Source organism: Momordica charantia (assembly GCF_013281855.1).
Source record: "Momordica charantia cultivar OHB3-1 chromosome 7 unlocalized genomic scaffold, Mcharantia_2.0 BLBB01000007.1, whole genome shotgun sequence".
NCBI classification, from domain to species: domain Eukaryota; kingdom Viridiplantae; phylum Streptophyta; class Magnoliopsida; order Cucurbitales; family Cucurbitaceae; genus Momordica; species Momordica charantia.
The window spans coordinates 2280865-2420900 of record NW_028275165.1 but is presented as its reverse complement, the minus strand read 5'-3'; the positions used below and the strand labels follow the sequence as shown (position 1 = coordinate 2420900).

Sequence of the window (140036 nt, the reverse complement as noted above, 5' to 3'; positions counted from 1 at the left end):
TTTATGAAATTATTAACATTCTACATCCTCCAAACTTTTAATAAACACAACATAACTTTTGAGTAATATTCTCGAGTACTATTTAATATGATAATTAAGTTTAGGAACTAAAACACATTTATAGGATTTAAACTCTTTGTTTTAAAATCAACTCTCAAACAAGTTTAGAAAACTAGAAAACACAATAATGTCATTAGTGTACGAAATTATCAATCGATAAGTTTTTAGGGATTAAAGTTTTTTTCTTCTTCTTTTTTTAGTATAACAAATATATGAATGAAAGATTGAACTTCGACATTTGAAAAGAAGTAAGATGTTTTAACCATTAAACTATATTGATCATCTTGTCAGGGATTAATATGTCTTAATAAACTCTCGAACAAGTAATCTATTGCACCAAATAAACTCAAAATCGTGCTAAAGCAAATATTTCCTTGAAGTATATCCTTATGATATCTTTGTAAATTAAAGAATTCAACATCAATATATTAAGGGTCTTCAAACAATATTTCCGATATATATTTTGTAAATATCAACAAAGCATAAAAAAATTATCAATTAATTATCAATATCAGCTTACTTTTTGCCAAAGCGAGTATAGTTCTGCGGTAATTGATATTTATCTCCTAAGAAGAGGTTGAGATGGATCCCCATGAATAGGTCCAAAAATAGGATCCTTGACATGCCCGGATTTCATTTTTGGACCGGTTGCTCATTTTAGCTTTTTGACTCTAATACCATATTAATATTCATGAGATTCTATCTCAAAACCAATTGATAATGAGAGGAGTAGTCCATGTCTATTATAACAATTGTAAGGTCCTTTTGGTTTTCAATATGAGATCCTTAACATGTCCCCTCAAGATCGTGGCTCTTTTTGGCTCATCAATCTTGGCTGGATCCCATTTTTGGACCGATTGCTCGTTTGATCGTTTTGAGCTTTGATACCCATATTAATATTCATGGGGTTCCATCTCAAAATCAATTGGTAATGAGAGAAGTAGTCCATGTCTATTTGGTATCAGAGCCCAACAAATTCAAACGAGCATTCGATCCAAAAATGGAATCTGGCCGAGATCGACGATGAGCCAACAATTTTGAGGGGGCATGTTAAGGATTCTAATGGACATGAGCTGCTTCTCTCCTGGTCAATATTAATAGTTCGAAACCCTTCCCTCACATGATGTACTCAAAAAATAAAACCAACGTGCTTTTTCTATTAATTATGAAATAACAATTTCTAGTTTTAATATTTTATCCATATATTCATAAAATTGAAACCTCGACATCTCCAACCAGCATCGATATTTAATCCTCGAAGCTGAGTGCTTTGCTAGACATCGAGATGGTATCATACCCTCCTCGAGGAGGGAGTTTGTACGGGATCGGGATCGGAAGTGAATCATTTATTTTGGAGAGATAGGAGGGGGGAAGAGGGAAGTGCATGTAAATGGGAAGAAATGAATGTGAAAGTGAATGACAATAAAAGGGATTGGGAAGGAGTTAGATGAGGGAATTGAAGCCATGCAAAGAGAAACAAGAGTCCTCAAAATACGAGGCCATTCATTTCAATCCTTACTTTTGAAGGCAAATAAAAAGGAAGAAGCAAACTAAAAGAAGAGAGTGTCGGTAAGGGAGCAGTTAAGGAACATTTAAAATCCCATTAAATTGGATTCATGTCCCCAACAACAACCACACACAGAGAGACAGGGGGAGAGAGAGAGATTTAAGGAAGAGCGTGTTAAGGATCCCAAGTTCGTTGTGGTACCTCGACCCTGCTAGCCATTTGCTTGTTCGAACGGTACACATTCTTTGGGACATGCTAAACAAACAAGCCATCCATATTTATAGAGTCAGAAATTCGAAAGAACTTTGAGGTTTTCCTATGACTAATTTAGCACGCTTCTGATGGTAGTCATTGGGTTAAGCCACTCATGTATATAGATAAACATTACATAGGAGATAAGATAAGCGATCTAACAAGGGTTTATAATATAATGAGCTACTCCTTTTATTATAAATTGGTTTTGGGATGAAATTTCATTAAATTAATATGGTATTAGAGTCTAAAAGCTCAAACGAGCATCTGGTTCAAAAACGAGATTCGACCAAAATTGATGAGCTGAACCAATTTATCGTTGGATTTGGCAAGTAATGATCTTAAAATTGTGTTGAGAGAGAGAAATTAAATATGTCGAGGGAGAGAAGAGAGAGGTTGTTGGTATGAGTGTGGAGAGAGAGAGAAAGACTCTTTCAATTTATTGTAGTTTGTTGGATTTGGTAAGTAATGAACTTAAAATCTCTCATTTACTTCCCTCTCCTACTAAAAATTTAGTGCTTTTGGTTTCTTCTACTTTCACCGAACAATTTTGTAGTGCGGGAGTGCTAGAAATTTTCTCTAAGTTTGTTAGTAACCTATTTGAAAAGAGGACTATGACGTATAATATTCATTGACATTGTCAACATGAGCTTAGTTTCAGTCGTAATTGGTACATATTTCTCACCAAGAGATAATGAATTCGAATCTTCCATCACATTTATTGTATTAAAAAAAAAGGGTTCGATCTAAAAATTGGTCAATATTTCTGACGTATTTTGAAAGTGGAATTTGATGATAAATAGGTGAGAAAAATAAAATTGGTCCATGAATTTTTTATGATTATGTGCTTGTTTTAGTCAACTTAATTTTTTTTAACTAGTGTGATTAAAGATAAAGAAGTATCGTTAATTTCTTCATGCTCGTTCCAAGTTCGAAGCACCATTTGTACAAATAAGAACCCCCTTTGTTACATGATTTCTTCTTCATATAGATAGATATAGGATCTATGGAGCAATTACTTAGAAGTACATTTTGTGCAACAACCCTTCCTATCTGATAGAAAAGGATCCCATGATCCTGAACCGATCTTACCTGGGATCGCAAATCCCAAGTTTGTCTATGAAGAGCAGATCTAATTATATTAGTATCTATAATTGATTTCTTCTGTGTAATACTAATCGATAGAGCCTTATTGGTAAGTGCTACAAGATCTCGTACATTGGAACCCATGGTTATGGAACCGAATCCATTAGTATGGAAAATTTTCTTTTCCAAGTGAAATCCCCTAGTATATGAAAGAGTGAAAAAGTGCTTTCGTTGTTGTGGAATAAGAAGCCTTCGTATTCTAATGCATGTATTTAATTTATTCGGAGCTATTAGAGCGGGATCCACTTTTTGGGGAATATGGGTCGAAGCAATAACAAAAATATTTCTAGTGGAACATCTTTCACAATCCCTGGAGATATAGTTCACTAATAGACCAAGGGATAAGTAATTCGACTCATTCACATCCAGATCATGAATGTTTGGAATCCATATTATGCAAGGAGACATTGCTTTTGCTAATTCGAATTGAAGGGTGATATAAAATCGGCCTCTTTTTTCTGATTTTCGCTTGTCTTTTCCTGTGTATTATCCGAAAATAGTAAATTCTGTATTTTTCTGATACACTTTTTTAGTTAGGGATAGTAATAGCAGCTGTTATTCCATATATTTGGATATTGAAAATCAAAATTTTGAGATTGACAATGATCCTTCTTTTGTAAGTGAACTAGAAAGTGCTTTTTATAGTTTCCGTAACTCTACTTATGAAAATAATGTATCTAAGAGTGATGATTCCCACTATAATGGTTACATGTATGATACTAAATATAGTTGGAATAATCACATTAATAGTTGCATTGACAGTTATCTTCGGGCTCAAATCTGTATTGATAGTTACATTTAAGTGGTATTCACAATTACAGTGACAGTTACATTTATAGTTACATTTGTGGTGAAGGTGGAAATAGTAGTGAAAGTGAGAGTTCCAGTATAAGAACTAGCACGGATGGAAGTGTTTGACTTTGAATTGTGATTCTATGCAGTATTTGCCATTGTGTATACCACTCTAATTAAAGATGATCTAATTATCATATCTAATAGAATATTTGTCAGACAAATGGTAGATGAAAGTACACATGTAAGCAAAATAAAGTGGCATAGTACACGATAAAATATTGTTGCGCGGGCCTGCTTACATGCACCTCGACTAATCTCACGAGGCAATCACCTGATCCTACAACATTTGGTGTCAGGAAACATATAGGAATTACTAATTCCTAAGGTAGGTGACCATCATGAGATTTGAACCCATTATTCAATTTAAATCGTTAATCACATTTTAAAAAAATTTGTGACGCATATGAGTAGAGGAGTATACATGAACGAACGAATGAACACTATATATGGATGGGAGAGATTGTGAGACCATTGCAAGTATGATTTAAGAATGGATAGTTATTATCATAGTTAAACCAACAAGGTACATCTTCTTTTCGATGAACTTAATTAGAAATTTATAAATTAAGCGTGTTTAGTTGAGAGGAATCCTATATTGATTTTAGAAAGTAGTTCAAAGGTGACGCATCTAGGTTGTAGAAAAATGGCCACAACCACTAAGAATCAAATCTGAACTTTAAATCTTGATCTTAGGCAGGTTACAAAATTTGGATTCACAAGAGTTTTTTATGGCCATATTACATTAAAAGAGATTGACTTTGTTTCACTATTTATTACAACACAAAAATTCAGCAACAAAATTAGAAAACCATTATAATCTATATAAAGTTTAAGGATATCAAAATAAAATTTTTGAAAATACAGTAACAAAAAAAAAAAAAAGTAAAAATGAAAAGTTGAATATCAACAAAGATTTAAACTACTGAAATGTATTTTATTATTCCTGAGTTGAACAATGAGATAAGGAGAAATCAAACTACTCACTTTTAAGATAATAATAGGTACTTTATCGAGAAAACGATATTTACACAATGTCTTTATCCATCTATTAATATATATATAGATATATTTATTTATTTTTGAAGGTTATCTATTTATCAATCTATATATATATATATATATATATATGGTATTAAATTTTTATCGATGTCGACATTTTCATATATCTATAGGTACGAAATCGAAATATGGCATCGGAAAGAAAATCAACAAAATATCATTAATTTGAAGATAGACATAATATTAATACTTTAAAAACTTAGTATGATTTTATTTTTATTTTTATAACTTTTTCAAAAATATCTATTGATATCAATATTTATCGATATTTTCATAAAATTGAGATTATTCGATTTTCAGGTCCAAACATATATAACATTTTAACAAAATAAAAATTCCTTTTGGGGATTGGAAAATCTATAGAATTACTAAATTGACACTAGAAAACATGAAGCCCTTTTGGACCAAATTGAGTTCCTTCAAATGATTTTGATTGCCACCTACACAAGTTAAGCCCCTCTTGGTTGTCACGTGCGAAAACCTAATTGCAAACTTCATCATCAAATGTTTGAGATGAATTTAATTTCTTGGAGTTTTCAAAATCCTCGTGATAATTTCCTTTTCTTTTTCTTTTGAAATTTAAATATAATTTTAAATCACATCTTATATTTTGGAGATCATCACTTGCATCGCGCCCTTCGATTAATTCTTAAATCATTAAATTATAAGTTCGATCTTTGAACTTTCAAGTTTATGTGTAATAGGTCTCTAAACTGTAAATCCTGTGTCTTGTAGATCTTTGAACTTTAGTGAGTGACTAACGCATCTTTAAAATTTTCCCTTTGTATTTAATAGGTATCTGGAATTTAAAAAGTATCATTTAATTGATCAATGATCTTATTAGAAATCAAATTAAGAGTTTGATTTAGTTATTAGATATTAAAGTGAGACAAAACGCACTAAATAAATCAAATGACCATGTGCAAAGAAAATTAGCAAAAGTTGTAATTTAGTAGCTTATTGATTATCCAAAATTTTATTAGGTCATTCTTATCATTCACATCAATAATTTATGGATTGAATTTTGTGATAGAGTTTTTTTTAGTACAATATATAGGGTGTGACATTGAATTCATAACCTCTTGGTTGGAGATATATATGCATTACTGTTGAACTAGGGTGGTTTTGGGAGTTGTTCATTGGCACAAAAAATTTAAAATAAAGCTAATAATTTGTTTAAATATATATATGAGGTAAGAATTTGTTTAAATAATATATACATAGTAAAGTAGGTAAATTATTTTCAATTAATTAAAATAAATGAAAAGACACGTGTCATATAAAAAATAATATATTTATTGATTACGTGGCTGAGTATCAATGGTAATAGGTCATTGTTAGAATAGTACTTTCCTGAAACTAAAAGCAAGAAAGATTTGAGTTGTGATGATGTGGAACTTTTCTTTTCTTTTCTTCCTTTTTATTTTTTTATTTTTTTTATTTTTAAGAATGTAGCGTAATATGGATATTACACTTCTATTTATCATTTAGCACGTTAGCATTATTTAAGAATGAATATTGAACCAGCAACATTAAAGAATTATTTAGGGTTAAATTACAAATTTGAACCATAAACTTTGAAATTGTGTTTAATAAGTTTTTAAACCTAAAAAAAGGTTTAATAGATCTCTAAATTTTTAATTTTGTGCGTAAATAGGTCTACTTTTTGAAGTGTCTAATGTGAGTCCCTAAACTTTCAATTAATTATGTCCAATAGTTTCCCAACCTTTACAACGTATCTAATAAATCAAGGATTATAATTGCAGGGAGATGATTGAACCAGCAACCTTTGAAATAAGTAATAAATGCTCTATCCCACCGACCAAAATGCTCGAATTGGCTATGAGACAAGAATCTTTTTAGGCATAATTTGAAAGTTAAAAGATATTAGATACAGAATTGAAAATCAATATTTAAGAACTTATTTATATATTTTTCAAAATTCATAGATTGAATCATTGGCCATAACATTAAAAATACTTTAGAGATCTCTATTAGACATTTTTTACCCACCCTGAAAGATCAGAAGACCAAACTTAACATTTAATCGTTCATCAAGAAAGATTCACAATACGAATCGAGGGGGTAGATACTACGAGTGTAGATTTGGGCATAAATGCCGAGAAATTAAGGAGAGGGGAGAAGAGAAAAGAGAGAGTAGGATTGATTTTGGAAGGGGCATTAAAGTGATATCCACTTGTCAACTTAAATGCTTGGGCTGTCCAAATGGGTTTGATGGAAGGCCAAATTTAAGACTCTTTTTGTGCATGTTTTGGCATATCAAACCAAAACTATCAGAAGAAATGAAAGATTTTCACTCTCTTCTCTACATTTTCCTCTTCATATTCCCAAAGTTGTTGGTTTGAGAGAGAGGGAGGGAGGGAGAGAGTTGTAATTTTGGAGGATATTATTGAAATATATTGTTGAAGTTTGGATGGAAGTTCCTGAGCTGTCCTTGGCTCCAACAAAGTTTGTGAAAATAAGTGATGATGATGATGAGATGATGATGATGAGTTCTTCTCCACAAAAATTAGTTGAAAGCAAATCATGTTCTAAGAAGAGGAAGCTTCTTGTTCTTCATGATCATAAAGCAAGTGTTGATCTTCAACTCAAGGATCCTCTTCCTCTTGATTGGGAGCAATGTCTTGATCTTCAGGTCTACCTCTCTAGCTCTCTATTTTAATTTTTCATTATTTGGTCTATAATTTTTTTTTGACTCGGAAATCGCCTGTCGGGATACGTATTTGTGCGGCTACCACTAAATTATCGAACACAGACGAAAGTGGGATTCGAACCTCGACGCTGGGTGTGTCGAGACCACTCCGCCAGTACCCGTGCAAGTGCATTATTTGATTTATAAATTGTGTGGTTTCTCGGTCTTATTATCTCTCTCTCTCTCTGTCTCTCTCTCTTCCTTTTAGCAACATTGGTAGAATATAATATTATGCTTATCTCTCTCCTTCTTTCCAGCCAGGGAAATTTCATATCATAGCATAAATGATTTAAAACTTTACACAAAAAAAAAAGATATAAATTACAAACTTATACAATCATGTGAGACCGACTAAAAAGTAATGATTTAAAAAAAAAAAGAAAAAAAAGAAAAAATAATGACATTTTTATAAATTTGCGTTTTTGTTTTCCTTCCTTTATTGTAATTTCCACAACTTAATATTTACAACTTTTCATATATATGTCAAATATAACATAATTTTAACTTTTTCTTAATTTATATTTGAGTTTGACTTTTTGCTACTGTATTTTATTAATATCTATTTTTCATTTTTTTAAAAGTAGCCTTGCAATGATAATTACCATCGGAGAATATTCAAACCTTCTCCTCATGAAAAAAAAAAAAGGATTTTACACACACAATATAGTATAAAGTAAATATGTGTTTTCAATTATGTTCAAATTTTACAAAAATAGCGCCATCTAAACTCAAATGTAACATAAATAAACTACAAAATGTCACATTTAAACTATATTTGAAATATATTTATATATGAAAAGTTGTGACAGCATTTGAAAATACATATTAAATTAATGCAGATTTCCAATATCTTAACCCCCAGACTATCTTAATTTCCATTTTAACTTCATTTATTATTCTAATATTCTCACTTCTCTTTATATTATCAGATATATATATATATATATATGTATATATAATTATTATTTGGTGCAGTCAGGGAAAATGTACTATCTAAACAGAAAAACATTGAGGAAGAGTTGGAATTGGCCAAAAGAAGATTATGATCATCACCAAAAGTTAGAGTTGGAGTTGGAGCTCAACAACATTAATTCTTCTTCATCATCATCATTACCAGCTGAAAATTTGATGATAAATTTCAGACATGGACAAGAACATGGACATGGAGGTTTGAACAGTAGTAGTAACATGGTGGCTTTGCCTTGTCTCAATTGCCATCTTCTTGTCATTCTCTCAAAATCCTCCCCATCTTGCCCTAATTGCAAGCATTTTCATACCCTATTCCCAACCCATTCTTCTTCCAAAACTACCCCTCCCAACACCTTGCCCCTCTTGAACTAGTAGTCCTACTCGAAATATAATCGATCCCCACATGACATGAATATGCGACACGGTGCAACACGTCTCGAGTCTTGAAAACGATCATTATTTGAGTTGGGTTGGGTCTGGTCTGATCGAGTTTTGTGTCATGTATCTTAATATGACTGTAAAAAAAAAATGTTTGTAGAATGTTTTAAGTTACTTCTAGAACCTTATAAGAATTAGAATGTTATTTTAAGTTTCCCTTGTTTGATAAGAATTCTGTTTTTAAAGAAAAGATCACCAAAACAATTAATGTTTAATTTTTTAAACAATAATTGAGAATGAAAGAAAGCATTAATAATTATTAAAACAACCTATTAATTTTTGTCAAAATGAATATAACTCAGCGATAATTGTCATATATTTCCAATCAAGAATTTGTGAGTTCGATCTCGTACCCTTACATGTTGTACTACAAAAAACAACCTATCAATTTCTAATATTTTAACATCTAACAAATTTATATATATGCACACCAATGTAATCAATTCGAGTACAGTCCGAGTGGATAAAACATTATTTACCAAATAAGATAGGTTAAATTTTCATGTTAGTTGAATTTAATTTTTTTCGATCACATTGTATAACATTTTTTATAATAAAGGTAAGACTTCCATAAAACTTGATTGAAAAAATACCCATTGAGCTGAAAAGAAAAATATAATATTAAAATTTGGTAGACTTTCTCTTATAAAGTTCCTGTCCCCTTTCTACCCTACAAAAACTCAGTTAAAATATTGATTTTTCACCCATAAAATAATGAATTACATATTCCATCTCATAATGAACCAAATTTATTATCCCATTATTTTTTTAGATTTAAATACTATTTACCATCGTATACTTTTAACTTTAATTTATTTTAATTTCTATACTTCCGACTTTTATTCCGTTTTTGTATTTTCAAAATGTCCGTTTGATCTATATTTGTAAAATTTTAACACAAATTTTACATTGAAAATCTTTTAATACAAAATTATTGCTATATTTCAAAAAAATTGAGTGAGTTAAATGTCATGCTAAAATTATGATAGAAAAAAAATGAGATATATATCAAGAATGATTACTTTTTAAAAGTACAAAACCAAAATGGAAGTTTTGAAAGTATAGAAACTAAGATAACAAAAATTGAAAGTATATAATCAAATTAAGCGTTTTAATACCATATGAACTAAAATAATATTTAAACTTCATTTTAATAAAATTTCAAATTAAAAATGAAGACACAGCTCATATTTACTAATGGTCATTTTTTTGGGAGTTTTCTGAATGATAGTTAAAAATTATTAAAAGTTAGACGTAGACAAACCAAAATAGAAATAACATAAACATTATAACAAGATAAAAAGACAAAAAAGATTAAAAAAATTTTTAATTCTATTTTGGCTCTTAATTTTTAATTCTAGCCACACTAAACTTTCAATATATCAATGTTGATATTTGAACTTTCATGTTTATTCCAATTTTTATCTTTATTTTTTCTAAATGTCTATTTTAGTTTATAAACTTTAAAAAATAATAATTTTGATCCTCATCTTTATTTTACTTCACATAGCTTCAAGTATATATGTACTAACGTGCAAGTGGATATATATTGGATCCACATATAATGTTAAATGAATGATATTAAGTAGAAAAATAGCTATTTTTTAAAGTTTAAGAACTAAAATAGAATCGATAAAAATAAAAAACTAAAGTAAAAGATCCGAAGAGTCCATAGATAAAAAGTAATTATTATTATTATTATTTAACTTTTAAGGACTAAATTTGACATTTTGACAAAGTAAAAAATTTTGGGAAATTCAAGAATTGAAATGAAATTAAAATCAAATAGACAATAAAATTGGAAATTTAAAAGGAGAAAAGTTGAAGCCTATGAGTAGGTTTAAAATTTTCTTTTATCTTATTTTATTTTATTTTATTGATTAAAATTTACTAAAACATTTCTACCACGAGAATAAACATAAATTAATTAATACAACAAAGTCATAAAAATCCAATCAATATCTTACTCGAGAATAATATGACAGGCCTCATATAAATGATGATAATTGTTCCCATCTATATCAATAGATTACTCTCTTCCTTAACCAATAATGAAACTTTGTTTGCACACCTGACAAACCCAACAATCTTCCCCTCGATACATTTAAATTTCAGATATTGATCAGACACAACGATGAAAGTATAAGTACTGTTTAATTATATTTTTCTTTTAAAGTAAATTAGGACTTCTTAGCCACTTTTAAAAGTTCAAGAACCTATTAGATACAAACTCGGTCTCTAAAACTTTCAATCTTATGTTAATTTAATAGGTCTCTAAACTTTAACATAATATCTAATAAAATTTTGAACTTTCAATTTCCATGCTCAATATGTTCCTAAACTTAAAAATGTGTCGTCAATGATATATTAAACGCAAAGTTAAAAATTCAGAGATCTATCAAGTATAAAGCTAAAAGTTCAAAGACCAACGGATTAAACACAACATTATTCAAAGTCTAAGGACATATTAGACACTTCTTAAAGTTCAAGATTATGTTAGATACAAATCGATAAATGTAGGGATTGAACTTATAATTTAACAAAAAAAAAAGAAATATCAGACCAACAATTATTAGAGAAGGGAAATTATTGTAGTTTTTTCATTTTTCTTTTGAATAATTCGAAGTCACAATTTTTTGGTCGGACATAAAGACCTTAATCTATGAACTATGTTCAAGTTTGGCGGGAAGTTTTTTTTTTTTAATACAACATGTAGGAGGTGGGAGATCGAACTCACAATTTCTTGGTTGGAGATATATATCAATTACCTCTAAACTTTTCTCGCTTTGATCGGTTGCCGCCGGGGAGTTTTAAAGCCTAAAATGAGTGTTTATTGGTCATTTAAGAAAGGAGGGTAGCTCTCCACAAGCCTAGGGTAGAATTGGGGTCTGTGTATGATTTGTTTTTGTTTTTGTTCAAATGTCTCTCATCTGTCAAAATTGAATGCTTTGCCTTTGCCAAACTGACATATTTTCAGATTATATCAATCCAACAACCACTATCTTCTTCTTCTTCAATGCTCATTTCTTTCTCCTCTTTGTAATTTACTTCAAAAAAAGTGGGTGGAAAATCACAAACCATTTCAATTTTCCATTTTTGAATAGGAGGGGTCCATTGCATTAATTACTTATAAACATCTTTCTTTTATCTAACAAATTTTGTTCTAAATATTGTTTGGAAATTGAGTAACAATTTAGAACCATTTTCTTAAAGGTTGAGGTGGGGATAAACATGACAGATTTTGGAATGTAGAGATTAAATAAGTTCTTCACTCGTACTTTTAATGATCAAAAGTGTAATTTATCATTTTTTGAAAATAGACTTTGATTTAAACTGTAATTTAGTGAACATGTTCTCCTGAGATTTAAAAATCATAAACTTACTTTATTAAAGGTTGAAGGTTTGAATCCTCCACTTCTCTTGTTGAATTACTAAAAAATGACGATTTAAAACTATTACTACTTTTTAGGATGGGTATGAACCTAACTTTTAATTGTCTTCGCTTGAAATAAGGAAACAAGTGCTTTATTGTCACCAATGAATGCCTCAACCATTAAAACATGAACTATTTATTATCACACCCTAACTTTAGTAGGACGATGGAAAATTAAAACTCATAGATTTTAAGTTATAGATCGTTTTCTTATGTCGAATCAAGAGAATAATCCATCATAAAGATACCAAGATTAGCCTACCTTAATCTATTGTTAAAAGTCAATACGAGCATAAATTAGCGGTTAAGGCATCTTTGCTCACCCTCTAAAAGTCGGATGTTCAATTCTCCATCCTCATATTTGTTATACTAAAAAAATCTATTGTTAAAAGATGAAGTACCAATTTGATCTTTCAGATCTAAATAAATCACGAATTTGCCTTAGTTTTATTCTCTAATAAAGAAGAAACATTCTTTCTTGACGAGAATGAAAGTAGGTAACCATAAATATAAACTCTATTTGTGCTCCCACCCAAGTCTGTCGCTACACTAGAAACAGAACACGTACCCTTTTTCAATGCACTAATTTGTCTATGCGACTTCACCAGCTCGCCTGAACGTCTGACAGCTGAGGTATGAACTCGATGGCTTATCAAATTCATGTTTCCCTTTTCTGTACTTCTCAACTGTTTAACTTGAGCTTATGACAGATTCTTCTGATCTGTTCTGGCCATCAATGCTGCTGGTTCTCTAAGGTCTCGCCTGGAACCATCTGCAGTTACTCTGTTCATTGTATGTCTCAAATGAACCCTTGGCAACCTCAAACTCTGACACATAAACAAAAGATGTCTTTCGGCCTGTTGCCACCACCTTGTATTCCCTCTTGAGCTTCCAGCAACTCCACTAAACTCATTGCTGTAGCCATCGTCATCTAGCTTCCCTGCGGATAACAAATTAAATCTGAAGCTAGGATAAAGAAGTGATAAAAAAAAATCGATGAATCGATACAAATTTAATTATTTTATCGAAATATTATAAATATCATCTCGTCTCGAACTTCCAGAGCTCCTTTGTAGTGGCTCCATTTCATTATATATAATATAATTTAAAGAGTAAAAGTTAAATAAATGGGAACACTATTAGAATAGTGGAGTGGATCCAGTATTAGGCTAGAGAACTTAGGGCCACATCAGTCCAATACATTGTAACCAAAATTATGGGCCAAAATGGGAGCCTAAGGTTGGAGAATCTGAAGAGATTGTATTTCTTTAGAAAGGTTATTCAATGCGACTGTGACCGCTGTCATTATTTTATTTTAACCATTAAATATACGGTCGATTTTTTTTTTTTTTAAGTTTCTCTTTTAACATATTGTTGTAAAGGTATATTTATTGTCAAAATCATTTCCATTTCTATGAATCATGTTTGATAAATTAAAAAAATTGATTTTAGAGAATTTTAAAATAACTTTAGATTGATTTTTAAGGTATCATTTGATGGTGATTTTGAAAATTAATTATACTTAAATATCTTTTTTCAATATTACTAATTCTACCATCACTCTCAATTACACCCTAAGACTACCAACCACATTATTCGAGCCACTCAAAAGACTTGTATGATAAACGAGCGTTATGATAAGATCAAATCTCTTGATCACTTCATGGCATCAGTTGTAATTTAATTGAAATAAATGAAAAATATATTGAGTGAAATTTTAAGCAGGTATTAAATTTTTGTCGAGATGTCGACATTTTCATATGTCCATAGGTTCAACATCGACTCAACGGATGAATCAAAATTTCTATCGTATCACAAAAAAAAATCGAAAAAATATTAAAAAAATATCAACAAAATATCACTAATATGAACATAATATAAATACTAATAATTTTAACTTATTTAAAAAGAGTAAAATGTTTAATTGTTGATTTATTTAAATATTTGTTATGAATTTTTATTTTTATATTTTTCGAGAAATATTCATAGACATCGATATTTTATTGATATTTTCATCGACATTTCCATAAAATGGAGATCTTTAACATTTCCATCATCGTAATATTTAAAAGCTTGATTGTAAAACAATAAAAACATAGGGATCAAACTAATTTTTACCCTAATTTTTCAATTTCATCAAAGTGTACCTTAAACTTAGATAAGTATTGCACAAGCTCTCATTTGTGAAATCGATGAAAAATGTATTCTCTTCTGCATCTAATGCATTATAAAAAACATATATTTAATATGAAATTGATAAGATTTAGAAAAAAACGACCACTATATCGAGCTCTTATTTTTTATTTCTTTTTTAGTTTATAAGTTTTGATAGAGTTAGTTAATGGTCGAGTTAATCCAACTTAATTTTGTGTAAAATTAGTTAATCATTATATCAGTGAGTTTCAAGAGGTTTTTTTTTTTTTAATTTTTTTCTTAGACTTGATAAGTGAATTAACAAATTAAATGGAGGGTAAAATAGCAACACTTGTCAAATTTTAGGTCCAATTCGATAGGATCAAAACTAACGACCCGTTTGATAACCATTTTAGTTTTTGGTTTTTGGTTTTTCTTGTTTTTAGTTTGAGATAATGTCTTCGGAGGGTTGTTTTAGAAACTTATTTACACAAATATCTAAATTTTTTCTAATTTTACACTTTTAGATTTCTGCCTGTAGGATTTTATTTTAATTCCAATTTTACCCTTATTTATTGTATTTACATTTATTAGAGTTATTTGTTTTTTTAATATAAAAGATCTAATTCCATAAATTATTATTATAATCCTTTAATTATTGTGACCCATGCTACTTTTCAACACAAATCCCTTAATTCACTTATTCAAAACCTTAATTTACTCATTCAAAAAGATGGATTTTCTCTTAATTCACTCCCACATTGATGCTCAATTTTCAAAGATAATTCAAAATCAAAAAAACATCTTTTGAAGTCTCAATAAACATATATTCGCATATTCAAAAAATATATTCAAAATCACAGTATATATCCACTTATATATCCGCATATATACAAGTGAGTTATAAGATATATCTACTTATATATCCGCATATATACATTCAAAATCACTATAGTATATATCCGCATATCCGCATATCCGCATATATACAAGTTGAGTTAAGATATATCCTAATCAAATCACTATACTATATATCCTCACATATACAATATTTCACCAAATCAGAAATTGAAAACATCCATTGGAATTCAAACCTTTCAATATGGAGATGAACTGCTCTGGTGGCTGAGAAAAATGGAGGCGGTCGGAGATGAAGGCAGACAAATGTCGGTCGGAGACGAAGGCAGGCAGAAACGCCTGAAGAATAAGAACCAACAGAAATCTCTTTTCGAAGGCGGTTGGAGATGAAATGCTCTTGCGACAAAGAAAGGTAGGAGAAGAGGAACGAAGGGTCGGAGAAGAGGAACGGACGGTCGGAGAAGAGGAATGGAGGGTCGGAGGAAGAAAAGAAAAACGATGAAGAAGAAAGAGGTGGGTTTCGAAAATGGATGAGTTTTTGGGGTTTTGGAATTTTTTAATTTTGGAAAGTATCATTAGCACATTAACGGATTTGACCCCTCAATTTACCAATTCTAAATTTTAATAATTATTTAATATTGAGATGGATCCCAAGGATATACTAGTAATTTGTGTTATGGGTACCAGGAATTGTTTCATGACAAAAGTGTAAATTCTATACTTTTAGTACTAATCCCTTTACGTAATTATGATTTCTAAACAAATAATCTATGTACTAATCCCTTTTAGTTTTTAGTTTTTGGTTTTCTGTTTTTAAAAAACAAAAACCATATATGTTTGATAACCATTTTTTGTTTTTTGTTTTATGTTTGGTAACTATTTTTAGTTTTTTGTTTTTAAAAAGTTTGAAAATTGAAAATTGAAAATACATATTAGAGAGAGAAAATTTTATGTAGAATAGAGATGAAAATAGTGTGAGTTAGAGTGATGATGCTCTCCCTCATTCTCGTGCTCGAAAAAATTTTTAATCTCTGTCTCCACCTCGTTCTTGGGTCCGAGAGATGTTCTCGAGAAAAATTATAGGTTTTATAATTGTTTTTAATTTTTTTAGAATTTAAGTGTAAAAAAGTGTAATAAATATATATTAATTATTTAAAAAATGGAATCGGGGACGGGGTCTGGACATACATTTCCTATTTTTGGGACCCGACCCTGCGGAAATTTTTGTCTTTCCCCTAATGTAGAGATATGAAAATAGAAGTTTAGAGAGATGTAAATAAACTTTTGGAAGATAAATTTTAGAGAGATAAATAAAAATATTTAGAAAAAATAGTGAAAGAAAAGTTAAAAACAAAAAGAGAATTTTTTAGAGAAAAAAAATAAAGTTGAGAAGAAAAGATATGTTAAAGAAAAAAAAAGAAATTATATAGAAAGAGAAAAATTACAGTAAAAACAAATTTTGAGATAAAAACAAGATTCAAAAAATAGTTTTTAGAGCAAATAAATAAATACAAAGATAAATAAAATTAACAATGGAAGAAAATTGAACTACAATTTTCAGAGGAAAAATAGATTATAAAGAGAAAGAAAAATTATAAAAGATGAAATTTTAATGAGAAAAAAGTTAGGAAAAATATTAAATTTTTAGAGAGATAAGTAAAATTGGTATGTTAGGATAAAAAACAAAAATACAGAAAATCTTGAAGATAGACAAATAACCATAAATATTCAAAATGTGAAAATTTTAGAGAGAGAAAAATAAAGTTTGTAAAGAGAAATTTAGAAATAAAAAAAATTTTAGATTGAAAAATAAATTTTTTAGAGATAAATATGAGAAAGAAAAAAAAAAGTTGAGTATTACAAGAAAAAAGTGAGATTTTTAAAAACAAAAACCTGTTTTTGAATTTTTTCTTTTTTGAAATTTACGTAGAATTTCAAAATGGTTTTTGAAAAACAAAAAAGAGAAAATTGTATTGGTTATCAAACAATCCTGTTTTTGAAAAACTAAAAACCAAAAATAAAATTGTTATCAAACGGGCCTAAACAATTTAGGACAAATTTTTAAATGTTAATTCTAATGGAAATATCATCTCAATTCTTTTCAATTCTGTTTGGAAAGATCGATGAAAACATTGATGAAAAGTTGATGACTATCAATATTTTTTGAAAATTTAATTAAAAAATAAAAAATTTATAGAAATTGTTTAAATAAACAAATAAACATTTAGGTTTAACATTTAAATAACTTCTAAATTAAGTTCAAACTTCTTGTTATTAATATTGTGCACATACCAACATAAGGTTAACTTAAGAGTAGTTGACACTTGTCTGTCACGAGAGATCATGAATTCAAATTATCTACCCATTTGTTAATAGTATTATATATAAAAATATAAAAATTAATGAGATATTAAACGAGGTGGGGATGGAGGATTGGGGGAGTCGGTGACCCCGATTAGGATCTCCAGTTTAACCCTATCCCCAATCAAACTGTAGATTCCCCAATCCGACTGGATTGGGTATCCATAGAGTTCGGATCCTACAAGTTTTTTTACGATCCCTACTTGTTCTACTTAAAGAAAATGATTGGCATATAAATAATATTTCGTTGGTATTTTATAATAATGTAAATATAGATTCACCCTTAACCTCGAGATACCATGATTTGGGGGTAATTTTTTTTTTTTTTTTTAAGAAACAAAATTATAATTTTACCTAAATTTAAAGAAAAAAATTATGAGAGAGTGACAGAGGAAGTGGTGGCGCAAAAGAAAGAACTATTACTGCAGTTTAATCGAGCACAGTTACTCCATCAATGGAGATCGATTCCTTACACAAGAAGAAAACGAAAATTTTGGAAGAAGAAACTCAAGCTACTTTCATGGCTGCCATCGCCACCACCATAGAATCCGACCTCGCGGAATCGGCCCCTGCTTCCGTCTCGCACTTCAAGATCCCACCGTTCTTGCTCAAAACCTTTCGAAAAGGACCATTTGATCACTGCAACGACCACTATGTGGAGGGAAAACGAAATTCCAGCGAGATCGAGATCAAGAAGAACTGGATCCGCGCTCCGGAGAAGCTCTTCGAAGTTGCCTCCGTGATCTGCAAAATCTTCGGCGGAGCGAAACTGTCGGCCTGCGGAATCGGAAGCAAGGTCGTCGATGGAGAAGATGAAGACGACGAAGAAGATCGTGGAGATTATTGTTTGAGCGAATCGGAAGGCGGAGAGGATTATCGCGTTGAGAAGATTTTCGCGGCGGAATCCGACGACGGATCGGGAACGGAGAAGAAAATTGGACGAGACGAGAAAATTTCAAGCCAATCGAGACATCCTACATCGATCTTGGAGGTATTTAGCAAGAAGAATGCTGTCAATTTCAGTTTCAGTTTCAATTTAGGTTTCAATTTCATCAAGAGCAGAATCTGCAAGGGCAAAAACGGCGACAGAAACAGCAATCTCAACTACGATCAACATCTCCGAGAAATTGAATCTGCCGCTCGATTAACGGTGTTTGGAATCCGAGAAAATCCGAAACGACTGCTTCAGATTCCGTCCCGAGAACGGAAACTGACGACGGAAAATTCATATCATGAAGATGATGAAAACGGAGAAGAATTGTGGCAGAAAAGAATTCTAATGGGAGAGAAATGCAAACCTCTGAATACTTCTGTAAGTCTTCGATGCAATCAAAATGGCATGACTTCGCCATAGATCCTCCATCGATGTTCTTCATTCTTCGAACAATGGATGTTCTTCATTCGTAAATTTTTCCCCCCTTCTTTTTCCCGCTTCTGGTTTTTGGGGTTTTTCTGCAATAAAAATACTTTAAAAAAAGAAATTAAAATATTTTATTAAAACTTTCTTTTTACTTTTTTTTAATTATTATAATTATAAATTTGGTGTTTGAGCGAAATTTCAATTTGTATTCTATGATTTTAAAAGTTTAATTTACTCCTGTTTTAAAAGTTTCAATTTAATTTTCTTAGTTTAGTCAAATTTCACAAAATGTCGATATTGTTACTATATAGTAACATTATTTTAGTTAAATATATAATGCCTCTTTAATTTTTTTAAGTATTTATTAAAAATTGTTTATAACGATATAGTTCTTATAATTTCAAATTGGTAACAATTTAGTCTTTATCGTGAAAAAATGTGTTGATATTGTGAAAATTTTGCAATTAAGTAAAAACATTATTACGTTGATGAGGGATGAAGCGTATTATTCTTCTAACGATTTTAATTTAATCCTATGGTTTGGACTTAGTATCAATTGATCTCTTATACTTAAAAAGTTTTAATTTGATTTAACTAGTTTTAGTCAAATCTCACAAAATGTCCATATTTATTTATGAGATAAAACTTTTTTCCCTTTCTATTAAGATTTAGAGTTGAGTAAAAAAATAAAATGAAGTATGTAAATTTTAAAATGGATAGAACAGATTAGTGACAATTTGTGAGTGGACTCAACTTAAAAGATCAAATTGAAATTAAATTGAAACTTTTAAGGTCATAGAAATCGTATTGAAATTAAGTCAAAATATAGTGACAAAATTGAAACTTTTAAAATTATAGGGACAAAATAATAATAAAAAAAGATTATAGAGACAAAATTGACCTAGATTTTATAAAAATCAATTTTCATGGTTTTTTTTTTGTAATTTTAAAATATATTATAAAACAAAAAGGAAGGAATAAAAACAAAAATTAGAAAAGGATATAATATGTGTTTTAAAAAATGTTAAAAACTAACTTTTAATACTTTTTAAAGAAAATATAACATAAATTTTGATATTATTTTGTGACTTGGATTATGTAATTTATATTGTACCTCTGAAGATTTAAAAAGAATATATATATTGTACCTCTAAAGTATCATCACTGAAAATTTCCAAAATTTGCTAAATTTTAAAATACATATTTATACTACACTACTTGACGCAAAATTTGAGCTAAAAGCTTCACAACAATAAAGAAAATTTCTCTTTTGGTTAATTATTTTCAAAAAAGTAGAAGAGAGAAAAAAAAAAAAAAGAGAAAACAGAGGAGAGAAGATAGAGAATATGATGTATATGCTACATTTTTTCTAGAGTATGGTAAGAGAGCTATAGTTCAAATCACTAGGCAAAGTTTGAGCTAAAAGCTTCACAATAAAAAACATTTCTCTATTAGCTAATTATTTAAAAAAGGTAAAAGAGAGAAAAAAGAGATAGTAGAGAGTCACTGAAAATGAAGGTGCACCGTGTTGTTATTGGTGGTAACTAACCAACTACAATTCTTTTAACTAACCATGCTTTTATAGTCTCAAAATCTGGTACCGGTTCATCTATGTACTCTTTCTCTATACTCAGATATCACACTTACGTTTTAAAAAATTAGGCAATATTAAGAGGGTGGGCTGAAAATGGCCATCCATGCTGCTTTTCCAAAAAAAAAAAAAAAATACTTCTCAAATTTACCATATCATTAAAAGTTAAAACTTCTATGATTACTAGTAAATATTAAAATGTAACAAACACACGAAGCTTTAACTTGCATCCACTATTTCATTGATCATTTGGTAACTCTCAGTTTCTATGTACACATTGTAGATCTTCTGTGGTCACTTGCCACCAACTTTGATTCTCTAGTGAGTTTTCATGGGTCACTATCGAGCTCACTTCGACAACTGTTATCTCAACAACCAATGTACTAAAACATGTGCATAAGTGTACACCAAAAAGTCAGTTGTAGTAATGAAACAAGGTTGTAATCCACAAGGATTGAGATTAATACTTTAAAATTTACTCAATAATACCAAATAATTCCAAACTTTAATATTTAGGAATATTAACTAACGCTAAGAAGAATTTAAACAAATAGACATGCAAAATAAAACTTGGAACAACGAAAGGTACTAGAAACAAGCAGGGACAAAAGAAAGCGATCCCAAGGAAGATTTGTAATAGTAAAAGGGAAATGGGGGAGATTGACTGTGCTTTGTATACTGATCTCAATAGACGCTCCTAGCATCGATTTCTTACTGTTGCTCAAACCGACATGGCTTCCTTCTGAAACATCTAGGTAACGAATTGCTCACAACTTTTGTTGCTAGAATCGCACACACGAAATAACTTATAAGCGAAGTTAGATGAATCTTATTCCTAAGCATTCATTAATCTAACTAAAAATGTAGACTAAGCTCAAGTAGAGCCAAACAAATCTCTTATATATTTTTTCAAATCGTACAAGACCTACCAAACTGAAAATGGTGGCCAACATAATCAAAGAGATGAAAGCATACCAATAAACTCTACTTAACCAACAAGGAAATCGTACTACAACATATATTGTTCACATTTTACAGCTTGCAATCTTCCACGAAATGGGGTTTAATGCATGGGGTGGGGGAAACAAAAAAGAAAAGAGTCTGAAACCATCCATTCTCGTGGAAGTAGAAGAAAGCAGCAAATGGACCTCAAGGTTCTGTTCTGTCTCTTGCTTGGTTTTTGGACAATATTCCCCCTTGAGATCTGTTGTGACGGCGAGACAACTTGGAACTTTTAAATTGCTCCTAAATTTTAGGCCAACAGACATCAGCTGTACGGATATTGGGTAAAATCCTCGTAAAAAGAAGTTACCGTGTTGCCCTAAAATTCCTGCTAATTTATTCTCCAACTTCAGACGTCTTATCATAGTTGCTTGCCTTAACTACTCCACTTCTGCTGCTCCAACATTTCCAGAGGATAAAAAACAGCAAGAACTAAGTCATATCTTTTAAATTCATTACAGAACAAGGATGCTTCATTACAGAATAAGGATTCAAGCATGATTTTCATATTTCTTATCTAAATCCTAACTTGGCATGCTATTATGACCAGGACCCTCACAATTATACTCAATTAAACCCAAGTTTCTATTAAAATAATTCTCCTTCTTCGAGGAGTTATCAATAACTATCATTGTCTTAACTTACATATAGAGATAAGATTCGTCTTGATTTTGGTCACATACGTGACATTTGACAGCACAACTCAATTCTATTGTCAGTCTTCAAATGAATATTTCTAATATCTCTCGACTGGTAGATTCTTCATTCCCCATATTCACTAGGCCATGATTGCATGCAATAAAAGATGTGAAAAACCTTTTATTGGAAGATATATGTATGAAAAATGCATTTTCAATTACTCATTCTAATGAGCGATTTACAATGTTTGCGTTATTCTTAAACCAAACAAGGACATCGTGCATAACTATCTTTGTCTCGCTTATTTAGATCCTCCTTCAAGTTTCTACATTGTCTCTTGAAGTGAACCATTTTTATGACACATTCGACTTCTTTATTCTCATTTCTTCTGACATTTCTCTATTGTATCGTCAAATTCAATATTTTCTTTACCCTTTTGAACAGCCAAAGGATGTGAATTTTTTCCATTTCAACTTTCCTTCCAATTTTCAATCTTTTTATCTCCTAAAAAGTTAGACTCAATTGTCTTCGTCGTTTTTTAACTATCAAGTTAAGACGTCAGTAATAGATCATTGCATTCACCTTGTCACTCTAAAAGTAATATTAACTGAAGCTAGTTGGTTTTAATTAAATTTGTGACTCATTAATATGATATCTTACCGAAGCATTCTCATCCATTCAAATGTTAAAAGACCTCCCAAGTCCTAACAAGACATACCTTACTATTGGTAGATAGTTTTTCGTATCAGTTAATTGGTGCTTCAATAAAATCTTTTGCAATTGTTTCATTTGCCATGGAACTAGTTACATTCATTAACAAACACACACAATCTGATAATAGTTACTGCTTGTTCATCAATACTTCCTAAACATCATCTTTTATCCCATTTTGGTTGTTTCTTTGAAGCATTTTGCGGGTTAAATGTGCCACATTCATCAACAAACACAATATGATAATAGTTACGGCTTGTTCATCAATTGCTTCCTAATCTTCATCTTTTATCCCATTTTGGTTGGTTGTTTGAAGCATTTTGCAGGTTAAATAGTCTTTAATTTGCATCTTCTTCAAACATCCAAACTTCCTCCTATCAAACCTGGTAATTTCTTCAAAATTCAACTATTATGCAATTTTCATAGTCCTAAAACCAAAAGCTTTGGCACTAGCTAGTTATTGGGAATTTTCTCTAATTAAGGCTATTCAATAAGAACATAACTAGTTTTCCTTCCACGTGACAAAACAGATCACAATTAAATAAAAATGAAAGGAAATACAAGATAGGGATAGAAAAGTTTGACACTATAATTTATATAATTGGTTCGTCATAAACTCGAGACTACGTCCAGTCTTCTGCAACTGTATGTTATACTACAATATAAAAATTACAATGAGATCATGTCTCTAACACTTTTTAAAGCTCTCAACCTACCACGTCAATCCCAAACATTGTGACACTACTACCTTGTAGCATCAATTATCCTACATTTTTCTTTCATCTTTTTCTTTTGGAGTGTTGCGGTAGCATATGAGACACTATGATGCTACGATATCACGACACACTTCTTCCCTACTTCACGCTAGCATCACAACGCTCTGAGCAATATCTTGACGCTATTCTCTCCAGTCTAGCTATCTCTACAACGTTGTTTTTTGACTCCACGATCCTAACAACCAAGAATCAATCTTGTACATTTTTCAAGGTCAAATAAGCTATCTATCCCAATTTTATCTCTATTCAATATTAGAAGAGAAAAAATATAGCTTTTAAATCTCATTTCGGTCCATTAACTTTCAACTGTGTTCTATTTTAATTAGTCCATGAACTTTCAAAACGTCCATTCCAATCTCTATGATTAATTTGACGTAATGACCCACCAGATTGATAATATGACATATGAATTGTCAAATAAGCAGAGTCGCCATTGATGGCTGATTCCAAGTTAAATTATTATCATGTAAAAATCCAAAATAGGTTAGGCTACAAATTTTGAAGTTAAATCCTCGATGTGGTGCTCTGTCAAAGGTTGATTAGTACTTCTCTTCTCCACCATCTTTTGTCACACTTTTAACACTCACAAGATTTTTCTTTTCCTCTCTCTCAACTCTCGGGGAGAAGCATGGAGAAGGAACATTTCCCTCTCAATCGTATTTCTACATAGCATATAAGCCAAATTCGTACTTAATCAAAAGTCACATCATCAATATGTTAACTTGTAAACGACAAAGTATTGCCCTAACGAACAAAGTGGTGCCCTATCAAAGGTCCTTTCATATGCTACAAGAATTTCTACCTTTTCTGATGCTTTTTTTTTTGGCCGATTGTATAAAAATAGTCTATATAAGATATCTGAACATAATTAAGATTCTTTGCATTTAGTAGGGACAAATCATAATTACCAGCGGTTTAATGGAGAAAATATGTGTGTATATATAGTTTTCGACGGTTTTGAACAAACTGTCGATATAGGATCAGACAGTTGGACCAAACCCGTTGTCCCAACGTTTATTTGGAAACAGTCGAGACAAATAAGTTTTGACTGACTGTTTTCAAGTCGACGAAAACTAGTCTCACCCAACAGTTTTCAATCGTCAAGAGGAAAGCTTTCCCAACTATTTTAAACAGTAAGCAAAAGTTGTCTTTGTCTGACTATTTATTTTAGTCGAACAAAGATTATTTATTACGTTAGAAAAACATACTTTGCCCACAAATCAGACTATTTGTTGGTTTTGACATCCATCAAAAGCAAATCAGACTTGAATAAAAATGAAAGGATATACGGGATAGAGATAGAAAAACTTAACACCACAATTTATACTAGTCCGCCCCAAATCGGGACTACTTTCAATCTTATGCTACTCCAGATTCTACTATAATATGAAAATTAGAATAGAATCTCTTTAGCACTCTTCAAATCTCTCAAGGTTCTACAACAATTACTACCTGACTGTCCCACAACATTGGCTACTTAGACTTCCTTCTAACATAAACTCTTGCTAAACCCACAAAGAACAAGCTATCGTCAATGCTCTGCGGCCATCAATCATCGATCTCTACTCACATCTTATTTCACATCTTAAAAGACCTAGTATAAAGCAACAATTTTATAGAGAGTTTCGCCATAGCATGATGACTCTATGAACTTATAGCATCAAGCATGCATTTTTCTTCCATCTTTTTCTTTCGAGTGTTGCAACAGCGTTGAGATGGTACTATATCGTCTCAATGCTACAACATGAATGCATACTTCTTCTCCACTACTCGCCAACATTACGACACTCTCACTAGTGTCTTGACATTGTTTTTCGAGTCAGCTAACTCTACAACATTTTTAATTTTGAATCAACAATCTCAACAATCAACCATTCATCTTGTAAATTTTTTCCTGTTTCTTTCTAGGTTAAGGAAGTTATCTGGGACTTTATCTCTATTATATTTTAAAAGAAAAAAAATATAGGTTTAAATCGGTTTATCAACTTTTAACTTTGCTCTATTTTAATCACGAACTTTCAAAATATCAATTTCAATCCCGACGACTACTTTATCATAAATTAATAAACAGATTGATGATGTGACATATGAATAGATGCTAACATGACTTAATAATAAGTGAGTAGCCATTTTGGGTCGAATTTCAAGTTAAATTTGTACGATGTTGGAAAAAATTAGAATAGAAGTTGTCCCATGTGGAAAATGTATAGTAAGGGCATGTGATCCAAGTGCTATAAAAAGGGCTCATGACTTTTGGTTTTATTCATCCCAATTAAAACACTTTTAGTCTGGTATATATTATTTCTATGTAAACTAAGTGATATTTGCTTTAAGAGAGTGTTTTGTGTAGTTGGGGTCAAAGAGAGAATTTTGTGTGTGGTTGTAATAATTTTTCACATAGTGTATTTTCTTTTGTGGGGCCGGGGTTTTTCTGGTTCGGAGTTCATCTTCTATTTTCTCTATTGTGTGGAATGTAGGTAGCGGTTATGATCGATTCGATAGAAAAGAAGGAATAGTGTGAAGTATGAATTTTTTTTCTATCAAGTGGTATATGAGCTTTAGATTTGTAGTTTATTGAATTTCGAAGTATGCTCTATGGTTGCAGCATTGTCTAAACTTCTAGATGAGAAAATATTTTTTGAAATGAGCTATGGTGTGAATAATATAGATTGTTCATTATTTGCAGATTTGCTAGGAGTGTGAAGTAGATATGTCGATTTTTATGAATATGGTGAGATTGACATGGAGAAATTTGATGGAACGATCAACTTCGGCTTGTGACAAGTGCAAGTCAAAGATGTGTTGATACAATCTAGGTTTACAAGGCCTTGAAAGGAAGATTGAGTGGTGATACTTTTGAAAAGCTAGCGGTGATGGTGGTACCAATAGAGTCTAATAGTACTGGTCCCAAGTTCTAAGAAGTCCAACATGAGTGATGGAGATTGAGAGGAAATGATTTTGAGGGCTGCTAACGAGATAAGAATAGGTTTGGTTAAGAATTTCCTTGTAGACGTGCATATATTTCGACAATCAAAGAATTTTGGGAGAAACTTGAAGCATTGTATTAGGCAAAAGGCATCTCAAATTGGTTGTACCTAAAGTAGTAGTTTCACACGCTGCAAATAAAGAAAAGTACGAAAATCTCATAACATTTTAGTGTTCTCAATAGCATCATTTTTGAGCTAGAGTCTATCAAAGTGAAGATAGATGACGAAGATAAGGCACTCAAGCTCATCTTGTCATTTTCACCTTCTTATAGACACAAGAAGTCGATCTTGATGTACGAGAATGAGATTTTGAATTTTGCTGAGGTTACTAGTAAACTTTTGTTGGAAGAAATAAGGTTGAAGAGTGAAGAGCTTACTTAACAGAAAAATCAAGCACTATAGCTAGCAATTGGAAGAAGAAAGACTTCGTAAAAAAAAAGTCTTTTGTGAAGATGTAGACAATTTGAGCACATGAAAAAGGAATGTCCTAACAGAGTCGATTCATCAAAGGGATCTAGGCCAGATGCTGACAGTGTTTCTCTCGTTGAGGGAGATGATGAGTTCTTTTGAAAAGAGATATAATACATCCTCATGATATGTCCGATTTATCATGATAAAGGATGCGATGTTAGCAGTTCCACAAGTTTACACGTGCATCGGCTTGGCGGTCATGAAAGTTGTGTGTGGTAGAAGTTATGTCGATGGCTGAAGAGATTTGGGTGAGCCAAGTAGATGGACGTTGCACCATAAGTTTCATCATGATTTATCGACATGTGACAAGGAAGAAAATCTTGAAATGTGACATTCCAAGTGGTCTACTTTTATGAAGTAGTTATAATTCTCTGAATTGAGAATTATGAATTGTTGGTAAAGACAACAAATATAGTAGAAGCTATGGATTTTACCAAGGTAGAAATTGTATGGTTTTGGCAAAATATTATAATAGAAGTTGTCCCACATCAGAAAGGTACTATAAGGAGAGATGTGCTTCGAGTGTTATAAAAAAGGTTCATAGCTTTGGATCTTACTAATCTCAATTAACATTTTAAGCCTGGTATGGTTAGCTCTAGTTAACTGAGTGTTATTTCTTTAGAGAGATTGTTTCGTGTAATTGGTGTCAGGGTGAGAATTTTGTGTAATTGTAATAATTTTTCACATAGTGTATTTTCTTTCGTGAGCCGTAATTTTTCTTCGATTTAGAGTTCTCCATATAAATTTCTGTGTTTTCTTTATTGTTGTTGTTTCTTTTTAATTTTTCATTTGTTCTCTCTTTATTTATGCTACAGTAGGAGTTTTTTTTCCATCAAAATTATTACCAAGAAAAAATCCAAAAATAGGTTGGGCTGGCAAATTTGAAGCTAAATTCCTAACAGTCCTATCTAAGCTTCTTTGATAGTTGACAGGTACTTCTCCTCCTCACCATTATCTCTATCAAAATTTTGTTTTTATCCATTTTGTCATTCTTTGATCAATTTCCTCTCTCTCTCTGGACTCCATGGGAGAGAGAAGCATGGAGAAGTAACCTCTCTCTCATTCATATTTCTACATGATTTTTGGGATTCAACCAAAGTTTTTCTAAACCTAAAACTAACAGCTTACTTGGCTATTAATACACACCATAGAAGTCAATACAAGCTTAGTTCAGCGGTAATTGACACTTGTATATAACCAAGAGGTCATAAATTCGAATCTCGACCTCACTTATTGTACTAAAAAAAATACGATAAATTTGGGTCTTTCAAAAGTCACGTCATCAATCTGTTAACACATGAATGACAAATTAACAATAGGACTAAATAAGATCTTTCTGGGAGTTTTAAGGACCATAATAGACATTTTAAAAGTTTTGAGACGAGAACAAATATAAAAATTGGAAAATCATTATAAGATTTTAAACCCCATAAAAACCAATGCCCACTAATATAGTTTCGTTTAGGTATAAAAATGTTCAATTTCATGACTTATTTGATAGATTCTTTTTATATTTAATTCTTATGGTCATAAAAAGTTTAAAAATTATTTAATAAAATGATGATGTATTACGAAAATACAGTTTATTTTGAATTGAAAATACTCAATGCTTTAATTGGATTAAATGGGTATGCCACTCATCCAAGAAACAAAAAAAAAAAAAAAAAAAAAAAAAAAAAAAAAAAACTTGCTCATTTTATATGACTTAACCTATGATACTTGACTCGAAATTGCTCGACATGTTATAGAAAATTGACTCACTAAAATGTTAAAATATTGACAGCCTCATGAAAGTTACCAATTTTATAGTTATATATGGTCATTATTTTAACATTTTGATAGCTATTTTGTTGCTGACTTTTTGTTTTTAAAAATTAATGTAGTAAATACTACTTGCTTTTACTCGTGTGTGTATATATATATACTTTTTAAAATCTAAACCAAATTTTAAAAACTAAAAAAATTGTTTTCAAAAAGTTGTTTTTATTTTTTATAATTGGCTAACTTTAAGAAAAGTAAAAACACAAATAAATTATAAACAAGCCAGCTTAATTTTTAAAACCAGAAACTAAAAATTGAGAAAACAATCCTTCAATGAATAAAGATAAATTGAAATTTTTTAAAGATTTGAGACACCAAATTGATTAAAATATATATTAATATTATTATTTTATAAATTTTAAATTTCTGGACCACTCGTGGAAGAATCACAAGCCCAAAGTCAAAAAATGCCTAAGTTTTGTACTTCCTATATTATAAAGATAAAATTTTAAAATGATCTTCTTTGTGATTAGATAAGGAACAGTGAGGATTGGTGGTACTAAAATATGGAAGATAAGGATTGGCCGTAGTAAAATATCAACATCTCAATTTTATGAAAATATCAATAAAAATATTATCGTTGGAACAAATATTCTTAGAAGAATTACACAAGAACAATTACACCAACTAAGAAACTTATACAAAAGTTTTCAATTCATAAACCAAACATTATTTTGTATTTTTTAAATAAGTTGTAAATGTTATTGTGTTCTAGTCGTTAAATGTTTAAATATTTACTTGAGTTTCAAATTTTGTATATTATGTTATAATACTTTCAACTTTACCTAAAAGATTTTTTTAATTAATTATTTAACAAGAATCTAAATCCATTTAGAAACTTAATTGTTGATATAAGAAATTTGGTTTGAGTTGCTTCGTGGTAACAAATCACCTTCAGCTCGTGCAGGTGAGGATTGCACGTATGCTGGCTCGGCTCAGCTAGGAATACTGTCTTGGTTGAAATGACTCAATTCTTTTTCCAATATAGCTAACTTAACTCTCTATCGGATTTGAATATTAGAGTGTACTGTGTTGGACAACCACCACATCGATTACAATGTACTTTACGTGTAAGCGGTCATTCAAAGCTCTCCTTCAAAAAAAAACTACAGAAAATTTTAATTAATTTTAGAAGATTTAAGAACCAAATTAAAAATTAAGAAGATATAAATATTTTGTTATTTATAGCCCTTCACTTTATCCTATAGCCTTGAAAGAAGAAGGTGCAATGAGGAGTGTCAAAATCATTGCTGAAACACCCAACTTAGCCTCCATTCCTTCCTCTTACATCTTCTCCGGCGCCGGCCAAGCAGTGGCTCCTCAAGATTCAATCCCCACCGTTGATTTCTCTCTACTCACCGCGGGTACCCCGGATCAACGATCCGAAGTCGTCGACGAGCTCGGCAAAGCGTGTCGGGATTGGGGCTTCTTCATGGTACGCAAGATGCCGAAGTTAAATTATACAACATGTCCCTTAATCGTTTTCAAAGTTTTCATTTCAATCGTCAACTTCTTACTTTTTGGTTTAAAAATTGCGGAGTATGAATCAAATTATTGACCTTTTGAGATGATAATTGATGTCTTATTTACCGAACATTGAGTTTTTTTTGTTTTATTTCAAAAAGACTCTTTTGTCTACCATATCGAATGTGATTAATTATATTAGAGGGTGTGTTGAGTTTTTTTAATCTAAAAAACAGAAGTATGTTTCATATTTTCAAGTTTTTCAACTTTTTAAATATGTATATTTATAAACTAATCAAATTAAATATTTAGTTTAATCTAAAATATTATTAATAAATTTATTAACATATATATCTTATAACTTTTGTATAATTATTATTTTACGATATTATATAATTTATAATATATTATGTTTTACCTATTTTAATTTTAACAAAAATAAAATAGATTTATAACATCAAATAGCATATTTATTAAAGTTCTATATTTTTTAATCTAACTCTACATTTAAAAGTTTCGAGTTCGAATACATTCAAAAATAGTTTTTAAAAACAAATCTATCAAATAAATATTAAAATATATATATATATATATATATATATATATATATTACACTCTCAACGGATTGTGGATTGCATACCAAATAGGCTTAAAAATTTATTTTTTAGTTCAAATGAAAATTTTAAAATATTAAAAGCAAAATTGAAACCAACTACCTACATGTGTTTATGGTGCATTTTATATTAATATATTTTGAATTATGTTTTAAAAGGTTTAATTTTAAAAATATGTAAAATTAATTTTATTGTATATATTATAAGATTTGGGAATTGAGATATTATGCAGGTGATTAATCATGGGGTGGAGGAGAGATTGACGAAGGAGATGATGGATTGTTGCAGAGCGTTTTTTGATCTGACGGAGGAGGAGAAGCGAGTGCACCAAACTAAGCATGTGCCCGACCCCATCAGATACGGCACCAGCTTCAATCCTCACATGGAGAAGGTCTTCTTTTGGAGGGATTATCTCAAAATCATGGTTCATCCCAACTTCCATTCTCCACCTAAACCTCCAACATTCGGGTAATTTTCTCGTTCGTCGTCGTCGAAATACTATTTTGGTCCATGTACTTATAACTTTACTTCATTTTGTGTCGAGAGACTTAACAAAAGTTTATAATATATATGGACTACTTCTCTCATTGCTAATCGATTTTGAACTAGAACCTCTTTCTATGATAATTGTAGGAGAAATCTCAAATGAATATTGAAATATACTATAGGAACTTCATATATTTTGAACATCGTATTTGCTTGATCATTATAGAAAGAGATCTCGAATGAATATCATCGTTGACGGCTTTATATCTAGTAAGAGAATGTATCATACATCGTGGTGGACATATAGAGACCTTATTGTTATAAACCATATATAGGAGCTTGGTATATATGAACAATGTGTTTGCTTGATCAGATCTGGAGTGAATAATGTTGTGTCTTTATATCTATGCGAGAATATATCATATACTATATTGGTGTTGTTGATGCAAAAATCTGTCAAGGCACGGAGGACGACCTGGGGGTCAGCTGGCAACACTTGGAGTATTCTTTTGGGGTACCTGCAAAACAAGTAGGTCACTCCGACACCCAAGTCAGTAATAATCCGAACTCAACAGATCAACGTCAGACAAATTTGCATACCTTAGTGGGTGGAGTGGAGGTGTATTTATAGAGATTTAAGGAGTAGTTACCCATCCCATCGAGGTATTTCACTGCTTTGGGGTCAGGTGACCTGCTATGAACCGTTGGTCCCTGTTGGTATCTGGATTTATCCTTGCCTTGGAGCATAAAACTTAGAAGGTTCTCATCCGCGTCTAAGTTACTGGGGCCAACCTTTGAGGTCGACCTATGATCCTTCGAGAACAGCTCGGCCTAGGACAGCTTGCCCTCCAATATTGAACTGACGATGGAATCACATGACGTCAAAGCTTGTCCTTTAGGATCTCGGCCATGGATGAGCTTAGGAGCTCTTCTATAGATGAGCTTAATAGCTCTTCCTATATGGACTTAGGATATCTTCCGCAAATGAGCTGAGGAGCTCTTCTGTAGATGAGCTTAGGAGCTTCTCCTAGATGGACTTAGGATATCTTCTGTAGACGAGCTTAGGAGCTCTTCCGTAAATGAGCTTAAGAACTCTTCCTAGATGAACTTAGGATATCTTCTGTAGATGAGCTTAGGAGCTCTTCCGTAGACGAGCTTAGGAGCTCTTCCTAGGTGGACTTAGGATATCTTCTGTGGATGAGCTTAAGAGCTCTTCCTAAATGGACATAAGAGCTCGGCCGTGGATGAGCTTAAGAGTTCTTCCTAGATGGACTTAAGAGCTTAGCCGTAGATGAGCTTAAGAGCTCTTCCGTAGATGAGCTTAAGAGCTCTTCCTAAATGGACATAAGAGCTCGGCCGTGGATGAGCTTAAGAGTTCTTCCTAGATGGACTTAAGAGCTTAGCCGTAGATGAGCTTAAGAGCTCTTCCGTAGATGAGCTTAAGAACTCTTCCTAGATGGACTTAGGATATCTTCTGTAGATGAGCTTAGGAGCTCTTCTGTAGACGAGCTTAGGAGTTCCTCATAAGTGGACTTAGGATATCTTCCGTGGATGAGTTTAAGAGCTCTTCCTAAATGGACTTAAGAGCTCGGTCGTGGATGAGTTTAAGAGCTCTTCCTAGATTGACTTAAGAGCTCGGTCGTGGATGAGCTTAAGAGCTTTTTCTAGATGGACTTAAGAGCTCAGTCGTGGATGAGCTTAAGAGCTCTTCCTAGATGGACATAAGAGCTCGGCCGTAGATGAGCTGATGAGGTCGGCCATAGATGATCTCGCCACGTGGTAGATCATATTTTTGCCCCCAACAGGTGTAAACCTTGGGAGCTTAGTATATTTTGAACGTCGAGTTTTTCTTGATCATTTTGTAGAGAGAGATCTAGAATGAATACAGTTATCTTTATATCTATAGGAGAATACATCACATACGTACCGTAGTAGAAATATGGAAAGATCTGTCCTAAACTATTAAGAGCTTCGTATATTTGAATGTCGTGGTACTTTGCTCCCTAACCGTAAGTAGCAATATTGTCCTTACCACCATCAAATGTTTGACAACTAAGAGAGAAATGTAAAAATTAAGGCTTTTTTTTTATAAAAATTAATGAGTTGTCAATTTTTCAAAGGTGGTGAGGACAAGATTTGGTTCTCATCGTTAAGGAGCCAAATAATTTACTTGAATGAATATTGTTGTCTTTATATCTACGGAAGAATATATCATATACCATGGTAGAAATATGGAGACATTTGTTATAAATCATAGGATGAGCTAGAATTTTTCAGTGGTGGTGAGAACAAGATCATTTGGTTCTCACCATTAAGGAACCAAGTAATTTCCTTGAATGAATACTGATCTTTATATCTACGGAAGAATATATCATATACCATGGTAGAAATATGGAGACATCTGTTATAAACCATAAGACGAGCTTAGTATATATTTCCAAAGGTCCATGTTTGCTTGATTGTACGAGAGAGATCTCGAATGAATACTATAGAAATTTGGAGAGATCTCTGTTCTGTAACCTACTAGCTAGTTCGGAGCTTCATAAATTTTTAACATACATTGCGTTGGCTTGACCGTTGCAGAGAGATCTCGAGCGAGTACTGCAAGAGAGTTCGAGAAATGGCGAGAGAGCTGATGAGAGGGATCTTAGAGAGCCTGAGATTGGAAGGGAGCAATTTGGAGAGCAATGAATTGGGAAGAATGTTCACAAATTCTTATAGCAAACTTATATCCACCATGTCCACAGCCAGAGCTTGCAATTGGTTTGCCCCCTCACTCTGATCATTGCCTTCTCACAGTTCTTCTTCAAAACCAAATTGATGGCCTTCAAATCTTGCATAATGACAAGTGGGTAAATGTCAATCCTATCCCCAACTCTTTTCTGGTCAATACTGCTGATCAACTTGAGGTATTTTCCCTTTTCTTTTAATAATTTATTTATATCATTGTATTAATTAGTTCTTTTTCCTATCGAGTCACCACCATACACATTAAAAAGTATCTAATAAGTCTTTAAACTTTTAAAAGTGTTAAATAGCTAGGTGAATGAAGTTTCAATGTTGTGCTGTCTAATAGATTCATAAATCTTAAAACCGTGTTCGATGTGTGTCCAGTAGATCCCTGAAGTTTAAAGAATGTCTTAAAAGAGGGATAATCTTTTAGACACAAAAACTTGAGAGTTCAATGACTTTTTAAATACGTATTTTAAAGTTTAAGAAATCTATTAGGAAAAACATTGAAAGTTACGGCATCTATTATATACTAGTGCATGTGTGTGGAATAATTGAATCTTTTAGACTCAAAAGAAGGTAATAGGTGCTTCTTTATCGGTTGAACTGTATTTGAATTGACAAAATTTCAAGAGTTCGTTTATGGTTCAATTTCCCACCTTCAACATGTAATAAATATCAAACACCTTTTAATGATTTTTGTCACGAGTGTCAACTAAATTAAAAATTAAAACAAAACAACGTAACCCTAGCGTTAATAAAGACCAAATTTGCAGTAGTGTATATTGAGTAGGAATATATAGGAATTTCATGTGACACGGAATCAATTTTCTATGTGTTTCTTTGGTAATTAATGTACGGTTAGGTGGTTGTACCGTGAGATTAGTCGAGGTATGGGCAAGTTGGTCCTGACATTCACGGATATAGAAAAAACATACCTCTCAAATTACTTACCCTAAATATGTGTGTGTTTTTTGTGATAGATCTTGAGCAATGGAAAGTACAAAAGTGTTTTACACAGAGCTATAGTGAACAACAAAGCCACAAGGATGTCTATAGCCATGGCAGTTGGACCATCACCTGAAACAGTGGTTGGTCCTGCACCACAATTGGTTCATAAACACACAAATCCTCCTTTGTTCAAGCACATCAAATACAGAGATTATTTGGAAACCATGCAAAGTGGCAAACTCGAACACAAATACGCCTTGGATCGTGTTCGTCTACTTTGATCGCGTTTTCGAATGGTAGATTATTCAAATTGTGACTCGAGTTTCTTGAGTACAACAAATTAATGCAGGGTGGGAATTTGAACTTTCGACTATAAGTGAAGACATAAGATGTCTTAATTGCTGAACTATGCTCATGTTGAATCTGTCTTTAAATTGTGATTCGAGTAATTTATCTCTTATCCTAATAGATATATATGTCTTACCATTATAATATGCTCATGTTCCATTGTTCTTATTTTATATAATTTTCAATTTGCTAAATAAATTGAAAAAACTCTTCAAAAACTATTCTTTTTACATAATTTTTAATTATGTATAAAAAAAACTCTTTTTTTACTTTCCATTTAAAGTAAATGGTTTAGATTTCAATATCTTATACATTTACATTGCAGGTCATTTTTTTTTTTTAAATAATTTATTTTGTTTCCAAAATTTCAAATAAGTATGAAAAATAGTTATCTTTCTAACTTCATTCTCTTTCTTATAAACTTATATAGAAAATTTATTAATACTTCTGTTGAACAATCTTACTAAATTATTGTGTTTGATCCATAAGTTTTCATAGTCGTCTAATAGTTACAAAACTTTAAAAAATATCTAATAGGTTTTCAAACTTTCAATCTTGAATCTGATAGCGGTTCGAATTTTCAATTTTTTGTTTAGTATCTCTAACCCACTAAACTATTTTTAAAGTTCATAGCTTAATAGACACAAAAATTAAAATTTTAGAGATATATTTGACATTTTTAAAGTTTGGGAACATGTTTAGACACAAATTTGAAACTTAAAGGACAAATTTGTAATTTCCCCAACTTAATATCGAAACATATAAACTATAGTATGTAGTATATATCAATGTGTTCATCGAAATTATTTTTATACAAATTTAAGCCCCCGACACATAAAGTTCTAGATCTACCACTGATCAACTACCTCCATAAAGTCAAAACACAAGACAATACTCCAAACATACGTAAATCTCAAATTTAAGTCAAAACCACGATACTCAAATCTCAAACTAAAACACTCAGCAAGACATGTCATACTTAACCAAAAATAACTAACTGCACACAGCACCCCCTCCCCGTCATAATTCCAAACATAAGAATCAACCTCATCCTCTATAAAGTCAAAACAAAAGACATACTTAAAGCATACACGTAAATCTCAAACGTAAGTCAGAATTACAATACTTAAGTCTCAGACTAAAATACTCGCAATACATGAACTTAATTAAAAACTACAACACCCAAGCAAGATATATCATAGCTAAATCTCAAACTTAAGAGCAGAACTGATAATTTCAAGACATATTCTTTCTAATCTTATCGTTGACTCTCCAATAACTGTTGTTTTTTTTTTATTGCTCGTTCGATTCTCAATGTTGACTCTACACTTAAGAGTATTGTGCTGATCCTTCTTTTCATGGTCGCTTTGGTCTATATCTCATTCCTTTTATGTAATTTGATCTTTTTCTAAAGATTGTAACCATAATTTCTTCGTATGTTTTTGGTGTTCTTTGAGACTCTTCGTAATCTTTTAATATCAACATATTTTCCTACACATAACGTCTAATATTGATTACAAACTTGGAGTATATACTACCACAATACTTACGTATTAAAACATTAAACGAATACTTACATGTGCAAACCATGCAACCTCGTCAATCCAACTCTTTCTTTTAATATAGTATGTCTCTTGGAACATCTCAATGGGGCTTAAATATATGTCCTATCTTCCGTTGTCTATTCCAATAGATTATTTAATATTAGTCAAAATCAGAACCTAAAATATAATATTATTCCAATACATTGACAAGGTTTTGGTCTAACACGATGGTTGAATGACAGTTTACCACGCGTTGGTAAAATGTGTCTCGAAATGACGCGTTTTGAATTGCAGGCAATGAAAATATGCTTTCCTCGGAAGTATTCCACTTCGCGTCGTAGAAAATCTTCCCTTTTTTGTAGTGACTTAATGGTCATTTGTTTAAGACGAAGAACGATTGGAGATGTGAACAGTCTAGTCTCACACCTATTAGAATCAAGAATTTAAATTGTCGACTTTAATAGAAATTTCAAGATCTCATTTTATGGAAATATCAATAAGATGCTGACGTTGAGGTATATTTCTATAAAATTATGAAAATAAAAAATGGAGAAATTTGAAAGTAGAAAGAAGTATTTCAACTCTTAAATAAGTTAAAAGTTCTCATTTTCATGTTCATGGTGATGATATTGTTGATTTTTTTTAGTTGTCAGACTCTCTCTTTTTTTTTTACAATTAATGTGTCAGACTTCTTACAGCATAGTAGAAATGTTAGTTCAACTGTTATGTGGATGATGAATCATGAATATATGAAGTAATGTCGAAAATTTAATACAATGATTAGACTTTTTCTTTTTTTTCTTTTGCAAAAAAATATGAAGATAGAAAATTGAACCTCGACCCTTCGAAAGTAAAGTGACTTAATCGTTAAATCATACTCAAGTTGGCATGATTAGACTTAAAGTTATAGATTAAGTACAATAATTATATTGGTAATTATAAATTAAATTTGTTTGGATAATTTTTTTAGTACAACACGTGTCAATTAGTTTGAACTCACAACTTTTTAGTTTGAAATACATGTCAATTAAACGCTAAGTTCGCTTAAACAATTATTTATTCTTTTTTAATGTGGGAAGATCCGGAGAAAAAAGAAACAATAATGAAATAAAAAAATTAAGGAAAAAAACTATTTTTGGCAAGGTATATTAATTTTTTTATTATAAATTTTCATTTCATGAAATTGGACCATAGATTTAAATAAGTGTTGAAATTTTAACCTTCGAATCAAATTTCACTAAGTCTCCACTAATTTTAAGAAATCGTAAAAAATTTTCAAAAACTCGCTAATTTAAATAAAAATCAAGCTTTGCAAAAAATTAGAATGGACCAGTGCACAAAATCAATCATATTTAATAACTTTTTCAAAGCTTACAAATTTAAGTAAAAATACTCCTTTTTCTTCGAAATTATATCAATTTCATGTTATACCTATGTCTTATAATTCACGCACATGAGAAATTTTTTTTTGTTTTTTAATAATTTTTCAAACGAAAACTATAGGTAAAAATATTTGTAACACTTATTTTAAGTTTAGGCTCCCCAGTTCAGTTGGCAATGACGTTGGGTCTTTTGATAATACCAGCTTAGAGGTCTTATGTTTGAATATTCCATTAAACTTAATATAAAAATTCTTGATGTCTCTCGAGTTCGGGCCTTGGACCAGGTGCGTGTCCTTTTGGATATAGTAGAGCAAAAAAGCTCCCACTCGAATTATAAAAAACAAAAAAACTTATTTTAAGTTTAGAGTAAAGATCACAATAATTTTTCAAGTTAACTGTAAAGATTGCAACATCTTTTTAACGTTTGAGGTACACTTCGATGAAATCGAAAGTTTAGAATAAAAATGAGGGAAATTGCTCCAAGTCCCAAAATTTAATACATCAGCTGTCCAATGCAATGCAGCTGGTCACCTACCCAAATGCCCATTGCATTATTGTTATTCTTGCAATATCATGACTTTGACCTTTTAACAAATATTTTCCCCTTTTTATTTAATTAATTAAACTCTTTTCTTTTAATATAATAATTAAAATTCCAAACTTCAGCCTTCGACGTGACAGCCAAGATGTGGGAATATTTTTTTTAAATAATGTATTTTTAAAAACAGTAGTTTTGAAAATCATTTTATGAAAATAATTTTAAAATTTAGCCCTATGGTAGATATAAATCGTGTATATAAGCCACGATTTAGGGTAAATGGCATACATTGGCCACGATTTATGCTAGCTAGAGCCACGTGGTAGCCTGCAGAAATCGTGCGCAAATGCACACAATGTTTCATTGACAAGGAAATATATTAAGCTGGGAAATTTTGTATAGTACGGGAACACTACTATGAATATAGATTACAGTGCCAGTTAAAAATTGTCATTAATTTAATTCATGACAGTTAATAACTGTCGTCTATTAAGACATCAAGGAAAGATAGAACCTGACAATTTTTTAAAAATCGTCATTTTTTTTAATAAATTTTAGAAATTGTCATTAATGTAATTACAACGACAATTATAATTTGTCTCGAATATATCTTCCACCTCAATTAAAAAATGTCGCCAAAAAAGCTGATTTGATGACCCTGAAACAATCAAAGTTTTGTTCTCCAGTTAACAAAAGAATGATGAAGCGACGTGGCATACAATAAATAACAGTAGTATCTAAACTATGGTAGTATAGAAAATTTTCTCATTAATATTTTTTTAGTACAAAATGATGAATATTCGAACTCATGACCTCATGGTCGGATACAAATGTCTTGATCGGTTGAAAAATATTTTGGTTGGCCATTAAATTAATTATATTATAAAGAATATTTTCCCCTATGGCATGGGTTTGATCCTTCATGCCGTTTTTTTCTTTTGTTTTTTTTTTACTGTTTTATTTATTTATTTATTGATTATTTATGTTTACTGTTTTTTAATACATTTTTTAACCAAAAATAAATTATATCGTTTCTTTACTGTATAAAAGGTTGTTTTCTTCTTATTATTTATATTCTTTAACAAATATATATATATATATATATATATATATATATATATATCTGTGTGTGTGTGTGTTATTTTTATATAATCTGTTTACTATAAAAATTGTTTTTTTATTTACTTTCAATATTTTTTAATCAAAAAAATTTGTTAATTTTATATCATTTCAAAAAGAAGTTATTTTTATTTTTTGAAAAAGGTATTATTTTATTTATATTATATATTTTTATTTTTATGCTATTTCATAAAAGAATTTATTTTTATTTTAAAATGTATAAAAATTCTTTTTCTCCCTTTAAAAGTCAATAATTTACACTTTATTTTTAGAAGATTAATTACATAAAAAAATTATAAATCTTAGTAAAATCAGTTATATTGAACAAATTAATGAAGTGTTTTTATATACTTTAAAATAAAAACAACTTTGTCAACCTGAGCGTAGTCACACCAATTTCCAATCATGAGTCCAAATTCTCATCCCCACATTATATTAAAAAAATAGTAAATAAAAATAACCTACTTTATAAAAAAAATAATACAAACCTAACAATATTTTGTTGTTAAAAAATATAAAGTTGTTAAGAAAAATATATAAAGAGTAAATAAGAAAATAACTTTTTTTTTGTTAGTAAAGGAATAATAGTAAACATACCAATTCTTTCTTTCTTTCTTTCTTGTTAAAAAATAATTAAAAAAACAGATAAAATAATTGTAGACACAAAGGTTAGAATCTAACCCGTTGAGGTATAAAATGGAAAAAGAACACCATTACATTTGTTTTTATTTTTTATTCATATTTTAATAAATAAAAAAAATTATTTGAGTTAAGGTAAGAAATCGTGTACAATGGATACGATTTTCCTTAAATTGTATATCATGTATATAATTTCTATCGTCTTAACTTCCACATCAGATTTACGACACTCTTAAATTAGACGGTACGTATTTTTTACTTTCACTAAAAACTACTATATTTTTTTAATGGTCAGATGTATACCTAGTTTTCTAATTTTTTTTATTTAATTTACATTCTTTTGTCATTAATTTGAAAATTGCACTATTTTAGTTATTTTTTAAATTACATTATTTCTTAAAAAAAAATTTAACAAATAAATTACCCATGTGAATGTGAGAATCCTCCAAAATCTTTTCGAAATATTTTCAAATTATAAAAATATTTAAATATTAATTTAGTCCATATACTCTTGAGTTGTACTTTTAAAAGGTTCATTTTTGTTTCTATATTTTTAATTTTGTTCATTTTAGTCTCTAACTTTTGAGAACGTCTATTTGGTCCATGTACTTTTAAAATGTAACCATTTTTATTTATTCATTTTCATTTTTATCTCAATTATTTCAATCATAATTCTAACACTGAAGTGTCTAGAAATATAGCCATAATTTTGTATTAAAAAAATGTTATAAAATTAATGTTTACAAATTTTGCAAATATGAGACCAAATTAGTTACTTTTTAAAACTACATGGATCAAAATAAACATTTTGAGAGTACAATTACTAAATTGAACAACAAATTTAAAACACAAAGACCCAAATAAAAGTTTTGAAAATATAGTGACCAAATAAGCCAAATATACTTCATTAAGTTGAAAGCTAAAGAACTTCATCAAACTATAAGCTGAATATCTCAAAGATTTTCAACAAGCTGAATACTGAATACTTCAAAGATCTTCAACAAACTTGAGTTTGAAGAACTTCATCAAGCTACAAGTCATAAACTTCATCAAGTTACAAGTCGAAAATCTCAAAGATCCTCCAACAAAGCTAGAATTCGAAGACACCAATTTCTTTGATACAAATAATATATGCACCAAACTTGGAATTTAATCTAAAATAAAATAGAAATATTTAAATTAAAAACTAAATTTTAACATCCACCAATGATAAAAGTATAATTGAAAAATACTAAACCAAAGAGATTAAATTACAACTTTTTAAATAATGAGAACTAAATTGAAAAATTATTTTTTATTAAATTACAAATTTAGTGCTTGAACTCTTTGTGTCTAATAGGTTCATAAACTTAAAAAAACCCTTATAATTATCCAAACTTTTATTTATGTTTAATTAGTATTTGAACTTTCAAATTATATTTAATAGATGATTGACCTATTCAAAATGTATGAATCTATTAGATACAAAATTATAAGTCTGTGTCTAATGAATGTGTTAATTTTAAAAAATTTTAAGTATGTGAAAGACGTATTTAACATAAAATTGAAAGTTTTATTTAACACATTTAAAATTTAGGAACTTATTAAACACAAATTTACCAATTTTAAAGATTATTAGACAACAGACCTACCATACACAAACTTGAAATCAGAGTATTAAATTTGTATTTACGTGTCGACATCTTTTATGTCTATGAGTTCAACATTGACATAAATGACAGAAAAAGCAACAAAATATTACTAATATAGACATTTATTAATGATAAAACTTTTTAGCAAGAGTAGAATGCTTATTTGTTAATTCAAGTAGACATTTTCGTCGATGTCAACTTTTAGCCAAGGCTTTCAATGTCGTTATCGAAATTTAAAAATCGTAAAAAATATTTAGGTTTACAAATAAACATTAAGTTAAAAATAGTTAATATTAATATTATGTAAATACCTGTAACATATTGTTGATATTTTTCATAATTATGTTAGATTTTTTTATAATAAGATAGAAATTTCAATTTATCCTTCATGTCAATGTCGAACTCAAATAAATATCGACACAGGTATACTTGATACCATAATTTCACTAGAACCTCCACATTTTTATCGACTTTTAGCGAATAATAATTGAAAAAACAATAATGAAAATTAGAAAAAAAAAAAAAAAAAGTTCCCTTAAATTACTGCGTGCAAGTTGCGGTGTCTCTCTATCTCTGTTCTCCACTGTCTCTCCGTACGTCCATTCTCTTTCATTGCTATTTCTTCGACAGAGCCATTCCAATTCCAATTTCCATTTTCCATTCTCAATCAAAAAGCTCTCCAACGAGCTTCAGATCCGCCTCCCGATTCTACTCTGGTGCAACCATTTCCTTCGTTTTGATCCGCCTCCGACCTCCGGGGACTTGTATGATCTCTCGTACGTATCATTTTCCTGCTTCCTTTCAGATCTTGCGATTTCTTCAACTTTTATGATCCCGTTGTTGTTGGAAATGGGATTTTGAATTGAATTCGGATTCCCCTTTTTCTTGTTTCAATTGGGTATTTGTTGCTTCGGATGATTGATTAATGATCGTAGTTGTCATACGGGTTAATGATCCGGGTGCCTTTTTTTTGTTTAATAAAGTTAGGTCAATGGTAGTCCGTTTTTCTTCTGTGCTTTTGGTTGGAAATTTTTGAATTCTCTTCCACCGACTTGAATTTATTTATGCTTTTCATAATGCGAGATATGGGTCGTGACTCGTGAATTTCTGTCTAGTTCAATGCATTTATTCGTGCCTATCCTGATTGGAACCTACATTTGGTTATATACTTCCAAATATGTGTACGCAATCTATTTGGTTGGTCAGTTTTGAGGAAATCATGGGGAATCTTGCGTAAATTTTTGCTTCGGAATCATTTGAAATTTCTGACGTAGCTAATAATATCGAGGAAATTGAAGATTCCTTCCGCGGTTTGTTTAATGTCGGATGGCCATCATTTTTTTTTTAACTCAAGCTAGTGTCATTTGGGAGTACTGATATAATTTGATTTTCTTTTTGAACAAATGAAATAATACAAACTGACAGTACAGAATAGAAACAGCTCACCATAAAAGGCGTCTGTGCAAAGGAAAGGAACAAAGAAACAAAAATATCACAAAGGTATAATTTCTATGGAATTGCAGTTTCTCCTTTTGGATAAGAAACTTGTATGTATCAACAAAAAGGCGACAACAACCTAATTGCCATGGTAGGCAGAGGAAACCCCTCCTAAAAAGGGCTGCAAAAAAGCTTTTTAGTTGTTCATAAGCATGGAGAGACTGTAGTGCAAAGAAATTTGCTATAATTGAGACACCACTGTGCTGTACATTTCTAAAAAAAATATATCAAAAGTGTAGGCTTTGTCTTTAAAGATTCGACGATTCCATTCCAACCAAATATTCCAAAGAAGAGCTCTAGTTGTGAAATTCCACAAAATCTTGGCACTTGGCTTTTCATAGAAGTTTTTTATGTATCATGCAAATTCAGACATTTTTAGAAATAGAGTGTCTGTAAATTATTGGTGTCTCTACTTAGATTATTAATTTTTTTTGTCAGAGGTCGATGTTGGTATCTCTAGCTTTCAAGGTTCGTTAACTTTTTTCCCCCTTTTTTGTTCTTATTGAGAAAACGGCCCTTTTCATTTTTACCTGTTCTTTTTAATTTTTACATGCCCTGAAAATTATGTTCCTTTATATTGTATTGACTGAACTTTAAAATTATATACTGCTATGTTAATGTCATCGGCACAACATAGGTGGAGATGGATTTGAATAAAAACTTTCAAATACATCGAGAATTTGTTGAAACTATGCAAATCCTAGAGAATTGAGATGATGTAGCTGACATTGACGTACTACATGTGCTTTCATGAGTTATTTGCTTGATTTTCAGTATATATTATAAGCTTTTAAAGATTGGTACTTTCTCTTAGTCCATTTATTTTACTTGTTCTTCTCTGAAACAGCCCAGAAATTTTGAAGTGAGGTTCACTTGAATTTTCTGTGGAACTGGTTGAAAGGAGCTTTTAATTTCAGTACCATCAAGGCATCAACAATGAAGAAGGTCTTTGGTCAGACTGTTAGGGATCTGTGAGTAATAATCACATTTTTATTCTTAAGAATGATTTCATCAATGCAGGTCATGTTATTGCACCCGAACATAGATAATAAAAGAAAATCCAAGCACCGGATATTGTAGAGCTGATTAAATTTCCCGTCTATGATTTAGAAGTGCATTTCTGAAAGGGATACAAATTCTATTTCGAATGTTTCTGAATTCCAGAAGGATATTTTGTTGCAACATTCTAAATTGTTTTTAAAGATCTAGATGGTAAAAGTTTAATTTAAAGTAGAAAACAAGTTCTACAAATTATCAGTTTATTACCTTTCTCCAACAATAATATAATTTCATTTATTGTACAGTTCAACGACCAGCTTTTCCAACCTCAATTATTTTTTGTTAGTATGATTTGTAAATCTTAAGGTTAAGAAAATTAAATATGTAAAGTTGGATCACGCTATAAAGTTTACAGAAGCCAATTTATTGACTTTAGTGTTAATAGAATTTTCATTGCAATCCATTCATAATATAAATTGTTAACTATTATTTGAATGGTTTGTTTTACTATTGTTGGGTTTTCTGAGTTAAAATTTACAAGATTAGTTTAAAACTTCTATTTAATTAATCTACTAAGAAGGTACAGAAAATGTGATATGTGGAAAGAGTTATGAAATATGAAGTCATAGGAAATAGATGTATCTTAAATTTCCAAAATTTTTATGGCCTTTATGATTTCTGATACAGAAACTAATACTTAAAAATCATAGTATCCTAAAACTGTTTTCGAGATATGAGTTTAAAACATATTTAAATTGTGAAAGCTTGACAATTAGATTGACTTAAAATTTATACTTTATTATTTTTATATATATCATGAAGACTCTGCTATTCTTCTGACTAAAGGCACCAGGACTGAAGCTTACAACCATTCTACCAAAGGACCAAAGCTTTCTCCCCATTCTTAAACCACCACAAGCTTCTAGGAGAAATTCTACAAAACTTCTAGGCATAATAATTATAAGGAACAATAGAGAAAAATAAAAGAATCAAAAGATGATCTCTATCCTCTGAACTAGATAACTGAAACCAAACATGCTCTAGTTTTTCAAGAATTGTATATGAAATCATCTTTGTAAATTTTAGATTCAATGCTGTATGCCTATTCTATATAATCAATGCATTCCATGCTACAAAAATATAAAATCAACCAACTTTCCTATAGTTTTTTTTTTTTTTAAATATTAATTTCAGGGTCTGTTCTTTCACGTAGGCATTCTTCCAATTATCTTTTTTATTTTCTTCTTTGAATGTTATTTACTTCATGGTTTTTGTATCTCATTTTTTTGCAGCAAGAGAGAGGTTAATAAGGCGGTGCTTAAAGTTCCTCGAATAGAGCAGAAGGTCAATTTTTTCTCCCTTTATGAGTATCTTGAGCTCTTTTCTGATAGTTGTTTCTTGTAGGTGAAAATTGTTTGAAATGTGATACATGGTCATTTGAGAGTTCTAACTCTGACAATAGCCATTGCTCTCTCTGCCTAGCAGGTTCTTGATGCTACTAGCAATGAGCCTTGGGGCCCTCATGGATTGCTTCTTACAGATATTGCAAATGCAAGCAGAAACTAGTAAGCATTACAATTTTTTTTTTTTTAAATTTAAAGGATGGCCTGAACCAGAATTGAGCTCATTCTAAACCTTATTGCAGCCATGAGTATCAGATGATCATGTCAGTAATCTGGAAACGTGTCAATGACACTGGAAAGAATTGGCGGCATGTGTATAAGGTTTTAGTTCTTTTGCATTTGATATTGCACCACATACGCACCCACTCATTTTTCTTTACCGAAAGTTCTTTTTCTTCAGCCATCTTCTTAAAAAAATTTCATGATTTTTTGGAGGTCCTTGAAGTTTGATCATTCAAGGAAAAAGCAGTCTTGATTGTCCATTTCTTGCTTTCTTTGAGGGTACGTGTTTTTTCTTTTTGAAATTTGTGCTTCAGGGTTTAACTGTTTTGGAGTATCTGGTGGCTCATGGATCAGAGAGAGTAATAGACGACATCAAGGAACATGCGTTCCAATTATCAGTAATCTAGTTTCTTTCTTTATGACTACCTGTTTTATTTAGTTTTCTCCATTTTCTGTGGATGTCATTCTGTTTCTCTAAATCATTATTTCTATTTTCCATGACAGGGCCTGTCCAGTTTTCAATATATCGATTCTAGTGGAAGGGATCAAGGAGCAAATGTCCGGAAGAAGTCACAGAGTCTTGTGGCTCTTGTGAATGATCCAGAAAGAATCAGTGAGGTTAGGCAGAAAGCTAATGCTAACAGGGACAAGTGAGTGTAATCCGTTAAACAGAACATATGTGTGTGTGTGTGTGTATAGTACGTTTTATCTTCTTTCTGCTTTCTTATCTATTAAATTTCTCCTATTTTCTCTCAAGTGTTTTCACACGCAGCATAAATGTTTATCATTTTTAATGCCTGCATGTTATTTGCTTCTAGTTTGGTGATCAATCTTGTATAATAATTAGCTCGTGAATCTTCAGTTCTTTGTTAGCAATGTCATCTACTCCTTTTTTGGTCTTCAATCTTCTGTTTGAATCTGCATCTTCCCAGTTATTATTCCTGCACGGTGTTATTTGATCTGTTATTTTCTCAAACAAATTTCCATTGTCAAATATTGTAAGAACAGTGGGGGCCTGCATTTTAAACCTGGTGAACTTGAAAACTAAATAGAATTTTTTGGCATGAAGGAAATCTGTCATCTGTTCTTTTTCTTTCTTTCTTCTTCTACTTCCTCTTTTTTATTATTTTTTTATAACAGTAATTGCTAATCGAATTTCTAAATTAGGATAGTTCTTTAATATTAGTTTAACATGGTTGAGTTCAACATTATGGTATTTGTATGACTGAATAGGTATCGAAGTGCATCATTAGCTGGCGGAGCATATAGGCCAAGTTCAAATTCTAATGCAGGAGGATATGGAGACCGTTATGAAGATGATTTTAATGAGGGACGCTATGGAAGCAGGGATGAAGATAGGAATAGCAATGGTTACGGAAGGGAAAGAGAATATGACTATAGAGATGATGACCGTGGTAGGAATGCTGACTCAAATAGACGTGATGGAGACCACTGTAGCAGAGATGGTGAAGAATGCTATGGAAGGGATAGTCCCAGGGATGGTGATAATTGGGGACGAAGAAGTGTTGATGATCACCAATATGGTTCAAGAAGGGATCAAGATAGAGACCGTGATGACAGTACTCGGTATGTATCCAATGTGTTATTGAATTGTTCTTTCACTATTATGAAAAGGAACCTATTATTCTTTCACTATTATGTAAAGGAACCTTCTCCCTTAGTTTTTTTATCTCTTTTATTTGTATTTTTGTCCTCTTTAAAGTGCTCATTTTATTTTTCTGAATTGATTTGGTTGTATTTGTACATAGTATTGAAATGTGGAAAAATCAACATGATTAGTGCATGGATTGCTAAGATATGTCTGTAAAGTGGCAGCAAAATTTGTAGAATTAGAACTTTGCTGGTATAGCAGAGAAAAAAAAATGTAGTTACTATTGAGTTTCAATATTGTTTTGTAGAGAGTACTTATTCATTTTGTTTTATCTTTTTCATCTATGGAGCTTAAGTGGCGTACAAATTTGGCATGGCTTGTACTTAGCCTGTATTTATTTTTCTTGCAGTGATGGTAGTGGCAGAGGTGATGACAGGTCTCAGGACATTAGGTAATTCTTAAAAAGTTAATGCAATAGTGGTGTTACTGAGTGCTATGAATTTCATTGTGAGTGTTGAATCTCTTTTGGCAGGCGACATGATCATAGATTTTCAGAACAAGACACTGGTGCACCTCCCAGTTATGAGGAGGCTGTGAGCGAGTCTCGAAGCCCACCAACTCATAGTGAAAGGTATAGTTTTCTGTTGCTTAACTTCTAGTTTAGCAGTTTTAACAACCGTTTTAGTCAACTTGATACCTTACTTATTGGAAAGGGACCAAGAAACTTCAACCTCTGCTTCTGCCACTTCATCTGCACCAGTTACTAGTGCACCTAGCCAGTCAAGTCCCATGCATGGTACTCCGACACCTGCAAACCAGTTAACTGAGACTTTTGATGAATTTGACCCACGCAATTCAGTCACAGGTACAAATAATCTCTATTAGTTTTTCGTGCTATTAACCCCAAGTTACTCCATTTAGTGCTATTAACCTCAGGTTACTCCATTTACATCGCTACCTATAATTTGTTATCATCCTTTTAAGGGTTCATGTGTTATAGTGACATTTGGGAACATTGTGTTAAATCACTATTAAACTCAAAAGCGTAAGTTGATGGGTTATGGCGAACTTAATAATTTATCAATGCATTAACGCTCCCTCCCGTTTGTGGGCTTGAAAATTTGCACAATTGCCAACAAGTGATTATCTTTATTTTTTTGGTTGAAGAAACAATTTCATCGATGAATGAAATTACAAAAGTAAGCCAACAAGTGATTTATCAATGTTAATTGGAGAAGATTGATATTATAGTTGTTCGAACGTAGGACCACTGGCTTCAATCACCACAAATCTAAAAGCTTAAGTTGATGGGTTACAACGACTTTAATTATCTATCAATATTTTAACAAATGGTTTAAAGTCAAACCAGGGAGATTTAGATGATGAGAGGCTTTTGGATGCTAGATAGAGTGAAGTAATTCCCTTTATTTGGACAAATGTCAATTTGGTGCATGTAAGGGAAGAAATGGCAAAAGTGATTAAATAAAACAAATAATAACGTTTTCCATTCTATCATTAGGGATATCCTAATCCTACTTTCCATGGTTACCACTCTAACTTATAAGTTGTCTAACATTATTTGTATTAGGTAACAAACGTATCCTCTCAATTATGTCCATCTCTTGTTTCAATTAAATGCATAGTTTTAATGAGATGCATTTGATCTCAGTCTGATTGTGTATTTGTGGACATATGTACATAAAAGTCTTAAGCATGATAGAAATAGTTAATTTCATTTTGCATTGTTCCTATCAAAGATAACCTCACATGTGCCTGTTAAAGGTAATCCACTCATGTGACTCATATCAAACTATTAGCCATTTTATTTTGTTGGTTTTTGGCAATAAACCACAGATACTTCTCTTTTCTCAGCTTCTCCAACTATTCCACCAAACAATGCTGAGATGGACTTACTGGGCTCACTAACGGATTTTTCTTCAAATACACTGGCCATTATGCCAGCGACATCTGCAGACATAACCGGAGCCTTTGAGCCTGATTCCCTCATGAACTCTGGTGCAGGAACCTCGCATGCTACTACATCAGTACCTAATATCAATAATCAGGTATAAGATGATGGTTTTGAAGTTCTTTCATTCATATTAGAAAGTTGTAAAGGTGTCCACCTTGGTAAAATTAACGTATGTATGCCACTCTGGAGGCAATCTTGATTGCAACTAAATTTACATTTTCCAATTTTTTTTCTAATCGAGGCCAAAAAGATAGATGATTTAGTTGAACTGAATCTGGATTGATCACTACCGAATTATTTACATGCAGAGTTTTGAAGATCCTTTTGGTGACGCTCCTTTTAAAGCTATGCTTTGTAATGATGGTGCTCCTCAATCTCATTCTTCTGCTATGACTGATCCTCTCCAGTCTTCTCTGCACCAAGACCTTGGACAACCCCAAGGAGCTATCTCGGAATCATACCACGTCTCCAATTCTGAATTTGGTAATACATTTTCTGCTTCGACTGGTGCATCTAACGGAGCCGGCTTGCAAGGAACATCAAACTCGCAGTTTCTTCAATCATCAACCTCTCTTCCAGACCCTGAAATTGATATACTGGCAGATATTCTACCTCCCTCTGGACCTTTGTCTAGCGCAGCATCCATGCCAACTTATTCGTTCGTCAGCGACCAACCTGCTACTCCCTTCTCAGATCCTGGTCAGCTTCCTGAGCAAAACTTTGCAGCTGTAAGCAGTCAGCCTTCAGAGCCGAATGCTAGTTCCTTCCTTAATTTGCAACCCCAACCAGGAGCTACATCACATTTGACCTCAAATATAGCTTTCCAGCCTCAAAGCGCACCTACTGGACAGCATGGCTATGGAGCCCCACAGGGAGGATCTGCTGCACCTACTGGACAGCATGGCTATGGGGCCCCACAGGGAGGATCTGCTGCACCTATTGGACAACATGGCTATGGGACCCCACAGGGAGGATCTGCTCCACCTACTGGACAGTTTGGCTATGGGGCCCCACAGGGAGGACCTATAGCATCCACTGGCTATGGGCCCCCACAGGGAGGATCTACAACACCTGCTGGACAGCTTGGCTATGGGCCCCCACATGGAGGATCTACCGCACCTGCTGGACAGCTTGGCTATGGGCCCCCACAGGGAGGATCTACATCTCCTTTCTATCCACAAATGACTTCAACTAGCAGTCCAAATGCACAGGCTCATAGTGGTGGCTATTTTACACAGAATGGTGCTGCTCCTGCTACTTCCCAAATTGCTCAGCAGAATCAAAGTGGGCCAGCTGCTCCACTTAGCAGTGGAAACATGCAGCAGCATCATGGTTTTACAGCCCCACCTGTGACTTCACAAGGAGCTTATCAGGTTCAAAATGGACTGATTATCCTCTCTCCTTTTGAATTGTAGCTCCTTTTTGTAATTTTTTTCCGCCTTTCTTGCCTTATTTTATTATTTCTCTCTTTTGTGTTGGCTGTTTGGGCTCCTTTTTGGCTTGAGCTTTCCTTGTTTGCCCTTTTGTATTTTTTCATATGATGAAAGTTGTCTTTCTCGTAAAAAATATCAGGTACAAAATGGACAGGCTGCAGAGCCAAAGAGTGCTGATATTTTGGGCAGCTTTCTTCCGCAAGCTGCACCCCCTCAAATTCCTTCACAACAAGGTTTTCCAACCTCAACAGGATCACTTTCAATTGTGCCTCAGCCGTCTAAGGGCAAGTTTGAGCCGAAGTCAACAGTCTGGGCGGACACTCTTAACAGAGGGCTTGTTGATTTGAACATTTCTGGGCGTGAGTTCATTCTGCCTCGAATTCTTACGTACATGTAATGCCTCTAATGGTTGCCTTGCCTAAATACATTCCTTTATTTGCAGCCAAAACGAATCCATTGGCGGACATTGGAGTGGATTTTGATGCCATAAATCGGAAGGAGAAGAGGATGGAAAAGCCTACTACAACTGCAGTAACTTCTACCATCACAATGGGTAAAGCTATGGGATCGGGTTCAGGAATAGGTCGTGCTGGTGCAGGTGCCCTCAGAGCTCCACCAAACCCAATGATGGGAGGTTCAGGTATGGGTATGAGCAATGCTGGCATGGGGGGTCCCTATGGAGGAATCAATCAAAACATGGGAATGGGTATGGGTATGGGGATGAACCCAGGAATGGGGATGAACAATGCAGGTATGAACCCAGGAATGGGGATGAACAATCCCGGAATGAATCCGGGAATGGGAATGGGAATGGGTATGGGAATGGGCATGAATCCAGGAATGGGGATGGGAATGGGAATGAACCCGGGCATGGGCATGAATATGGGTATGGGACAAGGAATGCAATTTCGACCTCCGGTTGGATTTCCACCTGGATCGAATGCTTTGGGTAGTTACAACCCAATGATGGGCAGTTATGCCCCCCAACAATCATACGGTGGCGGCTACCAATAAACCAAGTTCCAAGTTCATACATGTTTAAAGGGTTGTACCAGTTTTACTTGAGAGTTGTAGATTGGGATGACCAACTTAATGATCTCATTGGAGGAAGTCCCTCACATTGCACGTCTGATGAAGAGCAAAAGTTGTCTGTATTTCATTCTTTTCTATGAAAGCAGCTCGACACGAAGTTCGTTTGCCTTATTCTTTGCCTGCTTTTAAATTTCTAACAACGTATCGAGAGTTCTACAGGTGAGTTGCTGGTTGATTGGTAATGTTCGTATTCTTATCACAATTTGTATACAAACTGAACATCCATAAATGAGGATATACCTCAATTTTTATTACCAACATAGTATATGTACAACACTACCTTTTCTCCATGCCATAATAGAATGAATTATACATTTTACCCATTGATTCTCTCCTTTTCAATGCCAATTCATGCGATTGATCGGTAGATTCCCTCTTTTTCAATTTCAATTCATGCGATCGACCTTCAAATTCTCTATATCCAAACTATCCACTAAGTTCTAGAGTCTAGTGGTTGATTTAACATGTTTTAAAGGGTCAAAAATTATAATGTCATTTTCTCTATGACTATATATACAATACACAAGTTGCAAATAAGTTACCACAAAACTTAAGGATGCTTGTACCATATCTCTGGCAACCAACCTGTGAGTGAAAAAAAAAAGAATGCTGAAAGCTGAATATTCTATAGTCATGGCAACTTCTTCAACATCTATTGTCGATTGGGCCATCCGATTCCGAGTCATATTCTGAAAGCAAGTTATAGTCAGATGCTTCTTCAGAACTATATTGAGTCTCTTCGACTTCAAGATGATGAAAATGTCCAAATTGATCTTCTTTTTTGTATAAACCTCTGCTTCTATCTAGTTGGCCTTTCTTCAACATGCTTGCAAATCTTTCCCTGATGCAAACAAGAGGGTGCTTTTGTAGAAGTTTGTCACCGTCGTATGCTTCACGAAGAATTACAGTCTGCGTGTCACCCTTCTTAGAGATGTAAAAGATACCAGGATGGCGCTCGAACACTTTGGTGAACTTCTGGGGCATAGAGAAAGGTTTGCGGAGGTTGCTTACATTCTTGCGTTCGGTTTTCTTTTGCAAGGTAAGGTGAAGAAGCTCATGAAAGACTCCGACAAGCCTCTTTTCAGACACATCGGTACGGGGATCCAAATGGGAGGCATCAAAATATGGAGAAGTGTAAGGGAGCTTCTGCCATTCTTTTAACCAATCCATACATCTTCTCCTCAATCCGAAACCCCTTGTAAATCCAATTGGAAAGGCCAAACAGCCATTTCTTATGTCTTCTTCCATCTGTTGGGAAGCAGCATTCTTCTGCAGTTCAGAAACAGCAAGGTCACTATCCCAGGACAGAAGTTTCAACCCGACGCGATCATCTCGAAGCTGGACGAACGAAAACAAGTCCTGGTGATTTGGAATGAAAGAGTTCCAATAATCATACGGTAGTCCCAAGTCCCATCTCAACTGGTCAATCGTCTGTAAAGGAAGTGTCGAACCACTCGTGAGCATTAGCAATCTGCAAAGCCTAGATCGAAGATCCATCCAACACTGCTGAAGGACATAGATTTGCTCCTCATTAAGCTCCATAGCTTCTCGAGTTAAGCCAAACGATGGCACACGAGTGCCTCCAGTGTCGAGAATATGCGTCTCGTGAAAGATAGAAGGGTATCTCCTAATGAAGGTAGACATCTTGACATCATGTGGAAGACCCAGCTGCCGACGATGGCAACGCAGACGGTAGATCGGAAGGCAACAGTCGGGACTTGAAGAGATTATGGAAACAAGAAAGCAAACAGCCTTGAGGTCCTTCTCAGTACTTACTACAGTATCCAAGTCTTTGTCTTTCACCCATTTCAGTTTTATGTTTACCAGATAACGATTTTGCAAGTAATTTAAGTTCAATTCTCTCTTGTATTTACATAGTAAACCAGAGAATTTGACGCTGCTAAACAACCAAGTCACCATCTTCTTCACACCATCAGCAACATATGAACTCCATCAGCATAATTCCAACAACTTTGCACAAAAAATAGAGAAAACATTAGCTTTAAACTAGCGGTGAAATTAATATATTCTTGAAGGTGGATTAGAAAACACCAAGTCACAAATTGAAGAAGGGAAATATCCAAACCTAACTACAAAATCAAACAGGTCAAAAAGTTCCACAGCTCAAAAACTAAAAAAAAAAAAAAAAACATCCCCACAAAAATATTCTGATCCAACTAAAAAACACTCCTATGGCTATATTGGGTAATGATTGCACAACAAATTCAAGTTTAGAATTTCGATTATTCGCTATGTTTTAAGAATGTAGAACACTTGGGCATTTCATCAAACACTTCTTAGGCATACCTTGGATGGTGAGAGATAATCTTGGGCATTTTGTCGAACACTTCCCAGGCATACCTTGCTCGACATAGATCATCTTGGTGGGTCCTTCACAGTGTCTAAAGAGGATCCATTGAAATAGAGCAGAGAAAAAACACAAACCTATACATCTGATGGTGAAATTGGCGGCAAGCTCAAAAGAAAAATAGGGTCTTCAAAAGGGAGAAATAGAAAAAGGGAATAAGAGAATATGAAGAGAGAGAAACAGCATCCCCCAATCTGTGAACATGGAGGAGAGAGAAATTTATACAACACAAAAAGATGAAAAATGAATTTCACTGAACGGCCCCTGAAGAGACGGAGGAAGAAGAAGAAATAGCGTTAATCTTAAAGAATCGATTTTCGATTTAAAAATAAAAACAAACTATAAATAAAAGAAAATGAATTTGTCATTATTATCAAACATTTGAATTTTAAATTAAATCTAACTTTTTTAAATGTTATTTCATCCTCTATGCTTATCTATTTTTTCAATTATGTAACTAAAAATGTGATTGAATTAGAAATTATCCATAATGCATAATCTAGCTAACACTAAACTTTAATTTTATAATTCAAATAATTTCCATATATTATATATGATTTTGTTTGGATGTTTTCGTCGTAATGATATTTTCATAAATATATTATTTATATATTTAGATATGATGGTTAAAAGTGATAGTTATATACTAATCAAACTACAATTAAAGTCGTGTCTACTAATTCAGAAAATTTACATCCATATCTACAATTTTCGTTATTTTTTTCAAAATATCTGTCGACATCGACATGTCCATAAAATCAGGATCCCGACATTTTCATTAACATTGACATTTTGAACCTTGGACCTTAACGCTTCATCCTTGTGGCGCTACATATCAACAATTTGAGCAACCTTGCACTTAAAAATTAATTGGGAGTGAAATCAAGACTTACAGTTGTCGAGTGGTTATAACTTATAAATCAATTCGCCATAGCCGCAACAAACGCTAGAGTCTTTTCCACCATATATTTGCATTTTTCCAAGCAGCTTCGAACCAATTTACCAAATTTCATCGAACCCTCGAGCCATTTTTGCAAGCAAGAAAACCCGAAATTTCAAATTCATAACAAAAAAAATTCAAAGTAGGACGAAAAGCTAAATTGGACTAACTAGAAAGACGGGGTGTCTGCATTTTTCTATTTTATATTCAAGGCCAAATAAAAATTAAATCTAAATGTCAGAGGGCATGTGTTTATATTAAGTTTTGAGAGTGTTAACTTCAGCTTAGCTTAGACGATAATTGACCCATGTCAAACCCCATTTGTTCGTGTGGTACTAAAAAAGTTCAATTAATTTTTGTACACTTTAGGGGTCAACATAAATAGGTCTTAGTACAAGAAACATCTAACACAGTTGGATTATAAAATTCACTAATTTTTTTTAGTAGAACCTACTAGCGTGTGGGAATTTAAACTTCCAACCTCAAAGAAAAGAGTAGCTCTCAATTACTGCGGAGCTATGCTCATGTTGGCATAAAACTCACTAACTAAGTAACAAACTCTAATATTCATTAGTCAACTTGAGGATAGCTCATTTGGTTAAGACACCTGTCTTCGACTTAAACGTTGTGAGGGGAAAAAAACTTTAATGCTTCCCCACATAATAATAGATGAGTGTTTGTGTTTTTGTATGCTCGACCTAGTGAGAGGAATCCAATTTCTCGAGATAGGCTCGACATCAACAATATAAAACAATTATAAGAATATCTAACTTAAATGATTAAATTCAACACTATATGTCATCTTTAAAGGATTAATTATTTAACGTTTTAATTTATTAATTTATCATGGTTGTAACGTTTTAATTAACTAATTCAGTTAAAACGTATTATTTACTTTCCTTTTAAACGAAATCGAGGGGGATTCTTGAGAGGTTGAAAAACTTTTGTAAAAATTATGAGCACGTTCTTCGATTCCATTCTGCTCCGGCGCTTGAGTTGGAAGTTGTATTAATTTCGGGGATTAATCGACAACATACGATATAACACGTGGTCGTGCCGAAATTGCTTTCAAGAAAGTAGTTCTTCCACAACACAACAATTGTTTTTATCTAATTCTTCCTTCAATTTCCAACAATTAACTCCGGAGATTTACTTGCTTAAAAAGAAACTTCAGATTTACTCCCCATATTAAATCACTCCAGGTTAACACAACTTCATTCATTGGCTTGAAAACACCCCCGCTTACAAACCAAGTCTAAATTGGAAGGACTAAAAATGTAATTTTATTTATAATTTTTAAAAAAATTGGTTAAAATTCATTTTTTGTCCGTGTATTTTCATTGAATTTTAGTATGTAACAATTTAATCTTTGAGGTTTAAAATTTTTAACGATTTAATCTTTATTGTGAAAAATATTGTTTTTTTTAGTACAACATGTGGAGGTGGAAGTTACAAAATGATCGGGCAGAAAAGAGTACAAACATGTAACAACTCACACAATTTTTTTTAGTAATGTGAGGATGGAGGATCGAACTCATAACCTCTTGGTTGGAGATATATGTCAATTACTGCTGATTATGCTCGCTTTGGCCCCTCACACGAAATTTAGTAACTTAGTACATATGTAATTTTAACAAAATTAAGAAGCCACTCTTTATTTAAACATATAACTTCAATTTTAATAAAACGAAGAAACATACCAACTAAAAAAATAAATAAATAATTGATAAATAAAATGAAATAAAATTCACACTGTATACGTAAATTTAATTTCTAGATATTAAATTATAATATTCAATTGTTTGTTAATATTTTCAAATTCCACTTTATTTCACACTTTAAAAATCCAACGGGGACTAAAATTTTACAAATTTTAAACTACGAGAACTAAATTGTTACGTAGTAAAATTCATGGGCTAAATTATAAAAACTCTAATTTGTTGTACTAAAATATTGAACCGTTAATAAAATCTAAATTTTATGGATCTTGAAGTTTCTTGACCGTTGTAATGATGAATTAAAAACAATACAATAAATAGAGACAACATAAAGATGTTCTTAACGTGGTTTGATTCCTGAACCTACTGCATGAGACCACGACTAGAGAATAAGATCAAAAATTAAAAGTTAGCCATTTTTACAATCAATATTGAATTACGCATACAAAACTCTCTTCTTAAATCATATTAGATCGATCATTTCAATTGAATTTTGTTAGAAATGCGACGAATGTCCCACATTTGTTAGAGCAAGAGAAGTTCATAAGTATATAAGATATGGACAACGTTTCCATTAATACGAGGCATTTTGAATGATTGACATATATCTCCAACTAAGAATTTGTGAGTTAGATTTCTCACCATCCACCCCACATGTTGTACTTAAAAAAACCATATTTGCAACGAATGAAAATATAGAAATAAAAAATTCTAATCACTTAAATTTTGGAGACAACAATTATATTTTCTTTCACCCAAGAATACTATCAAAGAAGTCATTTTTTAATTTTTGAAGTAAAAAAAAAAGTCATTTTTAAATTTGACAAATTAAAATATTTTTTTTAAAACACACAAAAAGAAGTTATAGGCAAACAAATGAAATCTTTAAAAACAGAAAATTTAAAACTTGGCGCCAAAACTTTTCCTTCTGGACCTTTTGGTTCCCTCTGGCAAATTTTCATCCCGCAAAGCGCGCGGATCACGATCCGCGTGATCAACTCAAAGCAAGATCTCAACCGTCCACACAAAATCCAATCGACGGCCCACATTCTCCCCATAATCTCCTATAAATACTCGTCTCCCTCCATTTTTCCTCACAAAAAAAAAAAGATCTCCAAATCTCTTCACTTTTCTCTCGAAGCTTCTCTTTGCAACGCATTAATGGCTCGCACCAAGCAAACAGCCCGGAAATCCACCGGCGGCAAGGCTCCGCGGAAGCAGCTGGCGACGAAGGCCGCTCGGAAGTCGGCTCCGGCCACCGGAGGAGTGAAGAAGCCCCACAGATTCAGGCCGGGGACAGTGGCGCTGAGGGAGATCCGGAAGTACCAGAAGAGCACGGAGCTTCTGATCCGGAAGCTTCCGTTCCAGCGGCTGGTCAGAGAGATCGCGCAGGACTTCAAGACCGATCTCCGGTTCCAGAGCAGCGCCGTCGCGGCGCTGCAGGAGGCGGCGGAGGCGTATTTGGTCGGATTGTTCGAGGATACTAATCTGTGCGCAATCCACGCCAAGAGAGTTACGATTATGCCGAAGGATATTCAACTGGCGAGGCGAATCAGAGGCGAGAGAGCATAGAAAGGCATAGTAGAGCATGTTCGCAATTTAGATCAAATGTTTTTGGATCGTAATTTGTGCATTCTTCTTCCGCCATTGAAATAATGGCGTTTGCGATAGGGTTTGATGTGTAGATTCAATGTTTAGATGAACTCGTTTCCTTTTTCTCTCTCGATCTTCTTGGAACTGCTGAAATCGTTTCTGATTATGGATTCACCAAAGAATGAAACAGGAAATTTATTCTTCACCGGTTGATTTCGGAATGCAATTCTGTTGTGTTTTCATAGGACTCAGATTTCTTTGTTTTAATGTTCTGTGGATTTGAATCTGAAATCTATCTGTGGATATATTGGAAATTAAATAGTATTGCAAAGTTTATTTGGGAAATTATACTAAATATCATAAAACAAATATATATTTATAAAAGTACTATTATTATTGGTTTTGTCAAAAATTTCAAAGTGGTTTTGAGTTGATTAATTGTGTATTCTATTTGTTTGAAATGTTGATTATGATGGAAATGTTAGAGGTTTCGGTTTTATGAATTTGTTGGAGGTTTTGGGAATAATAATATAATGGAAATGTTGAGGTCTCGGTTTTATGAATTTGTTGATTTGATATTGATGGAGGTTTTAGGAAAAATAATGGAAATTGATGGAAATTTTTTGAATTACGACAAAAAAAACTTTAACTTTGAATTGTAATTTTATTAGTCTATAATTGATTATGTTTAATGTAAGAATATGATTATTTTATTTATGATAATGTTGAGTTGATGGAAATATTAAAAAAAGATTTTTCTTTTCAAGGATGATTGATTAAACTTATTTAAATAAGTAAGGTAAACTTTAATTAATTTTTTATTACTTCTTTAGGGGTGTTTGTTTGCAGATTAGAATTTCAAATATTTGAAATTTTAGATGTTTAGTATTTTCAAATTTTACGTTTGTTTCGTAAGAAAATAAATAAAAATATTTGGAAATATCTAAATAGTCATATTTGTTTTGCAGGATTTATTTAGGAGAATATTCTAAATTTATATAATGTTCTAAAATTATCCTTACATTTACACATTAATCTAATATAATTTGTATTTATATAATAGAATTTCTTAAAATTAATTTATTATTTTAGGTTTTTTATATTAATTACATATATGTATTAATTTTTATATGTTATTAGGTAGAATTCATATTAATATAAATTTTTTTAAAAGTAATTAATATTAAATATAAATTTTATTTTCAATTTTAATATTAAAAAAAAATATAATTATATAATTAATATTGTATAGGGTATAATTCATTTATTATATTATCAAAACATATTCTTTTAAAAAGAAGAATATAAAAGATAAGCTGATCATTACAAATATGTTGCTTTAAAATTATGTATTTAAGATAATATATATTATTCGTAATAATTCATTCAAAATATTAAAAGTAAATGAAGATATTATATAATTTAATGGAAGTTTATTTTATATGTACATGTAATACATAAATATACTTAATTGCTTATTAATCCATGAATATATTACTTTATTTAAACTATAAAATTACAAATAAAATCAAAGAAACTTGATAAAAGAAAATATATGAAAAAATAACGAAGAGGTAAAAATGTCAACATAGGATGTCCTCGACATGGGAATCATAGAAACCCATGTTTCAAAAGGGCATCCAAATTGACTCGGATGCTTTCCAAATGGGCATCTTAAGATATCCGGGTATCTCGAGATACCCAGGTATCTTACATTACCACAAAACAAAAGTATGAATCCAAGATTGGATTCCCACGAGACAAACGACCCCTTAGTGTCTTTGTAATAGGAATTCATTTGGAAATGAGATAATTACCAACTTGGTTTCCAAACACATTTCTAAATTCTAATTAACTCGTACCTTTTCACTTTTTACATACTTCTATTGTTAAATTTTAATTTACACATTTTGCAAACACATTTTCAAATCAATCATCAATCCAACTTTTCAATCAAATTTACAAAATTTCCAAACACATTTCTAATTCACTCAAATTATTTTTACTTTTTTTTAACCTTTTTTTTATATTTGAATTATTTTATTATTTTTACCAACAATAAATATCCCTACTTGTTATTCTTCTTCACAACTCAGTCAATCTTAATTTTCAATATTCTTATTCAATACTCTCTTTTACCTTTCTCTCATTCACTTTGTTCACCCCTTAATCTCAAATTCTCTATACTCAAAGTTGGTTATCTATCTCTATATTCAAGGTTGATAACTTATTTTATCTTTCTTCTTCTTCTTATTATTTTTACTTAAAGTTGAAATGTTAATTATTATTCATCATCTTAAACGTATTTATTGTATTACACATAGTTCAATATTCAAAATTATTTATTGTTAATATTTGTAATTCTTTTTTGTTTCAATCATAGATGGAGGCGGACGTGTAGATTCAGCTTGGGCTTATTATCTTCCAATTGAGTGAAACCAAAAGTGGCACTATATGCAATTTCTATAATGTAGTGATTAAAACTGATTGCATCACTAGATTCAAGCATCAGTTGTTTGGTAAGGATAACAAATATTAACAATAAATATTAACAAAAAAGAATTACAAATATTAACAATAAATAATTTTGAATATTAAACTATGTGTAATACAATAAATACGTTTAAGATGATGAATAATAATCAACATTTCAACTTTAAGTAAAAATAATAAGAAAGATAAGATAAGTTATCAACCTTGAATACAGAGATAGATAACCAACTTTGAGTATAGAGAATTTGAGATTAAGGTGTGAACAAAGTGAATGAGAGAAAGGTAAAAGAGAGTATTGAATAAGAATATTGAAAATTAAGATTGACTGAGTTGTGAAGAAGAATAACAAGTAGGGATATTTATTGTTGGTAAAAATAATAAAATAATTCAAATATAAAAAAAAGGTTAAAAAAAAGTAAAAATAATTTGAGTGAATTAGAAATGTGTTTGGAAATTTTGTAAATTTGATTGAAAAGTTGGATTGATGATTGATTTGAAAATGTGTTTGCAAAATGTGTAAATTAAAATTTGAAAAGAAAAGTAGGTAAAAAGTAAAAAAGTAAAAATAATTTGAGTAAATTAGAAATGTATTTGGAAATTGTGTAAATTTGATTAAAAAGTTGGATTGATAATTGATTTGAAAATGTGTTTGAAAAATGTGTAAATTAAAATTTGAAAAGAAAAGTAGGTAAAAATTAAAAAAGTAAAAATAATTTGAATAAATTAGAAATGTGTTTGGAAATTGTGTAAATTTGATCGAAAAGTTTGATTGATGATTTATTTAAAAATATGTTTGAAAAATGTGTAAATTTAAATTTGAAAAGAAAAGTAAGTAAAAAGTAAAAAATTAAAAATAATTTGATTGAATTAGAAATGTGTTTGGAAATTGTGTAAATTTGATTGAAAAGTTTGTTTGATGATTGATTTAAAAATATGTTTGAAAAATGTGTAAATTCAAATTTGAAAAAAAAAGGTGGATAAGAAGTAAAAAAGTAAAAATAATTTGAGTGAATTAGAAATGTGTTTGAAATGTGCTTGAAAAGTTGGATTGATGATTGATTTAAAAATGTGTTTGAAAAATGTGTATATTCAAATTTGAAAAGAAAAGTAGGTAAAAATTAAAAAAGTAAAAATAATTTGAATGAATTAGAAATGTGTTTGGAAATTGTGTAAATTTGATTGAAATGTTGGATTGATGATTGATTTGAAAATATGTTTGAAAAATGTGTAAATTCAAATTTGAAAAGAAAAGTAGGTAAAAAGTAAAAATAATTTGAACGGATTAGAAATGTGTTTGGAAATTGTTTAAATTTGATTGAAAAATTGGATTGATGATTGATTTGAAAATATGTTTGAAAAATGTGTAAATTCAAATTTGAAAAGAAAAGTAGGTAAAAAATAAAAAAGTAAAAATAATTTGAGTGAATTAGAAATGTGTTTGGAAATTGTGTAAATTTGATTAGAAAATTAAATTGATGATTGATTTGAAAATGTGTTTAAAAAATGTGAAAATTCAAATTTGAAAAGAGAAGTGAGAAAAAAGTAAAAAAACACGAGTTAATTAGAATTTAGAAATGTGTTTGGAAACCAAATCGGTAAATATCTCATTTCCAAATGAATTCCTATTATGAAAGACACTAAAAACATAGTCAAAAGTTTATGATTAAAATTTACTTTACTTATTCAAATAATTTTACCAATCTAAAAAGATTTTTTTAATATTTTCATCGACGTCGACATTGTCATAAGTAAAGTGATCATATTCTTACATTGCTGATCAATTAAGCTACAATTATAGGCTAATTAATCTACAATTCAAATTTGAAGGATGATCAATTATAGACTAATTAAACTACAATTTAAGTTTTATTTGCTAATTTAAAAAATTTCCATCAATTTTCACAATTTCCATATTTTTTCCAAAATATTCGTCGACATCAACATGTCCATCAATATATCCGTAAAATCGAAATCTCGACATTTCTATCAACGTCGAAATATACATAATATTAATATTAATTATTTTTAACTTATTTAGAAATAGAAAAAATATTTATTTGCTAATTTAAATACTTTTTATGATTTTTTAATTTATCTAACTTTTACAGGAATATCTATCGACATCGATCTTTTATCGATACTTGATATTTCAATGAGATTTAAACCTCGACATTTGATGAAATTGAGACCTTGCCCGTAAGAATTTTTCAACTTCACATAAAAAATAACCATAATTATTGTGATTAATTTTTTAATAAATTATTTGATAGAAATCAAATAAGCATAATAAGCATATTAATTATAAGTGTTTGAAGGGCCAAAGCGAGCATAACTCAGCCGTAATTGACATATTTCATATATGTATATTTGGGTGTTTTAGATATTTATTTATTTGATTGGTATTTCCATTTATAGGCAAATCCAACAAAAAAAGGCAAAAGAACATAATCTGAAGAGCACAAAGAAAACCAAAAATTTCCATTACTAATTACTTTATTGGCAGTAAGAAGTTGAACAATGAGAGCCCATCAAAAGGCTAAGCAAAAAATAAGTGAACTCTAATAGATACCTCTTTCTAATTCATCTTATTTCTTCCTAAACTTTTCATTCTTCCTATCCTTCTCAGATCTTCGAACTGCTGGCCGACGAAGTTCCTTCATCCCGGTTTCTCGATGGAACTTGTTTGCCATGCTCGGCTTCTTCATCGGCAACGTCAGCTCGACTTTGAGCTTCTTCTTTCTCGCCCCTGCATTTAGAGATTAGAGGTTCAGCTAGCAAATAGAGCAATGTAACCGGGGTCGTGGTGTTTTCGATAAGTCGAACGAGCCCCGAAAAATAGAAACTTCGTCAGTAACCATCGTTCTGGTATCATATAGGAATGATCCATGGTTCTAAGAAACAAATGGTAATCTAATTCATCCCCAGGATCATTCGAATCTCATGCTTCAGCAAATGAAACTTCTTGAGCAGTTTATATGCTTACTTTACGAGCATTTTCCGATAGAATTTACGGGAAAAGAATTTAAATTAGGAGTGTTAACGTACACTGAATAAATGATGAGTCCAATGATAACAGCAGCAAAGGCCAAGTAGTAAAGCCAATCAACCTGCAGAAAATCACTTGATGAAACAATCCAAGGAAGAAAAAAGAGAGAAAAACAATGTGATGGTGATAGATCGATGAATGATGAATGATCACGAACCTTCTCATTATAAGCGACAATACGGATCACAACCGACCACATGTCCGAGGTCAGTAAAGACAGGTTCAACATTGTGGATCCGCTAATCTGCGAAAATTCGTAGTTTTAGAACCAAAGTTCCAACATAAATATGCTAAAGAAAATCTAAAATACTAGAAGACTATTTGGGAGATGTTTCAGAAACAGTAAAATTTTGAGCAATTGTCATCTAAAAAGTTGTTTTTCCCCTTCTTTCTACTTTAGTTTGTTTAGCACATGCCTCAATAGCAAACAGAAGTAGCTCCTTGAATGCCACATGAACAAATGTTCCAACCCATACCTGAAGCAATACCGGGACGAATGAGTAGAACAGAAACATAGCCACAGAAAATCCAGCAAAAGGAAGAGCCTGAAAGAAATCAGATGGAAAACAACTGTTATACATTGGAGTATCAAGTTCTAGGAGAGATTGACACCGAAAACTCCATGTACGAAGCACATCTCACAAGGAAACTTACTGCTCCGGCTGTCCATCGAATGGATTTTAACTCCTTCCGCTCAATTATGCTTCTAAAGAAAACCATCAAGGAAACAATGTAAATATATAAATCAGAAGCGCCACAGTCACTTTAGCACCCTGCTTGATGATGAGACATTTCTTGGAACAAAAGAACATAAACAATATTGCATCATAAGATCAACCGAGCAAAATGCGAGTGAGGAAAAGAGAGAAAAATGCCAGTTTCAAAAACAATCCATAGTAGGCTCGAGTCTGAGACAACAAAAAATATAGGAAAGTATCTAGCTTCTTACCATTCATGACCTATCTCTATCCCAACCACCATTAGAAAATTGACAGTTCATTATTTTTTTAAAAATTCTTTGCTTTTGCATCTCTTAGTTGTCAAACATCCAATGGTGGTTAAGCAAAACAAGATAGGTCTGACGGGCAAAGAGCTAAGTATTTTCCAAAAATAAACTACCGTAAAACATTGAGACATAAAACTAAGGATACATTTGGATGGCACTGATGATGCCACCAAAGATGCCCAACATCGCCATTAGCTCGACTCTATCAGCATTCTTCACCAGAAATTCCTTCAGCAGAGAGTTAAAATTTGACATTTAGAAAGTGTTTATTAACAAGTCAAAACAAATCAATAATTATTAATGTTCTAATCATCTCGTGGCCCGATTGTCAATCTCTAAAGCTTTCCAGTAAGGGAAAAGTAAATGTAACTGCATACTCGCAGCCTTACCTCGCTGACATTAGTAACAGCATAAAGGGTAGCACCAGCTATAACAAGAGCATCCCCTTTAAGCGGGCTGCTTCCTCCTGCAAATCATATCGGTGTATGTGAGTACAATGAAACATAAATTTGCAAGGACCATGACTCAGGGGCTCGTGGTATTACCAGCTCGGTCACCAGCATGAACGTCGGAAAAAATGACCGTGACAAGGCCCGCGACACAAACAATAACACCCGCTATCTTCCTGAATCTATATTTTGTTTTCAGGAAAAGCCAGGTTAGCAGCATGACACAAGGGATTGTCCAACAATCCAACAGCATGACACTTGTTAGAGATGTGTACTGATAGGCCTTCACAACTGCACCTCACACCAGAACACGATCAATTCCAAATTACAAAAGTATTATCCTATAGCGAAAAAAAGAAATCATAACTCGATACATATAAGATTTCTAGATCATGAGCAATGATGAACAGAGAAGGCTCAAGAAAATCCCCTTTTACAAGAAAAATACAAAGAGAAAAAAATAAGCTCTTAATTTCATCAAGAGGAGTTTGGATATATCGCATAAAAAATAGCTGTACCAAGGTAGTTGGCTTCTACATCTATCAAGCCTAGTGGAATGTAGAAGTACCATTTTGCCTGTAAGATTTAGAAAGGAGACAAGTGAGAAATTCACACATAGAAGATATGAATTAGCAAAAGAGAAGGAAATCAACCACACCACAATACTAATAACTAAGGCCTCATTCAATAACTTTTGTTTTTGGGTCCCTATTTTTTAAAAATCAAGCTTATAAAAACTCCTTCCACAAACGTATTAATTTGTTTTGACATCTATGTTTTACAAAGTTATCAAAATCTAAGCTAAATTTTGAAGAGAAAAAAAGTAGTTGTTACAAACTAGTTTTTGTTTTTGAAATTTGACTAAGAAATCAAATATGTTTTTAAAAAAGATATTAAACATATTAAACAACTTGTAAGGAAGCAAACATATTTTAAAAACAAAATGGTTATCAGACGGACCTATCCTACACATGCACAGTTCTCACATCTTCCTTATGGAAAGGGTTACTCATAATAGATTAGGCACTGCCTTACGGCACATATCACCTTCCAATTCATTCCTGTTGTAGTGTTTCTATAATTTGGTTCTATTTTGGCACAATCAGTCTCTTCTTTAAGTTCTACTTAAGGCACAACAAAACAGCAGTAGTGCTAATCGGGACAAGTACAACAATCATGAGGAAGATCACACAAAAATCCACTTCTTCAACTCAGTAACCAAATCGTTCACAAGCAACAGCCACCTATAGCCAAATCGTTCACATGCAACAGCCACCTATAGCCATCTAACCAAACAAGAAACTGTACTGGAAGGTGTGGCTGGATCACCTCCTTTTCGGAAGAGCTAACAATTGTTCGATATTTTTGTTTGACATTTTTTCTCATTAAAAGAGAAGTGAACTACGTCTTAGTTAAAATTTTATGCATGAAAAATGAAATTTTGATTTTTGTAGCTGATCACCATTACTACCCTATATGCCCAACAAGTACTTCTGATTCAATATTTTGAACTTTGCTAATGATCCATGTGTAACAAATTCCAAAACAAAAAAATAGAAAAGGAGGCATCGGAAGAACCAACGACAAATGATTGTACGTGATTTTTTTTTTTAAGTAAAAACCAAATTTTCATTGAGAAGAATGAAACAATACATAAGGGGATAAAAAATAAAAAAATAAAAAGCCTAGGTAGCCAAACTAAAAGACCGATCTCCAATCTAGCAAAATCAAATCAATACAAAATGATTGTATGCGATGTTAATTGCAGGTTTAGGAAGCAAGAAAACAGTAAGAGAATTTTTTCAGTGTCAATAACTTCAGCAACAACATGAGAAACATTCATTGTATAACTTCTTGCTCTATCAACTATAAGATTTCAACGGGTAGTCATTCAATCAGTTTAAGAAGTATAACAAATAAAAAGGAATCAGAATCACCTTGAGTGCTTTCTTACGGTATAGCACTACACTTCCATAAACAATTGCTAAGAGGACATAGTTTATAAAGGACTGTGAAGTTGGAGCATTAATTCCTGCACAATAGTATTATATATGTCAATAACCATTATTATGTTATATTTAATAACGTACATTCACCCGAACTAGTTAAGACATATATCCTCGACCAAAAAGTTAATCCTCCTCACCTCCACATGTGGTTCAACTCAACAAAATTGACCTCCCTTCATCTGTGGGGTCGAGTATTTATTTAACCCACAAACTATTAAATTACTACTGACCCAAGAAAAGCTTAAATCGGTCAATTTTTCCAGTTGCTTAAGAACATATATATGAAGAGGAAAACGAAAGCTTTCACTGACACCTTATAGAACTCTCTGTTCTTCACAAACATGTTGAAGTTTAAACCAAAACTAGTTACAGTGCGTAGAATCCTCTTACTCCCAACTCGGAAATAGTACATGAAAATCCAATTAAGAAAAACTATAAACTACAAAATGATGCAGAAAATACGAAGAATGTACCTCTTTTGGCGAGTTCAGAGGACGAAAAGCCTGTGGAAGTGATAAGAAGAGACAGAAATTGCCCCAACCCAAGAGCTATTAGGGTCTTTTTTGTGCAAAAATCCTTGAAACTCCTCATTATCTTCTCGTTTCCGACGCTCAAAGACAATTAGAACAGACAAATCTCACAGCCCAGAGAGAAAGAAAAAAGTAACCTAAAATTTGGGTACCAATTACAGAACCCAGATGCCAGAGTGTATAAGACGACAATCTGAAACAGACCCAAATAGAGTTCCTATTCGGAATCCAATAATTTGAAGAATTCGGATAGAACGAACAGAATTTTATTCGGAAAGCGACGGCTGAGGACGAGTGATTACAGCCGTTTGAGCGTGCTAGTGAGCATCAAAATGCAAGCAAAATTATGCTGATTTCCGAGCTGTTCATGGAAAAGGAACTTTGGTTCTTCACTCTATATATAAAGAGACGTTTTACCTTACTGGGGTAGGAGAGAGAGTAGAGAGAGAGCAGAGAGAGAGTGAGAGAGGAATTTAATAATTCAGAATTTGGAAGTGACTGATCGAAAAAGGGTGGGATTGGAAGTGGGAATTGAATTTTGGGGATTGGAAAGAAAGATTATTGGATGACAAAATCATATGATATTTCAATTGGTTCAACTTTTTCACTCTTTGATTCGTCTTATGGTCCTTTGGTAGTGAAAGCGTATCAAAAATTCAAATCTTTTGTAGAAAGACTACACCAAGTCACCAACCAACACCACAGATTTTGGCATTTTTTTCACAAAGTACGCCATTGATTTGACCACCAACAAGTTTTGTTTACATTCTCCCTGCCAACGTATTTCAGACTAATTTTTTTTAGTACAACAAATTGAAGATGTGAGATTCAGATATTAGACTCTAAAGAAAAATTAAGTATTAATTATCCTTAAATTATGCTCTACTTGACCCTACTACATTTGACGGTTAAAAAGACACAAGAAATTAATTCTTAGGTGGATGACCGTCGTGAAATTTGGATCCAACAAGTTTTGTTTACCTAAGTTTTGTATATACTTTGTTAAAGTTCTAATTAGATTTAAATATTGTCTTCATTCCTATACTTCGTTTTGGTTTATTTTGGTTTTCACTATTTTCAAAATATTCATTTTGGGTCATGTAGTTTTCGTCTCATAGTTTTGTAAACCGACTAGTTTGACTACTATTTACAAAATCTTACACAAATTTTATACCTAATAAAATCCTTTAATACAAGTTTTATGACTACATTTCCAGAAATTTAGAGGATTTGAAGGATCGAACCTCCAACCTTGAGAGAAGTAGTACATGTCAATTATTTCTAAGCTATTTTCATGTTGGCACGTATATTTATATATTTGAAACATATCTGCTATTTACATTTTGTCAAAACCATCATGGGTGACTCATTAGTCCAAAGGGACTTGAGTTAATTAAGAGGAAATGAGTTTAAACCTCGTTACTTGTCTAAAAAATTAATAATTCCTTTGTGTTTTTTGGCACCAAATGTTGTAGTATCAGACAGTTGTCCCGTGAGTGCGCATAAGCTGGCACGAACACCTATTGGATAAAAAAAAAAAAAAAAAAACCTTTTATCAATATTTTTTTGGCACTTTCAATGGGAAGTTTAACGAGCGGCGCAACGGCGCATCTCGTGGGGGGTGTTAGCCGCACAATGTGTGTGAAGTGTGCGCTTCTAAGTTTCAATTTTATATTATTAGGTTTCACTTTTTGACTTTGGTTATTCAACAATATATCAAATATAAGGTGCTTTATAAAATATTTGGGAAACTAAATTAGTGTAATGACTAATACCAAACTCTTCAAAAAAAAAAAAAATATATATATATATATATATTTATATATTTATATTTATGTGTATCCATATCACCGCGATTAATCTCACAAAACAACTGTCTGACTTTACTACATTTGGTTGTCAAGGTAACTCTAGGATATTAAATCCTAGATAAGTGGCCACCATGGTTTAAACATGTTCCCTCTAAACCCTTTGCTGTTTACATTGAATAATAATAATAATATCAAAGTTGTTTTTACGGTTAGAATATTCAAAATGACTTGGACACTAAAGGTTAGGTTCAATTATACTTCTATTGTTTGTAATGTTTTACTTATGTCCTTGGCCTGTAAAATGAATTTAAATCGATCAATTTTATTGTCAAAACGAGTGATAAATGTTGGAATGACAAAGCAAAATAAGTAATATCTTTTAATTATTGCTCATATTTTACTAAGTATTAATGTAAACGTTTTATCTATGTTTTAATTAATTATTTAAATTCATTGTTAAACATTTTAATTAATTAATTCAGTTAAAGCGTTTTTTTTTTGTTATTTCCTTTTAAAACTAGATTTGTTCTCCTCCTTCGAGAACACGCAAAAAATAAACAGTTGGAGAGATCTCGTTTTACAAAAGTTTTTACAAAAAATCAAACTTCTTTCTGAGCATGTTCTTCGATTCCATTCTGTTCCGATGAGTGCACCCAAAATTGGAAGTTGGGTTAACCTTGGGAAGCAAACGGCAAAAAACGATTTAGCACCGTGATCGTGTCGAAATTGTTTTCCAACAAACTATTGTTTTCATCAAAATTCTCCTTTAGTTCTAAAAATAGAAACAACATGATTGTTGAGTGGTAAACGAGAAAAAAATTGTTATACATCAATCACTAAATCAAGTGAGTAGAAATATCAATTAGAGATGAGAAAATTCATCCTCTCCTAATATTTGCATGACTGAAGATGGAAGAGTGGAAGAGTGAGGTTTTTATGGTTGATTATTTAATGTGAATTTATTAAAAAAAATTGTCACTAAAATAAATATATTAAAATTAAAATAAACATTTTTTAATCAAAGCCATTGTCTTTTTCTTTCTTTCTTTCTTTTTTATATTCGTAAGTGTCTGAGTCAGCTTACACGCAACTCGACTAATCTTACGGTTGCTCCGTCTGACTCTACAACATTTGGTAAGAAACACATAGGTATTACTAGTTCTTAAAGTAGATGCCTATCATGAGTTTGAACTCGTTCCCTCCTAATTAACTCCAGTTCCTTTGGATCAATGAACCACCCATGATGGTCCAAAGTGACAAACTTGTTAGGTTAATCAAAGTGTTAAAAACTTTGTGAACCCACCAAATTGGGGCAAACTTGTCCAGCCCAAATAATTATATTTAGATGATAGTTTTTATATTAGGTGGGTGTTCTTGTAAAAAACGAGTGAAAATATTAGTCTCTCAATTACGCATTCTATTTACTTACTTTGAAACATTGTGATACATTAGTTACTCAAAGTCAACTTTTATATCATTGAAAAGTTGTATCCTGCGGCTTATGACTTGAGAAATTAATTTCTAAAAAATGGTAGAGAGAGCGGGACGGATTCACGTTGTGACCAAGGATACGTGCCCCCTTAGATTTATATTAAATATAATATAGTATACACAAAGCATAGTGTGTATTAACTACATTATTTTTTGTTTTTTAAATATGTTTTTACTTTATTGTTTCCTAAATATATTTATTCATTTTTGTTTTATAAAAATATTTTTTATTTTATGTTTTCTAAATATATTTTTACTATTATTATCTCCTAAATATAATTTCATTCATTTTTGTTTTCTAAACATATTTTTATTGTCGTAGTTTTTATTTGTTTAATCTTTAATATATTTTTATTATCTGGGAATCTCTTATTTTAGCTTTCTAAATATATATTTTTATTTAAAATAAACAATTTCACCTTTTATGTCTAGTTATTTCTTTTGGATATAATATGTCTAATTAAGTTTATATCATGGAACATATTATTTTAATAAATTTAAATTCGTAATCCTAAATTCAGGTTAATATGATAATTTATATCACTTTATTGAATAAAAAAACAACAAAACTCACCATTTTAATAAAAATCAAGTTTCTCAAATTAGGTTTGATTATAAAATATACCTTTAAATAACACTGCCAAAAAATCTAACTCTAATGTCATGCCAAAAAAATCGACACTAATGTTATTTTTTCTAAATCCTATCAATTACTTCATACAAAAAAAATATTTTCTAATTTATTTGATACATGAGAATATTTTTTCAACAAATTTTCAAATGAAAATTTACCGAATGTTAAAATTACAAGGTAAAAATTACGAACAATTATCCGATGCAAATTGATACATATTGTCAAGTTGAAGTTTAAAATTGAAAAAAGTCTAAAAGGAATCATGGAATAAAATTAAATTGAAAAAGAAATGTGCATAACTCGATTATAATAAATCAAATAGATATTATTTTGAAACTAAGCCGTTGAATGAGTAATACATTTGTTATCCATTAAATAAACTAAGTCATTCTTATCAATACAATTCATTCGTTTATGCTCACGGTCATTTCTTACCGCGCCCCAATGTCACTACCAATCCCCTACCCACTCATGCTGTACCTCCTCCTGCCAATATAAACATGATCGAGCCGACATTTTCGAGTTGGGATCCGTCTCTCCTTATCACGCCAGCCGGAGAAAAGGGAGAAACGGATGGTAGAGACATGATTGGAATCCGGGAGACGAGATTGAGCCCCCACCTCGAGTTCACATGCTCCGGTGGGATGATTTCTACGACAATCTCCCAACCCCTGAACAACCCCTCCAATTACTCCCGGAAAGCCCAGAAAGTGAAACATTTATCCTTTACCCTCGCTCGAATTCCTCAACCCTTTGATGAAAGCCCTAGTTGCTCGGACCCTACAGACCTAAAACCCCTCCCCGCATCTTTGTGGATGGACTCCGACGAACCTTGTTTTAGTACAACAAATGTGAGGATGGAAAACTGAACCTTCCACTTCTAAGAAATGAGCAAGATACCTTGATTCCACCATACATATCAGGTTGAACAGATCGGGTTATATTTTTAAAGTCTTCATTTTTCCTTTCTTTTCCACTCATTTCTGTCTAATCTTTTTTTCGATTTTGGCTCGGCTAGGTGGGATAGTTGAGTCTTTCCCTTTTATGATACTGAGTTGGGCAAAACCAATAAAATAAAGAAACAAATCTATTTATCGAGCAAAATGAGTTGTTGAACTAAGCTTACGTTGATCGTCACTTTTTACTTTTTTTTTTTTCTGAACAACTTTACTTTTTACTTTTATTTGACCATCATTGGTAAAATGTAAAATGATTTTAATGTACTTAACGCAACACTATCAACATTTGTGTTTAAATATTAATTTTCGTGTCAATCTAAATATAATTCAACTAATAATATTTCTAAAATTCTAAAATTCTAAGGTCAGTTCTAACGTTCAAATTTCTCACCTTGTTATGCTGAAAAAGGATTCTTTCACAAAAATATGTAAAATTGTGATTTATTGAATAATATAGCACATTGAAGTGAAATTAAAGTAACAAAAGAAATCGTAAATCATATACTTGTACCACTACCATCCTTTGCATTCTAAATTGTCTCGTGTCTTTTTTCTTTTTTAGTACGTGCAAGGTCGAATTCACGATCTTTTGGTAGAGATAAATAGTTGAATTAGATTGAGATTGGGCTAAATTATCTAGTTTAATTTTGGCATGTTCTTTTTAGTTATTGTTAACAAAGAAAAGAAAAAATTAAATTACTTTTGGTTGGTGTACTTTTATTGAAGATGAGGAGGGAATTTGAACTCACAACCTCTAGTTCAAGGTATATGCCAATTATCGCTGAGCTATGCTCACTTTCACTAAATTGTTATGTAGTTGAGAATAAGTTCAAGTTAGTTTTATATTCAATTCAAATTTAATATAGGTAAACTCTTAAACCAATCCAACTCATAAAATATTTATTTATTTGAATCCAACCAAACTCATATCGAACAAGTTTATAAGATAACCTTTCATTTATGACTTTTCGAGTCATCGATTTTTTTTAACACCCTAACCATATTTGTAATTTGACAAAAAAATATATTTTTTTCTTTCATAAAGATGTCCAACATGTTGAAAAAACAAATTGCAAGCTTCTCACCATGATGATTTTGTTTTGTTGACATTAGAATGATGAAAAGTTTTTCCATTTTCTTTCATTCTGATTCTGATTTTCCCTCTCCTCCTTAAACCCTCCAAAAACCCAAAGCCTACAATCCCATTTCGAAGCTCCCACTGCGAGTAATGAGCAGAAGGGGGCTGAAATCTCTCCGACTTCTCTCAACCTCCTTCAATTCTTCCCCATTTAGATTGAACGCCGTCTTCTCCACGAACCCATCACTCATATTCTCTGATTCCTCCAGATTTTCCTTTGGGAACATCAGTGTATATCGCCTAAGCCTTTCATCCGCCATTGCCAAGTACACCACTTCTCCTCCGGACAATCTCGAGGGACTAGTTGATTTAGACGACTCAAATCCGTCTGAGAGTTCGCGGGTCGAATGCTTTTCGGCCCAAGAAGTTGGGTTTCTGCGTGATTCTTTGTTGGATTCTCCTGCAGACTCTGGTTCTTCTGAGAAGACACTCGAGATTGGTAAGATTTCAAACGAGGCTATTTCGATATTAGATGCAATTCGTAACGGTGATGATGGGTTTGGGGACAAAACCCAGAAATTACTTAGGCAATTTAGACAGAGTTTGAATCCCGATTTGGTTGTTGAGGTTTTGAATCTTTTGAGGAGTCCTGAATTGTGTGTCAGGTTCTTTCTGTGGGCGGGTAGGCAAATTGGTTACAATCACACTGCGTCTGTGTACTGTGCATTGTTAGATGTTTTCGAGTGTGATAATTACGATCGAGTACCGGAGGAGTATCTGCGAGAAATTTGGGGTGATGACAAAGTGGTGCTTGGGAAGTTGCTTAATGTGTTGATTCGGAAATGTTGCCGAAATGGGTTGTGGAATGTAGCATTGGAAGAGCTCGGGAGGCTTAAGGATTTTGGATACAAGCCGACCCGGTTAACTTATAATGCTTTGATTCAAGTCTTTCTCAGAGCTGATAAGTTGGATACTGCTCATTTGGTTCATAGAGAGATGTCACAATCAGGATTTAGTATGGATGAGTTTACTTTAGGTTTTTTTGCTCAAGCCCTCTGCAGAGTGGGCAAATGGAGGGATGCCCTCTCATTAATTGAGAAAGAAGATTTTGTCCCCAATACGGTTCTCTATACGAAGATGATATCTGGATTGTGTGAAGCTTCGCTTTTTGAAGAAGCTATGGATTTTTTGAACAGGATGCGGTCTACTTCCTGCATCCCTAATGCTCAGACTTATAAGATCTTGCTTTGTGGCTGTTTGAATAAAAAACAGCTGGGTCGATGTAAGAGAATTCTGAGTATGATGATTGCAGAAGGCTGTTTTCCGAGTTATAGGATATTTAATTCTCTTGTTCATGCTTATTGCAGATCAGGGGATTTTTCATATGCTTATAAGTTGCTCAAGAAAATGGAAAATTGTGGATGCAAGCCTGGCTATGTGGTTTACAATATCTTAATTGGCGGTATTTGTGGTAGTGAAGAGTTACCTGGCCCAGTTACATTTGAGTTGGCCGAGAAAGCTTACAATGAGATGCTTTCTGCAGGAACTGTTCTAAATAAGGTAAATGTTGTGAACTTTGCTCGATGCCTATGTGGCTTTGGGAAATTTGAGAAAGCATATAAAGTAATCCATGAAATGATGGATAATGGTTTCATTCCTGATACCTCTACATATTCTGAAGTGATAGGTTTTCTATGTAATGCCTCAAGGGTAGAAAATGCCTTTTTGTTATTCAAAGAAATGAAAGGGACTGGTGTTGTTCCTGATGTTTATACGTACACAATTTTAATTGATTGTTTTTCTAAAGCTGGCCTCATTAAACAAGCTCACAATTGGCTAGATGAAATGGTAAGAGATGGGTGTGAACCTACTGTGGTGACTTATACAACCCTCATCCATGCATATCTTAAGGCTAAGAAAGTTTCCATTGCTAATGAACTTTTTGAGTTAATGCTAGCAAAGGGTTGTATTCCTAATGTTATTACATATACAGCTTTAATTGATGGCTATTGTAAATCAGGGAATATAGAAAAAGCTTGCCAGATTTATTCAAGAATGAGAGGTGACGAAGACATTCCGGATGTAGATATGTATTTTAAAACGGAAAATAATGTCTCTGAAAAGCCGAATGTTGTTACATTTGGAGCTTTGGTGGATGGTTTATGCAAGGCCCATAAAGTCAAAGATGCTCGCAACTTACTGGAAACCATGTTTTTGGAAGGCTGTGAACCAAACAATATTGTATATGATGCACTTATTGATGGCTTTTGCAAGGCTGCAAAGTTGGATGAAGCACAAGAGGTGTTTGCTAAGATGGTCGAGCGCGGGTATAATCCTAATGTCTATACTTATAGCTCTCTGATTGATAGGTTATTCAAGGATAAACGTCTAGATTTTGTTTTGAAAGTGTTGTCCAAAATGCTTGAGAATTCTTGTGCTCCTAATGTTGTTATCTACACAGAGATGATTGATGGCCTTTCTAAAGTTGCAAAGACAGATGAAGCTTATAAGCTTATGTTGATGATGGAAGAAAAGGGATGTAAACCAAATGTTGTGACTTACACTGCAATGATTGATGGCTTTGGGAAAGCTGGTAAAGTTGACAAATGCCTTGAGCTTTTCAGGGAAATGGGCTCAAAAGGCTGTGCACCAAATTTCGTCACCTACACAGTGTTGATCAACCATTGCTGTGCTACTGGCTTTTTAGACGAGGCTTATGCACTTTTGGATGAAATGAAACAAACATACTGGCCAAAACATATATCGAGCTACTGTAAGGTGATTGAAGGCTATAACCGGGAGTTCATTCTCTCTCTTGGGCTCTTAGAGGAAGCGGAGAAGAATGATTCTGCTCCAATTATTCTGCTATATAGGGTTTTGATTGATAACTTTATTAAGGCAGGAAGACTGGAAGTGGCACTGAAGCTTCACAAAGAGGTTATATCAGCTTCAATGTCCATGGCTGCTAAGAAAAATATGTATACGTCATTGATTCACAGTTTTTCTAATGCAACTAAGATCGGTCACGCGTTTGAGTTATTTAATGATATGATAAGACAAGGTGCTATACCAGATCTTGGTACATTTGTTCACCTTATCACGGGGCTTATCAAAGTTAGCAGGTGGGAGGAAGCACTTCAGCTTGCAGATATCATATGTCAGATGGTTTGTGTCTTAACCCCTCTGATTTCTGTTTTTCCGGGCAATCATATAAGTCACCTGATTCATTTTGCAGTATCAAATTATTTTGGAAATTTTAACTTAATATGGGCCATCAACTCCCTCCCCTAAATAGCAACCTAGTATTTTTCTGCTTGATTTTTCTCCTCTTTTGTGTGTGTGTGGTAGTACAATATCCCGGGGAACTAATAAAGGGTTACCGCCCTCTGTCAACAAAGCCTTTTTGATCTGATCTTCAAGAAACTTTAGGCTTTCTATACTTAATATATTGCTATAGGGTTCATTACTTTTTGAGCGTTATATGCCCACCCTCACCCCCAACTTCTGTGTTACTGCCTCAAATATATTGAACCAGAGAGCAAGTACTTTTGCCATGTACAGCCAAAGAACTTGATCTTATTTAAAAAGTCGATATTCACTGACACACTAGAGAAGCACAACTCTAACAAGTGTATGCATGACCGGATTGGGTAGGAAAAAATCGATTGATGGGTGTATTTAAAAAAAAAAAAAACTTGAAAATATATTTGGAAACATTTTTTGTTTTTTTGAAAGGTCTGCAAAGATCATTTTTACATTTTGAGCCTCCAGTTACTTCTATCTTAGAATATTTATGAATTTTTAATATTAGAGTTACTATTCATCATCATGTACTGAAAATTGTGCTGCTGACACTGAGTGCCTGATTTTTTTTTTTGTATGCAAAGATATATTATATATATTTTGTATGAAAGTTGGTTTCTCATCCAAAAAAAAAAGTGAAAATACCAAAACTGGCCTTCATGAAAAATTGGCTTATCTTTGAGAATCAATAGTTCAATACTGCTTGAGAATACATAGTCGCCATTTTCCAGTCATTTTAACTTTTTATATGTGTTTTTGATATTTGTGATTTTAAAAGATTTTGATCTAGCAGGATATCAATTGGTTGCAACAAGAAGACACACCTTGAAGAGATTCGTGAACTGTTGTTTTTAGTGCTGTCTGCCCGTGGATTATGCGAAGGCCTTTGAGTGTGCTCAATAATTCGGCAGTGGCAACCATATTGGGGGGTTCTATCATGCACTCAAGAAAACCTGAGACGATATGCAACCATAAACAACTATTGCTGCTTGAGACAGATTTGATTTCCTTTGATTTTTGCCCATAAATCCGAGGATAAGTTCGCCGGAAATCTTTATCGAGCTGTTAACCAGATTCAGACTTGTGAGAAGGGTAAGATCACATAACTTCTGCTTGACTTTTCTTAGAGGGGTGGGGAGGAGGACCGGTTCACTGACATTATACCACCATCAATTTGCTTTAGTTTGAATCCTATTTTGGTAGGTGACTGAAATTTTATGCCTATTTTGTTTGGTCCCCAAATTTTATAATGTTCTATTTTTGTCCTTAAATTTTCAAATTTACCATTTTAATCCCTAACCCTTAAAAAAAAAGAAAGTCAAATCATTTTGGTAATTCGGCACTTGACCAGTGTCGTTAAATTTTCTACAAAAGATTTCATGAAAAAGACTAAAATGGTTACTTACGTGAAGTTTAAAGCCTAAAACTGGTAATTTGAAAATTTTGGGACCAAAATGAAACGAACATACAAGTGTGAAAGTATCAAAATAGGATTCAAACCCTTTGCTTAACACTGTAGTCTCCTCCTTGTGATTATAAGTTTATTGTGTTCTTAGGTCCATGGCATTTAATTTGCTTTTTGTTCTTTTATTGGTTCATTTAGTGTATAAGTTTTATTCATCTTAGATATGATTAGTGATGTTCAGGAGGCGATCAAGTTGATAAATACTCTTTTTATGTTCTACTTGTGCCCTTGGTAGGGTGTTTAGAGTTTGGTTTGGTTTAGTTTTTGCACCAAACCAAAAACTGAACTGTGGTGGTCGGTTTTCTATTTATGCAAACCAAACCAAACCAACTCTTCTTGAAAATCGGTTTTTACTGTACTGATCAGTTCGGTTAAAGCTTCAGTTTGATTTTTTTTTTTTTTTTAATTTATAATTTTGGGTTTCTTGTGCCTAATTTTACCTAACCTACTTTGTGCCCAAATTTCCATAAAAAAAAATATTACGATTTTGACATCTATTCAAGTAAACATTGCAATGTAAGAAAGATTGAAGCTGCTGCAGAATTATATATTAGCTATGATACATGACCAAGTCAATATGCTAATTTTTTTCTTGAGCATCCTTGAATTGCTGGTAAGTTGGTGACAGGATTTCTTCCCCTCTTTTTTCCCCTTTTCTTTGTTCCCTTCAGATTATGCAAAGGAAACTGCATGTCTGAACTGCCAACAGGACAAGCTCGTGCGCATCGGAGCTGTTAAAGTGACTTCTGCAATTGATTCCCCAGAGCTCCATTGTGAAAAGGTCAATTTTATGTTGTTTCTTTCCCTTCCCGGAGTGCTTTTGTCGATAACACATGCGCATGAAAAATTATTTTCTTTGTAAATTGGCAATTGGATCCTTTGTTCAGGAAATGTTGGGGTTCATCTTGCTCGTGCCAGCTCAATGCTGGATGAGGCTCTCTACCATTCTCCGATTAGGGACAGGGGTCGATCTTGTAGCCGATGGGTTGCTTACCTGTTCTTTAGGGTTTATGGACAGAGATAAATAACAAGAGTTTTAGAAGGGTTGAAGATCTTGAGAGGACGTATGGGTCTTGCTCGGTTTCACGTTTTCCTTTGGGCGTTAATATCCAAATACGTTTGTAGTTATACTATAGGTTCAAGATTGGAGCCTGTTCTTTTAGTTTGACCTCCTTTTGTTGGGCTGTTTTTTGTGTTTTTTTGTATGCCTTTTTTTGTTCTTTCATTTTTCTACAGGAAAGTTCGGCTATTCATAAATAAATAAAAAAAAGATTTGAGATATCTTTAAAAAAAAACTGTCTATCTTGATGAGACACAGAGAGATATCTAAATCACGAAATGGGCAAACAGCCTAAGGGCCAGGGTTGGAGGGGGACTTGTACAAGTTTTTTCCATACGAAACTCTCCTTCGCCAACAAACTATCTTTTTCTTTATAACACTTTTGTACGACTCTCTTCGCGTCGAACTATCTTTTCTTTGTATCACTTTTGTACAACTCTCTTCACGTAAGTAAAGCGATTTCCAGGACGCGTCTGTTCTATCACACTGTAAGAGAGGGTCTTTTGGTAGCTGTATGAAGATTTAGCTTGCTTTAGTAGCCATCTGATGTTTCAAAGTGCTAGGGACCCTCACAATGAAATGGAACTGCTTTATGTGAGAGTGCTTTGAAACTTGTGTTTATGTTTTGTGGTTCATTTAGATTTTCCCTTCAATTCAAGGGCACCCCCTCCTACCCCTCCCCCTGTCTATAATTTACCTCATAAATGAACTTTTAGATAAGTTTCTGAACAAATTAAATTTTGTGGTTTCAGGTTGAGGATGTTAATACCAATTTCCATGCCCACATTTTTCTGGGTTGACATTCTTTGGAAACTCTGCAAGAGACGAAGTGGAAGAACAGAAGATTGCCGCTGCTCACGCTGTTGCTTGTTTTATTTTGTTTTTTTTTTTCAGTACAATAGTTGGGGTGGAGAGTTTCGAAATCATGACCTCTTGATCAAAGACAGGTGCCAATTACTGCTAGTTAAGCTTATGTTGGCTGCTCTTACGTTTATTTTGTTAGAATCATAAGTCTTCTCAGTGGAAGACATTGGAAGATGAGATCTATGCTCCATTTTTCTCTCTTCTTTGTCCACTGTTTGAAGCTAGGAAATTCATATGTATGTACGTGTGTGTGTATATATACGATGAAAGAATACAAACGAACATACAAAATGAGTACCCACAAGAAAATTGAGATTTAGGTTTGTGGGGTTGGAATTATTTGTGGTATGCGTGATCTCATAAGTACACTAAATGATACGATGTGAGCAAAAGTTTTGAAAAGAAACGGTTTGACATGGTTCAATTGTTTGAAATGAATTTTTAAATTTACGGAGTTATCAATATCAACTCTATAAATGTATGATGAAAATTTTCTACCTGTGTTTTTAGGACTGATTCAGCCCTATGTGGCTTTTGATACAAAATAATTATTTTGCTATTTTGTTTTTTTTTTTTAACAAAATGGACAGAAATTTTACATATATACACACTTTATCCTCTTTATAAAATATTCTAAAAGTTGATGGCGTATATGAAAAGTTTTTTTTTTCTTTTGATTATTAGTTCAATTTATACTTTTTTTTAATCAAAAGTTCAATTTATACCATTTGTAAAGTTAGATTTATATTTATTATGATATAAGTATGCTCGCTTAAAATCCAAATGGGAGGACAACACTCAATTAGTTAAGATATATACCATCGATCAAAAAATTTGAAGGTTCAAATATCCATCCACATGTTGAATTAAAAATAAAAATAAAAAAACGAAATGAACACGCCAACTCAAGTAGAAAATATTGAACACATCTTTAAAGTCGATAGGTGGATCATAGCTTTGTAATTATTGAAAAAAAACACAAATGAACACCATCTCTAGTAACTAAATTAGAGTTTAATTTAAAATTAAATTATTAGAACTAAAATTGTAATTTAATCAATACAAAACTTATTAAGTTTCCTTTCATAATAGAAAGAAGTGTAAGAAACTATTTTAAATCACATTGTTTTGGAAAAATAAGAATAATTTTTAATATTTTATATTGTTTAAAAGGAGAGAGAGTTTGCAATATTTGTTTATTGGTATACTTATAAGTTTTTTAAAAAAGAAAAAGAATAAAGAGTTTTACGATAAATTTTAGGTGGAAAAATGATCCAACAAGAATCAAAATAAAATTGTTAAAGTTCATATAATAAAATAGACATTTTAAAAGTTTAAAGCGAAATCAAACCTTAAATAAATAAGATGAAGTTATATTGGTGGTTTATTATGAAATGCCACCAAAATTTGATTACTTAGTTCTTTTCTTTTCTTTTTTTAACAATAATTACTTAGTTCTATTTTTTCTTTTTACAATAATTACTTAGTTCTATTTTAAAGGTTAAATCACACCAAATAACTTTGAACTTTAGAGTAAATTTCAATTATGAGTAAATTTGAGTCATGCTCTATTGTTTCACAAATTTCATTTCTACCTTCAAATTTTAAAATTATTTCAAAAATATCTTATGTCAAAAAAATTTAAGAAATGATTTAAATTTTTTATCTTTTTTTTTTCTTTTTAGTACAACAAGTGAGGTGTGAGGATTTAAATTCATAACCTCATGGTTGGAGGTGAGTGTAAGTTTATGTTAGACAACTTTTTTTATACAGTTTAGAATGAGAATAATTTGAAATGGATATAATTAAATGTCTTTGTTGGGGTGTTTGTTGTATTTAATTTTTAATTTTAATTTTATTAATTAAATTTAAAATATGAAAAAGTTAAATAAATAATTTATCTTGAAATTCAATGAAATTTTGCAAAATTCGATCATTAAAACTTTTTATTTAAAAATTTTTTTGGGCAACAAATGGAGTGGTGTATTTGATCTCACAACCTCTTTTCGTAGTTAAAGATAAATGTCATTTACGATTGAGTTACGTGATTTTGGCTTAAAAAATAGTTTTTCGTGTTATTAAAAAAAAAAAAGTGAAAGTTGGATTTAATTTTTCATAATTTTTTTTTGACGGAAATTTTTCATAATTATAGTTTAAAGATAATGACTAATTAAACCTATGGTTTAAAATCACTTAAAATTCGATGAAAAAAGGAAGTGTTAATTTCAAAGGAACCGATCTCGGTTGAAACTCGGAGGATTATCATGGCGTTGGCAGTGTGATTCGATTTAACAGTTGACACAATTCTTAAGTTTTCTTCTTCTAACGTCCTTCGCTGTTCTCTCCACTGCGCATCGGTTGTCAACTGCCGACCCTCCTCATCCTTTTCCAAATTTCTTAGTCTAATCTTCACTGAATTTAGTTCAGGTGATCGGAATTTCGGCTTGCTTCTTGTCGTCTCATCAAATTGTGTTCTGGGTTTGCTTGAAATTTGCTTTCGGAATTGAGGGTATGTGGGAAGTGAATGCCTGGAGATTTAGGGGGTTTGATTTTATTACGGGGGAGATAATTGAACTTTGTTTATGTTTTGATTCTTCTGGCGATTATGTAGTTTTTGTTTGGGTATTTAGTTTGAAATTTTGATTTTCTTTTTCTATTTGTTACTGGGTGTGATTTTGTCTCTATAGTCATTGTTGATTATTGTTTGTTCGTGCAGATGGAGCAGTCTCTGTCATCATTGGCATTCAAGGGTTCCATAGGTGAAGCAATTCTTGAATCCAAAAATCAGAGGAAACTATTTGTGGTTTTTATTTCAGGTAAATTTTGTTTCTCCTACCTTTCTCAACGGTTTTGTTGATTGGATATATTTTAGATATAAGGAGGAAGGATATTTTTTGTTACTCTTTTGACTTTTGAGTAGTGGGGGGGGGGGGGGGGGGGGAAGTAACTGGTCGAAATAGTGGTGTAAATTACTAGTTTCGGCCATTTTCCCAAATGTTTCTACTTAAAAATTTACATATTTTGTGATGTGGGGTTCGTTTCGTAGCATCTGCCAATTTTCTTTTGGATTAACATTCATGATGCATACCCCGGGTCGGAAATGCAGAGAGAGAGAGAGAGGAAGAAGAAAGGAAAGAAAAAATGAAGGAAAAGAGAGGGGGGGGGGAAGTAACTGGTCGAAATAGTGGTGTAAATTACTAGTTTCGGCCATTTTCCCTAATGTTTCTACTTAAAAATTTACATATTTTGTGATGTGGGGTTCGTTTCGTAGCATCTGCCAATTTTCTTTTGGATTAACATTCATGATGCATACCCCGGGTCGGAAATGCAGAGAGAGAGAGAGGAAGAAGAAAGGAAAGAAAAAATGAAGGAAAAGAGAAGAAAAAGAGAACAAATAGTTGGTTTAGGAATTGGGAATTTCATATAGTTAAACAGCTAATGTCTGATGAATCAGATGTTCTACTTTTGTGTGGCATAGAAGTAAGAAGAATGGATCATGGCAAGGTGATGATTTGGCAATCATTGGGAGGGAAGGAGATTTTGTTGCACGTTATTGAGTCTTGAGAAGAAATTGAATTATGAAGGGTTGGAGAGTCTTCTATTAGTTCTTCATTTTTCCATTGGGTCTAATGATTGGCAATTGGAAGGAGAAGGTGAGCAGAACTACAACTAGATTCTGCGATGAGAGTTCTAAGACTCCTAATTTTCCTTGGGTTTTTGATAGGATTGCTATTAGGATTTAGTATGATTTAGGCTTGAGTGATCTCAAGAGGGGAGGGTCCAAGTAGCTCGAATGACTTGGAGATTATTGTAATCTTTCTATCCTTTATTTTCCAATCTCTTTTTTTTTTTTTTTTTTTTTTTTTTTTTTGATAAGAAACAAAATATGTGTATTCAAATCAAGAAGGCCCCTAAAGGGGATAAAAACAAAAGGCGGAGGGTAGAGCTAACCCTCCCCAAAGCTCTATACAATCACCGCTTTCCAATCTTGTGCAAGCAAAAGAAGATTGTAGTTACAAAAAACTTTCTTGTGTAGTAAAGCCCACCAAGAAGCTAGATGCTTAATATTCACACAAAAAAAATCTAACAAAATCAACTTATCTTCAAAAAGCCGACTATTCCGTTCCTTCCATATCGACCATAAAAGAGCCCTGGCCGCACAATTTCAAAGAACCCAAGCTTTGCCCTTGAGCTGCCTTCCTCCATAACCTTCAGCAATGAAATCCTCAATTCTTCTAGGAATATAGAGAGAGAAATCTAGCAAAGAAGCTATAAACCCCCAAACTTTGAAAACAAAAGGGCAATGGAGAAAAAGGTGGTCCATTGTTTCATTGTTGCTCATACACATTGTGCACACAGAGGGAGAAAGAGTCCAATGAGGTAATTTCCTTTGAAGTTTCTCTGCGGTATTTACCCCTCTATAGAACAAAGTCCAAATGAAGAATTTTACCTTCTTTGGGAATCTAAAATTCCATATCAAGCTTGCAGTAGCTTAATTAAGTTTAGGAGAAGGGGACGTGAGAGCCATGAAGGCTGAATTGACTGTGAAACAGTTGGATGAGTCCACTTTCCACCATAAAATGTCCCTTCCATTTCCGATAGCTGCACCTTCTATTTTTCGAGTGAAGTTTGCCCATCTACTCATTTCCCTTTCAAAGAGATTCCTTCTGAAACCAAGATTCCAGGTTGAGGCCTCTGCACACCAACAATCCGCAATGGACATACCTTCTTAGAGGATAACACAAACAAATCCGGGAAAGTGGTGGAAAGAGGGGCAGAATCAATCCATGGGTCCTCCCAAAATCTGACTTGGACCCCCGAGGATATTTTGAAGAAGGAGAACTTTTGAAAAGCTCTAAGTTCCCTTGTATGTCCCTCCACGGTCTACCGATAGAAGGACCACCCAAAGGTTTTGTCCACCAACCAAAAGACTCCACACCGTAAATAGTGGCTATCACCCATCTCCAAAGGCTATCTCTTTCCACTGTGAACCGCCATAACCATTTCATTAATAGAGCATTGTTCCTTAGCCTCAAAGAACCAATTCCAAAGCCCCCCTATTTATGAGGCACAGCCGACCAAGACCACTTCACCAAATTCCCCACCGATCTAGAAATCTCACCGTTCCATATAAAGTCCCGCATAAGCTTCTTCATAGACTTTATGACTGTCTCTGGAGTTTTGAGAATCGAATAGAAGTATATGGAGATGCTATTGAGGATCGACTGAGCAAGAGTAAGCCTACCACCCTTGGAAAGAAGCAAAGAACTCTATTTTTGGAGTCTTTTGTGCATTTTGTCCACCACCGGAGCCCAAAAACTAGTGGTCTTGTGGTTCCCTCCGAGGGGGAAACCTAGATAATTAAAAGGGAAAGAATCCATCTTGCAGCCAAAAGAGGAAGTCCAGAAGCTAACCTCTGACCTTGTGCAATTAACACCAATCACAGTAGTTTTTGAAACATTCAGAGAAAGACCCGATACCAATAAAAACACATGAATGAGACCCCACCAATTCTCCATTAATTGAGTTGAAAAGGGGCAGAAAATAAGCACATCGTCGGCATATTGGAGGTGAGTCACCTCTAAGGAACTATTTCCAATATTGAAACCTTTGAGAATATTCCTCTCATTAAAAAAGTGAATTAATCTACTCAACGCATCACCCACAATCGTGAAGAGAAAATGGGAGAGGGGATCCCCTTGTTTTAAGCCCCTCTTGTCCTTTATCTTACCTCTAGGCTTTCCATTAAGCAACACAGAAAAGTTGGTAGAAGAAAGACACCCCCTAATCCACCTATGCCACCGAACCCCAAACCCTTTTGCCTCTAGAACAACATCTAGGAAATCCCAATCTACTTTATCATAAGCCTTTTCGAAATCAAATTTGAGGAGAAAGCCTTTTTTCTTCGAGTTCTTCCACTGACTCACTGTCTCAGAAGCCACCATAATAGCATCAAGGATTTGTCGACCTTCCACAAAGGCTGCTTGGGCATCATGAATAATGCTAGGGAGCATTTGTTTCAAACGGGCAACAAGCACCTTAGCAATATTTTTGTATAAAGAAGTGACCAGACTAATGGGCCTATAATCTTTGACTTTCAGAGGGTTTGAGTTTTTGGGAATCAAACAAATGTAAGTTTCATTAGTCTTCTGGTTGACAATTCCCTTCTCGAAAAAATCGTGGAACACAGTAACCAAATCCAGTTTAATAATGTTCCAAGAATTTTTAAAAAATTCATCGCTCATACCATCCGGACCCGGAGATTTAAGAGTGCCCAAATCTGCCACTGCCTTTCCTATCTCATCCTCTGTGAAAGGGTTTTCTAGAAGAGCCATATGGGAGTCTTGGAGGGGAACCCAATCCAAATTCTCAAATAGAAAGCCTCTGTCCATGGTGGTGGAGTACAAGGAGGAGAAATATCTCAAGAATTCTGCTTCTATATCTTCCCATTTAGTCAAAGAGGTGCCCTGTTCAGTTTGAATTTCAGCTATGTAGGCCCGGTTTTTCTTGTGTGCAGCCCATCGGTGAAAGAAGTTCGTGTTCTCGTCTCCCTCTTGCAACCATTTTATTTTCCCTTTCTGCATCCACAATCTTTGCTCACTGAAAGTAGTTTCAATCAAGCACTCTTTTAGCCCCTATCTTCTATTGAAATCATCTTCAGAGAGAGAATTAACTTCTTCCTCTCTATTCAAAGCATCTATGGCTTTCATAAGATCCATCTTCTTGAGGCCAATGTGGCCAAAAACCTCTATGTTCCAATTGGTGAGCACCCCTTTCAGACCCTGAAATTTCTTCATGAAACCATAACCCGGCCATCCTTGAAGAGGATTAGTTTTCCACCATTGATCAACCAACGGCATCAAGAGATGGGACTCTAACCATGCATTTTCAAATCTAAAAGGAGTAGGGCCCCATTTAATATCTTCAGACGCCAATTTAATAGGATAATGGTCAGAAGTGGTAAGAAAGAGTCTAGTAGCCCTTTGATCTGCAAAAATTGAGACCCATCCCTTAGATAAAAGAAAACGATCTAACCTCGAGAGAATTGGAGAGGAATGCGTATTAGACCAAGTGTAAGAACCATTGTCCAAGGGAGAGTCCAGGAGGTCGGTGTCTTCAATAAAGGAATTAAAATCCTTCATACTTCGAGTAACTCTTTCGCCTTTACCTCCCATTTTTTCCGAAATCCATCGAGCCACATTAAAATCCCCTGCTATACACCAACACCCTTGACAAAGGCCAGCTAAATCCTCCAACTCTCGCCAAAAAATAGCTCTGCCTCTAGTAGAAGAAGGCCCATAGATACTTGAGAACCACCCTGTCCTGCCATCAAAAAATCTGAAATTAAGGAAGACATAGAAGGAACCCAACAAAGAATCTAAAGTGGTTAATTTCTGTTCATTCCATAACATCAGGATACCCCCAGCAGTGTCCTCTGCCTCAAGAGCCAGCCAGCCGATATTACGAGAGCTCCAAATCGACTTAATTAACCTCCTATCTACTGAGCTTTTCTTTGTCTCCTGCAAACAAACTATGTCTGGATCTTCTTTAAGAAGAAGATCCTTGATCAGAGCTCTTTTTGAGGCAGCTCCAATACCCCTCACATTCCAAGAGATCAGCTTCATTGAGCCACCGAAGGGCCCTCATCTACATTCTGCCTTGCTATCCTGGCCTTATTTTCCCAAGTAGCCAACAGATTCTTCAGCTCCCTACTCTCTGTATTGTTTGATTTTGTACCTTTGCTCGTAACTTTGTTTTTATTTGGGATTGGACGAATACAAAGATTGTTCTCCCAAAGAAGAACCACCATCTTTTTTGTAAAAGGGAAGACCTTTTGTGGCGAAGAGACTTCTAATGATTCTTCCTCCGCCCTGTCAAGGTCATTACTAGCTAAAGGTTCTGCCTCAATTGCCATCAACTCCTTCCCCTGTCCATCAAGGTCATTGTCATGCGACTCCTCAAAACAGGCTTGGTAACCTTCTGGGAAATCCTGCACAAAGTCAACGGGCTGTGGACTGTCTGGATAATCAATTTCTTCACTGGACCAAAAGGATTCTGATGAAACCTCAATTTGTTTACCTTTTTTCTTTTCTTTTCTGTCTATTTCTTCCTCCCTAGCCAATTTTCTCTTCTGACGCCTTTCCTCTTCAGTTGAAAAGACTATACCTTTTTGAATGGATGGGGATTTCATAGCACAATTTGGCTATAGAATAATATTTCAGTCTATGTTTTCTTCTCAGTTTTCTATCCCAAACCCATCAACAATATCAAGATATTATAATTATGACTCCCATAAAAACTAGAGGTCTCTTCGGAATCCTCGTGGTTGAGTGAAGATGCGCCGGTGAACGAAATTCCTTCTTCTCCTACAGTTTTCTCGTGGTCGAGGAATGTTTAGAAACGGAGGATCCTGGAAAGGGGAGAAAACTTGTTATTGTAGATGTCAATCCTATTGAACGGTAGCTATTAGAGACGGTGGGACTTAGAAGGGCCAGTTGAGACGGGTAAGATTGCAGATGCTCCTCCAGCTATTCTCCCCTTCACAAAAAATCTGGTGGTTGCTCTTTGGGAAAATAGCCTATGTATTAGACCTATTCCGTGTAAAGGGAAGGTGGGGGGAAAAGGAGGCAAGAGTAACAATGTAGAAAGTAGAGAATTGAGAAACTTGCTAGCTACGTGGGAGAATGAAGCAAAAGCAGCAAAACAGAGTGTAGAAGAGGGTAAGGAGGTTTCTTTATGAAGATAATTTCTTGGAATGTCTGAGGTTTGGGAGCAGCCTCCAAAAGAGCTCTTGTGAAGGATATCATTAAGCGTGCGGATCCAGATGTAGTTTGCTTTCAAGAAACTAAAAAAAGTGAGATTGATAGATTCTTAGTTAAATCTATTTGGAGTTCTCGGCGTGTGAGCTGGTTGTCTTTAGATGCGAAAGGGACCTCAGGAGGTATTCTTCTCTTGTGGAATGAGCTGAAAATTTCGGTTATTGATTATGTGGTGGGAAGTTTCTCCCTTACCATTCATTTCTCTTTAGTGGATGGTAGGCTCGGCTAGTTCACAGGGGTCCATGGGCCGTCTTCTAGAAGAGGTAGAACTAGCTTTTGGAGGGAATTAGAAGATCTGGGAGGTTTATGTCAGGTTGTGTGATGCATTGGAGGAGACTTCAACGTGGCCCGCTGGTTATCAGAGAAGCAGAGTACTCGTTCTGGGAGAATTACTCGTAGTGTGAAGGAATTTAATTCTGTGATTGAAGCCTTAGATCTGGAAGACCCCCCATGGATAATGGCGCTTTTACTTGGTCTAACTTCAGAATTTCTCCCACTCTCTCGAGGTTAGATCGTTTTTTGGTAACTAAAGATTGGTTGATGTCTTTTGCAGATCAAAGGATTGTTCGTCTGAGTCGCCCTACTTCAGATCACTTTCCCATTCAGCTGGCTCCGCTTAGGCGGAGATGGGGTCCAACTCCGTTTAGATTTGAAAACGCTTGGCTCGAGTCCCCTCTCTTGCTCCCCCTAGTCGAACACTGGTGGTCTTCCCATCCCATGAGTGGTTGGCCAAGTCACGGGTTCATGGAAAAATTAACAGGCCTGAGAGGTGTGCTTTCGCGGTGGAATAAGGAGATGTTTGGTCATTTGGGGATCAAGAAGAATTCTCTTACAAATGACATAGAAGAGCGGGACAGGGTGTAGGAAGACCACCCTTTGTCTTCAGAGGAGTGGGAAAGGAGAAGGCTTTTAACAGGGGATCTTTAGGAGATTACCATTTGTGAACAAAGGATGTGGGCTCAGAAAGGGAAGCTACGTTGGCTAACCGAAGGTGATGAAAATACAAATTTCTTCCGTCGATGGTCCTCCCAAAAACAGAGTAGGGCTTTCATAGCAGAGATTGAAGACGAACAGGGTAGACTTTTGACTGAAGAGGTGGACATCGTGGCTGAATTCTTAAGGTTTTTCTCCTCCCTTTATACTTCAACGATGGATCAGTGTTTTCATTTAGAGAATATTGATTGGTTCCCCCTTATAGAGGCTCAAAGCTCTCAGTTGACGGTAGCCTTTTCAGAGGAAGAAATCAGTAGGGCTGTGAAGGATATGGGTTCTCTAAAATCTTCGGGTCCAGACGGGATGAGTAACGAATTCTTAAAAAAGGCTTGGAACATCTTCAAGACCGATTTGGTGAAAGTGTTCCAAGATTTTTTTGAGAAAGGGATTATAAACAAGAGTACAAATGAAACCTATATTTGTCTCATTCCAAAAAAGAGAAATCCCTCTTCGGTGAAGGACTTTAGGCCAATCAGTTTGGTCTCATCCCTATATAAGATTGTGGCAAAGGGCCTCGCTGCCCACCTCAAAAAAGTTCTGCCTTTAATCATCTCAGATGCTCAAGCAGCTTTTGTGGAGGGTTGTCAAATCATGGATGCTATTTTAACTGCTGCAGAGACAGTGGGGCATTGGAAGAAATAGAGGAAGAAGGGCATGTTATTAAAACTGGATTTTGAGAAGGCTTATGATAGAGTGGATTGGTCTTTCCTAGATGCGGTGTTTCAAGCTAAAGGTTTTGATTGGAGATGGCGCAAGTGGATTCATGGGTGCCTGTGTACAACTAATTTTTCTGTCATTATTAATGGAAGACCCAGAGGCAAAATTTTAGCAAAAAGAGGCCTTAGGCAAGGTGATCCCCTCTCTCCTTTTCTTTTTACTTTGGTGGGTGATGCTCTCAGCAGGTTGATACACTTTTGCCATGAGAAGGGAATTATTAAGGGGTTCAAGGTGGGAACTAGTGATGTGGAGGTTACTCATCTTCAATATGCTGATGATGTTTTGATTTTTAGCCCTTTCTCGAAACAGAATCTGGAATTGTGGTGGGGTTTGATCAATTTTTTTCCGTTGACTTCAGGCCTCTCTCTAAATGTCACAAAAACAGCTTTGATAGGCATCAATTGTAGTCCCTTGGAAACTGCGGCTTGGGCTTCTTCTTTCGGATGTAAGCTAGAGACTTTCCCTTTTTCTTATCTGGGTTTTCCTCTTGGGGGTAATCATAGAAGAAAGTTTTTTTGGGATCCTTTACTGGAGAAAATGTGTAAAAGGCTACAGAAATGGAAACCCCTCCTACTCTCCAAAGGAGGAAGGTTAACTTTGGCTGAAACTGTGTTAAATAGTCTTCCCCTTTATTATTTCTCGCTTCTTAAAGCTCCTGGAGTGGTTATTAAGGCCATGGAGAAGTTGATCTGGGATTTTATCTGGAATGGAGGCACCCATAGGCCCGTGGGAAATTTGGTTAAATGGTCTTGGACTGCTCTGCCTACTAGGCAGGGGGGCCTTGGAGTGGGCTCCCTTGAGTTGAGGAACAAAGCTCTTTTGATGAAGTGGCTTTGGCGGTTTGCTTTAGAAGGAAAAGCCTTGTGGAGAAGGGTTGTTGCTGCTATATATGGGGTGGATTCACATGAGTGGTTTACTAAATGCAACACAGGTCTTCGATTGGAAGACCTTGGATAGATATTGGAAGTACGCGCAGTGGTTTTATGAATTTTGTAGCTTTCAAGGTGTCCTCTGGAAATAGAGTTCGTTTTTGGGAAGATACTTGGGCAGATTCCTCCCCCCTTGTCACTGTTTTTCCCGACATGTTCATGCTGTCTAACAAGAAGGATGCTTCGCTTTCAGAGTGTTGGAATTCTGTTTCTCAAACGTGGGATTTGGCTTTTAGAAGAAACCTCTTCGACAGAGAACTAGATAGCTGGGCTACTTTTACTAAAAAGTTGGATGGAGTGCTACTTGGGCAGGGTCAAGACAGAATGCGGTGGAAGGAGGATCCAAGTGGGGTCTTTTCAACTAATTCAGCCTTTTTGGCCCTGACTTCCCCTTCTCCAAAAATGAACACTTCCATTTCGTTGCAGATTTGGAACTTTAAGGTTCCTAAGAAAGTAAAAGTGTTTTTGTGGTTGATGTTCTATCGGGGGATTAATATAGCCGACAAGCTTCAGCATAGACTTCCCACATGGTCTCTCTCACCGTCGGTTTGTTTGTTATGTAATAAAGACTCCGAGACACTAGATCATTTATTCCTTCATTGTCAGGTGGTTTCTTCAGTGTGCTTTTACTTTGCTGCCATGGTGGGAGTGTCTTTTTGTTTCCCACGAAAGATAGATGAGTTTATTTCAGAAGGCTTCGGGGGAAGGGCTCTAAGAGGTAAAGCTTTTATTCTTTGGAATTGTATGGCTAGAGCCTTACCTTGGCTTTTGTGGAGAGAAAGGAATAGTAGACTTTTTGAAGATAAGAAGTCCTCGGTGGATTCTCTTTGGGTGAATATACAGCATATGGCTTCTTGGTGGACTTCCATCCACAAGAAGGTTTTTTGTAATTATAGTCTTCAAATGATTATACGGGATTGGAAAGCTGTGATTGTATAGTTCTTTGGGGAGGGTTTTCTCAACCCTCTACCTTTAGGTTGTCCTTTTTTGTGAATGGAATACAATTTGTCTGTTTCTTATAAAAAAAAGAAGAATCATTTTGAATTTTGTTCATTTGGAATCTATTCTTCTCCTTCCCCTCCTATTTTATGTAGGCGAGGATGCTGAATCAAGCAGTTTGGAAAGTTCCACTTGGACAAGCTCAAGAGTAACTTCTTTCTGGAGTCTCAACTACTTGGATTAATGATTCATGTTCCTTCATCTATGACTTTATACTATTCTTTCGTTTGATGGTTTATCAGGTGGCTGAGTCAGTGTCAAAATACTGCGTTTTATTACATATTCCTGCTGGAAGCACTGATGCTGCTCAGTTTTCGTCAATATGTATCCTTATATTAACTAACACTTTTCAGCTCTCATTATTATTGCATGCTACTGCCCATGGCTTTACTTTCTGGTATGAAGGTGTATCTTGGGGCATAAAACTTGGTCTATCCATCTTTACATTTTGGCCATCTAACTTCTATATGAGGACCATAAACTAGAATCTCCCAGTTTGAGCTCTTCATGAACTTTTCCAAGCCCTTGCCAGGAGACTGCCCCTTGGGGGCTATCTATTGAAAAATATCATGTTCTTTTTTTTTTTTTTTTTTCTTTTTCCATTTATAAAATAATAATAAAAAAAGGAATCTTATTGTAATAAAAGGAAAATTACACAATTGGTCTATGAGGTGTGAATGGATTTCACTTAGGCCTCAAAATTTGAAAAAGTTTCAATTTAGACCCTGGTCCCTGGGTTTGGTCCCTTGCCATTTTCATGCTTCTGTCCTCCTGTCTAGGTGTATGTATCTAAAGTTCTGTAATTTCTTTCAAATTGGAGTTTTTTTTTTCCTTTCTCTTTTTGGGCGGTCATTTTTTAGGTCCCTTTTGTATTCGATCATTTTTCTTTGCTTGGTTTTTCCATATATCTCTTTTAAAAAAGACTCCTGGACCTTTTCAAAATATTTTTGATCATAAGATGTCTATAAAATTGGTATTATTGCATTTCGTGTGTAGACTGCTAGTTGGTTGTGTAATAGGTCATCTCTCACTTGGTTTATTAGGTTATTGTGGCTTGATGAGATCCGGCATACGATATCTAAACAGGTTTTCGTGTTTCTAAGCTTGTGGTTCACTGTCAGTGTTGTTCCTTCTCAAACTGGGATGTCATCTTCCTTGGCAAGCCTCTCAGATTTATATATATTAATTTTCCTCCCTTTTCTTGCTGACATTATGTACTCATTCTCTAATACCTTTCAAGGTTGAGGTTGTTTCCTTTCATCAGTGTGCTGTAGACCCACAGAAATCTGTTCCATGTATAACTGCTGTTGGATACAATGGTATACAACTTTGGCAAAATGGTAAGGATTGTTGGTGAGATGTGTCCCTTGCAACAGTTTGAGCTAAACATATTATATGTTTCTGTTTGACTTCTGTTTTTCTGTCTTGAAATATTTTAGAGGGCTTCATTGGTGCTGACGATTTGGCTTTCAATTTAGAGAAGGCGTGGTTGGGTCTTCATATCCAGGTATGTTACTATTTCCTATTAATAATTTTACTATTTTCATTTAAAATATGGAGCTCTAAAGGTTAGGTGTATGCTATACCTTGTAGAAGTTGTCAGATTTCAAACGAATGTGTGTTTGGAGGCTCAATTGAAATTTTAATGTACATACTAATCTTCCATTCCTTTTGTTGAGAAATATATATGTCGCTCTCAGTCCACACTTATAAAGGATTAGAGCTAATTAATTATTGCTTCGGATTTTTTTTTGGGATAAAAAATCACATTTTTATTGAGAAAAATGAAAGCATACGAGAGTATACAAAAGGATCCAACCCAAAAGGAGTCAAAACTAAAAAAAGGGTTCTAATCAAGCAAAATAGACCTAAAGGATAATTACAAAAGTCGTTAAGCACCGAAACCCAATGAGAGGAAATCTAACCGTCCTCCCAAGGTCTTTCCATCCCTTTAAAATTTATATTGTTCTTCTCACTCCAAAGCACCAAGGATGGCACAGAACTGGCATTATTGCTCAGAAAATGAAACTGGGGATTTAATGTCGAGAAAGAGGCCTCATGGAGAAAAATCATAGTTAGTATTTACGAGCAAAAGTTCATAGTTGGTGCAGTAAAAGTAGTCCAAAAGAGCTGAAAGGGTCTCTAGTGCCCCTTTCCCAGGGACTCGAGCAATCAGTCAAATTCCACTCTAGAAGAGCTATGGAAATTTCGGGATGATGTGTTTAGTTATGACCTGTTAAAGATGAATAAACCACCACTCAACCCAAAAACTTAAGCTGATGGGTTGGGTAAATTTAATTCATTTATGAGTATCTCAACACTCCCTCTCACTCGTGTGCTTAGAAAATTGCAACAAGACCCAACAAGTGGAAATTATAATTAATGGGAAGGAAACAACAATGCAGGGGTTCAAACACAGTACCTCCCGCTCTGATACCATGTTAAAGATAAATAAACCACTACTTAACCCAAAGACTTAAATTGATGGGTTGGGTAAATTTAATTTATTTATGAGTATCTCAACGTGACCTCAAGATTGGAAATCAAATTTCTGACCCTCATTATTTTTTCCATGTTTAAGTCTTTCAAAATTTTCTGGTATGTAGACAAATTATTTGAACTTGGTTCTTAAAGAGGAATTTTAATAGGAAGCTTTAAGGTATCTTCCTCACAATATTGATGTTCAAAACTAGAGAAACAGTTGTAGTGCTTACGAAAGGTGCCGAGCCGTTAGAGAGGGTTGGGGACTCTCCTTCCCAATCCTTACACAAAAGGCAAAAGATGCCTTTCCTGGCCAAACCCAAAAGCATATGAGTACTCCCTACACGAAAGCCCTTCCAATAGCTATTGGTAGGGGAATTTACTTCCTTACCCATTCCTAAAATAAGTATTTACAATGTGTGTGTGTGTGTGTGGGGGGGGGGGGGGGGGCATCCACAATATGGAAGGGATTGCTTTCTTAATCTCTCTTATTCAAGATAGATGGCTTTAGAACATTGACAATACTGGAAATTTTGCTTGCAAAGCTGCCTTGGCCTTTTTTAACTCCTATCCTTCTAAGCTGGATAAATATACTACAAACTTGATTTCGAAAGAAGTCCATAAAAAAGTGAATTTTTTATGGTTTTTTTTTTCTTTTCTTTTTTTAAATATAGTGTATATAGTGTATATATATATAAACCAATTGTTATTGGGAAGATGAAAGAATAGAGTGCAAGGAGCTACCAAAGAAACGAAGGGTCCACCTGAAACAAGGGGACCCTCCACAAAACGATTTAAAAAGTTATCCCCCAACTCTTGGTAACCAAAACCAAAAGATAATTACAAAATAGATTAGAATTGAGAACCCAAGGAGTATTGTGAAATGCCACATTCCGCACATCCTCTCAAGAACTATCTTTTTCGAGGAACTCTTTCCTATTTCTTTCCAGTGATACACCACATGGTAGCCAAGTAACCGGCTTGCTGAAGAACCCAAAAGGGAAGTTCTTAGGTTCTCTAGCCTAGAAAAGACTTAACACACATGTTAGAAGACAAAAAGGGAATTTAAAATCATGATGGCAGCTCACCATAAATCTGTGTCAACTGTAGAATCATGATGGAAGCTCGGTAACATTTTTCCATCCACTGCCACCTCTTAAGATATTTTTTCTGCGTTAAGTTTAAAATCTTTCCTGGGGTTTCAAGATATTGATTCTATACTATCAGACTTTTAGGTTGGTGGCTGAATGGAAAAGCTAATCTCGTGGAAGAATGCCAGTAAAGTTATTTTATAGCTTATTTGGATCGAAGAAAATAATAGCATTTTAGATAAAATGAAATTAGAAGATTGTTCTCCATTGCCAGATCGAAGTTGGACTTGTATTATCAAATACAAAATGAGCAACAAATTAGTTACCAACCGGTTAGGATACTAGTAGGAAAATAATAAGAATACTAGTACTAGTAGGACATTAGGAGGTATGATTATCATAGTTTGTTAGAATAGTGGTTATAAATACAATATGGTGGAGGATTTAATATCCTACGAGTTTCCTTGTCAACCAAATGTAGTAGGATCAGGCGGTTGGTCCGTGAATAGTCAAGGTGCGTGTAAGCTGGCTCGGACACGCGGATATCAAAAAAAAAAAAAAAGAAATACAATATGGTGGAGGGTTTGAAGTGGGTAGAATTTTGGACGGTAATTTTGGGATAGTTTAGGTCTCTCCAAGTGCTTGGGTATTGTAGTTTTTCTTGTAGCTTCTAATTTCTATATCGTGATAGGAAACCAACCGTTTATTTATGCATCAGGGTATAGCTCTCCTTACCTCACTCTGAAGGGAGTTTCGAGAGCTCTATACCTCTCCTTACCTCACTTAGAGAGCAAGTACACAGAAAATTACTTAAAAAGATACCTCCCAGATCCTATCTTTTCCCCTTATATTCATCATACCTAAAACGAACTAATATGCTCTGGGTCCATGGTCCCCACACAATAACAAATCTGCAAAACGTAAAATTACTCTCGTAGCCCCTTCCCTCTCCTATGACTATACATTTTTCGTTATGGGGATTAAAAATGTAAAATTACTCATACATCCTTCCCTCTCCTAGGACTATACATTTTCATCATGGGGTCTATCATATCATGATACAATTTTAGTGTGTTACGGTTTAACACTATTTTCAGTTGTGTTTTTGTTCTACAAAGATATCCAAAACTTTTCAAAGACGAGATATTAAGATGTGAATGAAAATTAGGTGACTCGGGCAATTTTATTTTGCCTCCTATATTTGTGAAATACTTTTTGTTTTTATTGATCCTTAGGACTCTTTGTTACTTGCACCAAAGAATTTTAGTTATATCTGAAAATGAATTGCAGGAAACTACGGCATCTGTTTTGACTGCAGCCCTTGCTGCAAAGAATTCTGAGGCATCTACTTCAAGGCCGTCTGATTCAGGGAGTTCCTCTTTGGCAGCTGTTTCTCCTGCAGATGATCATATTGGTTCCTCAGAAACTACTCTGGGAGTCATTAAGGAGTTGGTAGAGGAGGAGAAAGGGCCTGAACAATTAGTCAAGGTATCATGTCAGCATAGTTTACCTTAAGCTAAAGGGTTATATTACTTATATTGCTTATAATTGGTCCCATTCTCTTTTGTCATTGCCAGCAGGAAGACATAAAAGCAGTTGATAAGGAGTCCAATGTACAACATTCTGTGAGTGTTCGGAACGATGATGAATCCCCTGATCCCTCTGAGAAAGAGAATAGTTCATTGGCAGATCTTGGAGACCTGCAAAAATGTTCCACTGAACGTACTTCCAGTACTGTGCATGACTCTTCTATCTCTCCAAGGCTTACCGAGTCATGTCAATCAGGAGCTTCACAACCAATCTCTTTAGAAGCCAAGAAAGATGTCCAAGAGGAAAAGAACGGAATTGTGGATCAGAATAACGCTTTTAAAAATGAGAGTGTTCGTAAAGATTACACGTCAAGTGATGTTCATTTAAACATTCGGTTGCTAAATGGTGTTAGCCTCCAGGAGAAGTTTCCCAAGACGAGCACCTTGAGAATGGTCAAAGATTACGTGGATAGTAGCCAAGAAAGTAGCTTTGGGTCTTATGATTTAGCCGTTCCGTATCCTCGCAAGGTCTTCACTGATGAAGGTACGATCTGAACTGTTTCTTGGTAAAATTCAATAGCTCCTAGTGTATGATTGACGATTCTTCATTTTCATTTTGGTCTCTAATATTATTAAAATCTTACTTTGTATTTAATATTTGAATAGATTACCCTTTTGAATTCCACAGTTTGTGTTAATTCTATTTAGTCCTTTAGGTATTGAAAACTACCATTTGATTTCTGAACTATAGAAAAAATTTCTAAATGGTTTTTGACGTCACTACAACGTTAATGACAATAATAGAAAACTGACCTGGTCATGATAGATTATGACATGACAATGTTTGCATGGTTGACTCAAAAGGGCGTGGGAAGCTTTATTGATTTATATTGTATTTTGTTGGCTTGGATTTTTCTTCTTCATCTTCGAAAAAGTCCTAACTTTCTCTTTTCTTTCTTCTCTATCACCCCACGGACACTGTCTGTCTTTTTTATCTTCTTCTCCTTTTTCCTCCATCTCATCTCTCTCTCTCTTCCCCCTCAATATTTTAAGATCATACTGATCCTTAGAGTTTGGGAAGCTATCTTGTCGTATAGACTTCTTTGGCATGTTATCAATTATAGAGTAGAATTTAGTGAGATTAGATATGAATATGACGAAAAATTTATCAGGCTGCGGTAGCCTTCCCAACAAGTAGAGATGGATGTGGTAATTGATATAAATTAAACATATCAAGGACTAAAGCAAAAATTACAAAAGAACTAGGACCACACCGGAAACGGGCAATATTTTAAAAACCAAAACTGTTGCTCAACTTATTTCTCCAATAAGAGTGCATTCTTGGACTGACATCCATTGATTGTGGCTGAGGATCAGCTGGTATTGATTGAAACTGATATTCAGATCTTTGAAAAGTTTTATCTATGATCCTATAAATACAGCTAGTAATTTAACTCATATTGGTATGTACGGCCTACGGACTCAATTAAACCCTTTCACTTCCGTCTTCGAAGTTTCATTGGAATTTGTTCCATTATTATTTAATATTTAGGTCAAATTAATAAGTTTGGTCCCAAACTTTCAGAGTTCTGAAGTTTTGTCTAATGAGTCCCTAAATTTTAAAAGGTGTCTAATAAGTCAACTTTTTTGCTTCTAATAGCCCTTAGGTTGTTGCTCCTTTTTGTCTCCAATACATGATGTTTCTTATCAAAAAAAAAAAAAATTTAGTTCCTTAAATTTTAAAGTGTTTAATTTATTTGACTTTCATAAAATTTTGGGATTTATTAGCTACAAAATTGAAAATTTGGAAACTTATTAGACACTTTTTAAAGGTCAAGAGTATATTAGATACAACATTATAAGTTTACGAGTATATTAGATACAACATTATAAGTTTAGGAACCTATCGTACACATGCTTGAAAACTCAGTGACAACTGAACTTGTAGTTTTTAATAGCATGAAGATTCTTACCCAGAGCTGGGTGTTGACTATTGTCTTATTTATTTGAATTGCTGCAGATTTGGGCAAATCATTATCTGACTTGGGCCTATCTAACAGACAAGCATTGATTATGGTTCGACATCAGGGAGTTAGTAACGATTTCAGAGGGGCGTCCTCCTCCTCAGATCAAAGAAACTCTGCAGCCAATAATGCCTCTCCAGATGAAAATGGTGATGGATATTTTGCATACGTTAGAAGGATATTATCTTATGTGAATCCGTTCTCCTATCTTGGTAGAGGTGCCAGCACAGAAAGTTCCAGACATGAAACTCAAGGAGACGTGCGACAGTATAGTGAGTTTTTTCCCCCCTAAAGATAGCAATTTCACATAAGTAGGCCAAGATCTCGATTTGACATAAATTCTTCGAAGTATTTCTTTTTGGTTCCTTTAACTATCTATCCACTCTGAGTTGACTTCATGTGTTAAGGTATCTATAAAAGATTAAATTTACCGTAGTATGTCGGCTTAAACTTTTGGGTTCAATAGTAATTTAACATTGAGCAGGATATCCGTGTTTGAACTACAAGGGAGAGTGTTAAGGTATCTATAAAAAACTTAAATTTATCGTAACCTATTAGTTTAAATTTTTGGAATCATGTCAGTGAATATTCTTGAGTATTTCATCATCATCAAATAGCTTCATGCATAAAATATCTCTCTTCATGTACCGAGGATCTCTTAGGGATGGAGATAAAGCGATCCTAAAACAATGTTTTCTTTGCCCCTATACATAGCCTTCTAACTTGTGGAATTGAACTATAAAAACCTAAATAAGTAGTGAAATTATTACTTAGGCAGGAGCATTCTTGTGCCTAGGTGGGGTTTTTTTTTTTTTTGGGGAGCATTGGTTCTTCTAGGTGTGTTTGATACTTTTTAGCTAGGTTTGGATTGCTGAGCTTTAGTGTTTTTTTTTAACTGGTTGATTTTGTGGCATGGTTAGTTTTGGGCCTTTTTTTGGCTTGCTTTCAAGTGTTTTGTTGGTAAATTTTGTGTTATTTATTGATGGATTCATGGGTACTGAGGAATTTTATAATATAGTTTTAATAAGGTGTTAATTTCACCTTCTATTTAAGTTTAAGATTCAATTCAATAAAATTAAAACTAAAGTAGACACTTTCTCTCTTTTGTTTTAGGTAGCGAATCTTCGAATTCAGAGAGTCGTTATGCCTGCCAACCAAACCAAGGTGCTATGGTGACGGGTGGAAACAATACCCGAGGCAAGCAACCATCGTCTACATCTAGATTTGGAGCAAATATTCACACGCTGAAGCATGACGACGACGAAGAACGATTCAGAGGTCGGAATTCCTTTTGGAATGGTAATTCTACTCAGTATGGTGGTGACGACGATAGCAAATGAGCTCTGCCCTATTAAGGCAATGTTAGAAACCAGATTGTTTCTCACTGCTATTAGAAACTTAGGTGCTATATAGGTGCTATATATATATATATATGTGGAATGTGACCTGAAACTGATAACTGAGAACAAAAAAGAAGCACTGTCAATATCCAAGTAAATAAGTCTATATATATTGGAGGCGAGGTTTAAAATGTCGATGTTGATAGAAATATTGAGATTTTAATTTTATGAAAGTATTGATGGAAATATCAATAAAGTGTCGATGTCGATGAATATTTTTGGAAAGATTATAAAAATATTTAAATTAGCAAATATCACTTCATCATTTCTAAATAAGTTAAAGGTTCTTATTATTAATGTTATCTTCACTTGCGATATTTTGTTGATATATATAATTTTTAATTTATCGATTTTTTTGCAATACTGTGGAATATCTATTTACATCTTTATGTCCACGTCAAATTCATGAACATGTCGATATGTCCGATGAAAATTTAATATCTTGATTGAATGCCATCTCAATTGTTGAGGTTTTTGTGTGTATTCATTGTTCAGTGGTAATGTGTAATCACTTTGGGGATGGAGCTAAAAAGGGTTTTAAAAATTTGATTTTCTTTTTTTTCCTCTTTAAATCAAATGTATTTTTAAGAAAGGTAAAAGACGTACGCGAAAAATGGTGAGGAAGCCACTATAATTTTTTAAAATAGAAAACTAAAAATGAACCGATGAATTTTCAAATCGGGACAATTGAACTCATCGATTTGATTATTCTTTTTTTTTTTGTCATTGTAACATTAGTTTTTTTTTTTTTGTTACTAAGGAAGCAATTATAATCATTTTCTTGAGATGAGGAACTAAACTTATACTGTTTGAATATAAAACTCGAGGGGGCTAAATAAAATTTTATCTCAGAATAATTTTCTTTCGTTCATTTTGTTGTGGAAAACCAAATTGAATAGTGAAAATTTTTAGAACTGTGTTTTTGTTGAGTTGGGTTTAGGATAGTCTTAATTGAAAATAGTTTGTAAATAGTAGGAATAATTGTACATTAATTAGTGAATAGTGGTACAACTTTTAGCTAACTATATCATTTATCAGTTACTATTGCACCATTCCAACTAAGCTACTAAATTTCTATCGACATGTTGCTATTTTTATCGATATTTCTAGATGTCATCGGGTTCAATGTTGACACGAGAGGTAAATCTTATATGTCTATGGATTCGACATCGACATGAGGAATAGATCTTATACACCTATGAGCACGGCATTATCAGAGGGATGAATCGACATTTCATTGTATAGCAAAACAGTCGACAAAATATAAAAATATCAACAAATTATCACTAATACAGACATAATATTAATATTAGTAATTTTTAACTTATTTAGAAATGGTGAAATTTTTATTCGTTGATTTAAATATTTTTTATGAATTTTTTATTTTTATAAAATTGAGAACTTGATATTTATATCGACATTAGCCTTTTAGAACTTTGATTCAAACTAAATTATTTCATGAATGGAGGTTGGTAGTGGAATAAGCTTAAAAGATCATAGTAACTCTTTAAAATTGATGTGAGTTCTTAAAAGGAGGAAAAAAAATCACTTATTATGTGTTAAATTTATTCTAAAATGTTTTATTATCATTTTTTCTATTAATGTAACAAGTTATTTATACACGTGACAAACGAATGAGCTTTTTGATGTGATATTTTTTTTTATTTTAATGATGCATGTGTCTAATAAACCATGTTGGTTGAAGAATACAACCTCGTTGAATTATATATAAGACATTATTTTGATTAAAAATCAAAACTAACCTAATTTTGTTTCAAGTGTAACCACGTTCTCGAGTGAAAGTACAAATACGGGTGATTCGATTTATGCAAGAGTAAATTCCATATAAGCAAATAAAACAGGAAAAATAACAATGCAAGATAGCTCACGTGTCATTTGATAACTATTTCACTTTTAGTTTTTTATTTTTTTAAATTATGCTAGTTCTGGTACAATTTCATTTGTAAGTTTTTAATCGGTATTGAAAATGCATTTGAATTCTTAGCCAAATTTCAAAAACAAAAATAAGTTTTTTAAACTAGTTTTCAAAATTTGGCCAAAATCTTTTTTAAAGCTACATAACAAACGGAAACACACAGGTGAAACTGAAAGGAATGTTTTTAAGCATAATTTTTAGAAATAAAAAACAAAAAATAAAATGTTTATCACTTATCACACATGGAATTAAAACTTGAAAAAATAGTGAGACAAATACGAATATATTTATTTCATTTGTAAACTATTCTACCTAAAATTTGCGATTGCTTTCAATGTTTAGGCAAAATACAATTTTTGTTCCAAAATTTGCTGGTAAATTTTTAAAAACTAACGATTTGGTCCCTGAACTTTAGAAAATAATTGTAAAATGTCACTTGAATCAAACTTATGTTAGTGTCACTAAATACTGACATGACATTAGTGAATTGACAATTTTTATATGATATGATAATATTTATTATTTTTAGCTTACGTGGTATTTTTCCTCTTTCCCTCCTCCTCCCCGTACTCCATTTTTTCCATTCAAATCCTTGAGCACATTCGACGAAGAATTAGTGGACGACTCGCTACCCTTCGACAAATCCAACGATATTCAAGAAACGAGGCTTGATGAGAATCCTTGGCCTTGGATTTCTCGAGATGCCTACAACTGAATCTCTTCTCCATCAAATAACGATAACCAATAGCAGAGAATGGTTGGAGGTAACCTTGAGGTCTTGAGCACAAATGAGATTGATCTACGGGCAATGGCGAGGCCATAGGGGAAGGGGGGGAGTGGAGTAGTGGAGACGGAAGAGAGAAAGAAAATAGAGTAAAGAAAATAAATTGCCACGTAAGCTGAAAATAATAAATATTGTCATATCATCTAAAAATTGTCAACTCACCGTTAGCATTCTCTTAGTGATACTATCGAAATTTTGCCTCTTAAAGACCTTTTACAACTAGAAATCAAATAGAAACCTATCATCGAACTTAGGAATCAAAACTCTATTAAGATTTAAATACTCTTTTGGTTGTTGTACCAGGTTTAGTTCATTATCATCAATTTAATTTCAACTTTTGTTCATTTTAGTCTTTACGTTTTGGATGCGTAAGATCAAAATGACCAAATAAAAAGGATGAAAAGAATATTTATCACCTAAATTTTTAAAAAAAAGGTAGAAGAAAATTAGTAAAATGTGAAACCACTCACTTATTACACAATACTCCTACAAGGAAAGAAAAGACAGCAAAAAGATGGTAGAAGAAAACTTGGTAGGTAAGAAAAGTTTAGATGATTTTTCTCCTTGTAGAAAGTTCATGAATGGTTTGAGTTTTATATTCACAAAAATTTACCCAAAAAAGAAAAAATACATAACAAATATTTTGTGGTATTATAAATTCTTCTCAAATATTACCATACAATTCTCATTTTAGTCTCATCTCATCTTTTAAAAATTCTCAAATTTTACTCTAAATTAGTTCCTTTAAACTCGTAGAGTTAAATTAGTAATTAATAACGAAAGGGTATTGCAAGTTATTTTACATATTTTACGAACCATAAAATTGATTAATTTGAGCCTGACTTAATAGTTAATGCATCTCTCTTCTAAGAATTATAGGTTTGAATTTGACTTTATTTTTTTGGCGTTGATCATTTTCGTTCTTAATCGAGACTCACGTTAATGAAAAATTATTTTTCTTCATTTTATTTAGGCCAAGATGGATACAAGTGAGAGTATGGATGCAGGGAGAACATTAAATTGAAATCTTAAGGGTCCGCTTGACAATGTTCCCGTTTCTGTTTCCTCATTTTTAATAATAATAATAATAAAAGAATTGCATAGCCTCTCAACACCTGTCACTGCTACAAAATTGACATTTCGTAACAGTTAAAAATTGTCATTAACTTAATTCATGATAGTTAATAATTATCATAGATTAAAGGCATCAAGGAAATAGAGGACGTGATAGTTTTTTAAAATTGTAATTAGTGCATTACAACAATTGTTATAGTTTGTCGTGAATAGATCATCCGCCACAATTTTAAAATGTCACAAATAACTAATTTTTATGACAATTTATAGCTGTCACTAAATGAAGCAAAAAAATAAGAAAAAACAAAAAAAATCATTTTATGACAGTTTATAACTATCACGAGAATGAAAAAAAATATTTGTGTTTTGAAAAAAATTGGAAACCGAAACAAGAAACAAGAAACTCTTTTTTGTTGTTCCCAAAATTTCTATACAATTTTGATAACGTTTCTAAACAAATGAGAAACAAAAAATATAAATAAGTTGTCAAATATATGTGTTTCTTAATAGAATTTGAAACGAGAACATTACCTAACAAACCTTAAATAGACTAATTTTTTTCAATCGAACCACAACTTTTCTTTTGGAAATATTACGGTGAAAATAAAAGGTGAAGATTCAAACATACTGCGATACAAATTTCTTATCGATTTAAACTATGTTTTTTTTTTGAAGAAAGATTTCTAAATAATAAGTATTCAATAATTTAAGAGAAAGTTTGAAATATTGTCACACCATATTTTTTGTAAAATTGTTTTATTGCTCTAAAAAATAATAGGCATAGTTTCAATTTTATCGGTGTAATTTTAAAAGTTTCAATATTTTAGTTGGTATGATTTTAATTTTATTTTTATTTCATCTCTCTAGCTTCCGATTAGAGTTTAGTTTCAATTTGGTTATTATGGTTTAGTCAAATTTCTATCTTTCTCGTACTAACACATTTATTTTAGTACAATGTGTGAGGATGAGGATTTGAACTCACGACCTTTTGATCGAAGATAAATATTTGACCAGGTGTTAGTTGAGTTGATTGTATTATGATTCAGAGTTAAATAACGGATTGAGTAAAAAATAGAAGAAAATATGTATTTTTGGGTCCATAAGGGTCAATTTGTGTGATGTTTGACCAAATGATAAAAACTAAATTGGAACTAAGTTCAAACCGTAGGAACCGAATTCAAACTAAGACTAAATCGTATAAACTAAATTAAAACATGAATGCAATAAATAATAAAAGAACTAAATTGAAACATCTAAAATCATGGAGGACTAAATTGAAACTACACTCAAAAGTAATTACAATTTTAAAAAAGGTGCAACTGTGTTGATGTATGAATCTTCCAGACGTTATAACTGAAATGGAGATTATTCATTTAAGGTGACGACTTGCACACACACCCCTTGTTTGGTGTAGTGTTATACTCAACATACTTTTAATTCTTAAATTAGTATTTTAGATTGAGACAATATCGAGCTGAGTGATCTCATGTAAGTACTTCAATGCTTATCTCATAGCAATCATACACTTGGGTGGCACTTGTACAGTTATGGTCATAGTACGTCATATCTAGGTCGATGATCCTTTCGTGCACTGATCAAAGCATCCCCACCTAGGTCTCACAACCTCGGCTCGGCTCGACTCGACTCGTTCAATATTCACATTTTTTGGTCCAACCGAGCTCTTACGCGACCTTTAACCGCATGGCAAAGTATTTTCTTACCCCTAACAATTTGAAATTTTCAAAAGAAAAAAAAAAAAGACAAAATTGAAATGTCAATATAGTAGAAAGGGCAAAGAGTGAAAACAAAGTGCTGAAAAAAAGTGGAAGCTTCTGTCGCTCTCTCCTCTTTCATTTCTCTCTCTGTCTTCAAAAGAAAATTGAGAAAATTAAGTCTAAAAGTTAGAGAGAGAGAGTTGTGAGCTTGGCTTCGGCGTTTGCCTCTCTGTCATTCCCTCTTTTGTTCTTTTGTTCTTTTGCTTCGCTTTGAATCGAAATCCCAACACTAAATTTACAAAAATTCCCTCAAAATCCCAAATCCCATCTGTAATTGCCTTCTTCTTCGGTTTCTCGCTCTAACCCACCGACCCAAGGACCAGTTTACAGGTACTTCAATTCTCTCTCTCTCTCTCTTGTTCTTTCCCATTCCGCTACAGTTTTTGTTTTGTTTTGATTTCGAGTTGGAAATCGGTTAATTACTGGTACAATTTCTCTCTGTCCGTTCTTCTATTCAGTTGGGTTTTGCAAGAATTCGTTTCTTTGCTCTTCTTTTGGGCGAATTTCTGCTGGGTTTTCGCTGGGATTGTTTCAAAACGCGTATCGGTTTAATTTCTTTTGCGTAGACGATGAATTGGGGATTTTTCTATTTACACTTCCTTTTCTGGGTGCTTCTTCTCGCATTCTGATTTTGAATTTCGCTTGCTTTTTCGATGGAGAACTCTGACTCTCGTAGGCATTTGCTGGTGGTAAGAAATAATAATCATCCATCTGATGAGGCGATTATTAAATTTTCCCAGATGGATCCTTCTTTTGAATCCATCTCATTTCCTCAAATTTTACATCATTATATTCCTTTTCTTTGAAAAATTTCTCTTGTCATTTTACTTACTTAAATCTGTTGAACGCTGTAGTCTCAGTTTCTGGAGTATCTCGCGGCATAAATAATTATAATACATCCAAACGGTTTCATTTCTCTATGAGCCTATTATCCAGTATTGAATTGTTTAGAGCCTTTAATCGTTATTATGCAATCTTTTCCAATGTGGTTGTGTCTAATGCAACAACTACAAGTTCAAACTCTTAATGGAAGGACTTCTAGTAGTTTGGTGAAGGTCTCTAATACTAACAAGGCTACCGATTTAATATAATGTTTGTTCTATCTACTCCTTTTGGGACCCTTGATGTCTCCCGGGTCCGGACCTTGGGGCGGGCACAGATGCCCCTATGTATAGGGAGCAAAGCTCGGACTCCCCGTTGTAAAAAAGTTCTACTCCTTTTGGGTTGTTTTTTTTAATTTTATTTACTTGTTTACTTTTAGACTTTCCATCTTTTACCTTCTCCATTTTTTCCCCATTGTTAGTATTGGTAAAATAGTGTTGTTAGTGTGCAATTAATCGTTAGAGTGTTTCTGCGTTTCTTTTGTGTTAAACTGTGCTCTCATTGTGCAGGCTTATGCCCGTCCTATTAGTGGCTTATTACAACCGGAGAACAGAAGTACTGAGAATAATCAATATCAAAAGAAGAAAGTGAGAATGCGCAAGTGGCTTTGTTGTTCTTGTCAAGTTGAAGAGACTAATCCAGCAACTGAAAATGAGCACCTGAAAAGCCCTAGTAATTTTGCAGATGGTTAGTTTTCCTTTTCTTGCTACTTATCAATGTGAAAGAAGGGGGAAGATTGTGTAGGGCTTAGGTACTATTTAGTATATATCCGCCACAACTATGGGTAAAGATATTTCGAATGAGAAAGAGAAAATTCCATCAATCAATTAAATATGGAATTTCAGGGTTGACTACGAAAATTCAGAATCAGGCAAGAGGTTATGGTTTCATTTCTTATAAAAACACCGTGTAGATTCAAGTATCCTCCAAATCTTATGATTACCAAATAGTGTAAGAAAATATCCTTTAAATTTCTTGATTACCTAATAATATATAAGCTAAGATGGTCGTCTTCAGCCCGCACACACACATATTTATGGACAGTGGTAGTCTTTAATTGTAAACCTGGAGGACATTGTGAAGTTCAGAGAATTGGGTCTAAAGAAGAATAAACTATGAAGTGAGTGGATATTATAAAGTGGTCTTTTATAAATCGGGATTTAAAATTAGAACTTGAAAACTTGTGGAGAAGATTTTAAGAAGTTTTTTGTTAACCATCCTCATTGGCATTGTCAAGCATACAATCTTCATGCAAACATAATTGATGAACCTCTTTGGCTCTTCGGTTAACAGATCACTTTCAGGATCATTTTTCTTCAGCACGTATTTGACTATCTATTTATACAGGGTTGTGTATAGTTCTGGTTGAATCGAAACTATTGGATTTATCTGGTTAATGAGTCTTAATATTTTTATTTAGGAGAAAATCATTAATTGCCATAAGTCTACCCCAAAAGGGCCAAGCCAGGAATAGACGGATAATTTCTATTCCGTTAATTTTGTGTGTAGTAAAGAAATTTATTCTGTATACCTACACTGAAGAATGGTGTCAGTCAACTGGTGATAATATATCTATTATTGGATTTTCTGTTTATCTCTTTATATACAATAAATCTTTATATTCCATTCATTTAGGTCACCCAAAGGGCTCTAAAGTGTCAGCTCCTGCTAAAGCTGAGGCACAAAAGGCGGCGCCAACAATTGAAGTGCCTGCACTGTCTCTGGATGAACTGAAAGAAATGACTGATAATTTTGGATCCAAAGCATTGATTGGTGAAGGTTCTTATGGTAGAGTTTACTATGCAAATTTGAATAATGGAAAAAATGTGGCTGTAAAAAAGCTTGATGTTTCATCTGAGCCTGACAGTAACATCGAGTTTTTGACTCAGGTTTGTTAGATATTGGGATAAATACGTCAATCACTTTCTACCTTTTTTCATATGTAATTTATTTGTTTGATATTTCAACGATGATATCCTTTGGCTTCTAGGTTTCTACTGTATCAAGATTGAAACATGAAAATCTTGTCGAATTGCTCGGGTATTGTGTTGAAGGAAATCTTCGGGTGTTGGCATATGAATTCGCAACCATGGGATCTTTGCATGATGTGTTACATGGTATCCCATCCTTTGAACTTTACTATATGAATATGTTATTTATAACTTACTGAAGATCAGGTGGCTGATATGAGTCCTCCATAATTAAAGGCAGGAAGGGAGTACAAGGAGCACAGCCCGGTCCGGTGCTCGACTGGATCCAGAGAGTGAGAATTGCGGTTGATGCAGCCAGAGGGCTGGAATACTTGCATGAGAAGGTTCAACCTCCGATTATACACCGAGATATCAGGTCCAGTAATGTACTTCTCTTCGAGGATTTTAAAGCAAAGGTAGCTGATTTTAACCTCTCCAATCAAGCGCCTGATATGGCAGCCCGTCTTCACTCAACTCGGGTTTTGGGAACTTTTGGTTATCACGCTCCAGAGTAACGTTTCTAAAACTCTCCTCTCTTGTTTTCACATTGATTGTATTAAGACTTCTAAATTGATAGCTTGGGTGACACTGTGAGACTAAAACTTTACATTTTTTAAGGTCTCTTTTGCTTTGAAAGATGCTGCTCTCACATATGCATGCTTTTCTTACTTGTTAACTAGAAACTTTTGGAAAGATGACAGATAATGTCTTTCTGCAGATACGCAATGACTGGACAGCTGACACAGAAAAGCGATGTATACAGCTTTGGTGTGGTTCTACTTGAGCTTTTGACGGGTAGGAAACCCGTCGATCACACGATGCCCCGTGGACAGCAAAGTTTAGTCACCTGGGTGAGTTTTGTATAGTTGCCTGGTTCTCGATTTTCTCCTCTCTTCGTGTTTTGTAAAGTGTTTCTAGGCACTGAGGCCCTCTTGCTGAGGCACGCTACCTCAGTGTCTAGTTAGTCACTAAATTCGAAACTTAAGTGAATGAATTACGATAAATTCAAATTTTTATCGATACTTCAACCCCTCCTATCCAATTGGTGACAATTTTTTTTCCATTCAATTACTTTAGGCTACTCCAAGGCTAAGTGAGGACAAAGTCAAGCAGTGTGTAGATCCAAGACTAAAGGGGGAATACCCTCCTAAAGGAGTTGCAAAGGTACTCTTTATAATTCAACATTACACAAGCTCGGAGTTCGTTCCATATCGACTTACTTTCAGCTGATTAATGAATCTACATTTCTCATTCGTCAATGCAGCTAGCAGCCGTGGCCGCTTTGTGCGTGCAGTATGAAGCTGAGTTCCGACCAAATATGAGCATCGTCGTGAAAGCTCTCCAGCCTCTTCTGAAGCCCGTCACTCCTGCCGGTCCTCCTGCACCTCAGTCTTGATGGCAATGTACATGGTTCCACCCCCGAGTTCAAATTCTTCTTGTGTATGCTTCGAATAGTTTTACTATCCTCGTATGCCTGCTATGTTTGGTCGGATAACTTTATGCATATGTCTTTTATTTCCTTGTTGTAAATGGTGGGTTTGGATGCGGTAGATTTGCGCGGTTCCTGGTTTTCGAGTCAGTCTGTCTCGGGAGGCTATAAAGAGAGTGATGGTAGCTGGATGTGTGGAAAAGAATGTGTGTTTCTGAATAAAAATGGAGTCTGTCTCCCCCATTTTAACACATTCTGCCAACTCAAAGCTGCAGAGTGCAGATTTACCTGAGGCTTTATTAGGTCTTCTAATTGATTCTGTTGTTATATTTTGTTCTTAAAATCTGATCTGAACAGAAACTTACTATATGGATTTCACTTATATCAGAAATGTGGATTGCATTTATTATATTCAAATATAGTATGTATTTTATTAAGGTATACCTATGATATTTTTCTTTCTGAAAAAATGGTAAAATACATTTTTATCTTTGAGATCTGGACTTATTTTCTATTTGGTCCAGAGTTTAAAAAACCATAGTTTTCGGTGTTGATATTTAAATTTAGTTTTCGAAGTTTCTAAAGTGACACGTTTAGTCCCTTAAATTTGAATTTGATTTTTAATTGGTTCCAAGGTAGGTTGACATGGATTGTTAAGTTGGTGATTTTTAAATGACATGTTAATATTTATTAATTTCTTCTCCACCGCTCCTGTGCTCCTCCCATTGTATTGTTTCAAATTTAAATGGTACCATGGTTGGGGGAGGAGCACGGGAGCGGTACCAACTTAGCAATCCATGTCACTTTTCCGTCACTTGGTAAATTTTACTCGGGGATTATTTAGAGCTACCTCAAACTCAGGAACCAAACTGTTACCTCAAACTTAGGGACCAAATGTGTATTTTGATAAGGAAAACGTTTCTTTTTTCGAAAGGCAACAAGAAAATTTTCCTAGTATAATAAATTCCTTCTTTTTTCACGCCAACTTAGTTTAACGATAATTGATATTTGTCTTTTATCAAGAAATCATAAGTTTAAATTCTCCCACTCCCACTTGTTATACTAGGAAAAAAAAGTAATTTTTTAAAACTTTTACAGAAAATGTGTTCTCCAAAATGTTTAAATATTCTATAAAGGTTGAGAGAGAAAGGGAGCAAGGAGAGAGAGAATGATAGATGAGAGATGATGAGGATTTTGAGAGAGGAAAAAAAAATTTAAATCTTATTTTGATCTCGTAATTTTTTAAATTTTTTCTATTTTGGTCACTAAACTTTATAAAAAATATTCGTTTTAGTTCGTAAACTCTTGAAATGTCAATTTTGGTTTATGAACTTTAAAAAAAATAACTATTTTAGTCCTTGAAATTTTGAAATGTCTATTTTAGTCTCTAAGGGTTCTTTCGGTAACGGTCTTATTTCATCTTTTTTAATAAAGAAAAATATGTTTGCATTTAGTAACTATTTATTGTTCTTATATAGGGGTATACCGGTTGTTTACACTAAAACCGTTTCAACATCAGAAACTAGAGCAAACATATAATAATGGATTCGAAATTGTACCCAAGCATCGCCCGTTGGTTCTATTCTCGATTAATAACTCGAAAGTTTCTCTGCCTCCTTGCTAAGAGGGGTTAAAGACTCCAGAAATTAGAAATGCCAAAAAGTCGAACTCGCATCCTCTTGATTGGAGGTATATACCAATTACCGTTGAGCTATGCTCGCTTTGACAAAGTTTCCTAAAACTCTTGAGTTGTAATCTATTGGATTTACTAAACTTAGATTTAAGATGTTGAACTACGACTCCAAACACACAAGTATCATATATAAAATATTTACAAAAAGCCAAAAGATGGAGTGGAAAATAGACATCCAAACTATTTTCTTAAACAAAGGAAAAAAAAAACCCTAATTTAACAAGGAGCCAAAGTTTTGGTATCACTCCTTAAGAGAGAAGTCTCCCCAATTGTGAGATCAAAGAATTCCAATCAAACTAAATTATACCTATCCCATAAAGCTTTTGGAGCCTCCAAATGGTGATTCATTTACCCAAACTTGCTCCTAAAGTGAAGTTTAAAGACTTTTGCAAAACAATTAGGAAAAAAAATAACTTTTCGATCACTCAATTTTGTGTTTAATTTTCGCTCGGTACTTAATTAGGTTTCAAAATGTTACACTTTTACTTTTGAGTTTTCGACTCAATTTTCATTTGATCTCTAAGTTTTGAGTTTAGTTTCCATTTGTTTCAAAATGTAACACTTTTATTTCTTATTTCCGTTTCCATTATCAGATTCTTAGGTTTCAAAATATCCAGAATTTTCACGCTATTACATAATATTATTGTTAGGATGTTGATGGGCCTATTTAGTATTTATTTATATTATTTATATGTTTAGTGGTAAAAATATTTATTTCTATAAAATTTCAACAGTGATGTGGCAGAATAAATAACAATTAATAAAACTTAGTCAATTTTATTACAGAGGTTTTTTATTATTTTTTCTGCCACACCACTTATTAAAATATTATTAAAATAAATATTGTTGCCACGTAAGCATATAAATAATATAAATCAATATTAAATGAACATGTCTGAATGTTTTGTTACATTAGGGACCAAAAGCGAGCACTAATGAAAATTAAGGGACGGAAGTGTTAACATTTTGAAATCTAAATCTATGAACTAAATGGAAACTAAACTCAAAACTTAAGAGTAAACGTGCAACATTTTGAAACGGATAGACCAGATTAAAACTAAACTCAAAACTTAGGAATAAAAGTGTGACATATTGAGATCTATGACCAAATAAAAACTGAACTTAAAAATCTAAGGACCAAATTATATTTTTACCCATCCATTACTTACCACATATTTAACATGTAAGTGTAACTTTTTATCTCTATATGAGTTTTGTGAGGTTAGTTTTTGTATTTTATTTGCATGATTAGCCTTTTAAATGAATTGAAATTAGTTATATGACATTCAAGTATACTTAATTTAATACATTTTGTTAAAATAAGCAAAATAGAATGCAAAAAAAGAGTGTTTGAGAACAATTGAAAATTTAAAAAATTGTGAGAATGAAACAAGAACCTTAGCTACTTTATCTGTTCACTAGACCTCCAACCCCCTCTTATTTGATTGAAAATATCCAAATCTCCAATTTCTCTAACAAGAGTGATAGAAAGCTTTTAAACATGATTATTTTTAAGTTAAATTACAAGTTCAGTCTCTAAGATTGTCTAATAGATCCTTAAACTTTAGTATTGTTTATGGTAGTTTCCAATTTGACTCGTGAACAGGTATAGATTGGGTACAGTCAAGCTTGTGGAGTGAGCTTGACGTGGAAAGATCTGCAAAAGGAAGCAGACGCTCCAACAAAGCATTGTAAAGCAGTCAGATAAGGCATCGTCAAGCATCGAGATAGTTGATTCGACATGTGAGACCATCATCCTACTGTCTAAATCAACCAATAAATCAACCAATACCCTTTGTGGGATCTAGGCTAGCGCACAATTAGACACCGATCCAACTTCCAATTCATAAAAAGTGTCTAACAAGCCCCCGAATTTTCAATTTTGCGTCTAACCGATCTTGAAATGTTTAAGAGCCTATAAACTTTTAATTTCATAGTTAATAGATCGTTGAACTTTCAATTTTGTGTCTAACAGTTCCCTAAGCCTTTTACATTTTTTAAAATCACAAACTTGTAAGATACAAAATTCAATTTTGTATCTATTAGAACTCTAACATTTCAATTATGTATCTAATAAGTTTATAAATTAAAAAAAAATTAATATGTAACAAACTTATTAGACACAACAAGTGATCTATTAGAAACATAAATAAAATTATTAGTTTAAGGACTTATTAAACACTTTTAAAAGTTCAACCGTGTAAGTTTAAAGACTAAACCTGCATTTAACTCGGGGCTTAAAAAGATCAAAAAGAGAACCAAATCCCTGTTATTGACAAGATAAAATAATGATCTCAAGTTCATCAAAGTCAACATTCTAAGACATAAGTTCAAAAGTTTGTCCACCAACAAGGAATAAAAGCAGCTTTTGAAAGAATGAAGGGTAACACTACATTTTCAAGTAAATAACATTTCCATTCTGTATAAGAAAATTTTTTCCATCAGACATGACAATTGTAGCACTACATTTTCAATGGGAGAAGGATACATAAAAATATGAGATATTTTGAAGGAAATAGACAAGAATTATTAGTTATAACCAATCTGGAGTAAAGAATAATAATACATTTTACTAGAACCACAACTTGAAATGTAGGTAAGGGCTGTGTATAGACCTTGGTATGACAATACCCATTTTGTTATTATCTAAAATCATCTAATCTGCAGCAACAAAAATTCCATATTCCAAACCAACCTGAGGAATGCTCTATTGCAACCTTGGAGGACATCTCATCAAAAAGAATTTATTGATAATGTTCGAGACCCGCTGCCCATCTACCTATGGTCCAATGATTCAGGCAAAAGTTCCTACCAAATCCTGCAAGAGGTATGTCAAAGCCGAACTGAGGAGATAAACAGACATCGTGATACCAAATAACGAAAAAGTACGCATAAATTTCGTTTTATGTTATTGGAATTTGAAATGAAAGAATCTTGAATTTCCTACAAAATCCTGCAACAGGTATGTCAATAACAGAAAGTACGTGTAAATTTCGTTTTATGTTCTTGCCATTTGAAATGGAAGAATCTTGAAGCTCCAATGAAATAACATCATTTCATGTACACCCAAATTAAGTAGCATATTGAAACTCTTAATATTTGTATCCTTGAATTGAGAAATTGAGATTGTTCCTGCTTAGATATCGGTCAAGGCAGGCATTACTAAATGGGTTCTCGATATTGAAATAGAACGACGTCACTCAGGATATGTTCTTTAGGTTGTACTAATCAGGACCAAAATAGAGATTGATCATGAACACCAAAGTCGATAAATTTAGTTGGCTTTTGTGGCGAAGCATGTAAGGAGCAAAATTAAATATCTGGTAAAATTGGATCTCTTTTGTGGTAACTTTGAGGAGTTTGACCATCAAAAACAGTTTCTATAGAAAGAATGAGAAACATAAAGCATCAAAGTACCATGTCCAGAAAAATTTTTAGGTTGGAAGAAGTGGCTTTCTCTCATCAGCAACATGATGACTAGCCTGCAATCAAACAAAAAGCAAACATTCACGATTTGGTAATTGCTTTAAGGATTTTTCTTGGCATATCCTGAAAAAGAAACTCTGAAGACAAGCCAAATCCATACCTCTTCACTTGCTCCTGCTGCTATATTTATGAAGGAACCCTTTGACCTGAAGAGGCAAAACCAGAAAAATTAAATATCCAGAAAGGAAAAATTATCCATCAGTTTTTCCACCGGTAAAAAAGTCAGTCTCAATCCTTCTAAGCGATCATATGTGTTCGGCAGTTTTCAAAGAAAAGGAATTGGGGTCAACCATAAGGCTGAAGTTTCAAATCAACAATTGAAAATGCAACCAATTAGCCTATTATAACATAAATGAACCCCATGAAAACCAACCACAGCAAATCAATGTCTCACACCATGAATAAGTTCCTACCGCTGGTTATCCACATCGACCATTTCTGTGATCCCGTTCTGCTCATCTTTGACTTTTGAGAGGGGTGAGAAGAACTGAAACACAGTATCAAGAATAGTGGGTTGGCAATCATGTTTTGATAATATATTTAGCCTGTCAATGCCATCCCCTCGTTAAAGTTACCTGGTGCATAGAGATGAACACTATGGATATTCCCAACACAAAGTTCATAGTCAAAGTATGACCGAACAATGCAGCAGAGGCTATGCCTGTAAAGATAGTAGCAACTGTTGAGGAGTACTTCTTCAGAATTGTATCTGCAAACAACAAAGCAAAACTCTAATCAGATGCAAAACTCTAATCAGACGTATGATATTATCCATGGACAAAAAGTGTTCAGCAACTTGTGATATTAAAGCAGTTTTCTACAGAAGAAATCTAAAAAACAATTGAGAAACCAATAAAAGCTTAGTTTACCTGCATATTTGAAGAAGAAAGAGGATAGAATTCCTTGAGCTGCATTATTAGCTATTAACAGCATTGTGGCTTTTGAATGACCTTGTAGGATATCAAAGCTGCTAGGACCTAAAACAGCCAAAAAGTAGCTAATCAGAGATCTACAATGTCGCTGACTGGTCGCTGACTGGAGTTACATTCACAGTGCAGGAAACAAAATCAAAGACATTTTGGAAAGGCCGGAAATTAGGTAAAGCTGGCAGCCTGGCAGGCATTTGATAAAAGAATGAATTCCAATCAGGTTCAGGCCAAACAATTAATTCATTTAAAAATATTTAGTCTGGGGAGAATTCAGTGACCAGTTAGAGAACTAAGAGTAAAGAATACAAAAGGGCCAACGCACTAGGTCTAGTTCTAACAAAATTGTAGAGCTTACAAAAAAAAATCATAAACATGGAAGCATCAAAAAATAAATATTTTTTAATATAATTTATGAAAATCTGTTGTCAATCCTTAAAAGCCATGTCATTCTACCTCATACAAAAGATCTTTAAAACTCAAGGAGACAGTTGTACAACCTACAGAAAAAATCCTATTCAAGTAAGGTTATACACTACACAAAAGATATATCAACTTGAGAAAATCCAGCAACTGTAAAATGTGTCTAACAAAAGAAATTGCCACATATGATGTATAATCAATATTTAAATTGAAATACTTGTTGATAAAACACAGATCAAAAAATGAGAACGTTAAAACAAAGACTCAAGGCGAACTTACATCTACTAAGCCATGATCAATAGTTTACACATCCCAATATCAAAAAGATAAAAGATAGAGATACATCTTCTGGAGAAATCATACAAAGTCTTCTATCTATTTATTTTGGGGGGATAGTATATATTAGAGATTTATATCTTACCTTTTATAATAACTGTTCCTAATATTCCCAAGAAGTTGAATATTGCACCATAGCCATACAAAAACAAGTTCTGCAATTCAACAGAAAATCCACCATTCAGAATACAGGTCCAATTATTGAATCCACGTGAAAATAGATATAATGAACATTAAGCGAACAATTCAGATATTTTTATAATGCTATTACTTGAATGTCAAAAAAGAGAAGCTGTGAGATAAATGAATAGTTTCACAATATCCCAACATCCATTATCCCAAATTCTAAACATACACAAATGATTATTAACAAAAGATATTCCTGACTACAAATATGATGGGCATCCATTCTTAAATCTTCATAAACAAAAAAACGCATTTATTTAAACTGTCATCTTATTCTCTAGATTGAATTTAACACAACAATCACATCACCTGGAGATAAATGCTAGTATCATATTGGCTCTTCAGAGCATATTCGTTATAAACAGAAGCTAAAGATGGAACAGTTACCTGTAAAAAAGATTCAAGTTACACCTCACTCGAAATATTTAGAAACCAAAGGGAGAAAAACTAGTTTGGATTTGACTAATTGTAACACTGTACCACCATTCTAGCCAATAAACAAGATCCACTTACAAAAATCAGCGTGTAGATATATGCGCCCATGGTAACTGAAGGACCCAAAGGGGTGGTACCTTCAGGTAAATACCGCAACTGATTTACACTTATCCCAATTAGCAACAAAGCAAGCGCTTCCCACTGGGGCAAATGACAAATAAATATCAGTTTCAGTGTTTCCTGGTTGCGAGGATGCATACAGATTACGATTCTCAATAAATTATTTTCTAATTATATTCTTGTTATTATTAACACTAGTGGGAGGAAGTTTTTGTTACCCAATTGGTTTTGGTTGGGTTGAGGTCTTTGTCACCTTTCTTTTGTAAGTTTTTTTTTGGCCCCCTTTTAGTGGAAGTGTAATTCCCAAGAGAAAGGTGTCAACTTACGAGAGAAGAAAAGGTGCTTCCCAAAATAGCCATCATTGTGGATTTATAGAAAATTTTGAAGGAAAGCAAAATATGAGAATTTTCCCAAAAGGTTTTTGTTTTTATCTTTTAATTATTGGTTTATCATTTCTTTAAATGATAATAATAATAAAACCATGCGTAGAAAAATAAAACAAAGATGAGGGAATAAATAGCAAAAGCTAAATACTTTCATAAAATTATATGTATAAATACATGCACGAATTATTGTGTCATATCAGAAGTAATTCATACACTTCTGATACCTTTTCTCACCCTCTGATGTAATAGCTCACAGTTACATTACACCCTTAAGTAGGCAAAGATGGCAGAAGAAATAAACTAACCTGAATTATTGAAAATCTACGTCTCATAATCATCTTTAGCAAGACAGCAATCACCAAAACCTGCACATACCGAATCAATCAAAATATTATTCTTGGAAAATCATATGAGATGTATATGTTTTAAGGTTAAAGACAAGCACAATTAGAGAATCCTCATCAGTCATCAGCTCATCACACTATATGCTAAGAGACTATCATTTTCCTATCTTCTGCTAACGAGTTTTTTCCTTAGCGCTCTCAGTCTCAGTCTCACTGTTGTATAAACTCCAGCAAACAGTTTTTGTATCTAAACCTAGACCAAATTCAGAAGAGTGCATGAACAACTTGGCCCTTCAAGAGTACTAGCCTACTGCTAGCACAGGGAGTGCTTACAACACAGTTACAATTTTTACCATAATATATCAAATTGTACCTTTATAAAAGCAGAGTAGAATATGAAATGTAAGGGTGATATATCTAAATTCCCCTGATATATGTTATAGAAGATTACCAGCAAACACAAACCAACAATGATGCAAGCAGATGTTCCTTTTTTCTTTTTTGAATAAAACTAAAAGACGAAGCTTTCATTGAGAACTATGAAAGAAAATACAAGGGAAAACAAAAACCACCCACAAAAGGAGTCCACCCTATCAAGCAGATGTAATAGTCAAAGCATTGACAAAACACTAATTCCACAAGAATTCATTTTTCATGCATTGTTATACATACATACAATATATACATACACGTATATATACCTAAAATTTCTGAAATTAGCACATCAGGAGAGAGTCGCCTATCTTATGAGCTAAGCAAGACATGTCATAGCACTATTCTACCACAACACATACAATAATTACTGATTCACAAAATACCTTTAAATTGCTCAGCATCTTCACAGTTGCAGGGTTGAAATATAGCTGTACAGAGAGTAACGTGGTTAGTTTTATATATCTTCAATTATTCACAGATGAACAACATAATCTGACAATGAAAAATATTTCCAAGATGTCTCCAGTTGAAAATATATATATAACAAATATGAACAGTATACCTGCATGATAAACTTTAGGTAATTATTGATTGCATACAGAAGTGCTGGCACAGCAAGAAGCACATTGTTGCGTGCTGCCTGCAAAAGAAAAAAAAAAGAAATTATCATAAAAGATGCATTGCATGGTAGTAAACCTAACTGGCGAAGTATAGTTCAGCATCAGAATGCTATCTGATTTTGGGTAGAATGATTCCTTCAAGCTCCACACCCACTTAATAATGACAAAATCTATCTTGTGTCACGTAAGTCTAAAATGTTTCTTTGTAAAAGTCAGGCATGGAGATTACATTCAAAAGTAATTGGTAAATAATTAGATAATATTCATGTGAGGACAGTAACCTGCATAAATGTTGATATTGAGAGAAGAGGCTTTTCCCCAACTTTCTGATGTCTAGCCTGCACAGTTCATAGTAAGAATTAATATTAAGCCAGACCAATAGGCCACGGGGTCGTTTGGAAGCAATCAATCAAGTAATTCAATTGAATTCTTTTAACATGAATCTAGATAAAGAGCTCTACGCATCCACAAGTTCCAAAGTTACACTGAAATTAACTCATATGAAAAGTATAATTATTAAAAAAAACAAATAGTGGTGCTTTATCATTAAAAATCAGATCAATTAACTGTTCTCACTTTCATGCTAAATTAAGAAAAAGCTGTGTGCATATCAGAAATTTCTTCATAGAATCATAAGAGCAGTTCCAAAACTTGATGGAACTAGATCTGTTTATTAAATTAAAGTAATCATTTTCCAGAAGAACACAAGTGATTTTAAAATGAATTCAATTTTTTAACTTTACATGATTCAAGAACCTACTTTGGAGAATATGTGGCATCGATCACCTATTACAAAAGAATTACAAATATAAATTCTCCCCCTTACCCACTTCCTCAGACACAAACTCCCACACAAGCACAAAAGTTCACAAGTTACTTCTATGGTTCTCATCACCCACTATATCTATATGTACATGTATAATGAAAAAGACAACTTTCATTGAGAACAAATGAAAGAATACAAGAGGAAAATACAAAAAAAGGAAAGCCCAAGCCAAAAGGAGCTGTTCATCATCCACCATAAATATTTTTAATGAGAAACTGGACTTTTCATTGAGAAGAATGAAAAAAACAACTGGACAAGGACATAAAAAAAAAACTAGCCCAACATATGAGGCTCACCTAAAGAAAGGGGCTCCAATCCATAAGGATGACACCTAATTATAAAATAACTCTAGAGTCAACCCCACAAGGAAGTACAAGACCTAACACTCTCCCCGATATATTCCTTGGATCTCTCCACTCCCCTAAAAGATTCCATTTTTCTCCATCTAAACCACCCACATAATAGCAAAGAAGCAAGTCTGCCACAAAAATCTTCCTTTATCGAAAAAAATGAGGGAACAACAGCACCTCTTCTATCGAGCTCGAAAATCCCAATTACGAACCCAAAGCCCCCCAAAAGAGCTCAAAAAATAACCCCATATATCCTGGACGAACTGACAGCCACAAAATGTGGTATGGATATTCTGAGGCCCTTTTGCAAAGCACACACCAATGCAGCCCCAAATAAAAAGAAGAACGTCTTTTAATACTTTCCAAGGTGTTGAATTTCCCATTTGTGTTACAAAGTTAAATTGTTCGTTTGTGTCACAAAGTTTCTCATCATCCACCATATTAGAAGAATTAAATTGTTCATTTGTGTCACAAGCTAACCAAATTAATGAGCGTGTAAACTAACTTGATCTGGTTTGAGATATCCATTCAAATTAAGTATTACAAACTTGAATATGCTTAAGTGTTCAGTTCTATATATTCAAAGGAAAATTATCAGTTTCCTGATCTGACAAGATAATAAGTACCTGGAGTATCAGCATAACAATAGCAAAGAGAACCTTTGCAATCTCAGTCAAAAAGTTAACACTAATTGGGCTGAACATGAATTTCCCATCCACCTTGGACATATAAACCAAAATAGGCTGGCAAAGGAAAAGAACCAATGTTAGACATTTAAAACCAGGTTACATCACTTGACAACTTGACCCTTTTAGACAAATATCAACCAATATCCAGATAGCGTCAAACAAGAAAAGGAAGGTTCATGTGTGGAAAAAAACACCTTCTTGTCTGTTTTTATGTGCAATAACAGTGAACTGTTTTTCAAAATTATGCAATTTTCTTTCTATCTCAAATTTTAAAATATATATATATCAAAATTAAAATTAAAATTGTGCAATTTTCCATGGAGTAAAAAATATCCCAGGCTTGAAAACTAGAAATAAAATATATTACTCTACTTTTTTTTCCTAAGGTATGCTTACTCACAGTGAGATAAGTACCATGTACCATAAAAGTATAGAGGCAATGGTCAGTTATTCTATAGCAGTTATATACCATAGTGGATATTTGCTAACAATTTATTAGGTTGAACGTGTTAATAACAAAATAGACATATCATTTGAGCAAGTTGATGAGAGTAGCAACGATAAAAGATGAAATAGATCAATAGTGGACAGTAGTAATAACATCAATCAGACCAACAGAAGGTCAAGCTCGTACAAGGAGACAGAGAACAAAGGCTGTTGAGGTCTCTTGATGGTTAAATTGAGCTTAAGGAATAATAGTAATTAATATGCTTTGCAGTGTTGGATATATTGGCAATAGGGAGGGATGATATTCAAGAGTAAGCACAGCAGCGGAGTTACATTCAGTCCATTACATAATGGATGGCACAACAACATTTTATTGCTCGAACCATTTCAAAAAAGAAAAAGAAGAAGAAAAAGAAAGAAAGATAGCAGAATAATCATGGCAGCACAATATTTTGCATGAATACATTTTACTGAGAACTCAATTAAGAAAAACGCAAACCACATCGAAAACTATGTCTAGTGGGAGGTTCAGAGATGACAATTACCTGCAAACCAACCAAGATACAATCACCTACAACCAAGAGGGTGTTTAGGGCTCTTTGCTTAGATGATACTCTGATCTTATGCCGATCATATGCCCTTGATATACTTTTTGTAGTGGGGGAAACTAACTTGGAGTGACACACACTGCATTCCATCATCCCGTTCTTCATCAGCCTGCCGCACTACTGCTTGCTCAGATTGACTCTTAATCAAAAGAGCACGGCCAACGAAGCGTAATAAAATGGAAGAGACCTAATCAAATATCACCAACTAATCAAAAATTAATAACAACTAACAAGAAATTTAGAATGCCTACAAACCATTTATGAAAGAGAAAGTCAGATCTCTTATTTTAGAATCAAATACATACATTGCAATGCATATTGAGATAAGAACAACATAAACAGCATAAATTCCAATCACCACCTTCAAAGTGGATGTTAAAACCCATAATCCTGCCCAATCAGTTAAAACAACAAAAACAAAAAAAAGCCCCAAGCAGTAGATCCATCAAACACGAAACAAAATTCAGACAGATCTTGTCGAAAGACCCCATCATTAAACGGTTTCAAAAACGACAAAGGGGAATTTCGAAAGACCGACAGAGATCCTCATCAAACCAATGCAACAAGATCATAATACCCAGAATAGATTCGAGTAGCTGGATCTCAATAGCTCAGAGTGAAAACCCAAATTCAGCTCCACTCAGCGCAGTAATTCAAGCATAAAAAAAAGTGTCTGAATCCACCCACATCACAAAACCCACCTGATCTAGATGCCTCCCGAGCCGAGCATTCAATAAAGCATTAGCTCGACGAGAAATTCGGCGACGGCAAAACTTGTTGCCCAGATCCAATGCCGCAGCGACTGCAAACGAACTCAAAATCCGCACAAAAACACTCTTTCTCTGAAACCCAGATGGATAGAGATTCAGAATCGTCTCCCCTTTTAACCCCTCCGGAAAATTCGCTCTCTCTTCCGATAATCTTTTGAGGAATTTGAATTCCCAAACATATGCGAGGAATATGCAATTTCACAGAGGGAGAGATCGCGCGAAACGTTTATTCATTATTGTTAAATCTCTCTCTCTCTCTCTCTCTCTAACTTTTTTTTTTTTTTTACCAAATTTTTAGTTCCTTGAATTTACACAACGCGGCTACCGTCGTTCTCTTTACGAAAACGGTGACGCAGCGACGGTGACAGACCAATCCGTGGCCGGCTCTTTTTCGAGATCTAATATTTTTCATTTCATTATTGAAAAAATTAATTTTCGACTTAAATTTAATTAATGGGTTAAATGATCAATTTGGTGTATAGGTGGGTGGGAATTCCAACTCACCACCTTTTGGTAAAACCACATTTTAGTTAAAGGTACGTGCTTTAATCAATTGAGACGTGTTAACGTTGGTAAACTTTTTGTTGATGATTTGAGAATGAGAAATTCAACGAAAAACATAATTGTATTCTCTTTTGTTTTGATACATGTGTTTGGTAATAGATTTGAAAATTAAATCTCAATTTAAAAAATTGTTCGACTATATTTAGCAAGTAAATAAATATTTAGTTTAATATAAAATAATATTAATTAATTTAATAATATTTTATTATAAATTTGTATAATTGCAGTATTATATTTATATTTTACATGTTTTTATTTTAAAAAAATTAATGAGTTTATAATCTTAAATAATATATTTATCAATTTTAATGTAATTTGATGTTTTTATAGTTTTAAATTCAAAATTTTAAAATACCCAAAACATATAAGTATTGTTTTTTTTTTTAGAATTTTTCACTTTTGATATAGAATTCGAAAAGAAAATAAATAAATAAATATGCCAATGGACCAAAGCTGCCAAACATAATCTATTTTATTTTGTGAATCTCCAAACAATAAACAGAATCTAGATGGCCAACCAAACAACGATAAATCATATGGATTTAAAAGCTTCAATTTGTTCTTATGACTTCGTTTAATTTCAATTTAGTCTCTATAGTTTATTCCAACTTTACAAATTTTCTCTATGGTAAATAGAAAATGAGTTGATTTTTCTATTACCTATGACTATATAAAGATTAGGCTGAGGAAAGAAAAAATAAAAGAAAATGAATGTTTTTCAAGTGTGTGTGAAATTTAATTAAATTATAAGAACCAAAAATTTTAAATCAAATTAAAACTAAACCTAAATTACAAAAAAAGTATAGAAACCAAATTGAAATTAAACTCAAATTATTATTAAATTGGTAATTTAACCTCATTAATATTTTTAAGTACAGAAATATCTTTTTGTAATTATTTAGTAATTTTGTACAATTACCTGTTTTTTCAAAAAGGTCATATTATTTTGTTCTTTTTCCAAGTGGATATAACATTAGCTACTTTACATTAATTCAATATATACTTGTCTTTTTCTTCTACATTCATATTGTTTTTTTTTTCTTTGTAAAGATACGAATGAATGGTGGAATTTGATCAGAAATTTTATGGTTCATTTGTTTGCTGGAGAAAAAGAAACAGAATTATATTCTATGTTTTCAATGTTTTAAAATATGTATTAGGAGGTAGATTTGAAATTTGGATTTTAATTTAAAAAACTGTTATTTATTAATATATTTCTAAACTCGTGTTAGTTTTCTAGTACAATCTAATTGATTAATTTATTAACATATATATATTTTGAATAATTGTTATTATAATATTATATAATTCAGAATATATTGTTTTGCATTTTAAATATTTAGTTTTGTTTCCGTACTCATTTTAAATATTTAGTTGAATCTAAAATACTATTAATTAATTTATTATAAATTTTGTATAGTTAATTTTTAATATATCATATTTTAAGTTTAACAAAAATTAAATGATTTATCAAAATTTTATCTTTTTTAATATTCTTTGGGTTTGAAATTGAAAGTTAAAAATTAAAAATGTTATTTTTATAATTTCAACTATTTTAATTGGAATACAAAATAGTTATAAAAAACAAATATGTCGACCCTAATCAAATGAATGTGAAAAAAAAAATTCTAAATTGCATACTAAACGATCTCTCCTTTCTTTAATTTGTTTGTTAAAATATAGTATTGATTGTTAAAATTTACCACGTTTTTAAATGTGTCCGTAAAATTTAAAAAGTTATACTTTATTTATTCAAGTTTTAACACATTCTAGATTTAATAATTCTTACAACTAAAATTTGTAGTTAAAAAATAATATAACTTGTAATCTTATCGTCAACCTGAACATAGCTCGTAGACACTTATTTCTTATCAAAAGATCTTGAATTTTAATTCTCGCCCTGTGTACTCCAAAAAAAACACATTTTGTTTACTCTTGAATATGCTTTAGCTTTTTATTTTCTTATTTTTTATTTTCTTATCTTATATATGAGTGGGGTATGATATGTCTATAATGTCACGTTTGTTCATAAAAATTGTAAATGAATGTTGATTGATAATAAAATACCTGCAAGGTAGCTTTTTATTAATTTCTTACTTAAAGTTTGCACTCTTTTACCTTTTAGTACAATAAATGGAGTGGAAATTCGAATTCACACAAATTTATGACTTCTCGTTGTTATTTGAGAGATTAAAATATATATTTTTAAGCTACGTAGGCTAAAACTATTTTTTAACTTAAATTATTTGTTTAATAATTTTAAGAATACTTCTAAAGTATTGGACAAATACCAAGGAAAAAAAATTATTAAAACTTCTTGAATTTTAAAACTTGTCTATAAAAACATAAAATCAAGAAAAAAAAAACAAATTAGGATCAAACGAAGCTAAATTTTGGAGCAAATTGAAAACAGAAACAAGAAAGTTGTTTCCAAAATTTCTATACAATTTTGATAATATTTCTAGAAAAAATGAGAAATAAATATAAATAGTTGTTAAATACTTAAATTTTTTGGGAACGAGAACGTTACAAACCGGTCCTAAATTGCTCTAATGAGTTTTGTTGGTACGATTACCTTTTGTCTAGTTTTATTATGCAATTCGAATTAGGTTTATTATTATAGATTCATTGAAATTGAATATCCCTTCAATAAATTTGTTTTTTTAGATTATGGGATCAAAAACAACATTTTTTTTATTTGTTTTCACATTTTAAATTTAAAATTTTAAAATGTGTAATTATATTTATCATTGCTGTTGAAATAGGGTGAGTTACTATAAAGAGACCTTATATTCACGTACGTACCCAATAAATGAAGGAGAATTCTTCAAGCTTTCTTTGACAGTGGTCGACCGACATAAAGCTCGTTAAGCTTAGCTGGACAAGTTTCAAAAATATTATTGTAAAATAATGGTTTGAGTTTTAGAATATTTAAAAAAAATAATTTTAATTTTAGCAATATTTAAAAGGAGAAATCCCACCATTTAAATCCCTCTAAATAAAAATTATTTATTTATTTATTTATAGGTGTGAGGCTGTGAGAGGGGGTGGGTGACGGTCGGGTGATTTGATGAGATCTCCAACTCAGCCATTTTGAATTTTCAGGTCGGCTGTTTCTGTCCCAACCAATGGCTGCCATTCCAAACAAACCCTTGTTACTTTTTCAATTATTTCATTCTCATTAATTTAATTTCCACATTTTCTTTTCTTTTTCCAAATTTAACTTCTCATTTATTTCCCTACCAAGTATGACGTTTGAATTAAGGGATGTTGTTACATTTCATCTTTCCATGCATCTCCTTGTTCGGTTTGTTAATAGATTGACCTATGCCAATTTGAACACAGCTCTAGTGGTGTTAAAACAATTTGAAAATTTTGATAAACTCGTCCTAACCTATATGGTTTGAGTTAGATTATAAACTTTGTTGGGTTGAGTTGTTTTGGAGGCAAATTACTACCTGCCACGTGTCAACACTAGAGACCATCTTCTCTATGATGATCAGAAATAGCCAAATGAGCCTTTTGGATTGGCTTAAGTCCAGGCAACTTGGCAGTCGAAGCCAAGCTGAGCAACATATTACCGTTTGGCTGACCTACGTCAAGTACAACCGACTTTGAAGAGCACCTACAAGTGCAAAGGTAACGAGGATGTTCTCCGACAAGACGCTGCTATTTGGGATTTTGAGTTTGAATAAATGAAAAGAGTGCAAGTGTACACTCATCACAAGTTTTGCTTTAATTCTTTTTAAAGTTTCAAGTCTTGTATTTCATTTATAAAAGTTTTCCAACGAGTTTTATCTTCCTTCAAGCTCGAAAGAGAAGAAGGTTAAGCTAGGACTCATTGTACTTTTGTTCAATTTCAATTTCAATCAATGGCAATAATTTCTTTTATTTCTATGAGTATTTTCTGCACTTTAACTATACACTAAATTAGTTTTCAACTTCTTGTGAAATGCTTTAGGAAATTTCATTAAAAATTTAACACGAGAGAAAAGCTCTAGGTAGTGCCGGACTCTTCTGGTTAACTCCTCAACATGTTTTCTCAAGTGATTTCTTAAATTGGCCGCTAAGGAGTTTTATTAAACCGAAGCATAATACTGAAAGGGTTAGACTAAGTGTTTAATATGGAGTTAATATGAAATGTATGTTGACATAAGCACATAAAATATGATCCTGGACATAGGTCCTCTGACCTATAAAAGAATTTGAGAGTTGGTAGTAATTTCTAGGTTTTAATCACGTATATACATATGACTGGTGGTTGCTTTAGGCTCTGATACAGCCAAAAACACTTTGTAATAGGAGTAGAACTCAGTTTCCAGTAGAAGTTAGGAAAGCACCTGACACATTTTTCATTCTTGTGTTATTTTTTTCAGTCAAAATGGTAAGGGCAATCCTAAAGGTAAGCAAGTAGCCGGCCAAGGGCGGCCATGAAATACGATCCGAGGTGGATAAGTTGAGCGATAAGTTGGAGAAAGAAATCGAGGATCTAAAGAAGAAGTATAAGTCTGTTGATCAACTTGACTATATAGAGCGAGAAGAACCTCCCTTTTCTCTGGCGATCCTCGATACTCCAATCCCTTCGAAGTTTAAAGCACTAATGATGAACCCTTATGATAGCTCAGGTGATCCCATCTCATATGTTGAAGTTTTCAAAGACAAGATGGATTTCCTTGTGCCAGCAATGTCATCAAATGTCAAGCTTTCCAGATTGTCTTAGAAGGCTCGACACGATTATGGTGTAAGCTGAAACCTAAGTCAATTGACAACTATCAATAGTTGTGGAGAATGTTCATAAATCAGTTCCCAGCTCTACAACTGATGAAGCTGTCTCCTTCCCACCTCTACACCATGAAGCAACAAGACAAAGAGTCCTTTACAGACTATATTGCTCGGTTCATGGATGAACACGTCAAAGTAGTCAACTGCTTGAACGACATGGTCATGACATACGTTAGCTTAAATGACAAGGATCTAACGATAGACCTTGAAAGCAAGCCCCCCTCGTCGTTGAAACGAAATGCTAGTTCGAGCAAGGCATTATATTGATGGACTCGAGTTGTGGAAAGCCAACAGAGTGAAGCATAACAGTTGAAAACAAGGACAAAGACAGTAAGTCAACTATGCGGAGGAAGCGACATGGTGATGATCAAAGCTCCCATTGCTGGTTATACAACGACTAATCATAAGACCAACGAAGCAACAAGAGATCCGACTCGTTAGATTGGCGTGGTCCAAAATTCGATAAATATACTCCGACCATCGTCCCAATCACAGAGATATTGGCTGCAATCAAGGATAATGGTTTTAAAGGTATGCTTTCTTCGCCGAGCAAAATTTTTCGTCCATCAAGCAAGAGAGATAAGAATAAGTATTGCCAGTTCCACAAGGATTATGGACATGATACCTCGAACTGCTTTGATTTGAAAGAGCAATATAAGATCTAATTTTGTGTGGCTACCTCAAGAAATATGTCGGCAGCAGAGATTGATCCAAGCCAGCAAAATCCAATAAAGATGACAAGCAAGAGTGTTCAAGGTCACCTCAGCGCAACAATGAGCGCTCCTTGTCATCAATACGATCTATGGAGGCTCAAGTGTGGGCCAGTTGGGCAACAAGTGAAAGACTCTGGTTCGATAAGCCACACACGAGGTACGTATCTACTACTCCAAAGAACTGACCATCTTGTTCTCTTTGATGAGTAAGACGTGCTTTATCAACATATTTAGATAAGTGAACATGTCAAGTGAGTATTAATTGACGCACGAAACCAAACTTGCTTGACAACAAAATCTAACGTAACTATTAATAAAATTCATTTATTCCAAGTAAGTATGTGATTGAAATGTGTTCAAATATGTAAACAAACTAATAATCTAGGTTTAGATACTATTTTGATTCTTATACTTTCAACTTTAGTTCATTTTGGTTTTTATACTTTTAAATGGTTCATTTTGATTTTTAATATACTTTCAACTTTTGTTCATTTTAGAGCAATACTTTCAAAATTTATATATATTTTTTTGTCTTTGTATTTTTTTAAAACGACTGTTTTGGTTCCTATTAATTTTTTTAACACAAATTCTATACAAAACGAAATTCTTTAATATAAAGCTATGACTATATTTCAAAAAATTTATTGAGTATAGAGACCAAAATTCTTTAACACAGATTATGATTTAAAAAATGAGATAAAAAAATGAAAGGGTCAAAACGATCCCTAGAGACCAAAATAAAAGTTTTGAAAGTATAGGAAGCAATATAGATAAAAGTTAAAATGATAGAAGTCAAAATGAACAAAAATTGAAAGTAATATGACAAAAATAGTATTTAAACCAATAATTCAATACCATGTCAACTTTTTATCAACAAAATTTATCATATTTTTCTATGGAATGATTAGGTTATATTTGGTTGGCAATTTTTTTTTGTTGTGGTTGTTACATTCACTTAATCAAATGGATTTAATGAAATTGGTTTGACAAATTTGTTTTTAAAAATGGGATTATATGATCCCAATAGTAGAAGTTTTGTAATACAACATTCTTTATCTTTTTAGTATTTTTAGATTTTGAATTTAAAATTTTGAGGGATAAAATTATATTAAAATATAAAAAATTTAATAAATATATTATTTCAAAGTTATAAATTCATTTTATTTTTATTAAAATTAAAACATGAATAATATAATATGTTATAAATTATATATCAGTTGTAAAATAATAATTATACAAAATTCATAACAAAAAGTTAATAAATTAGTTAATATTATTTTAGATTAAACTAAATATTTAGGCGGAGAATCTATATAATTAAATTAAATTTACCCAACCCATCAACTTAAGCTTTTAGTTGGGTGATGGTTTATTCATTTTTAACATGGTATAAGGGTCCAAGCAACCGGTCCAAAAATGAGATCTGGTCAATGAATCAAAAGAGTCACAAACCAAAAGAGCTACGATCTTGAGAGCGCATGTTATGAATCCTACATTGAAAAGAGTAGAGACCTAATATAGATTTATAATAGACATGAACTAATCTTTAAATTACCGAATATGCTGCCAAAGAAGTTAGCTTTCCCAACCCAACATTACCAAGCGCAGACCATTTTGATATATTTAACCGTAAAGATTGGGGGGAAATTGAAAAATTGATACAAACAATAAAATCAAAATTATATATTTAACCTAAATTTTATGGTTTTTGAAAATTAACCCTTCAAAAAATTATCCACAGAGTAAGAGCGCCGAAACTGGGCTCCAATTCCGGCCCTCCCTCTCCCGCCGATCGGTAAATTTTCGAGTCGTCTCTCTCGAGGTAGGGCTTAACCATCCATCGCTCCGCCGTCATCCGGCTTTTTCCCGGCTGGTTCGCCGGATTTCAAAGCGGCCGCAGGTAAAATTTCAATCAATTTCCTCTTCGAAGTGGTTTTTGCCACGAGTCTTGCGCTGGAATTTTCTCGGTAATGTAACAAAACGCCATGATTGAGGAAATTTTGATTTCGTCTCAGGTTCTGTGCTTTTCGTGTACTGTAAGACATGGGAAGGAGGATATTGAACGATGCTTTAAGATCTATTGTTAATGCTGAGAGGAGGGGGAAATCTATGGTGGAACTCAAACCCATTTCTACTGTCATGTCTTCTTTCCTTAAAGTCATGAAAGATCATGGTAAAACTTATATTTCTCTTGCTCCTGGATTCCTGAGTATTGATCGGTTGCATGTTGGCATTTCCCTCGTGTCGAACATTTCATTATGCTTTAGTATACTCTTTTTATGCGGTTGATTTATTTTTCCCCCCTGGTTTTCGACCTTGTAGTCTGGTGAATGTGATAGTTTTGTGGATAATGAGTAAACATTATTTCAAGATGTTTTCCTTGTCAACTTGTCTTTCTGGTTTTGCTAGAATGGCCAGAAGTTGGAAGAAAACTTGGTAGTGTGGGAATAGACCTTTTTATACTCATTTGTCGTTCCAATTTTTGTTTCTGACAGAGGAGGTAAATGTTTTGCAATGAAGATCAAATAGAACATGCTCTTATGAAGCTCCAACCAACTTCTGCTCACGAGGGATATGATTTGTTTTCTTAAAATTTAAAACCAAACTTTCTTAGAGAATGGAAGGGTCGTTTTTAAGAAGATTTTCTTTTACTATGTATAGGACTACGCCTATATTTACATTGGCTTAATTGTAGATTCTCCGGTGCTTTGGAATTTGAGTTTTAAACCTCTTTTTTGCTGTGTATAGGACTACGCCTATGTATAGGACTACGTCTATATTTACACAACTCAGTGATTTGAAATGACCTTGGAACTTACATCCTAGATTATTGAACTTCTTCAGTTTCTGATTAAATAGAAGAATAGGCCAACCTAAGTATGATTTTAGTGCTAGGTTTGCCGCCAGGATAAGTTGGAAGGTTTGAGTTGTAATTGGCTGTTTGATACACAAGCTGGCCTATATCTTCAAAACTACATTGAAGATTTTCCAGTGTCTAATTATATTAACTCTGCAGAATGTGGTCAATGACTCCTTCAGTCCTTCCTGCTTCCAGGCCCTGTGCAGCATGTTTATTCTAATTTTTCTAGGATTTAAGCAAAGTGTGGGAATTTGTTCAATGCATTTAAATTGAAACTTTTTTCTTCAATTCAACTAATCATCTCATATCAAAATTGAATTTTATCAGTCATGACTGCAAGTAATTCATAGACCAAAAAGTTTGGCATCTACATATCCTAGAGTGTACATTTTTTTTTTTTGATAACCGGGAGTTATAGCTTTGCTCCTCTATAGTTAGGAGTACTCGTTTCCGCCCTAAGGCTCGGACCCGAGAGAAATCAAGGATTTTTGGTATTAAGTTCACTGGAAGGTTCAAAATTAAGACCTCTAAGCCAGTATGATCCAGTGTTTTTGAGGCACACCCGGGCGCTCGTCTCAGGCGAGAGGCGAGGTGTTTTCGCCCAGGTGCGCCTCGCAAGGTGCCCAGGCGAGGCGCTCGCCTGTCGCCTGAGGCAAGGCGATCGCCACCTTCAAGGGGGCGATCTGCCTTATTTATTTATTTTTTTTTAATTTTTTATGTGTTTTTTTTAAACACCCTCCCCTGAGCGACCCAAACCCTATCTCTACCTCCCCTCCCTCTCGACATTCACCTTCATGGGCTTCAAGCCTTCACCACCATCAATCTCCGCCGTTGCTTGTCTTTATTTGGAACTAAACTTATAGAATTTGGTTATTTTATGTATCTTGTTGACATTTACTATTTTGGTATTAATTTTTTTAAGGTAATTTATGCACTATATATATAATTTTTACTTATTTATTAAGGTGCGCATCGCTTCAATCGGGCGTCGCCTTTGTATCGCCTCTTGCCTCAAGGCGATTAAAGGGCTTGTCGTCTTGCTGTGCGCCTCGAAAACATTGGTATGATCAAGAGACCCCAAGCCTTTGTCAATCGGGCTGCCCCTTGGGGGTAGAGTGTACCGTTAGAGACCATTGTAATTTTAATGGAACAGGGAGGGGACAAATTGAAATACTTATATAATATGAACACCTTACTTTGCTAGTAAAGTACGAAACATTTCCGCGATAAATTTAATTAATGTTGGCATACTACTAATTTCTTTTCCTTTTTAACCTCGCTTAATTGGTATTGTGATGTCATTGAATTGTAAACTAATATCTCTTCACTGTCGATTATGGCAGTTTTATAAATTGACATTTTCTAAATAACTGTTAATTTATACTTTTTCTTTTCGTTAATAATTTTTTAATTAATTATCCTACTTCTCATTTATGGTGTTGTCAAATTTTATATGTAGGATATATCAAGGACTATCAAGTTTATGATCCACACAGAGTGGGAAGGATAACAGTTGAGCTGCAAGGTAGGATCAAGGATTGCAAAGCTATCACCCATAGGCAGGACATCAAGGCAAAGGATATTGAAGCTTACCGATTACGAACACTTCCAACACATCAGGTGTTTTATTTTTTACAATTGCATAATGTGGATGAATTGGGATTCAATCTTTCCCACTATTTCCTCAGTTTTTATTTCGAATTTAGCCCTTAAAATTTGATAGTCGCGTTGATTAGTCCCTTGATTTTAAAAAGTTTCAATTACATTCTTAAACTTCGAATAGTACTCTACTGTTAATATTACTAATAAAATGATGACATTACATAGTAGGGTTTTCTAATGATAATAGTTGAGCTAGCTTAGGTATTCACGAATATCAGGAAAAAAATGCATAACATGTCTATTGGATAGATGGTATTTGATTTAGCACAACATTACAAACAAATGACAAAAAAATTAGACAAAAAGTGGCATGGTCTATAGAAAGAATCTGATACATTATTAAGGAAGAAATGCACTTGTCACTTTATTTTACAAGGTGTCAACTTTCTTCTGTTATCTGCCTACAACATTATAACAAATCAATCACTATTGGTTTAATATGCATGTCATATCATCATATTATAAGTTTAAATTGATATAACCATCAAACTTAAGTAACTAGGTTTGCTTATTCGAACTATATAGGTACTTAATCCGGCAAGTCTTGTTAGATTAACCAAATTTATTTTGTAAGGAATACAAAATTCTTTTGTAACTACAGTCTCTCTACGATCCTTCAAGACTGGAGAGTTTTGCTTTGCGAGCTTTTTTTGGGAAGGGGCATCCTTGTTACCATCCTTAGGCTGTTCTTTTGTTCTTTGTCCTTAGGCTGGTCTTTTCCCTTGCCGAATTGTTTTCTTATCCAAAAAAAATAAAGATTAACCAAATTTCTCGCTCTCTCTCCTCTCTCTGCAGTGGGGCTATGTTGTGATTACTAAATTACTTATTCTGATTGGATAGATACTTGATCGAGTAGTTCTTGTTTATATACGTATTCTCATTGGATAGATACTTGACCGAGCAGTTCTTGGTTATATTAACCAAATATTCTACTCTCTCGTCTTTCTGCAGTGGGGTTATGTTGTGATTACTACTCCAGAAGGCATCTTGGACCATGAGGAGGCAATGAGAAGGAATGTGGGAGGTCAGGTTCTTGGATATTTTCATTAGAGAGCCTCCTTGTTTTACCTGTTCCCTTATTGAGATTATGATTTTTTTTCAGATGTTTCCCATCTTGCATTGGGTTCTTATGGCTTAGTTTTCTTATTTGTGTCCTCCTGGTTTTGTTGCATCAAATGATGTATGCTTTAGTCAGATAAGGCACTGTTGTCCCTTTCTTTATTTTTATTGCTCCCACCGGTAATGTATCCATAATAAGACGTTTTTTTTATCGAGGGTCGCGAGTCACAATGACTTAGATACATTGATTTTTAGTTTATGATGATTTCATGAACTACTAAACAATAGTAGTGTCTTCGTTATAGGTTGTGGTTTCGAACTTAGGTAGTGTAAAAAAAAAAAAAAAAGACAATGGTTGAGACGATCTTCCAAATCTTGTGTTTAAAATAGTATCTCTTAATATCTTGTCTGATTCGTTTTAGGTTCGTTTGCGAAATTAGAAATCTTATTTCTAACCCTTTTAATTTTAAGAGATACCATAGTTTTTCTAGACATGGTTAATAGATGCAAAGTTTAAGTTTCTTTGTATTGGAAATGAGAACAAGTATACTTTGGGTTCATAAACAATTAATTTTGTTACTTCTCAAGGTAAAATGTTGGGTTTAAATACTGTTTTTGTCCCTATTTTTTGTTGTACTTTTCGTTTCGATTCATTTTGGTCATTCTATTTTTAAAATGTCTATTTTGGTCATGTGATTTCAACGTTTGTTCATTTTAGTTGTCCTTCGTTTTGGTTCCTGTTCTTTGAAAAATGACATTTTTTTGCCCTTATTTATAAAATTTTAACACAAATTTTGTACGTAATAAAAATCTTTTAATATAAATTTATAGCAACGTTTCAAGGACAAAGTATCATGTTAAAATAAATGAGATAAAAATGAAAGTTAAAGGGACTAAAATGGTCATTTTTTAGAAATATGGAAATTAAAACGAACGTTTTGAAAGTATGGGGACTAAAAAATATTAATACAATTGAAAGTATATAGATTAAAATAAACGTTTTGAAAGTATATAGACCAAAATGAACAATAAACTTCGACCAATATGGACATAGTTTAGTAGTTTAGGTACTTTACACCTTCCTTCAAGAATTTAAGAAAATAAAAAGTTTGGACTTAAGCTTTTTAATCTACATTTATTAATTAAAAAATTAAAATATGATAAGATTAAATAAAGTAATTTTTTTTAAAATTATATGAAATCCTGCCAAATTTGACCATTTTAATGAGGATGTTTTTCCCGACAAAAACATGATTTTAAATCTTCATGCTATTTCATGTGATAACAAATAATGGAACTCATTTGAAATCGGTCAAGATTTACATTTTGAAATCCGTCAATATTTAAAATCACTAAAAATCTTGAGGTTCCAAATAGATCATAAAAATAGTTTAGATATCATATAATATATAAAAAAAATAAGGTTGATATCGTCTCAAAAAAGTTTATTCCATGTCCAGACTTTTACATATATTGTAAATATAAATTATGAGTTATATATATATATATATATATATATATATGTCTCAAAAAAGTTTATTCCATGTCCAGACTTTTACATATATTGTAAATATAAATTATGAGTTATATATATATATATATATATGAACCAAAATGAATAAAAACTAAAAGTAGAAGATGGGAATAAGATTTAAATATTGAAAAAAAATATTAATTTACGAGTTTAGTCTTTTAATTTTTACATTCGTGTCTAACAAGTCTTTAAATTTTAAAAAGTGTTCATATAACTCATATATCTCTACACACTTTCAATGAATCTATTACATTTTTAAAAAAATTAACAAATCTTTTTTTTTTTTTTGGAAAGTTAACTAATCTTGTTTTTAATAGAATTTTAAAATTTCAATTTATAGATCTATAAAATTTTTAAAAAAAAATGTAGAACAGGTTAACGACTATTGTACTAAAAATTAAAAAATTAGAACCCATTAGACATAAAAATAAAATTTTAAATATCTATAGGATACAAGATTAAAAGTTCAAAAATTTTATTTTCTTGAACAAATAAACTAAAACAGTAAATTAATCTCGGTTATGTCTAAGTCTTGAAGCTAGAAAGGAAGATGATCTTTCGTGTCCCGTCTTCTTTCAATGCGGTTGAAAGTAGTTTTTGTCGAGACTTGGATTAATCTTCAATTTTGTGTCTAGTAGATCTATTAAATTCAAAAATCACATGATTGTGAGCGTATTTGATTCAACAAATATTGGTGTGTGATTTTCGTTCTCTAAGGCCTTCAGTCCTTCAATTAAAGCCACAGCCAAGAATCTTGCTTCATTGTAGCATGTTTATACTATCAGAAGTATTAGACACTTTTTAAAATTAGAGATATATATATTTTTTTCTGGTTAAAATACTATTTTGGTCATCTACTTTTAGTTTTGGTTCATTTTGGTCCATATATTTTTAACTTTAGTTCCTTCTAGGCATAACGAAAGTTTCGAGGCTAAATTTGTAATTTAACCTTAAAAAAAAAGTTAAAAAACACATTTAGTTATGGTACTTTTGCTAAACTAAAGTTTAGTTCCTGAACTTTAATTTGTAACAATTTAGTCCTTATACTTTCAAATTGGTAATAATTTAGCTCCTAGACTTTAGTTTGTAACAATTTAGTTCTTATAGTTTCAAAATTGTAATAATCCAGTCTCTATCGTAAAGAAATTTCATCAAAATTAAGTGTTGATTTTTATCATATAACGATTTAGTCTTTGTAATTTATAAACACATTTGGTCTTTAATCAGTTTATCAATCTACACTAAATATATAAAAAACCTAACTATCACGGGGATGACCTAGTGGTCAATAAGGACCACAAACCATAGTGACCAT

General features: G+C 33.0%; 11 protein-coding genes and 1 long non-coding RNA gene across 24 annotated transcripts; 8 read left to right on the top strand and 4 right to left on the bottom strand.

Moving 5' to 3' along the window:
• The first annotated feature begins 7095 nt into the window (after positions 1-7095).
• LOC111018581 (uncharacterized) lies at positions 7096-9150 on the top strand. Its single transcript, XM_022294726.2, has 2 exons — positions 7096-7535; positions 8568-9150. Exons 1-2 carry the CDS (start codon positions 7314-7316, stop codon positions 8931-8933), a joined length of 588 nt encoding a protein of 195 aa, XP_022150418.1. The 5' UTR covers positions 7096-7313; the 3' UTR covers positions 8934-9150.
• Positions 9151-18183: 9033 nt separating this feature from the next.
• LOC148209994 (uncharacterized) lies at positions 18184-19331 on the bottom strand. Its single transcript, XR_015792316.1, has 2 exons — positions 19083-19331; positions 18184-18994 (listed from the first exon to the last, which is right to left on the bottom strand). It is a non-coding gene; the product is annotated as an uncharacterized LOC148209994 (long non-coding RNA).
• An 11007-nt stretch (positions 19332-30338) lies between these two features.
• Positions 30339-35881, top strand: LOC111018583 (2-oxoglutarate-dependent dioxygenase 19-like). The gene is given in 5 exon segments (XM_088126827.1): positions 30339-30577; positions 31453-31688; positions 34290-34385; positions 34387-34615; positions 35420-35881. Coding segments are annotated over 5 exon segments (1017 nt in total). The 5' UTR covers positions 30339-30370; the 3' UTR covers positions 35669-35881.
• A 7276-nt stretch (positions 35882-43157) lies between these two features.
• LOC111018542 (clathrin interactor EPSIN 2) lies at positions 43158-53141 on the top strand. Of its 8 annotated transcripts, none has more exons than XM_088126587.1 (17): positions 43158-43364; positions 44019-44088; positions 44524-44553; positions 44933-45056; positions 46377-46428; positions 46570-46649; positions 46730-46808; positions 47024-47107; positions 47214-47359; positions 47943-48296; positions 48731-48772; positions 48854-48952; positions 49035-49186; positions 50194-50387; positions 50602-51666; positions 51866-52085; positions 52169-53141. In XM_088126587.1, the coding sequence occupies exons 4-17, from the start codon at positions 45022-45024 to the stop codon at positions 52738-52740; spliced, it is 3174 nt and encodes a 1057-aa protein (XP_087982713.1). In that variant the 5' UTR covers positions 43158-43364; positions 44019-44088; positions 44524-44553; positions 44933-45021; the 3' UTR covers positions 52741-53141. The 8 variants fall into 8 exon arrangements, with proteins under 8 accessions (XP_087982713.1, XP_087982711.1, XP_087982712.1 ...); XM_088126585.1 differs by having other exon boundaries at positions 44014-44088; XM_088126586.1 differs by lacking the exon at positions 44524-44553.
• Positions 53040-55503, bottom strand: LOC111018543 (Ubiquitin carboxyl-terminal hydrolase family protein). Its single transcript, XM_022294663.2, has 2 exons — positions 55126-55503; positions 53040-54789 (listed from the first exon to the last, which is right to left on the bottom strand). The coding sequence occupies exon 2, from the start codon at positions 54736-54738 to the stop codon at positions 53464-53466; it is 1275 nt and encodes a 424-aa protein (XP_022150355.1). The 5' UTR covers positions 54739-54789; positions 55126-55503; the 3' UTR covers positions 53040-53463.
• Positions 55504-58935: 3432 nt separating this feature from the next.
• LOC111018601 (histone H3.2) lies at positions 58936-59642 on the top strand. Its single transcript, XM_022294772.2, has one exon. It carries the CDS (start codon positions 59006-59008, stop codon positions 59414-59416), a length of 411 nt encoding a protein of 136 aa, XP_022150464.1. The 5' UTR covers positions 58936-59005; the 3' UTR covers positions 59417-59642.
• Positions 59643-64380: 4738 nt separating this feature from the next.
• On the bottom strand, positions 64381-69435 carry LOC111018591 (uncharacterized). Its single transcript, XM_022294743.2, has 11 exons — positions 68914-69435; positions 68369-68463; positions 66950-67007; positions 66528-66722; positions 66372-66448; positions 66128-66210; positions 65631-65682; positions 65453-65521; positions 65134-65220; positions 64976-65037; positions 64381-64676 (listed from the first exon to the last, which is right to left on the bottom strand). The coding sequence occupies exons 1-11, from the start codon at positions 69029-69031 to the stop codon at positions 64553-64555; spliced, it is 1020 nt and encodes a 339-aa protein (XP_022150435.1). The 5' UTR covers positions 69032-69435; the 3' UTR covers positions 64381-64552.
• A 5518-nt stretch (positions 69436-74953) lies between these two features.
• On the top strand, positions 74954-81974 carry LOC111018584 (Tetratricopeptide repeat (TPR)-like superfamily protein). Of its 3 annotated transcripts, none has more exons than XM_022294731.2 (5): positions 74954-78108; positions 79040-79338; positions 80383-80492; positions 80599-80775; positions 81524-81974. In XM_022294731.2, the coding sequence occupies exons 1-2, from the start codon at positions 75094-75096 to the stop codon at positions 79073-79075; spliced, it is 3051 nt and encodes a 1016-aa protein (XP_022150423.1). In that variant the 5' UTR covers positions 74954-75093; the 3' UTR covers positions 79076-79338; positions 80383-80492; positions 80599-80775; positions 81524-81974. The 3 variants fall into 3 exon arrangements, with proteins under 3 accessions (XP_022150423.1, XP_087982707.1, XP_022150422.1); XM_088126581.1 differs by having other exon boundaries at positions 80599-81365; XM_022294730.2 differs by lacking the exon at positions 80599-80775.
• Positions 81975-83844: 1870 nt separating this feature from the next.
• Positions 83845-102925, top strand: LOC111018585 (Ubiquitin-like superfamily protein). 3 transcript variants are annotated; one of them, XM_088126582.1, is made up of 10 exons: positions 83845-84062; positions 84352-84451; positions 94188-94240; positions 94335-94416; positions 95367-95432; positions 95532-95599; positions 98955-99152; positions 99245-99737; positions 101214-101489; positions 102331-102925. In XM_088126582.1, exons 2-10 carry the CDS (start codon positions 84352-84354, stop codon positions 102555-102557), a joined length of 1563 nt encoding a protein of 520 aa, XP_087982708.1. In that variant the 5' UTR covers positions 83845-84062; the 3' UTR covers positions 102558-102925. The 3 variants fall into 3 exon arrangements, with proteins under 3 accessions (XP_087982708.1, XP_022150425.1, XP_022150424.1); XM_022294733.2 differs by having other exon boundaries at positions 99242-99737; XM_022294732.2 differs by having other exon boundaries at positions 83845-84144; positions 99242-99737.
• A 5312-nt stretch (positions 102926-108237) lies between these two features.
• Positions 108238-112878, top strand: LOC111018571 (Protein kinase superfamily protein). Its single transcript, XM_022294715.2, has 8 exons — positions 108238-108516; positions 109578-109755; positions 110704-110957; positions 111059-111185; positions 111276-111549; positions 111757-111889; positions 112116-112202; positions 112303-112878. The coding sequence occupies exons 2-8, from the start codon at positions 109662-109664 to the stop codon at positions 112432-112434; spliced, it is 1101 nt and encodes a 366-aa protein (XP_022150407.1). The 5' UTR covers positions 108238-108516; positions 109578-109661; the 3' UTR covers positions 112435-112878.
• Positions 112879-116554: 3676 nt separating this feature from the next.
• On the bottom strand, positions 116555-125839 carry LOC111018573 (Nucleotide-sugar transporter family protein). The gene is made up of 16 exons (XM_022294719.2): positions 125479-125839; positions 124715-124964; positions 123660-123776; positions 122139-122195; positions 121800-121877; positions 121621-121665; positions 120764-120823; positions 120031-120153; positions 119827-119904; positions 119417-119486; positions 118516-118623; positions 118222-118355; positions 118060-118133; positions 117747-117792; positions 117578-117642; positions 116555-116978 (listed from the first exon to the last, which is right to left on the bottom strand). The coding sequence occupies exons 2-15, from the start codon at positions 124880-124882 to the stop codon at positions 117595-117597; spliced, it is 1206 nt and encodes a 401-aa protein (XP_022150411.1). The 5' UTR covers positions 124883-124964; positions 125479-125839; the 3' UTR covers positions 116555-116978; positions 117578-117594.
• Positions 125840-133313: 7474 nt separating this feature from the next.
• On the top strand, positions 133314-137472 carry LOC111018536 (small ribosomal subunit protein uS8my). 2 transcript variants are annotated; one of them, XM_022294645.2, is made up of 5 exons: positions 133314-133506; positions 133622-133779; positions 135926-136086; positions 137080-137152; positions 137231-137472. In XM_022294645.2, the coding sequence occupies exons 2-5, from the start codon at positions 133650-133652 to the stop codon at positions 137305-137307; spliced, it is 441 nt and encodes a 146-aa protein (XP_022150337.1). In that variant the 5' UTR covers positions 133314-133506; positions 133622-133649; the 3' UTR covers positions 137308-137472. The 2 variants fall into 2 exon arrangements, with proteins under 2 accessions (XP_022150337.1, XP_022150338.1); XM_022294646.2 differs by having other exon boundaries at positions 133317-133506; positions 137080-137472.
• The last annotated feature ends 2564 nt before the right edge of the window (positions 137473-140036 follow it).

What these genes read in the sequence shown, in the direction of transcription:
- LOC111018585 (XM_022294733.2), top strand. Translation starts at nt 84,352, where the DNA reads ATGGAGCAGTCTCTGTCATCATTGGCATTCAAGGGTTCCATAGGTGAA. An exon ending in CCACTTGGACAAGCTCAAGA is followed by an intron (nt 94,241 to 94,334) that starts GTAACTTCTTTC and finishes ATGGTTTATCAG; the next exon opens with GTGGCTGAGTCAGTGTCAAA. An exon ending in CAAGGTCTTCACTGATGAAG is followed by an intron (nt 99,738 to 101,213) that starts GTACGATCTGAA and finishes GAATTGCTGCAG; the next exon opens with ATTTGGGCAAATCATTATCT.
- LOC111018573 (XM_022294719.2), bottom strand. Translation starts at nt 124,882, where the DNA reads ATGAAGAACGGGATGATGGAATGCAGTGTGTGTCACTCCAAGTTAGTT. An exon ending in AGATGCTGAGCAATTTAAAG is followed by an intron (nt 120,824 to 121,620) that starts GTATTTTGTGAA and finishes CGGTATGTGCAG; the next exon opens with GTTTTGGTGATTGCTGTCTT. An exon ending in GTAGATTTTCAATAATTCAG is followed by an intron (nt 120,154 to 120,763) that starts GTTAGTTTATTT and finishes CATTTGCCCCAG; the next exon opens with TGGGAAGCGCTTGCTTTGTT.
- LOC111018571 (XM_022294715.2), top strand. Translation starts at nt 109,662, where the DNA reads ATGCGCAAGTGGCTTTGTTGTTCTTGTCAAGTTGAAGAGACTAATCCA. An exon ending in TTTGCATGATGTGTTACATG is followed by an intron (nt 111,186 to 111,275) that starts GTATCCCATCCT and finishes CCATAATTAAAG; the next exon opens with GCAGGAAGGGAGTACAAGGA. An exon ending in CTCCTAAAGGAGTTGCAAAG is followed by an intron (nt 112,203 to 112,302) that starts GTACTCTTTATA and finishes TCGTCAATGCAG; the next exon opens with CTAGCAGCCGTGGCCGCTTT.
- LOC111018543 (XM_022294663.2), bottom strand. Translation starts at nt 54,738, where the DNA reads ATGGTGACTTGGTTGTTTAGCAGCGTCAAATTCTCTGGTTTACTATGT.
- LOC111018581 (XM_022294726.2), top strand. Translation starts at nt 7,314, where the DNA reads ATGGAAGTTCCTGAGCTGTCCTTGGCTCCAACAAAGTTTGTGAAAATA. An exon ending in AGCAATGTCTTGATCTTCAG is followed by an intron (nt 7,536 to 8,567) that starts GTCTACCTCTCT and finishes TATTTGGTGCAG; the next exon opens with TCAGGGAAAATGTACTATCT.
- LOC111018591 (XM_022294743.2), bottom strand. Translation starts at nt 69,031, where the DNA reads ATGAGGAGTTTCAAGGATTTTTGCACAAAAAAGACCCTAATAGCTCTT. An exon ending in CTGTTACTAATGTCAGCGAG is followed by an intron (nt 66,211 to 66,371) that starts GTAAGGCTGCGA and finishes TCTCTGCTGAAG; the next exon opens with GAATTTCTGGTGAAGAATGC. An exon ending in TTGTCGCTTATAATGAGAAG is followed by an intron (nt 65,038 to 65,133) that starts GTTCGTGATCAT and finishes GATTTTCTGCAG; the next exon opens with GTTGATTGGCTTTACTACTT.
- LOC111018601 (XM_022294772.2), top strand. Translation starts at nt 59,006, where the DNA reads ATGGCTCGCACCAAGCAAACAGCCCGGAAATCCACCGGCGGCAAGGCT.
- LOC111018536 (XM_022294645.2), top strand. Translation starts at nt 133,650, where the DNA reads ATGGGAAGGAGGATATTGAACGATGCTTTAAGATCTATTGTTAATGCT. An exon ending in TAAAGTCATGAAAGATCATG is followed by an intron (nt 133,780 to 135,925) that starts GTAAAACTTATA and finishes TTTTATATGTAG; the next exon opens with GATATATCAAGGACTATCAA. An exon ending in GAACACTTCCAACACATCAG is followed by an intron (nt 136,087 to 137,079) that starts GTGTTTTATTTT and finishes GTCTTTCTGCAG; the next exon opens with TGGGGTTATGTTGTGATTAC.
- LOC111018584 (XM_022294730.2), top strand. Translation starts at nt 75,094, where the DNA reads ATGAGCAGAAGGGGGCTGAAATCTCTCCGACTTCTCTCAACCTCCTTC. An exon ending in CAGATATCATATGTCAGATG is followed by an intron (nt 78,109 to 79,039) that starts GTTTGTGTCTTA and finishes TTGATCTAGCAG; the next exon opens with GATATCAATTGGTTGCAACA.
- LOC111018542 (XM_088126589.1), top strand. Translation starts at nt 45,022, where the DNA reads ATGAAGAAGGTCTTTGGTCAGACTGTTAGGGATCT. An exon ending in CCCACGCAATTCAGTCACAG is followed by an intron (nt 49,187 to 50,193) that starts GTACAAATAATC and finishes CTCTTTTCTCAG; the next exon opens with CTTCTCCAACTATTCCACCA. An exon ending in TGATTTGAACATTTCTGGGC is followed by an intron (nt 52,086 to 52,168) that starts GTGAGTTCATTC and finishes CTTTATTTGCAG; the next exon opens with CCAAAACGAATCCATTGGCG.